Source organism: Lytechinus variegatus, chromosome 8 (genome assembly GCF_018143015.1).
Source record: "Lytechinus variegatus isolate NC3 chromosome 8, Lvar_3.0, whole genome shotgun sequence".
NCBI classification, from domain to species: Eukaryota; Metazoa; Echinodermata; class Echinoidea; order Temnopleuroida; family Toxopneustidae; genus Lytechinus; species Lytechinus variegatus.
In genome coordinates, this window is record NC_054747.1 from 1,085,089 (window position 1) to 1,204,343 (window position 119,255).

Genomic DNA, 119,255 nt, shown 5'->3' on the forward strand with positions numbered 1-119,255 from the left:
GTTTTGACAATCAGACCTGAAAAGGGATATTTTGAAAACTTTATGGAATAGTCCTACATGAAAATAATAGGTACCTGATAAATCAAAATTCGCGAACGCGCAGCGCAATTGGAAAATGTTAATATTCAGACCATAAAACTGACATTTTTAAAGAGCTTTACTTTTTAAAAATCAATATGTAAATCACAAAAATTTATGAAAGTTCGATTTCCAAGGAGAAATATGTTTTGTATACTGACTTCCAAACTTGATATTTAAGCTCCATGTTGAACAAGATATGTTGATCACTTAACAGGCAATGCGAGCGCGAAGCGCGAGGGAAAATTTTATATAGTGACATAAAATATTTTTTTCCAACTCTTCCTCTCATCTTATTTTATTCATTCGTCTCCATCCTTTTATTTTTTCTCTTTTCTTTTCCTTCCTTTTTCTTTCTCCCCCCCTTTTTTTGCTCTACCAATAGGGGGGTTCGGACCCCTCGGGTCCCCACCTGGATCCGCCTATGCATGAAGAAGAGGCAATTGAATAATGGTTTTATAATGATGTGTTCATGAATAAATGTAATATCACTTTAAAAATAATCAATGCGAGCGGGAAACTCGAGCGATTTCTATTTTAACCATTTGATGTTTTCAATTTCGTCAGAGTAGGCCCTGCTAGAATTATGTGAGCGGGAGCCAGGTGCCGCCAGTGAGGCACGGATCCAGGATTTCTTAGGGGGCCCTAATTTCAAGTCAAGTAATAATCGTTCCGAAATATTGACTCCCATTGCCGAATGGGTAATGTCTAGTTCAGTTACTTCTCACAGAAACCTCTCTTGCATTGGAGGCATTCTTCGTTCTTGTGGGTACTCCCATTATTTTTTCTTTTCTTTTTTATTGTTCAGGGGTTGAAAAATCTTACGGGGATGACGCCCCTGTATCGCCGCGTATGAAAACTGGTTGTGCAATAACTAAATTATATATTCTGCATATTCTCCTAAGGGTTCACTTTGAAAAATAGGGGTGCAGTTTTGAACCTGCAGGGTGCAAAAATGAACCCCAACCGCAGGGTTCAATTTTTTAACCCATAGGCTGCTGATTTTGCATCAACTTTTGGGGGTTCAATTTTGAACATTTATTTCTTAGTGTGTGAAAATAAACTTTAAAATTTCTGTAAATAAAATTTATCAATATATCCATCAGTGTTGTAGTCAAGGCTCAAACCTCCAAGACCAAGGCTTTAATACCCAAGACCAAGGCTTCAATCACCAAGGCCATGCCTAAAAACCTCAAGGCCAAGGCATTTCAAACTTTCAATATATGGAACAATGAGCCAACGACAAGGCGGCAGTTCGAATATGAGTTCGGCTGCCCTACATGTAGGTCGATCATCAGTTTGCCCCCCCCCCCGTTCCAACATCAATTCGGCCCCCAGTTCGAACATCATTTTGGCATTCCTTCGAACTCAATTTGCCTTCCCTAGTTCGAATATCATTTTGCCCCCCTAGTTTGAGTATCAATCTTGCGCCCCCCTACCTCGAACATCGATTCGGCCCCCCTCCCTAGTTCGAGTATCAATTTGGCGCCCCCACTTCGAACATCATTTTGGCGCCCTCCTAGTTCGAATATCAATTCGGCGCCCCTACATGTAGGTTCAACATCAATTTGGCGCCCCTAGTTCGAATATCAATTCGGCGCCCCTACATGTAGGACGATCATCACTTCGGCCCCGCCGTTCGAACATAAATTCGGCCCCTAGTTCGAACATCATTTTGACATCCCTTCGAACTCAATTTGCCTTCCCTAGTTCGAATATCACCCCCCCCCCTAGCTCGAGTATCAATTTTGAGCCCCCCTAGTTCGAACATCAATTCGGCGCCCCCCTAGTTTGAGTATCATAGGCGCCCCCTAGCTCGAAAATCGATTCGGCCCCCCTCCCCAGATCGAGTATTAATTTGGCGCCCCCAGTTCGAACATCATTTTGGCATCCCTTCGAACATCATTTCGGCGCCCTCCTAGTTCGAATATCGATTTGGCGCCCCTACATGTAGGTCCAACATCAGTTTGGCGCCCCTAGTTCGAATACCATTTTGGCGCCCCTACGTCGAACATGTATTCGCCCCCCCCCCGTTCAAACATCAATTCTGCCCCCAGTTCGAACAACATTTTGACATTCCTTCGAACATCATTTCAGCGCCCTTTTTGTACGAACATCATTTCTTTCCTCCTCTTCCTCTTTTTTTTCTTCTCGTCCTTCCCCTTTTCTTCTCTTCTTTCCTCCCTCCTCCTCTCTCTCCTTTTATTTCCCCTCTTCCTCTTTTCCCCCTCCCTTTTCTTCTCTTCCTTTCCCCTTTTCTTCCCTCTTCTCTCTCTTTTTTCCTCTTCTTTCTTCCCTCTTCCTCACTTTCCTTTTTTCTCCTTTTCCTCTCTCTTCCCCCCTCTTCCTCTTTTTTTCTTCTCCCCCTCCCTTTTCTTCTCTTCCTTTCCCCTCTTCCTCTTTCTTTCCCCTCTTTTTTCTTTCCATTCTTCTTTTCTTTCCCCTCTCTTTTTTCTTCTCTTCTTTCCTCCCTCTCCCTCCCCCTTTCTTTTCTTCTCTTCCTCCTTTTCTTTCCTATTTTTCCTCTCTCTCTTTTTCTTCTCTTCCTTTCCCCTCTTTCCCTCTCTCTTTTTTTTTCCTTTCCCTCTCTTTTTCCTTCTCTTTCTTTCCCCTTTTCCTCTCTCTTTTCCTTCCCTTGCTTCCCCCTCTTCCCTTTTTCTTTTCTTTCCCCTTTCCTCTCTCTTTCCCCCTCCTCTTTTCCCCCTCTTCTTTCTCTCTTTTCCTTTTTTCTTTCCCTCCTTTTCCTCTCTTTTTTTCTTCCTTTCTTCTTTTCTTTCCCCTCTTCCCCTCTTTTTCTCTTTCTTTCCCTCTCTCTTTTTTTTTCGCCGAAGGGGGGGGGGGGCAAGGCCCCCTCAGCCCCCCATGGATCCGCGCCTGCACTCTTTTACCATAAACTAGTCTCTGAATTTCGGGGCGCACAATTTGTGGAAAAAGATGTATGTTGCAGATACACTATTTTGCCATAAACTAGTCTATGAAGTTCGTGGCTCACCGATTATGGTAAAAAGATGTATGTTGCAGATGCACCCTTTTGCCATATTTCACGAAGCTGGGGTGCGCTCACTCATTTGATGGCAGAAAAGTGTAACTAACAGATACACCTTTTTACCGAAAAACATTGCGCTCTACTGCGGCATTTTTGGAGTGTAAGATACATCCTTCTACCATCAAACGAGTTGGCAAATTTGAAAAAAGTACTGCAGATAGCCCATGCTATCTTGAAAATGAAAATACCTGTAATTATGAGAGTAAGATAAATGAAAAGAGCTCCCTGAACCCCCCCCCAAATGTCAAAACCTGAAAAAGTCAAAATTTTCAGATACATCGTTTTGCCATGTGACGGCCGAGGGGGGGGGGGACCCTGGCCCCCGAGCCTACTTTAAAAGCGAAAGGAAGAAACAATCGAACTAGAGCATATCAATCAAGTTATTAATTATGTTCCTTTATAACCTTATCCTAACAAGTACCGCTCTGTCCTTAAATCCCTCTTCTGTCTGTGAAAACATGAAAACAAAATAAAGAAACAGAAACGACAACAACACCGTGCAACCAATTTTATTATTGAATCACTGAAAATGGCATAACATAGCACGGCGTGCAGAAAGTATCCTTTTATTGTGCTTATTAACGTATATTTTTTTTTGCTCCAAATGACAAATAGATCTATTTGTCTTGATTTTATTACATGAAGAGATAATCTAATTTAATTCTACAACTTGTTGATCTGTTTCACGACCAGCGCCCCCCCCCCTCCACAGCAATCAATATTTATCTAGATATAAATAATAATATCTGTTGTATCTGCCCGATTAGATATTACATACAGCACTTAACAAATCAACCGAGGAAGAGAGGGCAGTATTCCATTTTCAAGAAATATAATATAAAGGAAATGAAAAAAATGGCATCAAATATCACATACAATATCAATCATTGAACATCATTCAGCTGAGTAGCTGTATTATTATTTAACCAACCAAATTATGCATTCAATAGACCGTACTCATCGCACATGATTGGGCCAAATGATTTGATAACCTAAGCAACAAAATACACAACGTAGATAGATAGATATAAATCAAACAGTTTATTTTAATTTGGGCCAATGCCAATTTGTCCAATTGCCAACAACTCGTCTAATATAATTTGGTCTACCATCAGTTCGTCCTAGATCCCCATGATTCAATCGACATTGCATTAACTCACCATTTCGTCTAATAATCGGTTGGTCCAATCGCCATTTAGTTCATAAACCATTTTTTTTAAAAGCGCACATGTATAGTTACCAATAATGCATATAACATTTTCATTTATTTGAAAGCAGGATAAAAGAGCTTTGCACATTAAATGCCTTGCTCACGGGCATAGGTGCCGCGGCGCGGAATCGAACCCAGTGCAGCTCCTTAAACCATTTGGTCTATTTGAACATTGGGCAAAACGAATGAAGAGAAGATGGATATTAGACCAACTGGTTATTAGACGAAATCGTCATAGACAAAATTGTGATTAAACGAAGTGATTATTGGACCAAATGGTTGTTAGACGAAATGGTGATGGACTTAATCGCATTAGCATAAACGAATGCAGACCATATGGTAAGTGGACGAGTGGTCAGTAGACAAATTAGCAATTTACCTCATCAAACAATTAGTGTCATTATGATCACCATTATCATCATTGGTAATCATGCTAATATACATCGGAGAAATTGCTCTGGTATTCTCAGATTATATGAACATCAAAATAAATCAAGGAGGTAGTTGCGTATTTATTCAAACATTACTATCGCCATTATTATTAAACTTTATTATCGCCATTATTATTAAACTTTATTATCGCCATTATTATTAAACTTTATTATCATCATCATTACGCCAAATTAACTGCGGCTATCAAGCATTTATGTAAGGGCCTATATAAATCGAAAACAATGCACTTTGGCAAATTATAAAACAGTACAATAATGCGCATAACAGACAATATAATGTGCATCCTTTGAACTGCCGTGGATAAAACATGTTAACTAAACAGAAGAGTTGAGGTATGTAATGATTTCTTACATTGACAACGTTTGACAATACCAAGACGAAGTTAACATAAGAAACAAACAAACAAAAGAAAGGCAGTGATGAAGAACAAACAAGCATGTTAGTGAAAAATATATAAAAATGCGCGTATTTAAAGCAGATACGAACCAATAGCGCCATCTCGAGTCCTCAACTACTCATACATAGCCAGTTTCCTTACTCATACATGGCCAGACTCCTTTATAGCCATAATGCTAGTGTAGTATAATAATATGGAACCACTTAAATGATAATATCTAATTAACTACTCAATGTATATTCCGTAATAATTATGTTAATAGGTAGCAAAACAATTACTTTCCTCTGAGAACATTTTAGCTTCTCAATACAAATACGATTATAGTTCAATCTCTTCTCTGTAGTATTGCTAGATATTTGAAAACGTATATTTTAAGACTACGTATCTATAACACACAGTCAATGAGATACCACACAAAGTTCCACAGCTCACTCCCCCTTTAACCAAAAATGAATTGATAGAAGATAATACATAATAGGAACAATCATATAATATGCTCGAAGCGCAGAGTCCCTTATCATAAAATCGTAGTGGTTATTTTTGACTAAAACAAGGATCGAAATAAATATTCGTAAAACAAAAATAGGTCAATACAAAAACTAAAATAATTCACCTATATCATATTAAGATACACATCATTTGCATCTTGAATAAAACAAAGCAGCATTATGCATTTCTATTATGAAAAGTACTTGAAGAAAAATAATTTACACTATTTTGAGAGAATAAATCATTTATATTCTTCTTGAATGATAGCAAATTCATGTAATTATATCAAAGTAGCAAATTGATCTATGGACTAAAGCACTCCTCGGAGTGAACAAGTGGAAAGAATAAATGTCTAGTTGGATAGGTATGGATGTCTCTCTTCAAAGTCAAATCATCACAAAAGGACAAATATAGCTTCTTTTTTATTTAACCGATCATGACAATGTAACTTTAGGTATACAAACTAGTATTAAAAAAATACTCAAAATAACAAGACCGAATAGAAATCCGTACAGCTCTTTTTGCAATATTAAAATGCCATGTGTATTTATCTTAGTGTTGACCCATACTGTTTATTGCATGGAAGTTTAAAGGTACCACGAATATGTTCAGATAATCATCTTGTGTCCACATCCCTCAGAAAAACTGATCAGATGACGAGCTATGTCTCCATCCTTTTGAAGAGCTGGTCAGATGACAGGATCTTAGATTTCTTCTTGTCCTGTTGGAGAGATGGTCAGATGACCGGGCGATTTTGGATTTCGTCACCTCTCAAATGGGATGTAGACATTACGATATCCAAGATCTTGCCATCTGATCATTTCTCCCCAGGGTTGGCGGATTTAAATCACCATGATTTTTTTTAAATCATTGATTTAAATCACTTCCATTGATAAATGTACAAATCATGGACAAAGTATTTGTTCAATGCAGTTTTAATTCTTCAAGTCAACTGAAAAACTTTGAATTAACTTTATATCAACAAAAGATCAACAAAGTCTTCGTATCTACTTAAAACAAATTAAAATCAAATTAATAAAATCAGGTAATTCCTTAAAAAATACAGATGTATGTTGTCAATAGGTACTCATTTTTGTAAATTATGTCCAGTTTTTCTTCTGAAATTTTACATTCTTTGTCAGTTATTATTAGTCAATTTCTTTCTTAACATAAAGTTTTCACATAATCCAAACACTTTTCAGAGAGCAGTTTGTAAAAAAAAAAATATATAATATATAAAAGTCAATGAGAAAAGGTTTGTTCACACAGAGAAATGTTTACAGAAAAAATGTAAAAAGTGATGTAAAATAGGAACTCCATAACTTCTGTGTAAATTTCACAAATATTATGTAAATCATTATGTAAACTACAAAACCCAATTTATTGTGTAAATATTACCTAATTAAAATGTTTTACAGAAATTATGTAAAAAGTGATGTTAAATAGGAACTTCATAACTTTTATGTAATATTTACCTAAAAGCAAATTTCACAAATATTATGTAAATCATTATGTAAACTACAAGACCCAATTTATTGTGTTGGCAGTTTTCCAGTTTTGATCCTTTGCCTACACATAACTACTTCTGTCATGTAATCAAAAATGATACATGCATGTAATCAACATATTTAACATGCCTCTTATTTCGTATTGTTACATTTATCATACATTTGATGTTTTAAATAACATAATTATAAAAATCACATTAACATAATCTAGTACAGTCATAATTTGACTGTTGAGAAAAGCTTTCTCTTTTAAACCTTTTAAGTCACTGCAGCCCATTTTATATTCAGTGCTACAAATAAGTTTTGTATCTGCATGTAATAATGGAAAGAGCTCTATAACAACAATTTGCAAAACTCAGAATAAACATTTAACACTGCATTAAAATGTTAAGATGCAGGTACTTCAGTTACAATCGTTACAAGCTGTGTCTCATTTAAAATAAAATACTTCTTTTTGTAATACATATATTGTAATTTAAGCAGTTTTGCAGTTTTTATCCTTTAAGTTAAAAGTAGGAAGATTTTTTTTCATACTTCATGGATGAAGCATGGATGATTTTTTTGTAGAGAATATGGAAATAAAAATTGTAGATTAATGTAAAAAATCACAGTAACATAATGTAGTATAGTCACCCTTTGACTAAGCTATCTCCTATATTGTTCTCCAAAACTGAGAGTTTTGCATCTATATCTGTAGCAAGAGAAGAGCTTTTTATCAAACTAAAAAGATCCTAAACATATACAGTTGTAGTCTCTCTTTGACTATTGTAAAGCTGTGACTAATTGAAAAAAAAAATCATTGATTTGAATTATTTCTCTTACAATATACATGAATACGAGTAATTTGCAAAGGGTTTGTTGGCAGTTTCGATAAGGGATTTTTTCTCTTGGATTTTTTAAATGTTTGAATGAAAAATCCCAGAGGGGAATTTTCTCTACTCACTGGGAATTCCCTATGGAATATTCCTTCATAGGCCTATGTATGATAGAATTAAGTTCAGATACATGATTCCTCAAATTTATTTCTAATTGTCCATTTTTACTGGATTTTAATTACAAAATATGTGGTTAAGAACAATATTATGGGTGAAATGTATAATATCAATATTGATGTCATTGTAAGAGTAAGGGGGGGATAATTACCCTTTTTTTTTGAAGGAACTTTTAAAAAATAAAAATAATAAAAAAAATCCGATTTTTTTTTTTTTAAATAAAAAAAATCGCCAACCCTGTTTCTCCTACGGGTATAGATATGATGAGATACAAGATCTTTTCACCTCATCATCTCTCGAACGCGATGTACACACGATGGGCCCGTTGCATACAAAAAAAAATTACCTGAGAAAACTCAGGTTGTTTTCATTGGAGTTTTTGCCCAGTGTTAAAGTTAATGTCAGAAATCAGACTAACCTTAGTTGTCAGTTTTTACCAAAGTTTTCTCAGGTAAAAAGATTTATGCAACAGGCCTAAGATCTTTTTATCTAATCATCTTTCCCAAAATTTGTAAACACGACAAGGTGATTATCTGAACATCTTGGGTGGCACGTTTGAGCTTCCATAATATCGAAATATGAAATGCCATGGTAAATGAATGGATTGTACAAACTGCCAGAATTTGCAAATAACATCAAAGTATATCAAGACAAAACTAAGCGTAACCTACGTGCTTGTACGTAACCTTAATAAGTACACAATGTACTGACTAGTATACAAATTCATCCACCCCGACGTGATGTGGCATGTGTAGGAACTATTTACATTATCTTACATTTGTGACCCTCGGGCTTGACTACGGGTTCCTTCTCTTTTCGCCAGCGGAAGGTGATGGTATCATCGGCTCGCTTGATGCAGGCTTCCAGGATCTTGAGAAGAGCAATGTGTTTCTTAGAACCCATCTCGTGGTTCGAAGCTGTGTAGTTCTCAATGAAGAATAGACTGTTCTTCTCCATACCAGCTCTGGTGATGTCGTCAACGATCTCATACTGGTTCAAAATGCTGTTAGCGAAGGTCACAACCATAATCGGATACGAGCCTGCAGGATGATGATGATGATGACAATGGTGGTGATGAAGATGACGGTAATAAGTGGTGTTGATGACAGTTTTGATGAAGATAATATTAGTGGTGATGATGATAACGATGATGATCGTGATGATGATAATGAAAGTGTTATTGAATTCGGTGATGATGATAGCGAAAGTGGTGAGGGTGGGGAGGATTGTAAAAAAAAGATAATGGTGATATATAAATAGCATTTAGTACACTCTTAATTCCAATCATGATTTAAATAATTTCAGATCGACTGTGTTTAGTGACCAGCAGAGTTTCGTATTCATTCTAAATCTTTAGGATTAACTTTCAAATCTCAAAAGATTTAAATTCAAATGTTTTAGATTTATATTCAAATCTACAAGTTTGAAGCTAAATCTAATATTCGGCTGGTCAGTATTCACAGCCGATCTGGATTTATTTGAAAGGTAAATGCCAGTTGTGGTAACGATATCAAGAATCCAATGAAATGTCCACCGAAGTGTCTGTTTGTAAAAATATGTGCCAAAGTATTCTGTAAGAAATTGTGTAATTTCTGAGAAATTAGCAAATAAGCACAGGATTCCGGTCAAGCGTCGGGCCGACATTCAAAGCAATAGTAATACATTATCCCACGTGTGCTTATCTACATGTATGTTGGTGATCTTTAGTGTGAACATTTTTCAGCGCAGATTTCAAAATTTAACAAAATTCGGTTTATGTAACTGTACCAAATCTAGAACCTCAATGATATACTGACAATTAACCCTAGTTTTACAGACTTTCTAATGAAATCAGTGGTTACTGTAGTAGTTCGAGTAATAGTCTATATGGTATATGAGACGTACAGGCATGACTGTAGCAGAAACAGTCGGTGTCGGTGTAGTATTATATTTTACGCAACTTCTGAAGGTTTTCATGGCGAAAAAGACTAGTGTAGGTTTTATGACACATGTATCTTTTACCCTTTTTATACATGCTTAAATTTCCTTAACCCCGTACTATAGGTGGGGCTAACTTGCCACTTATCCCCACCTATACGGGGTTAAGCTTAGCCCACATTCTTTTTACACAGCATTTGCGCAAATTGGGCTAACCCCACCTTTAGTACGGGATTATTTGGCCCTGCATAAGGGCAGGGTTATCCCAGCAATTGCGGTGCTAAGAGCAATGTTACGGGGTTAAGATCGCTAGTGTAAAACGGAAGTGGACCAAGCGCTCCCAATCATGCCCCGCAACAGAGCCGGCTCTGTTGTCTAATCAGAGGTAAGCATAATGAATATTCATGAACAGCAAACACGGCAATGAGAAAAAGTGCGCTATAAGTCAGCGAGTTGGAATTCGTGTTTTAATACTTTCCTCATCGACGCTCGTGAATATTAATGAACTACCACTAATCCGGGGCTAGCGAGTTTCGTGTGTGAAAAGCAAGCATCCTTATCCGGGGTTAGCAAAAACAATTTGGCATGTGTAAAAAGCAAAAAAAAAAAGAAAAAAATAACGGGGTTAAGGATAGTTTGGGGTTCGCGACGGTCCAAGGCTTAGAAAATCCTGTGTAAAAAAGGTATATCTATTGGGCAAATGTTGGCCCTGAAAAGGACGACTCAATCTTCACGTTTTGACATGCACGGCAACTTGACAGAGTATACAATACCTCCTTTTACAAACTTTACTGATTAACCTGAAGACGACAAGAACACACGTGTCGAAACGTCGAGTTTGGTTGGTTCTTTTCAGGACTAATATTTGCCCAAGAAAAAGACAAGGTGCGTCGTGAAACCTACTGCACTATATTTTACGTGTTAAAAATAGAAAACAAAGTAATGTTAATACCCTTTTTTTAGATAAGAGAACTTACCGAACTCTTGCCTGATTCTTGGTACAAGTGACGATAGGAAGTTACCACAATGTTCTATTCCAGTAACAGAGCTAGGAAACAAAATACAAATAAAATGATGGTGATAATTTTTGTGGTGACACAGCGCACTCGATGCGATTTACTATTCGGGAAAACCAGGAGCCTGCCCCAAGCGCATGTGCATATAGAAAGTATTTGCACACGACGCAGGACGAATCTAAAGACACAGCATATGTATTGAAAATGCAAGTCAAATCACAATGAACAACTGGAATGTCTTTGTCGAAAATTGATGAATAGGAACAAAAGCTTTGTTTGGCGTTTCGGAGCTGAAAAATTGCAAATATGTTGTTTGCCTCCAGTCCAGGAAGAAATTGCTGTTTCAATTCATCAACCATCGACAAAGATTTCAATGTTATGAAAGGCACTTGACAATACATTCTCTGTGTTCACGGAAGTGGAATGCCTAGTGGTTGCGAAAGCTTCCTAATCAGGTGAGTAACGTAAGTCCCTACATCGCACCTAAATCTTAGAATTAAAAACTGTTCATTATCACAAAAAATATATACATGTAATGCATGCTAAGTAGTTCAAAATACCATGAGTGCATACATTTAAAATTTCTTGCGTGTTTTTATATTTCATCGAGGCCGCAGGCATAGTTGAAATAAACGCACAAGAGAAATTTGAAATTCATGTATACGAATGGTATTGTAAACTCCTAAAAAACAAGTTTGAAAATCTGACTTTGATCGATAATCTCTCCTAGACTATAGTAAATACCAATGTGTAATTAATTTTAATTTTAAATTTGCAGAATGACACATTTTTGAAAATCACTGTTTTTTCCGTGGTGATGAGTGAGTTTCACATCAGTTTGAGTAAATATCAATGTGTAACTAATATCAATGAACAGATCATTTGATTTCCTTTAAAACGATACCCTACATGATGTGATTATCGTTCACATGGAGGTGCGGTGCCTTGAAATGTTGGGCGAGGTCAAAATCCAAAATTTACAAAATGACACAATATTGAATGTCACCGTTCTTTTTTCAGTGGTGATGAGTGAGTTTCTCAGCGTTTTTTCTTATTATTCTCATGCATCTTAACATCAACATTAACATGAATCAATCACACCTCTGCACAAGCAAACACAAAAATAACCAAACAAACAAGCATGCATGGGTATTTCAAACCACGCCTCAAACCATGTTATCTCACAAAACTATCTCTACAGAACCGCCCGCCCATGACAAAAGGGAGTATGGGACAATTTTTTCAAAATTCACTTTTTCATCCCAAACTGTTTTAATAGTCATGTTACACAACCTACACCATATTGCATCCCCCTTAATACCATAATTAATGAGTAATTAAGATATTAAAAAGGAAGTATCTTGGGTTTTCAGAGTTAAACCCACCACAGAAGGGAGTATGGGACAAGAGCGAGTTAAAGGTGGCTTACAATCTCAGCTTATCCCCTGAACAAACAAGAGTAGGAAGCCTGAATGCACAGACACAATACCATCTTTACATACTTGTAATGAAGAGCTCAGCTGTCTTGTTTGCAAAGAAAAACACATGACAGATGGAAGCAGAGCTTGAGTTCAATGCTACTTTATGCATTGCTTGATTATTTAGCTTTTTCCTGAACCATGACTTGTATGCAGTGCATATTAATTATAATAGGTTGATACAATTAATATATAAATAATTTTAAAATCTCTATCATACTGGATTTTATGAAGACGGTTCTATGTGGTACTTGCACTATGCAGTACCAATCGACTTCATCATACGATTTGGAAATTGGTCTCTCGTTTCCATGGCAATTATTAAACTACCAACCCCCTATTTCTATATCAAGAGTTTTCAATAATTACACTGTTGTAGTTCTCTGCTTGAAAAATAGTGAGAAATACAGCAGACCAAATACACGATATATACATGTGTCCATGAACAAAATACATATTTACATATTTATGATTGAGGGTAGCCAACAGTTACCATTGATATTTTAAAAACATGTTAAAAATGTTGTCTTTTGTTTTGGGGTTAAGAAATATTGCTGTTTGAGCATTTTCCCACAAAAAGGAGACCCATTTTGAATATTTGCTTCCTTTTGTCATGGTTAAAGACTGGGAGTAACTTCAGGAAACCCAGTACAAAAGGAAGTATGGGACATGTTTTCGTAAAATATGCCGGGCACCCACAAAATTCATAAGTGGTCAAATAGTACACCGGACTGACTACAAAACTGGTACAACAGCTTTGGATCAAATTCAAACACTTCTTTGGGCTGTTGAAAAAACACGTTTTGCTTCATAAAATGAAATCACTGTAATGTCCCATACTTCCTTCTGTCATGGGTGGGCAGAGAAGCAGGGGCTTGATTTGAATGGATTTTCATCTGTATTGACATCTCAGACAAAAGAATCGATTTCTGTATTGACCCTTCATGACTATTTCTGCTCGTTTTGCAGCTTTTCAAAAGAGGGGAACACTTCTGTCTTGAAATTGTATATATATTAAAAATATATCTTAACTTACTGAACTAAAAAATGTACTGTCACAAGGCATTACAATTCGATTCGATTCATTACGCTCAGTAAAAAAAAACGAAGTTGTAATACAACACAAAAAGCAATATTCATTTAGTTAATGTAATGAAAAAATACATCATTCTATTAAAACTTGTACACAGTCAAGCTACCGTGCAGAAATTGCTGTTATATGCCACGATCGTGGCCATACACCGGATTACGTAATTGCAAAAGAGTGCAATTAACCAATCTGAAACCTTCTCTCATACAACCCATCTCATAAAATTCATTTATGAAACTGGTCGGTAGAGTGCATTTGATGATGATATACACTACTCAAAAAAAGTTAAGGACCACTTTTTAAAACGTATATATTTTTTTATACAAGGTGTTTTATTTCTGGAAATACCTCAGTACAACTGTCCTGAATGTCCTTAAACACACTGTAATCAATTTCACGCATGGGTGGTTTCAGTTGTTGCACACTGTCGCTCTCATCACTGCACATCCTGAAAAGTGGTTTCACAGGGGTATCAACTATCGACATGAAGAGGAAAAAACGAATGTCTGAGTGTCTTTCAGGCAGCCTAGTATCGCGTATGACCTCCTCCTGCAGCAATAACGGCTTCACAGCGCTGTCTCATGGAGCTAATGAGGTGATTAATGTCTCTGACGACCAGTGCATCCCATGCAGCCTCCAGAGCCACACCCAGCTGCTGCAGTCCAAGTGGATGGGCTTCGAGCTGCTGGATACTTCTCCCCATCATCCCCATCATGTCCCAGACGTGCTCTGTCGGGTTCAAGTCTGGGAACCTTGCTGGCCATTCCATACGCTCAATTCCATGGCCCTCAAGGAACTCGGTCACCACCCTAGCTCGGTGGGGACGGGCATTGTCATCCATCAAAATGAAGTTTTCACCCACATTTTCAGCAAATGGCACCACAATAGGTTCGAGGACTTCATCCCTGTACCTCATTGCTCTCCCTGGGACCACGTAGAGACGAGTACGGTTGTCATAGGTGATGCCTCCCCCATAACGGTCATGTTCTGCAATACAGGGGTCAGCAAATCTCTCTCCTGGTCGCCTCCAGACTCTCAAACGTCCATTGTTGTGGTCAAGGGAAAATCTGCTCTCATCTGTGAACAGAACTCTACGCCATTGCTGTCTGGTCCATCTGACATGCTGCCGAGCCCAGTTGAGATGAATTCTTCTGTGAGCAGGGGTGAGTAGGACACACTGAGCTGGCCGTCTGGCATTCAAATTTGCTCTGTGAAGTCGGTTACGGATTGTTTGAGTGTAAACAATCACTCCAGTTGCTGCAGTGAAGTCATTATTGAGGCGGCGTGCACTGTGAAACCGGTTGCGGAGACTGAGATTCGTCAAGTAGCGATCATCTCTAGGGGTTGTTGAAACTGGTCGGCCACTACGGGGTCTCTCAGAGTATAGCCCTGTCTCTCGGTGTCTTTCACTTGCTCTGCTAATGACACTGCGTGACACGCCCATCACTCTGGCTACTCTTCGCTGACTGAGGCCAGCTTCGAGCATCCCTAGGGCTCTGGCTACATCTGTTTCACTTAGGTGGTGTCTTGTCATTGCTGTTGTAGGCAATTTGTTGATTCTAAAGACAGTAATTGCTTTGGAAGCCACTTTTATACGGGCCCACTGCAATGATGTGAGAAACATCGTGAAAGAACTGCATGTTTGAAATTGATTTCATTGTGTTTGAGGATATTCAGGACACCTGTATCCTGGCATTACTGTTGTCAGCAATTTGTTGATTGTAAAGACTAAAGACAGAAAATGCTTTTGAATCCACTTTTGTACCACTTCACAATGGGCCCGCTTTTCAGGATATGCAATGATGTGAGAGACATCATGCAACAACTGAAACCAATGCCCGTCCCCACCGAGCTAGGGTGGTGACCGAGTTCCTTGAGGGCCATGGAATTGAGCGTATGGAATGGCCAGCGAGGTTCCCGGACTTGAACCCGACAGAGCACGTCTGGGACATGATGGAGATGATGGGGAGAAGTATCCAGCAGCTCGAAGACCATCCACTTGGACTGCAGCAGCTGGGTGTGGCTCTGGAGGCTGCATGGGATGCACTGGTCGTCAGAGACATTAATCACCTCATTAGCTCCATGAGACAGCGCTGTGAAGCCGTTATTGCAGCAGGAGGAGGTCATACGCGATACTAGGCTGCCTGAAAGACACTCAGACATTCATTTTTCCTCTTCATGTCGATAGTTGATACCCCTGTGAACCCACTTTTCAGGATGTGCAGTGATGAGAGCGACAGTGTGCAACAACTGAAACCACCCATGCGTGAAATTGATTACAGCGTGTCTAAGGACATTCAGGACAGTTGTACTGAGGTATTTCCAGAAATAAAACACCTTGTATAAAAAAATTATATACGTTTTAAAAAGTGGTCCTTAACTTTTTTTGAGTAGTGTAATGTGTTCAAATCACTCCACGTTGTTTAGCCTGGTTGCGACATAAAAAAGGGAGATTTTTTCAGGCCCGTCATTTCAAATAGAAACAAAACTAAATTAAATGGGGTGCGTTAGGCTGGAAAAACTACCGTGTTTACACGCTGCAAGAAAAAAGCCGATTCAACTGGCATCGGCTGTCGGTGCAGAATCTGCAATTTTGCACCACCAAAGTAGTAGGTTCAGAACTGCGAGCCGATGCAGAATCAGCATTTTTTCTACGTGTAAACAGAAAGCCGATTCTGCATCGGCAATTGGGGCGTATTTTATTCACTGTACTATTATGACTTACAAGGATCCAGCGTTGTCTTTATTTTGACGTATATTATTGGTGCGCAGATCATCAATTTTTTTTTGCCACGCGAGCCGATTTTTCTGCACCGCGAGCTGTGACAGCGTGTAAACGCAAGATGCAAGATAAACCAAAAGCCGATTTTGCAACGGCTTTTGATTTTGAACCAATAGCCGATCACGTGTAAACAAATAAACAGAGCAACACATTAACTTTCTGAAAACAGAATTCCAAAACTCCTGTGGAAACGCTGTCAATGTATTTCGGCGGAATGAGCGACCGGAGTGCCATTAATGTCATTTCATTTCTCTCTTTCTTATATAGGCCTACATGTAATTTCCACACACACCCACCCACACACGCCCTACAATCAATGTAGGTCTTCACCCATCCACATTACTCACCCTCACACAAACAGACACTCACACGAATACACCCACAATCATAAACGAAAGCACGCATCTGCACATGTGCACCCACACGCACATAAATAAAAAACAGAATGAAAAGACATCCCACACACCCATGTCCATAATTACGTACTTGTATTTCAGGATAAAGATAGGACAGTCGATCCTCTCTCCAGTATTCTGACAATGAGGGTTGATTCCTCGCTTTCCAGCTAATGGGAAGTGTTCGAGTAAACAAAATAAAATTGTTATTACCGGTTATTACAGTTGTTTTGTTGCTTCACAAACTATCAAACAAACTAACAATAACTTATAGTCGGGTTGACTTTGTTCATATTTTGAAGAAATTAGAAACGATATATTTTGGAAAGGTAATTAATATAATTAATGATCAGGATAACAATGTTTCCATTTGTACCGAGAACTATACGGCCACCCTCTTGCATATTACAAAATGGCAGCCAAGTACATGGTTTTCGACAAAATATTGGATTCTAAACCACTTCATGAACATTATTTAATAAAAAATAAGATAATAGGGACTTGAATTTGCAAAATTATCTTGAAAATTCAAATATTACCCTTGGTAAAGTATTAAAACCACATGATGAAAGTTCATTGACCCCATATGATTTTTGACCTTGAGCATATGACATGAAACTCATGCAAGATACTCAGTGAAACCTTATAACTGCTATACACTTTTTAGTTAAGATGGCTTTGTCAAAACCATAATCTTCTAATCGATACCCCAATGTGGTCAAAGTTCATTGACCCATGATGACCTCTGACCTTGATCATTGTACCTGAAACACATCCCAAATGATAAGAAACGGCATACACGACATATACGACGTGGAATTACCCAAGCATCATATGAATCCAGTGTCAACATATTTCATGCGGAAATGAAACTTTAACACCATTTTACCTTTTGACCCCTTTATGGACTTTGACCCCATCACCCTCATCATCCCACAAGTGACATAAGCCAAGGATGATGCAGAAATAAATGAGAGTAATTTGAACAAACACTTGACCTTTTGACTCCTAGATGACCGCATCATCCTCATAGACACACATGTGGTATTACCTTAGGATCATATAAATCAAGTGTGGGCATAGTTTATGCAGAAAAAAATTAGAGGAAGGTGCACAAAAACTTTAACATTATCATTTTACCTTTTGACCCAGATATGACCTTTGACCTTATCATCCTCGCAGACATTCATGTAGTATTACCCACGGATCAAATGCGCCAAGTATGAGAGAAAGTTAAACAAAAACTTTAAAATTTTCGAACAGTCTAACGGACTAACTGATCAACAGGAAGCGTGATTACTTACAGGTCTCAACCGAACTTCGTTTACTCGAGACAAAAAAGCCCCCCCAAAAAAAAAAAATCATCACAAGGATTTTATTTCTGAAATAAAGTTTATTATTTTTTGTCAATATAGTCCTTAATGTCAGAAATATTGGCTTATTGCGAAAAGTATTATTCAAGGTTACTTAGACACAGATATATGATCGAAAAACTCTGATTCTCGTCGGCCATTTTGTAACTTAAAAGATGGCAGCTACATATAGGTCACATTGCAAATGCAAACATTGTAATACTGATTCTTTATACCACAACCTTCCCCAAAAATGACAATTTTCAATTCGAGTCTCCCCCAAATCGAAGGGGGATGGATTAAATCCGCCGGTGGGGTAAACACTATCAATATAAGCAGAAGACATGTAAAAGATGCATAATACTCAACTGATTTCATCCATGACATCAGAAACTCTGAAAGTACTCAGATCAGATAGCCCACGTGTATCGAAAGTTATTACTTGATCGGTTAGTATAGCCGGATCTCGAAACATAGTCTCGCCTCCTGGCCATACCGTATTGCTCTCGATGTAGACTTGCTCCCATGCACCTTTATAATGAAGCGAACAAATTTGCACCTTGTTAATTTAGTACTATTACTTTACTCTAAATATGCAAACATTCGCTTGATTTTTTTGCTATTTGCAAGTTCTCGCATCAATAGCAACACAATATTAGATCGCGTGCAAAATTCTTGTGAATACTACATTCATGACATTTATGGTAGTGTAGCAGATGTTTCGATCACCACAAGGTGCAGGCGACACCATTTCGTAAGTTTGGAAAAAAAAATCGTACTTTCACCATGAATTCGTTCTTGTAGGATACATAGTAAGAAATTGATACCTGGATGTATTTTTGAAAATTGAATCCATATAGACCATTATTTTGATGGAAATCAAGAATTTATTATTGGGCAAAGGTTCCCTTACGGAGTGCAGTAATGTAATAATCTGTCTAGATGCGCGTTGCTTGACTGTTGCTTCAATATAACGAAGGCGTTTTAAAGCTCTACGACGACTCCAACATAGCTCTAAAAACTCCTCCCAAATCGGAGATATCTTTGTACCCCCAGTAGCAACTAGAATTTTGCATACTAACAGCGGATCTAATATCTCCCGTTGCGGTTGCGAAAGTACATCATACAGCTTGCGTTGCTGGATATTTTGTTACGGAGGGACTAAAGGTGCGTTCATGGGCCACTTATTTTTACCATAGAATCCTGATTCAAATCATGATTCTGAAAAATCACGATTGCGTTTAGTCAAAAAGTGAAAATAAACTTCTCTCAAATCATGAAATTGAAACACGGAAAAAGGGAGAGACGTTTCTGTAGAATCACGAACGAAACAGGTCAATCGTCACTTGAATCACGATTATATGACGTCACTGTGTTGAGCTATTTTCGGTTTGACTCTTGCCAAGCTCAAGGCCCCCACTATGCTCAGTGTATGTACATAGGAGCAATACATGTACATGTTCGAGTTCTGTTTTGGTCATCGCATCGTCCACTGCTTTTCATTTGTTATCATATCTTCAACTTCAAGTTCTAGTAAATGAACTAACTGGACAGACAATGATCTCAGTTGTTGTTGAGTGACATTGTCAATCTAGTAATAAATTGGATCTACGCTGTAATTTACTTCCGAACACCATTTTCGAAAAACCGATAGGACGAATAGAAGTATAAACAAAATGAGGTATGACTGAACTCTGGAAGCAAAATATTGATTTCTCGAGATCCAAAACACGTGCAAACTGCGCACTGTGGTGCTCACTTGATGGGCCAGAATCCTAGGAGAAACATCAATTAGAACGAAGGTCGTCTAAACGCTGATTTTGTGGTATTGTGATTCATGTTTGTGTTTTGACTCATGATTCAAATCATAATTCTGGCTTGAGGTCGCATAAACGCAGTGTCCTACGCCCTCGAGTAAAAGTGTCTTTGAGCTTTGAAATTAACCAATTAGAAGTTCTTTGGGTCGAGACCTTGACACATCTGAGTACGTTGAACCTGTTTAAGAAAAATCAACTTAAATTTTATTAGATTTTACAGTATAGTACAGAATTGTATGCGGTAGATGAAAAAGTCTTTCGTATAGCTATTTGTTTTTTAACCCTATCTAGGCCGGGGTATTTTGGGAGTTCCTATGGCCGGGGGGGGGGGGGCCTCCCAGGCCCCCCCCCTAAGATCTCGGCCGTCGACCGCGCGATCGCACCGAAATTTGGCACGCGAGTTGCCTGGGACATAATCTACAAGATTGTATAGTAATTTATTTCATGCGAATCGCTATTAAGTGATTATGCTAATTTATGCGTAATTAGTATGCGAAATCATACTTTTTCCTCTAACTCCCTAAATAGAGCTCCAAATGTACTAATTTTTGGTATAGAAACTCTTTGTGGTGTCCTTAGCAAGTGTACATGAAAAGAATTGTGATATCAAATCATTTTCATATGTATTATATTGTTTTTTGCAATTTCTTATGTATTTCTTTGTTTTTTTGACCTTTTGTTTTTCATTGTTTTTTCAATGAAATTTGTTGGGGACTCTTCTGTGATCATAAAAAGCATAAAATGAATACATTTAGACTAGCAAAACTAAAAATAATCATACATTTATGAATTTTGGTTGAAAACACAATTTGCATTGATTTTGTACACAAAATCACGTTTTTGAGCAGTTTTCGGTCTGACATGCACTTACATAATGTTGCGTAATTTCAGAACCACGTACCCAGGTGACGCAAAATTGGTCTCAAAAGTTGTGCAAGACTTGAAAGTACAAAGTCAGCGAGCGGCGTGGTAAAAAAAAATCGCACGGCGAAAATATCGCGCGATACGTTGAGGGGGGCCTCGGAGGCCCCCCCCCCCCGGCCTAGATAGGGTTAAGGCTAGCAGCACCTGTATTTTTCTTCACATGTGGTGGGAGATGACAAAATCATAATCTAAAAAAATTACATTTCTATTAAAATTCTGAGAAGTACAATAAATGTCGCAATTTTTTAAATCCACATCATTTTCAGCAAAATTTGCAAGCTTGTGTTCTTAAGCGGGGTAAACATTAAAATATGTACTTGCTTTTTGGAATGACACTTTTGTTGGGGAAAGTGTGGTATTTAAGACACCAAAAAAGAGAGGGCCAAAGGCTTTGTAACTATGTGAGGAAAAGTTCCAAAGCACTCTATCATTATTTGTTATAAAATAACACATCGAATCTGCAGTTAGAATGTAGATCATGTGACAATTACATGAAATAGGTATAAGTGGATTTTTCCCCTTGATCTTCCTTCTAATGAAATATTAGAGGTGTTATTTGAAGCTAGCTAGCTGAATTATCCATGGAACCGTTTTTTAATACCTCTACGATTATGACGAATATGACGCCGAGTTTGAATAAACGGAATAGCAGATTGAGATACTTCCTCACATGGATACAAGACCTTTTGGACGAGTTTGACGTTTTAAAAAGCTAATTTTCTCCAACAAAAGTGTTGATAATTTAGAAACAAGCACATAAACCCATATGATGTCTATACCTCTTTAGTATAGTTTCCTATACATCTTTGCAAATTTTGGTGAAAATTACATGGGTTTTGAGAAAAGTGCAGCATTTGTTTTACTTCGCAAATTTGTAACAGAAATTTCGAATTTTTGGGAAAAGTTGTTCTTTTTGCAACAATTTAAAGATCTGAAGGTGTTGCCAGCCTTAAAGGGGCAATCGGATAGCAATATGAATGGATTATCTATCTTATACATACATGCAATTTCGAATTATACTGTGAAATTTGATGAAATGTACATAGATTTTGAATGAGTAATATAATCATGTTTACACCCAGCATAGTGATCCTGTGAGGTTTTAAATTGTCCAACCTTGTGAATGAGAATATCCGAAGAAGTTCGAAAGCAAAAAGTCAAGCAGAGAGCCCATGTTATATTTTGCATATTTTTGGAATATTTAGGCGCTGAGGTACTTTTGTGCAAAAGTTTGTGACAACGACATGAATTTAATTTTAATTGTGGCACGTCCTTAATTCATGTTGCTTCACATTAAAAAATAAAAGAAGAATGTGCACATTCAAATATTCAAATATATGTAAAAAAAAATGAGCAAGCATACATTAATGAAAACACAGTGTCCCACGGTTTATGGCAAAGTGTTCATTGTGGAAAAACATGCAAGAATACTTTCACACTGTTCAATTAGAGCATTTCTACTGTGCGAATGTCATATTCACATATAATCGACCACGTGAACAGTCACACTGTCGAGGTGTCCACAGTGTGAAAATATCTTCGCACTGTTTAATTTGTGCATTTTAACAGTTTGCATAATATTCTTACTGTGTGAAGACACTGTGATCAAACTGTCTGGCACTGTGTTCTTTTCATCAGGTTAATGTCACAATATATTGATAAAATGAAGATTAAAAAGACATTTCTGCTAGAATATAAAAGTCGATTTCACAACGTAAGGCGGGATTTTGCGAATCAACCTGTTTTTTTTATTTAAATGTTTTTTTTTTTTTTTGGGGGGGGGGACGGATGATGCCATGAAGGTTTGTGGATCTTAAGCTAATGTGAGGAAACGCAATATGCTTTTATGGAAGTCTTCAAACCTTTGTAGGCAAAGTGCATAGAGTTGAGAAAAGTACTCTTGCCCGAGTCTTGCACCCCGAAGACACCTAGTCTAACCTTGGATGGTCTTATGCAGCTAGTCCCTGCATCTCTGATAGTCCAATTACCAGGTCGGTAATCTTGGATCTTTTTACGGAGTCGTCGAATTTCAGCTGGCAAGCGTAAAACATGAATTTAAAAAAAATGTCAAAAAATTCGAACAGTTGTCACTGATATTATGCATTGTATTGCTTATGAAACATAATTATTAGATTTTTAATAAACATTTGATTGTAATCTATTCGAGCCCTTAGGACCCAGCAAAAACCAGATTATTCAGTGTATACAAGGTTGTATGCAATTTACACAGTTGCGCTTATTCCCATTGCTCGCTCTGCTCTCACTACTATACGGCGTGGCATGATAGTAATAATAATGCTACTAATAATATAATGATATACAGTTCTTGTATAGTGCATATCACACTTATGAATAATGTCTCTATGCGCTTCCAAAGTACCTGCATATTATTACCCCAGGTGTAGCTTGGCAGTCGTAATTACTAAAATTACATCGCACGCGCATTTCTAGGAATAAATTCCTGCCAGGTACCGATTTACCTCACCTGGGTAGAGTGCAGCACAATGTGGATAAATTTCTTGCCGAAGGCATAACGAGGACGTTTGGTGCAAGATGAGTTTTTTAATCAGTCAAAGTCAGGTAATTAGGCGAAAAAGGACTGACAATTATTAATTTTCCAGCTGAATAAACCTGTGGTATTCAGCAAAATGGAGGCTAAATTTCAAGAGGGAGTTTCATAATGTTTTTTTTTTCAACCGATCAAAATGTAACACGGTGGCCAATATTGGGCCTCTATGCTATTTTTTTAACACAATGGCGTACAGATAGGGGAAAAACAAAAATTCACGACCAAGAAAAAAAAGGAAAAAAAGAAGACAAAGGAAAAGAGAAGGGTGAAATATGATATCATTTTCTGAAATTTATGTAAAAATCTATCACAAAATTGGATTTTGTAATAAAAGGTCGACATTTTTGCTTGCTGGCTTCATTCGCAACTTTTTATAATCGATTTTTGTGCCATATCTAGCCCGCTCGAAATTACTGATTACGCCACTGCCCTGATATGACATCTTGATAGATTTACAAAGCACGGAAATTCCCAGTGCCGTTCATAGAGCGCGGAGTAGTCTAATGGTTCTGACTCTCCGAGGGTCATGGATTCGAATCACAGTGTCGTCATTATTCATTGATTGATTCATTGATTCATTTATTTCCACACTTCATAAAAAAAAACAATACAGAGTAAAGATAGTATTACAAAATACAGTACAATATATTCCAGTGCATAAAGAAAACATACACTACACAAAACAATAAACCAAAATCTGAACAATACTTAAATCAGACAAGAAGAGAAACAGTAAATGTAAATGTGGGGGACCATTTAAAAAGTTAAAAACTTATAACATAATCCCAATTTTGTAAATAATAGTTTGAATTTTGCAGAGAAAGACTAGGAAAAAAAAAAAATGAATTGAGGTATCTTAGTCTAGGAAAAACCGAAATTAAAGTTTTTGCAGAAGAAATGTTTTTAGTTTATATTTAAATACATGAAGGGATAGAGAACTTTTGACATCTTCAGGGAGACTGTTCCAGAATAAAGGACCATTATGAATTATTGACTTTCGGGATAAGGATAATTTCCCACATGATACACGGTAATCAGATTTTCTTCTAGTATCATAATTGTGAATATCAGAATTTTTACAAAATAAAGGATCAAAATTTATTGGTAGTAATTTCTTAAAGTATAAATACATAAAGATACCAAGATTGTAACTATATAATTCATACACAGGCAATATTTTAAACTTAAGAAAGAGTGGAGCAGTGTGAGCTCTGAAACCAGAATAAGATATCATTCTGATTACTCTTTTTGTAAAACTAATGTTCTTTCTAATAAATATTTATTTGAAGACCCCCAAACAATAATTCCATAATTGAGATATGATAAAATTAAAGTGTTATAAAGCATTAAGAGAATATTTTGTGGGACAAAATCGCGTAATCTATTTAAAACACCTATATTTCTAGAAATGAGGGAGTTTAACTTGTTAACATGACTTTTCCATTTCAAATTATCATCAATGTGGATTCCAAGAAATTTTACACTCTCCACCCTTTCTACTTCAGTATCATTAATATATAATTTAACGGATTTTTTTATCTACATTATTTCTACTGATGATCATAAAATTTGTTTTCTGAATATTCAAAACTAAGTTATTAACAGAGAACCATTCCTGTACTTTATTAAGTTCAATATTCATATTTTGTTGTAAATAACCTATGTCACTGTGGCTAAAAAAATATATATTTGTATCGTCAGCAAAAAGAACAAATTTTAATAAATTAGAACAGAGATGAAGATCATTAACATATATAAGGAAAAGAAGAGGACCGAGGATTGAACCCTGCGGTACGCCTATTGATACTTTCTTGAACTCAGAATGACATGAATTATAAAGAACACATTGCTTTCTATTACTTAAATAATTATGTATTAATTTAAGGGCAATACCTCGTATTCCATAAAAAAGATAATTTACTAAGCAATATGTCATGGTTAATACAATCAAATGCCTTTTTTAGATCAATGAACACTCCAAACGTTATTTTGTTATTCTCATAAGCATTTATAATGTCATTTAAAGAATCTATCAGAGCATGAGATGTACAATGTTTTTCTCTAAATCCAAATTGTTTTTGATAAAGTATATGATTATTGTTAAAATATGTAATTAGCCTAGTATAAATACATTTCTCCAGCATTTTGGAGAAACATGATAATAAAGAAATTGGTCTATAATTTGAGAAAACATTTTTTGGACCAGATTTATATACAGGAATAACTTGTGATATTTTACAACTATCAGGAAATATACCTTCTTGAATACATAAATTGAAAATAAAGCATAATGGTTTACATAAAATATGAATTATCCTTTTTACAACAGCATTGTCAACACCATCAATTCCTGGGGCTTTTCCATTCTGTAAACAATTGGCAATGTTAATAATTTCCTTTTCAGTAATTGGTTTGAGAAATAAAGAACAAGGCAGGGTGTTTTTCAGGTAAAAACTTTAATCAATATTACCTCTTGCAATGTTGTTTGTGATAGTATGTCCAACATTGGTAAAATATTCATTAAATGCAAGTGCAATGTCTTTTTCATTTCTGATTTCTATTTCATTATTTCTAAAAACTAAGTTATTATCAGAGGTTTCAGGTTTCTGTTTGTTTAATAAACCATTTATAACTTTCCATGTTTATTTCACTTCCATCAAACAAAATCAAAGTGTATACCATATATAAACATAAATATTTGTATCCGTAGCAAAAAAAATAATAGTACATATGTTGTAAAAAAAAACCATTTGGGCAACACATTGTAGGTTTTAAATATGTATACTATTTTTTAATAGAAATTAAATTAACATGGAAATGGAGGGACCCACTAACTTTGTATGTGCCTTGTTTTTGTTTTTTATGATGAATGGAATAAATGCTATCAAATCCATCAAATGAAAATGTCGTGTTTTCTATCAACAAAAAATTATCCAAATTATGCTGCAATCGACCCAGGATCTTTGAATAGGTACTTACCAGGTTTGATTAATTAAATGCACTAAGCGCTGCTGATGAGGCGGCAGATCCTGTTAATATAATAGTCGTTGCGATTTGTATCATCAGGGGCCCGTCTTACAAAGAGTTGCGATTGATCCTATCAATCGCAACTATGGACGGCCAGCAACATCAACATATAAAATGCGTGTTTGTTCAAAAAGAATGTCTAGAAATGATGTATACTTATAAATTCATCAATCTCTTGACAATTCGGTGTGTTCTCCTTTCTTTACAATGGACTTTTTTTTTCAAATTTCCTGTAGAAAGTTATGACACTGTTGGATTTCCATATAGTTTTGACTGATAGGATCAATCGTATCTCTTTGTAAGACGGGGCCCTGGTATTAAGCAAGTGATATAAAACTGTACGCATGACGATTATTATGGTTATTATCACCATCATTGTTATCATCATTATTAGCATTTTTTTTATTACTATTAACCTAATTACTATCAATGTCATTATTAATACGTCTTATAATCATGTATTTTACAAATGCAACTGCGTTATATATTGATAGGTCTAGTGGATTGGAAAATGAGAAGAATATACTACAAACCTGTGTTGTTCATATACCAAGCGACTGCAAATGGAGCGAACACAACGAGAACCGACAATACTACTTTGAAAACCGTTTCACTTCCTGAAAGAAATCAAATCATAATTATGTGCAAATGACCCCGAGTTGAAAGCGTAACTTAAAGGTCAAGTCCACCTCAGAAAAATGTTGATTTGAATCAATGGAGAAAAATCAAACAAGCACAATGCTGAAAATTTCATCAGAATCGGATGTAAAATAAGAAAATTATGACATTTCAAACTTTCGCTTATTTTCAACAAAATAGTTATATGAACGAGCCAGTAACATTCAAATGAGAGAGTCGATGATGTCACTAACTCACTATTTCTTTTGTTTTTTTATTGTTTGAATTATACAATATTTCAATTTTTACGAATTTGACGATTGGGACCTCCTTGCCTGAAGCACAAAATGTTAAAATAATGGAATTCCACTTGTTCAGGGAGGAATGAAACTTCATTTCACATGACAATGACGAGAAAACAACATTTCATATTTCATATAATAAAATACAAAAGAAATAGTGATTGAGTGATGTCATCAACTCTCTCATTTGGATGTAACTGGCTCGGTCATATAACTATTTTGTTAAAAATAAGTGAAACTTTAAAATGCCAAAACTTTCTTATTTTACATCCGATTTTGATGAAATTTTCAGTGTTATGCCTGTTGAATTTTTCTCTTTTTATTCAAATCAAGTTTTTGTTGGGGTGGACTTGTCCTTTAAAGAAGAAGTTCATTATGACGATAAGCTGTTTTAATGAAACCATATTATTTTATTTGTGAGAACCTCATGGAAATCCATCAACGATTGAAATCGTACTGAATAGTCTCTGTGACGTCATATGCGAGCAGCTCTCCCGTAGCACGAAATAAGGAACATGATAAAGAATTTTTCTTTTAAAAGACAGCGTGAAATGATGTTACTAGCGATATACATGTATCCACTGCAAGAATCTATTAAGCACTTTTACCTTTAAACAAAAAAGAAAATTTGGGGAATATATGTCCCAGAATATACAAGATGAAATTTTCGTCTGTGACGTCATAAAATAAAAGAAAATTACGATAACTTATTTGTTTTAATTTCAATACTGAAATTTTAACAGAGGTTAATTTTTTGAGATGTCACCATATCTCTGAAGTATATGGACCTAGTTAATGAACCTTGAACATACAAGTTATCAAGTATCACCGATCGTCTTGCCTAAGGTTTGGTCGCATGATTAAGTTCGAAGATCACACAACGTCAATGAACTTTCACCAGTTGAGAGAGAGCTAGCCCGGGGGGGGGGCACTCAGTATATAATGCATAGTGGGTATGTGCCGCGGAGGGGACCCCCATTTTCACACTCAAATTTCCGTTCCAAGGCATAGCATTTTTGCCTTGTTGAGAAAAAGAACAAAGAAAGCCGCTCCAAGGCATAGCATTTTCTTCTTATCGAGAAAAAAGAAGAGGGAAATCCGCTCCAAAGCTTCGCATATTTTTCGTTACGCCGCTCCGATCGCATTCAATGAGTCGTATTTTTGTGAAAAGCGGCCGCAGAGCTCCCCCGGCGGAGGCCGCGCTAGTTGCATCATGCACGTATGACCGTTCCGTTCCATAGGGATGCATACGCACTCACACGTTGGCGATCCGTTCCAAGGACCCCCGTTTTCACAAACATTTGTCGTTCCGAAGCCCGTTCCGAGAACCCTCCTTTTTACAATAAGCCCGCTCCAAGGCCCCCGTTTTTCGTCTCGCCCGCGGCACACCCCCACCACATATTTGGTCGCGTGCAGCCCCCCCCCCCCCCCCGGGGAGCTAGCTTCAGGTACACCAGAGTATGATGTGTGGGTTTTACTTACCCGTTATAACGGAGCCTAACAAAGAAACGGCGATCATTCCAATCAAATATTTCTTCACAAGTTGTTCATCCATATCCCCTTTTGTGGTTGATATATATCACTTGCGCAGAAAATTACTTAAAAAGGTGTGACCTTGAAATCAGCAGAAAGAATAGATGTTGCGCACTCATGTGCAGAGAAGTGTGATTTGTTATGGTAATTGTGCTTGGTTCAGTACAGCCTGTTGGCGATGGGGAATCCCCGAGCTTTTTGACTCATGACCTTGCTGTCAGACTCACTTCCGGAAGTTGTTCTGAATTTATTGTGTTAGACCTTCGACGTCTTTCAGAACTCTATGCAAGTTCAATACAAACAATGCTAACAAATGGATGCATTTTAATACTTTGACAATTTAAGTAAAATAAAGCGATTTTATTATTGTCTGCAAATGAACCTGAATACCCATAATGCACTGGGGAGTACGTTATCCAGCTCATAATTAATGTTGTCATGGGATTCCCCGATGTTCTACGTACGAATCATTAAGTCAACATCGGCTGTCATAATATAATAGTTGCGCACTATTGATCGGAACGAAATGGTATGAACCAAACGGCATTAGACGACACGGTTATCTGACGAAATGGCATAGGACGTAGAGGCAAATCACACTCAATTCATCTTTATTCCATTACCAGAGGCTGATCCAGCTCCGGCCAAGAGGGGGGGGGGGGGGGGGGAGGCTGTATTTTTTTACCCATATTTTCCCCGATCGGCCACTAAAAGTTGATTTTGTTTGTTTCTTTGAAGGGGTTGTCTCAGTACCGTAATGAGCCAAATATGTTGAAGGGGGTCGATCCGGCATATCGCGTAAAATTGATAAGAAGTTGCGAGCGAGCGAGCAAAATTTTGGACATTTTAATCACTAAATCAAAGTTTGTTTTGACATAATACTTGACAAATTATCGGCCTATATTTCAAACTTATCCCTTTCCTTTTCTCCCCATTTTCTTGGTTGTGATTTTTTTATTTTTATTTATTTATTTTATTTATTTACTTTTTTTTTTTGGGGGGGGGCAAAACGCCGATGTCATAACAGTCACTTCTTAGCTGTATTCTTGTAAAACAACATGCAAAAGATGTAATAATCCCATAGCCCTATTTATAAAGTGCGATCTGATTTTTTTTTGGAATTTCATGTATGTTGAAATGCGTGTGCGCTGTAATCATATTAATTACGGCAGCCAAGCTACAGCTGGGGTAATAATATCCAAGTCCTTTGGAAGCGCATAGAGACATTATTCATAATTGTGATATGCGCTATACAAGAACTGTTTATTATTATTATTATTACGTTGTTCTGAAAATTGAATATTCTGGGCAATATTTATGAACCTGAACAAGATGCGTATGATCGAAGACGATTTGTGGACGATTTGTGGTTAGCCATAAGACAATACAAATATCAACTTTTATATATATTTTTTGACATTCTGACCTAAAAATTGACATTCTGACCTAAAAATTGACATTCTAAGCACTTTTTGAAAAAAAACCCAGTATATTAGGTATAAAACTAAACAATTCATTCGAGTGCGAGCGCGAGCGGAAACATTTGAGATTTCAGGCCTAAAAATGGGACACTCTATTCATTTTTTGTAAATCATGAAAAAAGATGGGTAATTCGGCATTTTCCAACATTAATAATGCGAGCACAAACTGAATGATTTTAGCTTTTTCAGCACGTTTTGAATAAAGATCAAGCTGCGTATCTCATAAACATGTGTGCGCGCGTTTTAGGGTTAGACAGCATCTGGGAATTCTGAATACATTTCATTTCTTTTTCATGAAAATCAATATGGTGACCGCGAGCGGAAAATATTTGATATTCCGGCATGGAAAGGGTGAATTTAAGCATCGGTATGAAAAGGGTGAATTTATGCACTATCTAACGCACTGTGTAGGGAAATTGTGAAGTGTATGTGGATAGCACTTAATAAATGATGCGAGTGCGAAGCGAGAGCTGATATTTTTATTATTATTTTGACCAAGGATCTGGACAGTCTAGGCATAAGAATATTTTGTCATATGAAAATCATGACTATCTTTCTATTCCTCTTTCTAAGCGCGATATGAAACTTGTCGATATTCCTTTCTGAAAAGGGGACAATTTAGTTACCAGGAATTCATTAAAATTTGTCGTCATATTTATTAATGTAAATGGAATAAGCCTAATGAGTGAGTGATAGTTGTTGACATTTGAAGCCTGAAAACTGGACACTTTAAGCACGTTTATAATCTTTAATAGGACTTATGAGTTAATATATTTTTAACTATTAATGCGAGCGCAAATCGCGAGACGATTTAAAAAAAAAACAAGTGGAATGCCTCTGGCCGTCTCACCTGCATCACGCGGTTCAATATAGCAGCAGTGCTGACTTTGAATACTACTCTAACTCGCACAAGATGTTCAGTGATACATGGTTACTCTTATGTCCACTTTTTATGAACGAGACCAATAAACTTACAGAGATATGATGGTTATTCAACAAAAACCCCAACATGGCCAAAGTTCATTGACCTTACATTACCTTTTACCTTGATCATGTGACCTGAAACTAGCACATGATGTTCAGTGATACTTGATTACTCTTATGTACAAGTTTCATGAATCAGATCCATAAACTTTCAAAGTTTTGATGGTAATTCAACAGATACACCCAATTCGGCCAAAGTTAATTGACATTTGACCTTGGTCCTGTGACCTGAAACGCGCACAGGATGTTCAGTGATATTTGATTACTCATATGTCCAAGTTTAATGAACTAGACTAATAAACTTTTAAAGTTATGATGGTAATTCAACAGATACCCCCGATTCGGCCAAAGTTCATTGACCCTAAATGACCTTTGACCTTACTCATGAGACCTGAAACTTGCGCAAAATATTCAGTGATGCTTGATTACTATTATGTCCAAGTTTCATGAATCAGATCCATAAACTTTCAAAGTTATGATGGGAATTCAACAGATATCCCCAATTCGGCCAAAGTTCATTGACCCTAAATGACCTTTGACCTTGGTCATGTGACATGAAACTCATGCAGGATGTTTAGTGATACTTGATTAACCTTATGTCCAAGTTTCATGAACTAGGTCCATATATTTTCTAAGTTATGATGACATTTCAAAAACTTAACCTCAGGTTAAGATTTCGATGTTGATTCCTCCAACATGGTCTAAGTTCATTGACCCTAAATGACCTTTGACCTTGGTCATGTGACATGAAACTGTAATAGGATATTCAGTAATACTTGATTAACCTTATGGCCAAGTTTCATGAACTAGGTCCATATACTTTCTAAGTTATGATGTCATTTCAAAAACTTAACCTCAGGTTAAGATTTGATGTTGACGCCGCCGCCGTCGGAAAAGCGGCGCCTATAGTCTCACTCTGCTTCGCAGGTGAGACAAAAAAAAATGGCATAAAAGGGGGATTTTAAGTAGTTTGTTACAAAAATAATATATAAAGAATATTATGGAGTAAACAAAGACAACATGTAGGCCTACTTAGCAAATCAAAGAATGCGAGCGCACAGCGCAAAAAGCTGCAAATGATATTCACACCAATAAACGGACATTTTACAGAGCACTTAAAAAATCAATTTGTAAATCAAACAAAATAAAAGCTTGATGTCCGAGATGAAATATGTTTCGTATATTGACTTCAAAACTTGTTATTTAAAGCTATATACATATCAGCCTATCGAGCAAGAAATGTATATCAACCAATAGGCTATGCAGGCGCGAAGTGCGAGTGCGAAGTGCACTACACGAATTGAATATGTTTACCCCCAAAAAGAAAACAATTCGGGGAATTTATGTCCCATAAAATAATAGATGACATGGTCGTCTGTGACGTCATAAAGTAAAAGAAAATAACGATAACTTGTTTTCTAAAATTTATGTTATTTTTCATCATACCTTCCCCAATATTTTTTTCTGCTTTTAGAATCAATTTAACATCAGGGTTAACTTACTTTGTCTAGACTGCATAGCAGAGGAGGAACTAAATGTAGGCGCCGTTATTACGACGTGATTACGACAATGGGGAAGGCTGCGTCGTCAATATTAAAATCTTAACAAAGATCAAGTTTTTGAGATGTCACCATAGCTTTGAACGTACAGTATATGGACCTACACAGAACATAAAAGTAAAGGTTTGGTCGCATGATTAGGTTCAAAGGTCACACAACGTCAATGAACTTTCACCAGTTTAGAGAGAGCTAGCTTCTGGTACACCAGAGTATGATGTGTGGGTTTTACTTACCCGTTATAACGCAGCCTAACAAAGAAACGGAGATCAATCCAATCAAACATTTCGTCACAAGTTGATCATCCATATCTCCTTTTATGGTTGATATATATCACTTGCGCAGAAAATTACTTAAAAAGGTGTGAACTTGAGATCAGCAGAAAGAATAGATGTTGCGCACTCATGTGCAGAGAAGTGTGATTTGTTATGGTAATTGTGCTTGGTTCAGTACAGCCTTTTGGCGATGGGGATCTCCGAGCTTTTTGACTCATGACCTTGCTGTCAGACTCACTTCCGGAAGTTGGTCTGTATAAATTGTGTTAGACCTTCGACGTCTTTCAGAAATCTATGCAAGTTCGATATAAACAATGCTAACAAATGGATGCATTTTAATACTTTGACCATTTAAGTAAAATAAAGCGCTTTGACTATATTGTCTGCAAATGAAACTGGATACCCATAATGCACTGGGAGAACATTTTCCAGCCCATAATTCATGTTGTCGCAGGATTCCCCGAATGTTCTGCTGCGAACGAGGAAGGAAATATCGGCAGTCATATATAGTGCGTCTCAAAAAAAAACTATACACTTTTGAAATGGCCGCCAAATATAAACAAAAAAAATGTAACAATGGGGTAAGAGACACATATACATGGAAAGCTAATAAAGTCAACTTTCATATGACACCAAAATGTTGGAAAACTATTTATGATTGAGTGAGCACTGCCCACTTAAACAAAGGGTATGATAATTAGGCTGGGTAGGAATTACACTTCCATTTTTTTTCAATGTTTGAGAAGCGAGTCCCTTGGAATGTGAAAAGTTGAGGGAGTTGTCTTAAATTAATGATCAATCATGACTTATCAAATTGAAATTCAATGCATGAATGAACATGAATGCAATCTTTAGTGCAACGTTTAACTTTATCGTGTGGGTCTAAGCAATGTGTTCATGGAACTCAGGAGAATATGGGCATGATGGGTGAGTTAGGAATCGAGTGGGTGAAGTAGGTTGATGACATAAGGGTCACCCTGTCAACAGAACATTTAGCCTCCTTGATACAGGTCCCCCTGTTACACTCACAAATGTAATAACGTCCACAAAAGTAAGAACACTTTACCCACAAATGTAATAACGCCCAAAAATGTAATAACACTTTATCCACAAATTTAATAACTTTTGATCGTCCACAAATGTAATAATGACTTTACCCACAAATTTAATAAATTTGAAGAGATTTTTGGCGACTCCATTCTAAAATAAATCCCTATAGTAATACGTTCATATAGCATAAAAGTGCAAAGTCTTCTTTTCCAGACCCGGTTAATTCAAAAATTATAATATAAGTCCAAAGTCATTTTTCCAGACCCGCTTGTTTAAAAAAATTATACGATATGTCAAAGCCTTTTTTCCAGACCCGGTTGTTTAAAAAAATATAATATAAGTCCAAAGTCTTTTTCCAGACCCGGTTATTTCCAAAATTATAACATAAATCCAAATTAGGATACGAAAATGATATTCCAGTGTAATACAAATGAGAATCGAGCTTAGTCTTTTCTCAAGACCCAGTTTATTAAAACTGGTGGAATTAATATCTTTGTTGTCGTTTTTACTTATACGGCGCGTATTGTGAATATATCCGCTAAGAGTAAATTGAGAATCAAGCATAGTCTTTTCTCCAGACACGGTTTCTTGAAACTAAAAACTAAAACCCTTTAACCATAAATGTAATAATTTTTGATAGCCCACAAATGTAATAATGACTTTACCCACAAATGTTATAAATTTGAATTCATTTTCGGCGAATCTGTTCTAAACTAAAACCCTATAGTAATGCGTTCATATCGTCCAAAGTCACAATCTTTTTTCTCCAGTCCAGGTTATATAAAACATTTAAACAATCTTCCAAATAAAGATCCCTAAATTAATTCTTCTTAATGTTGAATAACATAGAAGTTTAGCGTAGTTTTTACTCCAGACCCAAATATATCAAATAGCAAATGACAAATACTAGAAAATAATAATGAAAAAAACAAAGACCCAACAATTTTATTAATGTTAAAGAAAATGTAAATATAGCATAGTCTTTCCTCCAGACACATTTATAAAAAAAATCAGTCAAAAACAAAACCACAACAACCAAAAGAAACCCCGCAACCCTTTCAACATTAATTAGCTTCTTCTTCTTCTTTCCTTGGTTGGCAACCAGTCAGGATTGGCTATTTTTGCCACAGCTTTTGATCATTTTCAGTAGCTTATCATATATTTTTTTCCTTATCAACTCCTTTTTTCCTTCTCTCTCTTTTATTTTTTTGTTTTGCCTTCCTTTTCTTCTCTGTTATTTTCTTTCTTTTTTTTCCTTTCATGTTATTTTTTTTTCTTGTTTGTGTTCTCTTTTCTTTTTTTCCTTTTTATTTTCTTCAGTTTCCTTCTTTTCTCTTTTTTTTTACTTTTTATTCCTTTTTCTTTCCCTTCCTTTTTTTTTATTTATTTATTTTCTTTTGTATGCATGCGTTCTGATTCTTGCAGCACGATTGATTTTCTTCTGCTACAGTAAGCTCCAACAGAGAAAGCAAAAGTAAACTGGGTTTGTGGCCTGATAAAACTTCAGGTTTCGGGAAACTGAAACTAAAGTATGGGAGGAAAGTGCAAAAAAACAAACAAAAACAAAACCAAAAATTGAAAATAGAACTAAACAAACCTACAAATAAGCAACGAAAATTCTCTGTTCATCTTATCTCCTTTCTGTCCCCCCTGACAAATCACCAATTTAAAGAAACTCGGATAATTAGCCAAAGGTAATAAAGGAGGAGCAATGTCTCCTTTCTTCCTCCTTATTCATGCTTTATATAGTCGTTTCGTTCTGAGAACGAAACGGACCAATGCAGATTGGGTTTCTACCTTAGCACTCTTCATCCGCGACTCTCCATCTTCTGGGAAAGATGTAGTACAGTTTCGTCGAAGAACATTACATGGGTCAAAGCAGAAACACAGTTGCAGTACCTGCGGCAGCACCTTTAGTACGGAGAGAGCATACACAAAACATATAAAGCCACGGAACACAACCATTAAAAGACCCTGTGAGAAGGGATTCCAAGACAAGTTCGATCTAAAAAGGCACTGCCGCACTCATACAGGTACAGTTGGTTATTAATTTTTCTAAAGTGAAGGTTATGTTAAGATAAATTGTATGTCAGTAGACATACTGCAAGAATAACCGGTGGAAGTCGTAATGATATGGAATATGCAGTATAAAATTAAGGAGACGGCGATATGGCTCACTGTGCATGCAGGCTCTAGCTCCATTTACTGAAGTCATTTGCAGTCAATCAATTAAACCTGCCTGCTACCCATTAAGCCCACCGTGTTGAGTGCAGCAACATGTGGTTAAACTTCTTGCTGAACGGGAATACACTATGGATGGTATTATAACCCTCGATCCTCTTGGTGAAAGACAATAATTGTATTAACCACTAGACCACGACGCCTTCAAATGAAGAACGGCATAATATTTAAACCTTCACAAACGTCAATACCATGAAGTACATGTCAGAACTGCTTTTGGTGTAACATTCAATTTGGTGTTTTCTCAATCAAGTTGAATGATGCTTCCCTGTATCCTATTATTTATTTTATGTTCCAAAAGGTGTAAAGCCTTACAAATGCAACATCTGTCAACGCTCATTCACCCAACGCGTCTCCCTAGCATGCCTAGAGACCCACATCAGCAAGGTCCATGGAATGCTATGACCTTTGGGTTCAAGAAGCGACGAAAGAAGATTTACGTGTGCGAGGACTGTGGGAATTCTGCCACGGACGCGTATGACCATTACCTTCACATGTGGATCTCACACTCGCGCCTGGCGATGCCCAAACGTCTTCGACATAAAGTGATGCACAAGATCAAGAACATCAGTCAAGATGGAAATGTTAAAAACGAGGAGGAACTTTTGGCAGACGATATGGCTGTCACCAAGGCGATTCGTTGTCTTCGAGATCTCGTAGAGTCTCAGGGTTAGGGTATTTTAATACGAAATGCTTTTTACCTCAATTTGTATTATCTCCTTAGAATATCCAAGGAGTTGACCTTTCTAGAAATATAATGTGTAGTCTAAAATATTGAGAAAAAATCTGTTAAAAATAATTTGTTTAAAATTAAAATCAGGGCATTATTTTTGTGTATTTGGGGCATTACTCAGACATTATTTTTTTTCAACTCATGAATTTCGTATTTTTTTACGTGATCGGTATTTAATTGAGAATGTTATTAACTTTCTAGATTATTTACTCCAGTAACAGAAACAGCTGACTTAAAGCAGACCTAAAATGAATAGGTAATTTTCGCTTTATGGTTCGATATGAAGTCGGGTTTGAGTCTTAAGAATGCTGTACTGTTTACTCAAATTCATAATATCTCCTTAATAGATACCTTAGGATTCGATTGTCGTTCAGCAATAATGAGAGGTTCTTATGAGAAAAAAAATATAAAAAAAATTATTTGTTTAAGTTTAAAATCATGGCATTATGTTTTTGTATCTAGGACATTTTTTTTTCTTTCTAGGGCATTATATTTTGGTGTAATTGTTACATTATTCGTGCATTCGTTTTTTAACTCGCGTTTTTCGTAATCGATCATCTCATTGGTATTTATTTCAAAATGTTATTAACTTGATAATTATTTACTCCAGTAGCAGAAACAGTTGGCATAAAGCACACCTGAAAATTGATAGTCCGCTGTAGGGGTAGCTATGAAGTTGGGTTGAGTTGCAAGAATCGCATTTATTAGATTGGAACTCTGCAACGCATTTTTTAATTGATTGTACATGACCACGATGACAGGAGGGCAGAATGATCAAAATTTCTGATATGGATAAATGAAGACAAACTTGAACTTGTTTGACTTCGTTTTCACATGGCTCCCTTCCCTTTTGAAAAAGTCATGCAGTGATGTGAATACAACAAAGAAATGGCACGGTCCGCCACTCGAATTTCTTGCGACAAAAGTGCCTCCTGAGACTCTCACTCCATGTTCACAAGCCAAGCCAATCTTTGGCACGATCGCTTGTAGTTGTTATTCGTTCGTAAGATTTTTCCTTTAATTGAGAACAAACGCGACTCCTAGTAACCTCCGCAATCAATCAATAAGGATGATGATAATAATGATATGCAACATGTATATAGCCCTTGCTTATTCAAAATGTTTCTAAGCGCTGCATACGAGCTTTAGCAAGAGTACTCTGGTCGGATGCTCGAGCATTCAAGGAATTCCTTCCTAGTGGATACCCATTCACTACATCTTGGTGAAGAGTGGGAAATGAAGATAAAAGCCAAGCCAAAGAACGCGAGTGCTGCAGTCGGATTTGAACCCAATGCCTTTTTGTTCAGAGTCGAGAGACTGTTATATATAAGAATAATTGTAAAAGAATTTTAAAAGCAATTACATTCATCTCTTAGTTATTTCCCTTTAAGGATAGCCAAGATTTGTAAAGAACGTTCCAGAATGTCTTTTATTATGCAGGCCTTGCCTATTTAAAGGCCAAGGAGTTTTATTGTTGAATAGGGAAAAGCCAAACAATAGAATTGTATTGGTAGTCGAAATGAATAGGCTTAGGTATTTTGTTTACACATGTTGATTTCAATGAGGTCATTCAAGAATGTTTTAGAAATAAAGAAGCTTCCAGAAGAGTGAATACTAGAAGCTTGTAGATTAGTTGAAATTTTAGAATGATCTAGACAGTTGAAATTTAGTATATAAAGCTGCAGTTTCTACAAGGATATCATCACATCATATTAGATCACTTGATCATCACATCATATTAGATCACTTGATCACCACATCATATGAGATCACTTCACCAGATCAGATCAGAGCACTTTATTTCCACCTGGAATATCTATATTGTGTGGAATTATTTGCCCACCATCAATTAACTGTTTGCAGTTATTTTGAGAGAGAAATTATCAGTTCTCATCGAGATCATCAACATCATCAACCGGTTCAATGAACACGCTTCAACCCATGGATTGCTGAAATTGACTGTTAATCATCATCAACATCGTCTTCACGGACATTTCAACTCGTTACAGTGACTTTTATTATTCATCGGACTTCAACATCAGTTTCATCATCGCCATCATTGTGAATTTTCGCCAGTCAACTGGGATTTTATCATTTGGATTATTACTTGGATATAGTATCATCACTTCGGGATTTTACACCGGACACTTCAAGAGATTTATGTAAGATCATTATTTGTTTTATTTATGTATAATTATTTCCTGTAATAAAGAAAGAGGAAATTAAAAATCAAATTTCTTGTTATTTGTTGCAGTATCGTAACAAATAATTTTGGGGGCTTATCCGGGAAACGAAAACCAAATTTGTACAAGCCAATTTGAAACTAAAAACAGTTTTTCAGGAAACGAAAGCCAATTTGAGACGAAAGTCAGTTTGAAACAAATCTCAATTTGAATTGAAAACATTCTGGAAATTTTTGGAAAGTTCTAGAATATACTGTACTGTGTTATTACTTGCTTGTATTTGTGTATATTCACTATGGCTACATTTGATGTTGAAGAATGTCTTGCAATGACAGGATTGTCATATGATCATTTGAAGTCACTGAAGAAAGATGATTTGATAACAATTTGTGATCATTTGGGTGTATCTCTAGCCCCAGGTTTAAAGAAGGCAGAGATAATTGACTTGTTAGCAAGTCACATGAAGCTTACAGAGGAGACTGAAACTTCTATCAATATGTCAGAGGATGCTCAGATCCAACTGGCAAATATTGAATTGGAAAAAGAGAAAATCAAACTCGAAAAGGAAATAGAAATGGAGAAGATGAGATTAGAGTACCAGTTGAAATTGAAAGAAATGGAGTTAGCTCATGCAAGCACTAACTCTGCTAAAGATAAATCTCCCCAAGGCTTTGATGTGGCGAAGAACATTCGCCTTGTGCCAAAATTTGATGAAGAGGAAGTTGATACATATTTTGTGTCATTTCAAAAAGTGGCCAAGAGATTGAATTGGCCCGAGGAATACTGGACTCTTCTCCTCCAAAGTGTTTTCGTTGGAAAGGCTGCAAAAGTCTATTCTTCGCTCTCTGAAATGCAATCATGTGACTATGCTACAGTAAAAGAAACAATTCTCAATGCATATGAGTTGGTACCAGAAGCGTACAGACATAAATTTAGGAACATGCAAAGACAATCAGGCCAGACATATGTTGAATTTGCTAGGGAACAAGAAATGATGTTCGATAAGTGGTACAGATCACTGAAAGTTGAAAAAGATTTTGTTCACCTTAGGGAAGTTGTCCTCCTAGAAGAATTCAAAAAGAGTCTTCCTTTTGGCATTAAATCTCACTTAGATGACCATAGAGTTACTGAAGTCAGTAAAGCAGCCATAGTAGCTGATGAATTTGAGGTCACACATAAAGGTAGTGGAGATAGGCCTCCTTTCAAGAAATATTGGAAAAAGAAAGGTAAAGGGTCATTTGAATCCCACAATAAACCTAGTGAGGGAAAAAATGCAAGCAAGGACAAATCATCGCCATCATTGTGAATTTTCGCCAGTCAACTGGGATTTTATCATTTGGATAATTACTTGGATATAGTATCATCACTTCGGGATTTTACATCGGACACTTCAAGAGATTTATGTAAGATCATTATTTGTTTTGTTTATGTATAATTATTTCCTGTAATAAAAAAAGAGGAAATTAAAAATCAAATTTATTTGTTATTTGTTGCAGTATCGTAACAAGACTCATCCACTGAGCTGCAACCCCTCTACAATCGGCAAAGTTTCCGAACATTCAGCACTGTCTAACAGGGACATGGAGGGGATTCTCTCGTCCAGCCATACGTTTTGCCCACGTTTGTCGCATAGAATACGATTTTCTGCATTCGTGTCCTTTCCAAAACTAGGCCAACCTATTCCGATATGAATGAAATTTGGCACAACTCGTGCTTTGTATTGGTTAAACAAAGCACCCTTTATATTCAATCACGAATATACAGCGTAATATGTGTATTACGTAATAAGTAGATATCAAATGGATATCGAATTATTTACGATATAATACATTTTACTCATCATATTCAATGATTTATACTCGTATAGAATACAAAACGACGTGTAGGTCTTCATTTTTTATATGTTGAGTAGCGTCTGGCGCAATAGGCCAGTATAAAACGATATGTGTACAAGAAATAAACCGGGGTATACTTACATGTATGTAAATTTGTATTTCATTTTCGATATGAAAGGCATTATTTAGATTTTTTATCTCCGACGCAATTTACTTCGTGCTGATAGGGACATAATACGCATCTTTTACGAAAAATGTCATGTATTTGTCAATATACAGAGTTAACTGTTGTGGGGTTGTAGAATTCCAACGATTATTTTCTTATAAAAAAGAACAATACATGTGTTTGTATGCCTAGTACATTGGTTATTAATTATTGTTATATACTTTGAGTGATCTTTGATCATTCCATTTATATTTTGTCTTTATGACACTTATGACACTTTTAATATTTTGTTTTGTCAATGACCGACATGGTCGCATGGCCCCGATATTTTATTATTTATTATTTTTTTGGGGGGGAGGGGAAAGCTGCACATGTTGTACACCACAGGCATCCACCTTGAAATCAGTTAGCTTTGCGAAAATAAAAAAAGTTTGACCCAAATCACCTTCAATTGGGACAAGAAAAACCTCTTCTTTTTAGGTTTGCATTTTTTCCCCAACCATCAGCCCCACTTACCAAAAAGTTCTTACTTTTCACAAAACAGTTTTATGTACAATTCAGAGATGCGCTAATGAGTGAGTTGATGATGTCCCCCACTCTCTATATCTTTTTTTATTTGTTTGAATAATTTGTTATTTCAATTTTTACTGATTTGACAAATTTAACTCTACTACAAAATGTCAAAACAGTGCCAATTCCACAATGTCCAGGGAAGAAGACAACTTTTATCAAAGGTAAATGGGGAGAAAACGACACCATTTTATAGCTATTGTAATGTAAATAATAAGAAATAGTGAGTGATGTAATCAGTCCCCTCATTTGCATACTGACCAGAATGCGCATGAAATTAAGCGAATCTTTAACATGTTTTGATTTTTTTTTATTGCTATGCTTGTTTGGTTTTTCGCTTTTATATTGTTTTTGTTGGGGTAGACTTGTCCTTTAAAAGGGCTATGGAGAAAGCATTGTATTATGGTACACCATGTGTAAAGTCTTGGAGGGGCTGACATAAGAAAAGTAGATAGAAAGTGGAGTATTCTTTTAGAAATGAGTGTAGTCCTTGAAGGACTGTAAACCAGGAGAAGTGGAAAGCTTGAGCAGGCGAGAAAAGGCTGGCCTGAGTCGGCTACCAGAGTGTAGCAGGAATAGGAGAGGAGACTCGACGTTTCAGGCTGATTGTTTGCTAATTGTGTTTTTTTTTGTGGCGGTACTGCCACACAACTTTCTCGCCTCTTCATTTCACCTCAAATTATATCCACTTACCTTTTCTAAGACCCTCCAGGACCTAACACATGGTGTACGCCAACCGTAAACCGCTTCCGCGATAGCAATTTTTGTTATGTTGTATTATAACACTGTTCCTTCTTTCGTACATATTACTGTAATTTGCACTTGTTCATAATATATGATAATAGCTCTTTATAATTCAAATTCCGTCATAATGATTACCTAATAAAGCCTACACAACAGTGCCAATCTCTCTGTAACATTTGATTTACTTCAATAACTCCATACATCTACTTGATTTGCTAGTTCAGCCCTCTGAACTGCCATACCCGAAAAGAACTCCCAAGAATTTAAAAAGCGCGAGCGCGCCCTCTCCCGTTCAGGCTTACTACCCATGATCACCGCGCAATTAGCGTCCATCTTCCTCTTTTGCTTTCGGCAAGCCATCTGTCAAGACGTGCTCAGATAAGTCTCCTAAAGCTCAAATCTTTTTTGAGCTTTGGTATATTATTTTTGCTTATCTGTTGTGCATTCTCCCTTTTAAATTCAATCTTTCCGTTTGTATGAAAGATTGTGTTCAGAATTTACACCCGGCGCGACTTTTTAGCGTGTTTTTGGTGACACTTAAATTGTTTTCCTAACGTTTGGGTTCTCGTCGCGCCGCATCGCTAGCGCGTTCGCGAGGCACCGGGTTTGGTCTGCCTACGTGGCAGCAAGCCTTCACCTCCTGCCACGGTTCTTGTTCTTCACGTTCAAAGTGTGGTGGTTTTTGGTGCCGTTTTGAATTAAATTCTAGACAGCCTTTACACTTTGTTGTCAAGGGTGTTATTGTTATTTCTTTTTGCAGGTTGGGATCTTCAACTCTGTTCCTTCCTTGCTTTCCGGAATTGATTTATTAAGATTTTCGATTGATTATTGATTGATTAATTCTTCAATTCTTTTTCCTTTCTGTTCTGAATAAATTTCTTGATTGATATTTTATTCACAGGCGGATCTTAAAGCTCAATTCCTTTTCCTTCTGTTCTGAATAAATTTCTTGATTGATATTTTATTCACAGGCGGATCTTAAAGCTCAATTCCTTTTCCTTCTGTTCTGAATAAATTTCTTGATTGATATTTTATTCACAGACGGAACTTAAAGCCCTTTTTTCTCTTCTGGGATTGTTTAATTCGACTTACGCAATTATAACTTGATTGATTGGTTATTCAATCCCCCCCCAAAAATAAATGAATTGTTTTCTTCGTTCAATTCCCTCTCCCCTCCTAGTCTTATATTTTTTACTTCGACAGGCGGGCTCTACGATTCTTCTTTGAGGATTTACTGTGTCGTTCTTCCTCTTGGAATCGTTACTAGAGACGTTCCTCCTTCCTCCTGTTCTGAATTTTCTTTACCTTTCCGCAGGAGGTTACGTTTTTCCTCTTGGAAATTATCGTAAAATTTCTCAATCCTTTTTCTTCCTGCTCTGAAAATTTTTGTTTTTGTGTTTCTTCGCAGGTGGAAACTTCGTACCCTTCCCCTTTTGATTTGTTCTGTTTTGCTCAAACAAATTTCTTATAGGAGGAGGGAAAGACCACTCCGGTCTCCAAAGCGAGATCTTTGTAATAATAACAAAAACAAAAAAAAGAAAAATTCTTGTTTTTTCTTTTTTCAGGGTAGAGAGAGGTACCGATGAGTGGGACTAACACAGCCCCAGAGGACCTGGTGCCCTCCACGGGGACCGTCCCGATTGCAAGTTTACAGAAATCGGCCGCTTCCCCCGGCGGCGGTGAGTATGAGGTTGCGTCAATCAGCATTCCGAATTTGCGGTCGGATGCTAAGAGTAGGAAGGCCGAGACTGTGGTGCCACGGTCTCGGACAAAGAAAAAAGTGGTAGCCAAGGCTTCCAAGCCTAAACCAGGTTCTGCCGCCGCAGCACCCAAAGGGCTATGCGACCCACCGGCTACCGGGTCACCGGAAGTCCGGGAAGAGAGAGTGCGGTTCTGTCCCCCGGCACAGGTCAGGCTCTCTGTCGTATAAGACGTCCTCCGTGATAGCATCGGCAGAGATCGCCCAGCCCCTGACCGCGAGAGGCGTCACACATCAGACTGTGACCACAATCTGACCCCGTCAGATTCGGGTGAAGTTTCGTTGTTGGCGGCCGCCCTGCCAGGGGCGGCAAATCGTAAGAGATCACCCGTGCCTCTTGTGCCTTCTTCTGCTCCGGCCACGCCGGCGGAGCCCGCAAAATAAGAAGAAGAAGAAGAGGTCGAAGGAGAGGTCGGCCAGCCCTGCTGCCATGGGCGTTCCTCCTTCAGACCCTTGTATCGGTGGTCAGATGTTACAGCTATTCATGCTACTACATTCTGCTACCGCGAGAGGCGTCACACATCAGACTGTGACCACAATCTGACCCCGTCAGATTCGGGTGAAGTTTCGTTGTTGGCGGCCGCCCTGCCAGGGGCGGCAAATCGTAAGAAATCACCCGTGCCTCTTATGCCTTCTTCTGCCCCGGCCACGCCGGCGGAGCCCGCAAAAAAGAAGAAGAAGAAGAGGTCGAAGGAGAGGTCGGCCAGCCCTGCTGCCATGGGCGTTCCTCCTTCAGACCCTTGTGTCGGTGGTCAGATGTCACAGCTATTCATGCTGCTACATTCTGCTACCGCGAGAGGCGTCACACATCAGACTGTGACCACAATCTGACCCCGTCAGATTCGGGTGAAGTTTCGTTGTTGGCGGCCGCCCTGCCAGGGGCGGCAAATCGTAAGAAATCACACGTGCCTCTTGTGCCTTCTTCTGCCCCGGCCACGCCGGCGGAGCCCGCAAAAAAGAAGAAGAAGAAGAGGTCGAAGGAGAGGTCGGCCAGCCCTGTTGCCATGGGCGTTCCTCCTTCAGACCCTTGTGTCGGTGGTCAGATGTCACAGCTATTCATGCTGCTACATTCTGCTTTCGAGCAGTGCGGGTTCACCCCACCCTCGACGTCTACTCACCCCGCTGATGCCCCCGAGCATCAAGCGAGACAAGTGGGTAATAACCACCAGACACCCGGGAAATCCTCGAGCGATTCTGTTAACTCATTGAGTGCTTCGTGCACGCTACGTATCCTACTATTACATGCCACACTCGTGCTCGCACGCCTACTATTGATTGCTTTGTGCTTGCATTGTTTCCTACCCTCGCCTGCTTCGTGCATGACTGCGCACATTCGGAATTACAATCATTGTTACGCCGTTTTGCATTGTATTGCGCATCACATGCACGCCGTAATTAGCACTATTGTGTGCAGTGCGAACTCTGCTTTCTGACAGATCAACTTACGCGGTTTACATTGGACTTTTTCAAGTATTTCTACATTTTTTTACAAGATATGGCTCCGCCTCTGAGAAGAAAGACCTAGGTTTTTTTATCCATACAAAACACTCCACAAAATGGAAATACTTGATACAACTCATATTTTAGCAGTAAAGATAATAACCAATCCATACTATGAGGACACCATTATAAGGAGTATGAAATTTCCTACAACTTTACTACACAATAATTTGTGGATAAACTAATCGTTAGAGAGTTACAAGCAATTATAATCATGACTATTGAAAGGAGTGAATACGGCTCGCGATCCCCAAATCAATGTGGCACAGGGGGGTTTTGTGGCTGGCACAGGGGAATAGCATCGGATTAGCACTGTGGCATTGGGTTAGTAGTGTGCTTGGCATGTTAAGAGTTAAATCGCCAGCCAGTGCACCGGCTAACCGGGCACCTCAAGATCGCGTGTGCTTTCCAGCATTTTCGTCGATCTCAGAGCACGTGTCCCAGCCGACACGCGTGGCCACCCTGGCGCTTACTGGACTCCCTTGCCTTCATGAGAGCCGGCGGAGAGGCCGTACGGCTCCCGCGGCTCTCGGAGCTCCTCCAGGGGAGGAAACTTGTCATGGGGACAACCTCCTGGTTCAGTCCATGGAGCGAGACTCCCTTTACGAGGAGTCTCTCGAAGGCGGCCAGTGCGAGGATAACCCCTATCCCGCGGTCGACTCTTCAGTAAGCGCTCAGGCGCTGCTTGACAAGTATCTACCTCACATCTACCCTCCGAGCGGGGGTATTCATGAAGCAGGGGTTATTTTTTGCCCCGCCTCTTCAGGCGCTCCGAGCTCAATCGGCCGAATTGGGGGTCTCGGAGAGTGACGGGGTCGCCCTAGACGAGGCGGCTCCTACGACGAGGAAGCCTCCAGCTCCGAGGGTGCAAACCCACCCCCGCTCTGCTGCTGCCCGGAAGCGCCAGGCTCCGGCACCGCCGTCTCGAAACTTTCAAGTCTCTCGAGGCCAGCGAGAAGGCAGAGGCAGGGGAAGAGGGGGGCGACCCGCTTCGAGGGCGCCGCCCAAACCGAAGCAGTCGGTTTGACATGCTGTCCCGAGCGCTAGGCAAGGTAGGCGGGCGTCTCCGGCATTTTCTCCCGGCTTGGGAGGAAATCACGGAAGACGCATACATCTTATCCGTCGTGCGAGACGGCTTCTCTATAGAAATAGAAGCCTTCCCGCACGGTGCGATTCGCATCGCCTCACCGCCTTCCTCCACCCTCCACCATCAGTACATCGCGGCTGAAATCGCCGCACTGGTGGAGAAGGACGCGATAGAGAGGGCGTCAGACAACCCCAATCTTTGTCTATCCGCGATTTTCGTCATTCCCAAGCGCTCGGGCAAATTGAGAATGATTCTCAACATGAAGAGAATCAATACGTTCATTCCGGCCGAACACTTCCGGATGGAAACGTTAGCCACGATCCTCCCCTCACTGGAGGCGTCGGACCTGGCCGTGTCTCTGGATTTACGCGACGCGTACTTCCACATTCCCAACCATCCAGCTTCGCGCCGGGCCCTCCCGTTCGGGCTGCGACCGGCGCCCCGAGTGTTTACTCGCATAGTCACCACTGTGGCAGCCTATTTGAGAAACCAAGGCCTGCGACTCTTCGTCTATCTAGACGACTGGCTTATTGTCGCAGACTCGGAGGCAAAGTTGCAAGCTCACCTCTCCTTGCTACTACGGGTGACTCAGAGCCTCGGGTTCATGATCAACTGGGAGAAATCGGAGCTCACTCCCTCCCGCGTTCCCATGTATTTGGGCGCGAGGATAGATATACCGAACCAACTCGCGCGGCCCAGTTCGGTTTCTGGCCTGAACCTCACTTTCTATTCGAAAGTAAGGGTGCCCTGTCTTACTTAGCTCCTACCCTTGCAAGGCCAGAGTCAGGGCTAATACAGACGCCCGTCCTCCAGCGATCGCCGCTGAAGAGAGGGCGACTCCGATATGAGCACCATCACCGCTCAGCGGTATGTCTCACTACCTCATAGCTCTCCGAACTTATGAGTATGTATATCGGATCTGAATGTCACGGCGATTAAAAGTTCCATATACTAGATATCCCTCCTGTTGACATTCACAGCTGTTCCCCGAGTCCTTCCCGGTCGGGTAAGCATCATCTCGGAGGAAAGAAACCGCCGTACATCTCTGTTGGCTATGTACGTGTGTTCAAGCTTCTTTAAAGCCCCAGACTTCTCTGTCGGCATTCTATGCCTACTTTCTGGGCACACCCACCGTACCGGGTCGGCGAGTTTACACCAAACTGTACGCCGCCAGACCATCGGTCGAGCTCTAACAGTCTATCTTATAGACTGCCCTCTATGTGGGTCAAGCTTGCGGGCGTCTCCGCCGTTTCCTCCTTGTGTGGAGTGGTCTACGGTGGATGTCTTACCGTGCCCGTTTGTCGAACCGTCTTCTTATTTAGAAGCTTTTTCACTCGGCACACTCGAGTCGCCTCGCATGCTGCTTTCATCCTCCCTCCATGCAAGGCATGTGGCCATGGTCACCGCACGACCGAGGATGATGTAACCGTGGATGTATGTATGCTTATGCCTACCTAACCACGATCACTACGACCCGCTTTTTCTCGGGCCGACTGTGGATGAGTCTCTCCATGTAAGTGATTTATTTCATTGGAGTTCTTCTTTTAGAAACTTAGATGCTCATCCCCTGCTGCTTAGGGCGTCATTTTTGCCGCCCCCCGCAGCTTTTTGAAACTCCTTATTCTCTGATATCGGACTGTTCCACGCTGCCGCAACCGGCGCCGGCGGTGCTTGCTCTTACGATCACCTGAGAGACCAGGCCTTGTGGCTGTTTTCATAAACAACTGGTTCTCACCGCAGACTGATGGAAATTTTTGTGATTACTTTCCTCAAGTCTCCTTCCTCCTTCGCTTGTTTCTTTAAGCGAGGACATCGACACTCTTAGCCAGTTCCCGTCCCCAACTTGATAGGACAGGGCCGTTGCTACCTCATTCGATTCCGTTGGGAACGTAACAGTTGAGGTATCATATCTGGCGATGTCTGTTCGTTAGAACATCTCTTGATTGTCGCTTTCACGTAAGATCATGACAGAGACTTTTCGCCAGCTCCCTCTGGCGTACACTTGCTGCTGCTAGGGATTCCCCCGCCCAGCGGACAGCCATCGCAGCCTAGCCTCACGGGCTCTCTCGGCGATGGTGGCTTGAGCCAAGCCACCTCTTCCACCGCGGGCACTGCACCCTCAGATGGGTGCTTCAATCAGTATGGGAGAAAGGGGATCCTGAGTTCTCTCTCGATCACTCGGTCTATCACACTTTTGTCGTGATGTGTACCGCGCGGTTTCTCTGACACGCCCGGTTGAGCTGTTTTTGACCAGACTGCTTTATTCTACATAGGCAGCAGGTCCGCGGCATTCCTTATTAACAGGATGGCACTCAGTCGCTTTCTCGACCCTTGACTGCCTTACGAGTGGTTTTCTTCTTAAATCCCTACTCTCCGTCGTTCCTGGTCCCCTTCGGACCGCTAGTAACTTTTTGCCACAGCTCTCTATCAGAATTCTGCAGATTTTCTGCCCTCACGCATTTGAGACAGATATCGAATTCTGGGCGCTTTCTCCCACGCGGAGGCTTCTGAGATATCTCGCCTTCTCAGATTGTTCGATTGATCACTTACTGAGCCTTAAAAGCTTCAGTTTTCCGATCACGATTCTTGTTGAAATTTTCAACAAATTCCGAATTTTACGCTCTAGTCAGCTGGTGATGTTGTTCTCCTGACACTAGGCCGAGGGCCCATGATACTGAGTATTCCTGAGTATACAGGGCATTCCTCTCGAGGACATTTTGAGGGCCGCCTTTTGGCGCTCAACTAACTCCTTCACTTCATTCTACTTGAAGGACATTCCGTCCAGCGAGGCGAGATTTGCTGCTTCGGCGCTTAAAGCAGCTGCGGCTTTTCCCCCTCTCCCTAATTTTCGTTGTTTTTGTTTTTTTAAATTTTCTTAGGCTTACAATTGAAAACATGCCTCCCTACGGTTTGAGTCCGTGTTGGTCTAGCAAATCAAGTAGATGTATGGAGTTATTGAAGTAAATTATGAAAATACTTACCTGATTTTCTTATTTACGAGATAACTCATACATCTACTTGATACCCTCCCACCGACCCTCCGCCTTGCGTAGCAACATGTTTCAACGTATGGGCTTGCAAAAGTTGAGGAAGATGGACGCTAATTGCGCGGTGATCATGGGTAGTAAGCCTGAACGGGAGAGGGCGCGCTCGCGCTTTTTAAATTCTTGGGAGTTCTTTTCGGGTATGGCAGTTCAGAGGGCTGAACTAGCAAATCAAGTAGATGTATGAGTTATCTCGTAAATAAGAAAATCAGGTAAGTATTTTCATATTTGTTGTGGTGATCTAAAAGTATCACTTTTTCACTATAAACATGATAAAAACCCAAATTGTTAATTCGGTTCGCAAATGGCAGTTCAATGTTTATCTACATATAATGATTAATGAATAATGTAAATATTCATTTTTGAGAAATATATCACTATAAATTGCAAAATTGTAGCATTTGTATTAAAAAGTTATTATCGTAGGCATATATATATATATATATATATATATACACACTATATAATCTACTTATGGTGAAATTTGTTGGGGGCAAGGATAATCTTTTAGGTAATGGGTTTCTTTTGTTAAAGGCTGCCGTACCAGACCAGTCACCCCAAAGCCCAAACCAACTCGCCAAAATAATTTTTGAGATTTATATTGAGCCTGGAAAAAGCACGCTATGCTTAAGCATGATATATGATAACTTGTCAACAGACCAACAATAACACAATACTATGGAAGCTTAAAAGTGCCACCCAGATGTTGAGATAATTATCTTGGGAAGTCGACATCATGATAACAAAAGATCAGATGACGAGATCCCGGATCTCATCATGTTGACATCTTGTAGAAGAGATGATCAGTGACAAGATCTTCGATCCATGATCATGTCATCTGATCATCTCTTCTAAAAGATGTCGACATGATGAGATCCGGGATCGTGTCATCTGATCATCTCTTCTGAAAGATGTGGACATGATGATATCCAGGATCTCGTCATCTGATCTTTTGCTATCATGATGTCGACTTCCCAAGATAATTATCTTAACATCTCGGTGGCACTTTTAAGCTTCCATACAATACAAAAGAAATTCAGGGAAAGCTTCAAAGAGAACAAGGTTAATAGGTTCTTGTTCGCTCAAGCATCAGGTACGCACACGTCACATTCGTGTATTTTAATGAACTTAACAACTTCAAGTCTTGAAACTGTCAGGAATTCCTTTAGATAACAGTTTTTCTAATTTTCACTATATATACAAATTACAAGTTTAGCTATTTGTATGGAACATTTCATGTTGATTTATTGTTAAATTTGGGGTGTCTGGTTACATAATTTGATTGACTTTGGAAACTGTTTTGTATAAACTCTGTAATTATAAAATTTACATTTGAACAAACTTCCAACAATACATTTTTGCAAACGAAATTAAACATGGAGCTTTGGATGTGTTGTTGTTTGTGATGCCATTTGTAATATTTGTAACCTAACGCCACCTGTTGAGTAAACAAAACCAAATTTTTAAGAAACAGTTCATCGTTTAGTCTTGATTGCTAGTGATGTCGTCCCGACGTTCTTTTCTCTTGTATTATTGCATGAAATCATAATTGTTTCGTACTTTTATACACGTTTCTGTTTCTGTTTGTGGTAACTCCCGTAGGAACTCGGCAGGACAGCATTTTTTTTGCTGGTAAACGCTAAGTTGGTATATAACCAATTACCTTGGAAACATTTAACGTCTAGGTTAATCAGCCATAGAGGCTGACATAATAGACGACAGATATCACTCTTGGGCATATTTATCAAAGTGGAGACAATGGCAGAGTTGGGATTCGAACTCACAACCTTGCGATTATGAGTCCAATGCTCAAACCACTGGACCACACGACCTGTGTTACTGGACCACACGACCCGTGTTTGCACAATACGTCTCCCTTCTGACAATGAAATGCCACTGCAATTATTGGCATGTTATGCATTAAATCAATCCTCAAGTTGTTTTTTTCAATTATTTGTGAAAAAAAATTGCATAGATTTAATTTCATTTGATAAAATACAAATAAATAGGACGGGAATATGGCCTCACGTCAACGATTTCTCTAAAATATGACATAGCTGAAAAAAATGTCATTCGTATCATCTTGTCTGATTTTGATGAAATGAATAAAGGTAAATGAACAATCCTTGCCTCTTTTGCACTTACTGTCAAAATCTTTCTGGTTTGTACGATATGCATAAGATCGAAAGATAAGAGTGGAAAATTATATAATTAATTTCTGATAATTTTATTGAACAATTTCACACAATGCATTTATAACCGTTAAATTATACCTTTCCATACATGTCCAATCTGAAAAATATACCATGTGTTAAATAATAAGGATATTCAAAGTTCGTTTAGTCTATACACCGGGCATAAAACATGTGAAAATGAAATTAACCTAAGAATGGAAACCCTTGTTATTTTTCTTCAATGGTTTTATTTTTTTTCAAAGACCGTCGGAATTCTTCGCCCAAATACCCTCGCTGCCTTTCAGAAGTGTTTCCAGGGACTCGTAACACAAAACAAATTTAATTTGATTTCTCAAAACATGACACTTATTCATACTTATTTCATTTTATATTCATTTATCGATATCTTTATCCCAATATTCTTTTTTTCTGAGGTGAATCTGGTTAGATCACGTACTACATACATATTCTAAACAACAGACAAACTATTTTTTTTCCATATTCGTTTTACAAATAATAAGCATATGAATTGATTTAAGCTCCCTTTTGAAAACCAATAACGATTTTAGATAACCATAAACTCACTTTTGCGGATAAATAAAAAAAAATACCACAAAACATCCGACTGTAATATGAATGTTAGATATGGCCATTATTTGTTTTACCGTCTACCCAAGTTTGTATACAAGCCTGATTTCATAATTCGGCTTGAAGTTAATGATACAATATCAATGCATATTTTACATCTGCAATTGTCTACACGATGTTTCATCTTTGTTCTTAGATATACATTTTTGTTTTCTTCGTGGACATGACCAGAACGAGAAAGACTAGCATTCTGCTAATTGTAGTTATCATGATATTTGCATAAGAATTAACAAAAAGAAAACATAAAAGAAGAAATCAAGTTACACACCAACCCCTACATTAATCATTTCCTCCAACAAGTCCTTTACATGACACAAGTTTTTTTTTCTCCTAGTAAATCTGAAATATAATCTTTGAAGTAACTAATGACACCATTAGATGCTACTGCTTATTATTAGCGCAGTCGTTTCATTCAGGAGGACTCCGTTCGTAATCAAATATCCTTTATGGGGTGGGGACATCTAAATGATATTAATTAAAAATTGATACTAAGAGCATGGGCTAACAACGAAAGCCCATAGTAAGAGGTTCCTGGACAATCTACATTTTGCTTTTTTATCAGCTTCGAAACTTATGACAAAACTGCAGTCCCGACTCTGAGTCGACTCACCAGTTTTGGACAAAGTCCTTCTAAATGTTCTTAAATTAATTATGCGTCGTGAATTCGAAAAACATTATGTTATACAAGGGTTCAGACGTTCACTAGTGAACTTTTGTTTTCAGACACCAATAAAGGACATATTCTGCGGGAATGTATACTGCCCGCTACGTACATAAACTCAACAGTAGATTCGTTTTCCAAACAATCTGAAAAAAGGGCAATGCCAGTGCTACAGTCCTAAAACCTTAACCACCCAGAGAATGTGCGTGGGTAGTAGTTTTGGAAGGGATAAGGTTTAAGTCTGTATCTTCCGTTTACCATCCAGAAGCAAAATAAAACTATTGATCTCTTTGTAAGGCCTACATAAATACGGCTATCATGGTTATGAAAAGGGCAGTGGCTACTTGCAACACGTTACACGAGGTTTTGATGCCATTCCCGGACGGTGGGTTCCCATCCGAACAGGGTGTAGTGCCACCTCCAGTAGGCCCTGACTGAGGATTGATGGACGAGCCAACCGTAGTAGACGCGTCTGAAATAAAACAAAGAGATTACTTCAATGTCAATTATCAAATTAAGTTTAAATATACATGCCAGTTGAGGTAACACTCAAGGAATGAATTCGATTCGACCTCATCACAAGTTCTGCGATAAGTTAATTGCTTAATGCAACCACAAAGTACAGAAGCAGAATTCATAACTGGTAATTCAGGATGCTATCTTATATCGGGGCCTTTACCAAATTGAATAAACAATTCTGAAATTACTGAATTGCAATGCACAAATTATCAAAGAGATGAGAGATATAAGGGATTTTTTGCAATAGCTATCATGGCTATACATACACTTTTTAGTTTAGAACATAGATCACCTGTTTTTCAGATAAAAACAAAATTCTTTATCGGGGCGCAGTGAATCGAAAGAGTAGTTTTATAGTTCGTGGCTCCGGAACAACGAAATATTTGCAACTTTTCGTCAACCCTGAAGTCAGTCATAACTGCTCTTCTGATTCAATAACCCTCGATAAATAGTTTAAAGGAGAATGAAACCATTGGAACAAGATAGCTTGTGTGAAAACAGAAAAATCAAAGAAACAGATCGACAAAAGTTTGAGAAAAATCGGACACATAATGAGAAAGTTATGAGCATTTGAATATTGCGATCACTATTGCTATGGAGATAGCAAATTGGCAATGCGACAGAGATGTGTGATGTCACTGATGAACAACTCTCCCCATTACTTTAGTATATATTTCACTTAAATTGCCTCTTTTATCACATCTATCCATATATCATGTGCTCTTTCTACATGAGGGCATGTAATACATATTTTTAAAGATAACATAATGAATAAAGAGTTTGTATCATCGTAAGAAAAAGCAAAAAAGAGACATTTTGAGGGTATTTTATAGTCCACCAAAGGGAAAGTTGTTCATCAGTGACATCACACATCCTTGTCGCATTGCCAATGGGAGGATCTCCATAGCATTAGTGATTGCAATATTTAAATGCTCATAACTTTCTTATTTATTGTCCGATTTTTCTCAAACTTTCTTTATTCTTATTCTTTAATTTTTCTGTTTCTACACAAGCCTATTTCTTCCAAAGGTTTCATTCCCCTTTAAAGGAAAGCCAGCCTCGTCATAACATATATTGGAAATGAGAAACATAAGTAAATCAGAATGGTGAAAGATTGAAAGGAATCAGACAATAAATAATACAATTATGGCTGCTTTAAAATTGAGATCCTAAAGCCAAGACTACGAAGATTTTAAATTGGCAACTGTGTGAGTGAATTATGACAAGAAGCAAGAACAACTTTTACCATGTTTTCAGAGGGCATGTACTTAAGTATCAGGGATTTGTGTTTTTGTCTCAAGTGCCAAGTATTTGGGCACTAATCTAAATATTGCCCAGACGGTATACTGTACATTATATATGTTTTATGTTCTAATGAAAGAAACATATAATTTTGGGCAAGACTTCAAAAAATACGTGTTAGCCATTTATGTATTGGAGTACATGGAAGAGGAGTCATTGCCTTACATCACTATGACATCACATAATAAAACTTGAAATCTCCATAAGTATAGTGGCTACTAATAACCTTTCTTAATTGTTTGTCCAATACTGTTCAAACTTTCACCTATCAGCTTGTCTGATTTTTTTCCTTTTCATGTAAAAAAGTTTTTATTTGGGTTGGATTCCCCCTTGATTGTAACTCGATATGCATTTTTAATTCATTCGCTGCATTCTAGGATTCATAAATTTGAACTAGAAAATCAACACTCGTAGTGCAGTCACTATACAAGCACTGTAAAGTGCTAAATTAGCACTTCATTTTTTTACAGTGTGGTAGGAATGTATGTATCTGTACATTTTGGGATATTAATGGGCTTTCGCTCACCGACCCCAAAATGAATCCTGCAATGGAGCAAATGAATGAAAAAAGTGAATCGAGTTATTTCTAGATGATGGCGCTCTATAAACGCCTTTTATTATAAGTATGGTCACAATCACCTCCACCATAATGATTGACTGGAAGAAAAATTATTATGGTAATATTTTCTTCTTAAATATTACCATAAAAATTTATTTAAAAAAAGGGTAAGCACAGATACTGACCTTTTCTTCCAGTCAATCATTATGGTGGTGGTGCTTACCCTTTTTTCAAAAAAATTATTATGGCAATATTTTCTTCTTAATTATTTTATAAAAAATGATAAAAATTGTGAAAAGATTAAAAAACAACAGTCGAAACGGTTAATATTGGTCTTGTCATTTCAATAACTCGCATAAAGCCGATCGTTGCCAATAAGTATATGTAAAGTGAGACGTAATAATCAAATTTCTAATGAAAGAAAAATATTCTGACCATTATTCATGACTGTCACCGTGAAGTTACACACATCTGTATTTCCTCTCGTATCCAAGGCTTGGTATGACATGTTGTAGATCCCCTCGCTGAAATTACCTCCATTGGTCCCTTGTCCTAGAAAATCCAAGGTAGCACAGTTGGACCAAGCGTTCAAAGAAGGTTCAGTCCAGGAAACTTGCCGTGTGCCGTCTGCCGAGCTACTGCTGATGGGTACAGAGATGTCCATAGGACAATCAACGATGGTAACGGGTTCGGTATAATCAACTGTAGACAAATACAGGAACGAGATTTCAGGTTGAAATGGTACACTTTAAAAAAATGAAGTGCTAATTTACCACTTACGGTGCTTGTATAGTGACTGCACTACGAGTGTTGGTTTTCTAGTTCAAATTTAAACTAGAAAATCAGCACTCGTAGTGCAGTAACTATACAAGAACCGTAAGTGGTAAATTAGCACTTCGTTTTTACAGTGTATACTGAAAAGCTTTTTACAGGCACTACGTCGACGCTTTCTAAAACGCAGCTAACCTATTGTCGCAGGATCCTCTTCACAAAGAGTTACATGTATTTCATGAAGCATTGAATGAAAAACAAGCAGTGTTGTCTTGGACTCTGGACAATCGACATCTTCACAATTCTTTTCATAAACTCCAAATATTTGATACGCAGAATCGTCAGATTCGTAATCATGTTCGTCATGCAGCTTAAATATACACATGTTCCAGGCAATTTAGCTCAAGGCGCCTTCCGCGCGGCCAAGAAAAAGTCTTATTTTCGGCCATCATAATCATAATTTGCCTCAAGAGTTGTACATCGGTGAAAATATTATTATACTCCCCCTCTTTCAACTGGAGCCCATCTAAACGTTCACAGTGTAGACATGACTGAGTAAGAACAATGGAAAGTGGCGTTACGAAAGTTCAGTTTGCACGAGCAAATGCCATTTTTAAGTGGGTTTTTATTGCTTTTACTGCCCTCTATTTGGAAAAGTGAGCTCGTAGCTTAACTATTCATCATTTCATCTTTGATATTAGACCTTGCGAAAAGTATGAATGAGGCATGGACGAGAAGAAGTACCATAAAAATATAATTGATTTCTACCCAATGGACGGGTCATCGAAAACCAAGTATTTCCATTAATACATCAGACAATGGGCTACTGGAGGGCTATTAACGGCGAGTGTGATTGCCCGAGTCTTTCTTTATCTTAAAAAAACATATTTTAAAATGATCAGACGCGGGAAGGGGGGGGGGGGGTTAACCCAATAAAAAATAAACCTCCTGAGCATAGAATGACTTTCTTCTCTACCATTTGTAAAACGTGATGTGACTCTTCTGCCTCGCCCCGCCCCTTCAAACATGTCCGTCCGCCCACATAGAAATCAGAGGCACGTGAAAAGTTCTATTCCTATCATGCATGTTGTACATGCATAAAGTCTTATATACAGAGAGAGTCAGAAAAAATGTCCCACTTTTGTAAAGTTGAATTGTTTAAAATATGAATATTTAATCATTAGTTTCATGATATGTCTTGATAGAGGTATCCTCCAAGTACATTCAGGTACCATTTTCATTTGATCCCGTGCACGGATGACTGAACATCGGACAATCTTTAGAAAACTGTCAGATCTCACTTGCGCCAAGTTACTGGGTGATGAATAAAACGTTGCTTTAGACAAAGACAGACAGACAGACTGGCATGCTCACACACACACACACACAACACACATGGTAAAAACTGGTTCATAATTTTCTCTTTTCTGATTAAGCATTGATTTTCAGCAAGATCGCTGAATTTCCGACAATCTTCCCCCTTAAACACAATCACTACCACCATCATATCACCATCATCATCCTCATTGTCATCATCTCGATCTTCATCATCATCAAGTGCACATAAATCCAATATGCTGGTTATGTCTTTTGTTGGTTAACAATGTGTACTTTTGCTACTGTGAAAAGAGGCTGAAGTGACTGCTGCCAAACTAGGCAAGCCTTTTTATAGGCAAGTGCAACAAATGCACAGACATCCATTGTAAATTTTCAGTGTTAACCAACAAAAGACATAACCAGCATATTGGATTTATGTGCACTTGATGATGATGATGAAGATGAAGATCAAGATGATGACAATGAGGATGATGATGGTGATATGATTGTGGTAGTGAATGTGTTTTAACGGAAAGATTGTCGGGAATTGCCACTTAAACAATCAGCGATCTTGCTAAAAATCAATGCTTAATCAGAAAAGAGAAAATTATGAACCAGTTATTACCATGTGTGTTGTGTGTGTGGATGTGTATGTGTGTGTGAGGGTGTGTGTGTAAGCATGCCAGTCTGTCTGTCTGTCTTTGTCTAAAGCACTGTTTTATTTCCCACCCATTAACTTGGCGCAAGTGAGATCTGACAGTCTTCTAAAGATTGTCCGATGTTCAGTCATGCGTGCACGGGATCAAATGAAAATGGTACCTGAATGTACTTGGAGGATACCTCTATCATGACATATCATAAAAATAATGATTAAATATTCATATTTTAAACAATTCAACTTTACAAAAGTGGGACATTTTTTCTGACTCACTCTGTAGTGGAGGACGAAAAGATGGATACTTGCGTTATAAATTTTGTTTTATCAAATAGATAGTGGTAAAAGAATAATGATTTTTTTTCAAAATCGCAATTCACTTGTGCAGATGAAAATTCTGTAGCACCAGTTTCCATTAGTCTAACTTCCCAATGCGTGCATGGTGAATTTTGAGATGGGTCTGAAATAAAATAAAAGATTAATATCTATCCATTCAAATACATTAATGTAGGAAAACAGCCACAGGAAACAAATACATGGAATTACGGCTCCCCTTTTTTCTCGGACGCACTGACACCCCGTCCCCCACCCCCCACAAAAAAATGCAGGCGTAAAGGCGGCCTCGGAGGCAGCCTTTAACCTGGCATAAGTTAGTGTTTCAAGGGCCCAAGTCACAATTTACTATTTTAACCCCCCCCCCCGAGCTTAATTCAAAGAAAACAAATAACCATGGGTCTTACTGCCAGTGATCCGAAGAGATTGAGGACTGAATGTATGCGTGCCACCAACTTTCAGGGACAGGGTGATGTTGTCATGGATCATCACGGATTTCGACATCATGTCGTATTCCACCAGCTTATCTCGTATGAAGAAAAGCTTGCTTCCATACTTTGCCATGTCCTGCTTTACTTCAGCTTCCTCATAAGGCAAGATCCCGATCGTGGTCCGATCCCCACTGTCGAGTGTATCCGTATAAATTAAAACTCGTGAATTGTTTACGTAGTACAATCGGGCTAAGGGGAGAACTGGGGTAAAAAGCGTAAACAGTTTGAAAATGGATATCAATACTGAATTATTAACAATGTATATCTTTTTTTCGAGAGCGTGGTTTCTTTGTTTTTTTTCCGTATCATACTCAATATCTCCATAAAATCCAACAACAACCAATCAAATTATTCTTAATTTGAATTCAAATTCAAATTTGAATTTGAATTCCTTTCCCTTCCTTGCAACTCTTTTCTTCCTGTTGTTTGTCTTTCTCTATCCATATTTCTCCCTCTCTTTTTATCCATCCCTCTTCCTCTCTTTCTTCGAAATGTTGAATTGTAAATACTACTGCTTTTTTCTCAATACACAATTCGGTAAATGATAATGGACCACTAGACCAATATGTGTTTAGGATAATATTTTACTTTCGAATTCTTCTAACTTTGTTTATTCTTACGTACAGCCTGACAACTTCATGTTTTTACCTCTTTCATAATGTTTGTACCTTCTTTTCTTCTGACTTTCTGCTCCACTCCTTCCCTTCACTCCCTCTCTCTCCCCACCCCCCTCTCTCTCTATCTGCCTCTCCTCCTTCCCATGTTACGATACTGCAACAAATAACAATCAGAAATTCAGATATAAAGTTTAAACTTGATTTCCTTTTTTTTTATTACAGGAAATAAATAAGTACTTAAACAAACTAATAAAGCATAAATAATAAATAGTCTTACGTCTCTTGAAATCAGTTCTGGTGTTATTCCTATTTTATGGTCCAAATGATAAGATCCCAGTTGGCTGGTGAAAATTCACAATGATGGCGATGATGAAACTGATGTTGAAGTCCGATGAATAATAAGAGTCACTGCAACGAGTTGAAATGTCCGTAAAGACTATGTTGATGATGATTAACGGTCAATTTCAGCAATCCATGGGTTTTTGATTGATTGATTGATTGATAACGAATTTATTCATTCCAAAATTTTAACAAAGTTACAAAGTAAAGCAATATATAATATAACATTTTGAAATGAAATAGGAACCTTCTGGAAAGCAAAGCTTGTTATCGAAGGTTTCCTTCAATAAATAAGACATATTAATGCAAAAAAACAATATATACCTATATATAATATACAAATCATATCGTACTTGTTGAAGTTCAAAATAAATATAATATACAAGTCATCATATCTTTCTTGTAATAATTATATGTTAATCCTTGTTAAATATGTATATTTTTTTACATATTCTTTCAAGTAGAAGATAAACAAGGCTGGATTATATTACAAGTTATGAAGAAAAGTGAAAAAGGACACACAAGACAAAAACGTTGCGAAAACAGGACGTGACAGAACGGTACAAGAACAAGACATGACAAAAAGTTATACCAAAACAAGACAGGACAGACAAAATATCACAATAACAAAAAAAGACAACAAAAACAACAAAGGACAAAAACGAGTAAAAGAAAAAAAACAAAACAAAACAAAACAAAACAAACAAACAAACAAACAAACAAATCTGCACAGGTAGAGCGAATGAAAGGAGACAGGAAAAGAAACGAAATAAAGGCAGGAGGTGGGGGGGGGGGGGAAACAGAAGATCCATAAGATATCCTAAGTATGATGAATGATGTGAGTGTTATAGTTATTGGTTAGATTTTTTTTAAGTGCTCTATTGAAGCTATGAATAGTTGGCTTATTTCGTAAAGTTTGCGGAAGAGAATTCCAAAGTTTGATACCAGAAGATATGAACAGTTTGTTTGTGAATAATGTCCTTGTTCTAGGTAAATGAAAAAGTCCAGCAGATCTTGTAGGGTAGTGATGTACATTTATATTTCGTGTGAACATAGAATAAAATACGTCTGGTAGTTCATCTTTACTAAGGTTGAACATAAAAGATCCAAGATTATAATGGTAAAGATCATGTATCTTAAGAATTCCATGAGTTTTAAAAAGCACATTCGTATGTGCCCGATAATGAGAATGGCAAATAACGCGCAAAGCTTTTTTCTGAAGTAGTAAAAGTCTATTCAAATGAAAATCAGCACAACTCCCCCATGCAATAATACAAAAGTTCAAATGCGGGAGTATCAGCGTAGCGTATAAGTTTAATAATATACGAGTCGGGAAATAGAATTTAACTTTATTTATAATTCCAATATTTCTTGAAATTATTTTGCATGTGTTATCTATATGTTCTTTCCATGACAGTCTGTCGTCGATAGTTACTCCTAGAAATTTCGTACTTAATACTCTTTGAATATTAATATTATCAAAAGTAATGTTACCTGGGAGTTCATCAATGATATTGCTGAAGAGCATGTAATTTGTTTTAGTGAGATTAAGCGATAATTTGTTGGCTTTGATCCACTCTGAGACTAGTTTTAATTCTTTATTGAGTGTGTCAAGTAAATGTTTGGGGTCCTTATGGGAAAAAATATATTTGAGTCGTCGGCAAAAAGAATGAATGATAAAGTACTTGATGATTTATAAAAATCATTGATGTAGACCAAAAAAAGAAGCGGACCCAAGATTGAGCCTTGAGGGACTCCACATGAGATAGATTTTGGAGGAGAATTTACATTTGCTATGGAAACATATTGCTGCCTACTGCTGAGGTAGTTCCTGAACCACTCCAAGGCTATCCCTCTGATTCCATAATAATTAAGCTTGTATAAAAGGATATGGTTGATTGTGTCGAAAGCCTTGGAGAAGTCCAGGAACACCCCAACAGTATGCTCATACTTGTCAATTCCATTGGCAATCTTATTAATCATTGCCAACAGGGCATGAGAAGTACTATGTTTTTCGCGAAAACCAAACTGCAGGGGATAAAACAATTTATGTATATTAAGAAACTTTGTCGTGCGTATAAAAATAACTTTTCCAAAACCTTAGAAAGGCATGTCAATAATGATATGGGGCGATAATTTCCCAACACGGTGTTGTTGCCTTTTTTAAAAACAGGGATTACTCGGGCTTGCTTCAATGATGAAGGTACAACTCCTGTAGAAAGAGACAAATTAAAGATATAAGTCAAAGGTTTAATAATATGTATCAGGTTTCTTTTCAGGAGAATGTTACTTATATCGTCACATCCTGAACTCATTTTATTCTTTAGTCCAGAAATTATATCAGCTAGTTCATTTACGTCTGTTGGTGTGAAATATATCGAATTTGGATTAGGTACATTAAGAAAAGATGTGAAGTGTTTAGAAGAGGCAGGGATAGTGCTGGCAAGATTTTGGCCTACGGATGAAAAATAGTCATTAAAAACATTTGCCAAGGCAAGGGGATCCTCTACCAGTTCACCATCAACATTTATTTTCGCGGGCGTAGACATTTTGAAGCTACCTTGTATAACGTTTTTTATAACTTTCCATGTATTTTTGACATCGTTTCTATAGAGGTCAAATTGATTATGAAAATAATTCTTTTTACATCTTCTCAGTATACCTGTCAAAATATTTTTGTAGTCAGTGTACTTTTTTCTATTACTGTCGCAAGGCTTTGAAATAGTTTTTAAATAAAGGTTGTTCTTTCTGTTTATTGAGCGCAAAATGCTAGGTGTGATCCATGGGGACCTTGGAACCTTTTTGTAATTAGAGCGTTTGAATCGCACCAAGGGAAAAGAGCTATTCATTAATTGATTCATTTTATTCATAAAAGCGTCAAATGCATCCTCGGCATTTTGAATACTGTAAATTCCTGACCAGTCAACATTTCCTATCTCTTCATTGAACAGATTCATATTATTTTCAGAAAAATCACGTCGAGTATTATGATCAACTTTGTGTTCAGTGGCGTTAGTATCTAGTTTAAAATGCGAAAATATGGGTAAATGGTCCGACAAGTCAGAAAGAATTATTCCCGTAGAGAGGGTACTTCTGGTATTTGTAAATATATTGTCGATGAGAGTGGCCGATGTACCTGTAATTCGAGTTGGCTTGGTTATCAAAGGAAGGAAACCTGCTGTCATTATTACATCCGAAAAAGTTTGAACAAAAGTATCAGTATCGTATTTTAGTAAGTCAATATTGAAATCGCCGAGTAAAAAACATGTTTTATTGACCATCTCATGGAGTGCCAATAAGCCATGGAATGTATTTAAAAAGTCATCATGGGAGGAGTTAGGCGGTCTGTAAATCGTTCCAACAAGAATATTTTTGTCGTTGGGCATAACAATTTCAACAAAAAGTGTTTCAATAGCATCATTCATTAAAGTAAGATCAGGCCTTAACCTGTAATCGAATTGTTGGGATACGAGAAGAGCAACGCCTCCACCTGATTTCCCTATTCTATTATTTGTGACCAAATTATAACCTGGCAGCGTATAAAAGGATAGTTGAGTACAGTGGGAAAACCACGTTTCTGATAAACCTATCACAGAACAAAAGAGCTTAGAATTCATTAAAAGGGAACGAAGTGATTCAAAATTTTTGTTGGCACTGCGAATGTTGCAATGTAGCATTAGAAAGTTACTGTTGTCAAGTTGTTTCGACGCTATCTGTTTATCAGTAAAATAGAGCGAGGGGGTATGCTGATACGTATTATCATTAGGATCAGAAAGAGAATCAAGATTAGCTTGTGCATTCAGAGTTTGAGCTACGGAGTCATGAAAAACAGAATGTTTACATTCATCAAACTTCGAATTAAAGGCAGCCTGGAAAGTATCGTGTAATTCATCATTATCTATATCAGAAAATGGGAAATTTGTGTTTACAGCCATCACAAAGGATGTCTAGGGGATCTCCGGAGATAGGGAGGAGTATGCAGATCAGCTAGACGAAATAACACAAGACATGATATTACGAGAACATATGAAAGATACGAATACAGACAAATAACGACAAACACAAAAACAAACAACAAGAAAATAAATATACAGTAGCACTTAAATCCTAGGAACCTTCAAATTATAAAAAGAGGGAAAATATTAAGAGCTGACTATATAAAAGGAACGAAATAAGCAAAGTATATTAGGCAATTACAGACATTAACCCTTCGAGGGAAGACGTAAAATGTGTCTATATTTTCCATGTATATACCATTTCATGAGGTGAAAGACGAACCAACAAGCAACAGCAATAACGAGAAAATTGAAAGGTTATTGGAGGAACATGCAAGTCCTTTAAATCGCAAAGCATAGCAAATGAACTAATAATAGGCATTACGATAAGATACTTCGATATAAAAAGATTGGGACAGCAATCAAAATAAATAAAGCAAAAGAATGAGAAACATCTGATACAGTACTGTGCTTGGATATGTGTCAAAAAGTCCAATATGTAAATAATGTTGGTGGTGCATGCTCCCCCACAAACCCCCCAAAGATCACACCAGATTAAAACGGCAGATATAATTAAAAGGAATATTGTAGAAACAACAGCAAGGATGAGACAGAATGACCAAGTGTCGTATATAAAAAAAACATATAGACAAATACCCATAATGATAAGGAAACATGTAACGATCGTATAAACTGTGAAGAGGGTAATAATCATGTATTTGTCACAAGGGGTTGCAAGTGAAAGAGCGAGACCAACAAAAATTAGAAACATGACTAGCGCCCCGTAACCACAGAGACTGACGACCGATCGATCGCAGGCAAATTTATACGATTGAATTTGAATCGAGGGAAGCGTTATGCGCTCGGTCGAAATCACTGTAAAAACGGGACAGAAATCGGCATACTTCCATTGATTAGCGAAAGAGTAAATTTGAGGAACATTTTGACTCGCATGTTGTTAAAGACTTACGACTGATGTGAAGAGTGCACCTACATCTCCAATTGTGCACAAAAAACAACTAAAAACTAGGGGAAGAAAATTACGAATATAATATTGTGCGACCAAACTTCTGAAAATGAACCAGTCCCTCAAAAGACTGGATGGAGGGGTTTCTGTTGCATACTGGCATTTCAAGACCCCAGAGTGAAAGGAATAATTCAATAGTAATCCAACAGGTCTAACGTTGATATTATCTTTACTTTATGTATTTTGTTAGGAGTATAATTTTCAATGTTGTACCAGAGTAGACAATGGAGCGGATTATGGGTGATATGTCAAAAAGAAACATACAACATACAATAACAACGATCTAGAAGGTTCATCCCAAAAGGGTCACCAAACACCAGTCTTCACGGAATAATGGTATAGATCATCTTATTTGATGGAGGATATAAAGTAATTACACTTGTTGTGCATGACAATTGTTAATAGTATAAAACCTAAGAATACCAACATGTGGCGGTGTAATTAAAAGCCAGATTACGTGAAGTGTAATCGATGATAGTATTAATTCGAAAAACTCTTCACATCAATTTTAGATAAAAACAAACACATATACACACGTATATATCTACAAATAGAGAGTAGATCTCACCCTTAGAACACAAACCCGTGAATAGATACTCTCTCTATCATGCCTAGCTGGTAAACCAAGTCAATGCAAAGGAATACAAAACCATTAAGCACATGAAATTTCAGCTTTAAATAGCATTTTTTTTTTAAACACCACTCAGCGACCTATTAAATATTTTTTAACACATGACCGCTCGAGCATGCGGGTAGTAAGAGAGCCTAAATCTGTAAGATATCTATTGGAGGTCAAAAGTAAAAGCAATAAGATATCAATACCACATAGCTAAGAGACAGTCCTACCGGCTTAAAATGTATTCATGTATGTGAATATCTGTAGTAAATTTCCTTCAAGATAACTTTTGCCGTATAGCCCTTCTCGTCCGAAATTCATGCTAACTCAACATTGTGATCTAGCGGCCAACCACTGTAGGGCTCCTTGATAATGAATCTATTTTCAATCAGGTAGGAAAATATATCTCAATTAGAAGAAAAAAACACAACATATGTATCAATGCCAAGCGTAAACGGTAACCTTCGAATATCTCAATTACAAACAAAAGGAGGGGAAAATGGTCGGCAGTTTCATCGAATCTACAGAACGTTTGCCTACATGTAGTAAGCATATTTAGACTGCCACACAGCAATGGTGATAAGATCAAGGTAAATGGCAAAAGTTCGGTGAGAACAATGTTTATCAGGAATTTCAGCACTGTGTACGTCTTTGTCATAGAGTATATAGGGTAAATAATCTATGTTATGAAGACTCATCTTGGAAAGTTGTAAAATATTCATATCTTACATAATTTGTGGTATCTAACATGTCTAATATTTAAATTGAGGGGAAATGAGTAGGGCTGTCATATCAAACACCTATTTGTAAAGATCGAATTATACTATTATATACCTATATACAAAAGTACGAGAGGCAAGGAAACCAAAAGCCTATTCTTGATTTGAAAAAAAGTTCGAAACACTATTATGCCCAAAAGAACCAGTGGCAGAAAAGGTACAATAAAGGCACAAAGATCGATAAAAATTGATGTAGAATATCCTAATCAATGAACTACATGACTTTATAATAATGGTATATAGAGCCTGTTGTGCCAGGAAGGCGCGAGACCGTTGAAAAGTGACTGATTTTCTTGCCTCTTTACAAAACAAAGTATAATTTTATACATATAGGTTGGCATTTCAAAGTACTTAAGTTAGACTTAAGTTAGACATGCTCGGCAAGTTCCAGAATAAAAAACAAATCCAAATATACATAACAATCGATAGCCGTCACTGAATTTAGTCACTCTCCGAGCTTCTAGAACATTTCAGAAATCTTTTTTTTGCGCATCATATGCTATAGTATAATGTACAAGATCAGGAGGGTACATATTTTAAACCCTTTATTGATAAACAAATAAAGACGTTCTAGTAGCCTGGAAAGCGACTGCATCCCAACACATCAAATTGTTAAATTTTTACATTTTTATTGTAGAGATCGAAACTTAAGATTGATTGTATACCTTTCTCTTTCACAGAGGAAACACACCCTGTTATCGGCATCATATTGCGATAGATAGGAGTTGACCGTGAATGATAACTGATTTATTGTTTTACATTCAAGAGAAGACGGCAGGTACACACCCTTTTTAATGGTGTTAAATGCTATAAAATCATCAATTAAGATTTGAGGATACTGACGGGATTATCAAACCCTATCCAATATCAACATATTAATAGGATGAGAATTCTTGGCTATGTAAGATAACTGTACCAATATCCTAGAATATGACAGGTAAATCACTTTGGAAACATAGATAAATTTGCATAGAAATTAAAACTACATCATTCGAACATTAGGCATGTGAATGCAGACACAGTACCTCATTTGTGTGTCAAATATGATATGGAGACTGTATGCATGATATAGGTCGTAGCTCGATATTTTGGTTCGCTTGTGGATGCCAAGAACACTAAGAATGAAAGTATCGGGAAGCTGTAAAGATGACACTCGATGGTACAAGGCGTCTATTTTGTCTATTACCAAACACAATGATGTTGCGTTAGTATCCTGGGTTATAAAATGAGTGAAGAACTGCATATAGCTTTGATTGGATGTAGGGTAATGCAAATGGGCAAAAACAAGTTTCAGAACAAAATTTCTGAATGATACAGAAAGTGTGGCCAGTGAATTAAGACAGCCAAAACTTAAATGTTCAAAATAACGAATGACGTGATAAGAAATAAACATTATCAGCATTTGGGATGTATCAAAACTTATAGGTAGGTCCTATAATAAAGTAGGAGTATATTTACCGGGCGGCAGCATTCATTCTTTCCATGTGACCCAGTTGTCTTCTTTGCTGCGTTTCGTCTGGAGGATGACTTGTGTCTTCACGATTTTGATTCTGGTCATCAACTTAGAGTCATGTCGAAGCTTGTAGGCAATTGATGATAGACGGCCGCGTTCACGCTTCATGGCTGCAGGTAGGTCTGTTCTAACGGTGATCGGTCTGCTGGCGGCGACGACGTCGCTCGTCGATTGCCGACGGTGATGGACGTGGACAGGTCGCTCGAAGGCTTGAAGTATCTCATCACGATCTTTCATGTTAACGAAACGGACTATGATGGGCTTCGGGGAGTCGCGTGAATTGCTCGAACAGATACTACACATGAACAGATACTACACATGATCTTGAAGCGTATTCATTTAACAGGTTGATGATGTTGATGATCTCGATGAGAACTAATAATTTCTCTCTCAAAATAACTGCAAACAGTTCATTGATGCATAAACTGCTCTGATCTGATCTGGTGAAGTGATCTCATATGATGTGATGTGATCTCCTGCTCTCATATGATGTGATGATCAAGTGATCTAATATGATGTGATGGTGTGATGATCATCTTGAAAAATCTGCAGCTTTTATACTAATTACAAGTGTTCTAGATCATTCTCAAATTTCGACTAATCTACAAGCTTCTAGAATTGTCTTCCAACAGAACTTTCTCCTTTCAGGAGCAGTCAAAATCCAGAACACTCTTGAATGACCTCATTGAAATCAACAGTGTAAACAAAATACCTAAGCCTATTCATTTCCACTACCAATACAATTCTATTGTTTGGCTTTTCCTTATTCAACAATAAAACTCCTTGGCCTTTAAATAGGCAAGGCCTGCATAATAAAAAGACATCCTGGAATGTTCTTTACAATTCTTGGCTATCCTTAAAGGGAAATAACTAATAGATAAATGTAATTGCCTTTTAAAATTCTTTTACAATTATTCATATATGTAACACCCACCTCTCTCTTACCTTTCCAAAATTCAACAATACCATACTTTATCCGTATTATTTAGTTTGTAATTATCTGTGTTATTGTTTGAATATTTTTTGTGTCTTTATTACCTTGTGAATACATCGCAATTCGGCCTTAGCCGCGATTATGTCTTGATTTTTATCAATAAACCATTTTATCTATCTATCTACCTATCTATCTATCTAATCTATTTTTATCCGATTTTGATGAACTTTTCGGAAATTTGCTCATAGAATTTTACTCTAGTGTAGGATGTTTTAGGGTACACCATGTATCTTTCTTGGGCAAGTGTTGGTCCTGAAAAGGACCACCCAATCTCGACGTTTCGACAAGTGAGTTCTTGTCGTCCTCAGGAGAATGAGCAAAGTTTGTAAAAACATGCCTTATATACGCTGTCGAAGTGCCGTCTGCACGGTATATCTCGCAGGGTACATGTGTCTGAATGGTTGGTTGGTTGAGTTTAGTGTAGAGGTGGCGCTATCCATCGATATCCGATGATTTCCGCCAGGCTAAACGAGAGGGATTTCACCCTCCCCTGTACAGCTCTCGACATTCGATTTTGTTATATTGCACTGTTTGTGAGATATAGATTCAAATCTTATGAGTATTTTGTTTAAACATCGTTTGTTAGATTTAACAGTTAGTACTCGTGCTTATGTTTTCCTTTCATGGATGTGGGTGTTAGTTTATTGGTTTTAATAAAGTGTCTTTCGAAAGCATATAAGCGCTGTACTGCCGTACCTTTGTTTTATTAAAAATCCGAGAGAAACAGAAGAAAGAAAATGGTATCTATATGGAATTCCCAATATAATATCCAGATATATTATGTTTTGTTGTCTTTTTTTAATTCTCTTTTTTTTTCACCTCCTCTCTATTTACATATATACATTTATACATTATTATGCGACATACTACTTTAAAGTCAGCCTAAAAAATAAGCCTGAATATATACACATAACAAAATAAAAAACAGCCTCATATATAGGTATTCACATGTATTAGGACATGTACATATATGTATGTTTATATATTCTCTAGAGTTGGTTGTATTTTCCGCTGCCTTTTATAAAGGCTAAAATGGCCGGGAAATTTTCCTCTCTGATTGGCTAGATAACTCACATGACATCCACATATGCGGACGTGGGTGACAACACACAAAATAGGGCGCGCAAAACCAGCGACGACCGGAAATGCCGTCAGTTATCATTCCAGCTAGGATTAGCATGAATGACAAAAGCCACCACTTCCGCCCGTGCACTGCAGTGCTCACACGTGTGTGTGGAAGGTCCCGGTAGGCTAATTAGGCAAATTCGCCTCTTTGTCTAGTATGGTAAGCCAGATACTGCTAAGTTGGAGGCCGCTGTTTTGAGGAACAGTGTTATGTTCCCAATCTCCAATGCTTCTCTGACTCTCCGCTGATGCCAGTAGGGGACACGGGTGACTAGTCTACTCTCTTCCCAAAGGATCCGGTGATCATGCGTATGAGCATGATCGATGATTGCAGACTTGTCCCTCTCGTCTCTCCTACCATGGGCCTTGTGTTCCTTAATCCGAGTGTTAAAGGAACGACCCGTTTCTCCGATTTATAAAACTTTAGCGCATTCAAAAGGAATTCGGTAAACTCCAGGGAGGTCCTTGGAGTTGCGCTTGTCCTTATGGCTGGTGAGGGCAGATTGAAGCTTATTTGAGGAACTATGACGAACCTCAATGTCGGCTTCTCTCAAAATCCTCTGAATCTTGTGAAAGGCTGCTCCCAGATATGGAAGAACAACTCTCGCCTTGGGTTGACAAGAACACACTTTTCGAAACGTCGAGATTGGGTGGTCCTTTTCAGGACCAACACTTGCCCAAGAAAGATACATGGTGTACCGTGAAACATACTACCTATTTTTCTTCGCCATGGAAACCTTCATGGGGGTAGTAAATTTCTACTCTATTCATTATACTATAAAATCTTTCAGCCCGGACCATTGACTTGAAATTCAAATGGGCATGTGTTTAGATTTCTACCCTGTCGTTTTCATCTTAAACTCAGTAGATTCAAACTTTGAATAATACCACTAAATTAAACCTTAGTAGGCACAGAGGCTATAAAATGCAATACAATCTTACACTGACCATAAAGATTGCCGGATTCAGATTCAGATTTTTTTTCGAAAAGAAATTACATGAATATTGATACAAGCCATTGCCATATTATATTTATCATGTTTATAACAAATATTAACGATATAGCTTGTCATTATAATTATATTCAACAACATCAATTATAATTAACATATAAAGATATATACAAAATATTTCCACATTTTGTATATACATCTGTATATGGTATATCTTTCTCCATTTTGTGGAGGAATTATTACCTGTTGAGCCAACAGGTAATAGGCACCTCTCAAGTAGCGGCGCCTGTGTATAAGTGGGGGAGACTGACAATTCACTTCTGGTCATTCATTAAGTCGTAGATAGTCAACGTCTGAGTATGAGAGGTAGTGTAGATAAGAAACCTTGGAAAGAAATTGATATTGCATTTGGATTAAATCATAATGACAATTATTTTGACTAAGCAGAGGGGGATGCTACAAATTCATCATAACTCGAAAGGCGAATTCAAACAGAGCGTTTGCGTTTTTTTCTGTAAATCGAGGCGTTTACAATTCTTCACGTTCCCTATATACACATTTCTATTCTGATATATAATGAAACTACTATTATCATAGATTAATTAACTCACATCCCTTTTTAAATTCAGCATTCAAAAACAATATTTGATAACAAAAAATGATTTTTTTAAGTTCCTTTAGGAGTGGAACCTTAGTCGAATAGTCACGTTTTTACCAATTTAAACATGCTTACTATTTTGAATTGACAACGAGACGCATACACATGGCTAACCGAGTAAAATTTACTTTCTTTTCTGATGATTATCCATCGAAAATTTAAAGTGATTGGTTAACATTGGTTTGATTTAAAAAAAAATCTGAGCTAGAAGGTCACACTCGTCACCTGTGTCTGTGATATGTTTCAAAAATGAAGCCCAGAAAAAATTGTGTTCGAAAATAATTATCAAAAATTGAAATATAAAGTGACCGGAAACACCATCTTCATTTCATCCTATACACTTATATGTACTATTTAGGCGTTTATAAGACGCCTATTTACAAAATCGGGGTTTGCCTTGTAGTTTTAGCTTTACACTCTCAATAATGGTTGTTTTCAGGGTTTATTAGTTCTAATACATGCACTTGTACACATGTTTCATCTTGGTTAGATTTTTTTTTATCGGCTGCTCACAAATTTAAGCAATACCTTTAACCCCAAGAATGACGCTTCGTCATTGTCACTTTTTCATGTTTTATTCCAAAAAGAGTTAAATAAGGAAAAAACTATTCATAAACATATCAAAATTATAAACTGGACAGCAAAAGAAAGAACACACCCCTGTCGAAGGCCGCACACAAAAATTCACGACATATATATAAACAATTTTTGTAAACAGGTGTGCTACACTACCCCATACTAATCACAGGCAAATAAGTAATTGAATATCTTCATAACAAAGAAGAACTTGACATGCATAGCATCTTTGTCTCTGAATTAAAAGTCCCATACAAAAGCACTTTCCACCAAGCAAAGTGGCAACTAAATGAACATTTTTTAACAACCAATATGTCAAAGTGAACACCTTTTTGTAAAAAATGATATTCAAGAGTGTGCTCTGGATGTATAGGGATGCTCTCCTTCCTGATTGTGGAAATTCTCAGAATAAATTCAGTTAGCTTTTTTAGACTTGACAGTACTTTACTCTGGTGTAAGCAAGCTTCCATTAGGAAAATCATGCCACGTCTGACACATGAACAACGATTAAGGGCCATTGGGATGCTTGAGGCAGGTAAAAGTCATCGAGCATTGCAAGACGTGTTGGTTGTTCGCACAGAGCGATTTCTCAACTGGCCACACGGTATCAGGAAACAGAAACTGTAAGTGACAGACAACGAAGACGAAGGCCTCGGGTTACAACCCCTAATCAGGACAGGTGCATTCTCCTTCGACATCTTCAAGATCGTTTTCGTCCAGCAACCCAAACAGCTGCAGAAACAGTGGGCCAGAATGATAACCCTATCAGTGCTGACACTGTGAGACGTCGCTTGAGGGAGCAGGACCTGGTATCAAGACGGCCTTGCAGAGGTCAGGAGTTGACCGCTATCCATAAAAGGAATGGAATGAGGTGGTGCAGAGAGCATAGCCGCTGGACCAGAAGACAATGGAATGCATTATTGTTTTCAGATGAATCCAGGTTCTGCGTCAATACAAGTGATGGACGGGAGCGTGTGTGGCGAAGAGCAGGAGAGCGATATGCAGAATGTTGCATTCGTGAAGTTGATCGGTGCATGCATGGGGTGGACCTTCTGTGATGGTGTGGGCAGGCATATCAGCCAGCCATATGACTCATATGGTTATCCTGGCAGGTAATCTGACAGCTCAGCGCTCTGTTAATGAAGTATTGAGACCCCATCTGCTCCCTTTTCTGCAGGTCCTGGCATCACATTGTTTCAACAGGACAATGCAAGACCCCATACAGCACGGTTCACCACCAACTTCCTTCAGGAGCAGGACATTGACGTCATCCCATGGTGTGCATGCTCTCCTGACTTCCATCCCATTGAGCATCTGTGGGATGAACTTGGCAGACGGGTGAGATCAAGGGAACAGCCTCCTATCAATCGGCAAACATGGATCCAAGCTCTGCAGGAGGAATGGACAGAACTTCCCCAGGACTACGTCAGACAACTTGTCCAAAGCATGCATCAGAGATGCCTGGAATACGTCCAGGCACGAGGAGGACATACACATTATTAAACATTGTTGTTTGTGTCTGGTTTATTTCATCCTTTGACATTGACATTGACCTGTACGGCTCATTCTGTTACATTTTGTGACTTTTGATTCAGTGACCAAATGCTGTACATGTCATTTTATTTTTTGTAACAGAAATAATCACTTTCTGTTGGGTATGTGATTTCTAATGAATATTGCAACATACCTGTGTACAAACTTGTTTATTTCTATGGGGTGAATTTTTGTGTGCAGCCTTTGAATGAAGTGAGTACTTTCTTTTGCTGGCCAGTTTAGTTACTTTCATCACGATGTGTAGGGATGAAGTGAACTTGTATATACAACAGGTAGAGTTGAAAAAAATAATCAATTTGAAATCATAGTAGAGTTCATTTAGCTCCATTTGAAATTTAAATAAAACTGCTTTGAATTTGCTCCTGTTATCGTGTTTACATTAAATTTTACCAACTTTTCCAAAATTGTTCAGAAATGCGATATGGTGCATTACAATTTAATTCAATAAATATACGCAAAAATATGTACAATATAGGAAGCACACATAATTGAACACGAAAATGAACTAATGAGGGGATTAGACATAATATAAGAAAATAAGGTACGCTATTTTGGCGGAGCGAACAAAAGACAAAAAATCAGGCACCCAACATGAAGTGGCCAATTATGGCGATCAAAAAATGTATTTAACAATATGAATCATATAAATATGGCTCTCATTCAAAACTCAAAGAAAAACACGATCACAAATAATATAATCACATATCCCCCAAAAATATGAATATGCCGATCTTTCATACTTTTTTTCCTGTGGATGGTTATTTTTATTCATTTATTTAATTACTAATTAATTTGTATTTGTTTACTTATTTATCTATTTCATTATTATCTTCAATCGATTATAATTACTTTTGCATATGATTTCTTATAAAGTCGCTGGTAAACGAACCCTTCCTGTGGTAAATATATTTACCAAATTTTCAATGATATTGATTTCGAGCTTACGAAAGCATGGCGGTCCTTCGCAAAGTTGCTCGTAACAGCTTTGTGAAAGACCAGGTCGTGGTAAGTAACTTACCTATCCAAGTTTTCAATTGTAATAACATCGTTTGCATTGGAGACAGTCAGTAATGTCTGGATGGTTGGCGCATTAGTCGCTGTATCGATATAGAAGATTGAAGGCACATTGACAAGTGTGTAGAAAAGTGAACTTCCTTCCGTGTAAAGAGATAAAGAATGTGGGCCTGAAATTAAACAAAGTATAGAACGTTATTTATAATTGTGCGTCACGCTAATTTTCATTTCATGTATTGCTTTCAGCAGAATTTTTCAGAAACACATTGAAAATAACACAATAATAATAATACAGGTTATGAAATAGTTGACAAGCAAAGCATTGGACAAAATGGCACTTCCTATAACATATTGATTAAAAAAAGATTGAAGGGGTTGCCACTATATGCTAAACTTGACTGCATTTGGCCCCAGGAAATAATAATGAATTATTAATTATCTTAACGTCGCACAGTGTGTCAGAATGAGTTGAGAGTCCGCCAAAATTATATTTTGTGTTAAATTTTTGCATTTTACTCTTAACATGTTAAATTGGGGGTAATTTTGGGCTGAACATATATTAAAACCGATGTGACGTCACCTTGATATCAAATTTTAATTGGCTACTTAAAATCTATCTGTGAAAAGACAAATTACACACCAAACAATGTGAAGTATTAAACTCTTTGTTATGTATTACTTAAAGATTGACCTGAGTGAATGCTGGTTTATGCTTCTCACATCCCTAAAAAGTGTGTATGAGATCCTGAAAATATTTTTATGACATCAAAATGATAATTAAACTAAAGTATGCTTTAAAATATACTAACCGTGCTTTATCAAGCTGTGTAGACTGTGTAAGCTTTGCAATGACATGCCAATCGTCTACTGTTTTTTGTAATTAAGTCCTGATAAATCGTCGCTAAATCTCGTTTTCGTTTTTGTGGGCCACAAAACTCTCCTTTTTTTAAAACCTGATTGCAAAGAAAGCATAAATGCTTATAAGCAAACATATACAGGAAGATGCATTTTGCAATTATAATATAGATTCAGACATTTATTTCGATACTGTTTGTATCACATGTACGTTTTAGGCGATAAAAAAAGAAATCAGTATGTGAAATATATGTTGATTATTTTCGTGCAGATCCTAACAGGTTTTATTTTGTAGTAAGTGTTAACTTTAAAATCATTAAGATCACCTGCCCTCAAAAAATAAGTAACAAACGATAATAATAAAATTCTAGTTTTTAGTTCTTCCATGACCAGAGAGAGAACAAACTGTCCATCCCTATTGGACAGTTAGTGGATCGAACATAAGTGTTTTTGATTTAACTGTTATTCAGGTTTGTTTCAAATCATTTGGAAAGAAATCGACATGCACGTAAAGAGAATAAATAATGCATGGAATAATAGTTATTAACTGTTTCGGTAGCGAATACTAAGGTCATAATCCCAGAACAAATAGGGAACCCACCATTTTTGTCTGATTTAGTAAAGTAGATTGCCCTTCGTCGAAACTGAGCCTGATTATCTAGCTCAACGCTAGTTTTGAGTTCTGGAAACAACAAGGAGGTGTTCGACGTTATACATAGCAAGAAATTTATATAAAATCAGTGATGCACGTCTAAAAACTGTATCACATAAACATGGATTAGGACTATTACTTCTTCAGATCAAGGAGCTTTCAACAGTTCCTTGTCAAGATAGGCCCAGTGAAGTAGTATCATTAATCTTTTGAGAACTCATGGGGGCTTTCTTTATCTGCCTATGGCATCGCAACACCACCTATGCAGCATCCAATAGGCCAGTCCGTAGTTCCCTTCTGCGCATGATCAAAAGATTCTACGCATGATCAGAGGAAGGTTATTTGTACTAAAGTGACATTGTGGTTTAAAATCTAATGAGATAAGCACCAACTTTGATGTTTTAATTATTCATATATTCTTTTGAATAGTGGTATTCATTTACATGTACATCCGCAAAAAACAACAATGCGTCCACTAAACTGGTATTTCACAGTTTGCCAAGTACATTGTGCGACATACTATGATATGCATTCAAAGTAGGAATGCAACAATTGCCTTTATAAAGTTTTCATTGGTGTGCTATTCTAGGCACCTGGTTTATTCAATTTCTTCATCCTGCTGTGTAAGGCAATCTCACGTAATATCTTGCATTGAAATCTTCCTATCATAATGAAAAGAAATGAAAGGTCATTTGATCAAAATTGTCCAGAAGCAACTACGAACTGGTCTATTTTCAGATAACTCTGGTTTGTCGACCCCCTCAGAAAAAAAATTAGTATCATTTATTCCTTTTTTAACGATCTATCATTGACAAGGGTGGCATTCTTCTCATTATTACCACATTCGTTAAGGCGATTTCTTACATGTCATATTAATGAGGCCAAGATTACACTATTCTCAACAAGTTAGGAGACGAGATTTCTTAAATTTTAGAGAAGCATGAAATCCAGAATTCTGATTGGCTGGATAGGGTTTCAAAAGGTAATTTGAAGATATTACATAGTGAGTGTAACCTTGGGGAGTACCCAGTCGTTGGGAATTAGGTGGGTGTGCAGTCTTTTTGACCAATCAAAATAAAATACTCTTGTACTCAATCTGTTTATTGTACTTAGAAAGTTTAAATCACACACATCGATCTTATCAAGATCTCACCAAAAATAAAGTGCAAAAATGAAAACTCCTTTCAGAAGAAACCGATTATTTTCGAGATTGTTTTCGATCAAAAGTTTCACTTATAAACAATTCTTTAAGTAAGCCAAAACGGATTATTAAAGAATCATTTCCTCCTCTTTACAGTGACAATGATATCATGAAATATAACTTTTATTTTTGAGCAGCAGTGACCGAATTAAAAAACAGTTTATGGTTACACCAGGCACATTGAATACTTGACATCACATTTAAAGCATAATCTCAAATATAAGCTGTGGGAAGGATAAAGATTCTAAAAAAAATGTGAAATGCGACTGACCCAAGTTATTCATGCCAGCCAAAAGAAACTCAAAGTTGCTTCCCGAATACAAATTTCTTATTTGAGACTACCATAATCATGATAATATGCAAGTAATGGTTTGCAGGTATTGAAATTGGTATAAGTGTTCTAATTGGAAATAACTATTAGAAAATATATTCAGTCACCCGTTTTTCATACCGTTCTTGTGAAATGCGACTGACCTATTTTCGAGACTTAATGGCGTTCACTATGTACAGCATGCATCATTTATGTAAACCCCTCAAAATTACTTTCTCCCAATTTTACACAATGCATATTTAACATTCAAAATGAAATTGTGCCTTTTTTGATCGTGCCATCACGAAAAGAGCAGGATTCAAAAGTGTTGGATGAGGTCTGAATTGAAAAGCTGCAAAACGAGCTGAATTATTCATGAAGGGTCAATACAGAACAAACAAAAAAGATTTAAATTCATTGAAATGCCAATGCATTTTTGTTTGTTATTATGTGTTTGCTTGTGCAGAGGTGTTTTTTTATTCCATAATGTTGATGTTAATGTGCATAAAAAACAAAAGAAACCGCTCAGAAACTCTCATCACCACGGAAAAAAAAGACAGTGACTTTCAATATTGTGTCATTGCAACTTTTGAATTTTGACCTTAACCCACATTTCAAGGAACTGCACCTCCATAACCGGGAGGGTTGTACGTGTGTGAGGGTGTGGGGATGTTTGTGTGTGTGTGAAGCTGTGCGTGAACCACACGTTTGCAAAACTCTATCACCAAGTATTTCCAAAGGGAAGATAGCTCTGGCGAACTTTGATTTAAGCTATGCCTAGCATCTAGCTGAGGCATGGCGGCTTGTCATTGTTCAAAACCCACCTTCACCCCACAAAAGAAATTATAATCGGTATAGTGTCGAAAATCTGTCTATCTGACGGTCAATTGGATCGGGGTCGCCCCAGCCACCAACCCGTCTCTGTGGTCTAGTGGTTAAGTGGTTAGCGTTTATTTATTATTCTCTTACAATTATTTTAAAAGAGGATATAACTTCTGTCTTATCCTGGGGCTCCTTTATACAATCCCAAGTATGCTTTTAATAGTCAAGTCCACCTCAGAAAAATGTTGATTTGAATCAATAGAGAAAAATCAGACAAGCACAATGCTGAAAATTTCATCAAAATCGGATGTAAAATAAGAAAGTTATGACATTTCAAAGTTTTTCTTATCTTCAACAAAATAGTTATATGAACGAGGCAGTTACATCAAAATAAGAGAGTCAATGATGTCACTCACTATCTATTTTGTTTTTTATTGTTTGAATTATACAATATTTCAATTTTTACGAATTTGACAATTAGGACCTCCTTGCCTGAAGCACAAAATGTTAGAATAATGGAATTCCACATGTTCAGGGAGGAAGGAAACTTCATTTCACATGACAATGACGAGAAAATAACAATATTTCATATAGTAAAATACAAAAGAAATAGTGAGTGATGTCATCAAGTCTCTCATTTGGATGTAACTGGCTCGTTCATATAAATATTTTGTTGAAAATAAGCTAAACTTTCAAATGCCATAACTTTCTTATTTTATATCCGATTTTGGTAAAATTTCAGTGTTATGCTTGTTGAATTTTTCTCTTTTTATTCAAATGAAGTTTTTGTTGGGGTGGACTTGCCTTTTAACTCCTTTGACATATGATTAAGGAGAAAACACCCTATCATCATAATTAATTCTTCATTAAATATCAAAACCGTCAAGGACTGGGTGCATGTGATATTTATTTATTCACATTGTGTCCATCATATCATATTTGGATTGATAAATATTACGTAAATTCATTGAGCATATACAATCATTCTATTTAGAGCGCATGCTACGGAATGTTAAGGAATGAAAGACGTCCTTCGATGCGGAGTAATCCTTTCTCTCTTAACCGTTCATTAAACATGTTCAAAAGGGGCTGCAATTGTAGAAATTGTTTATGCAAAGAGGTATAAAAAAGGGCGTTGAAAAACGACATTTTTTCAAATAAGAATAATCATCTTAAGCAGCCTGATTCGCAAACACACACACACATAAATATATAACTTAACAAAACCCTATGGACGAAAATTCGTCAAGGACTGAGTGGATGTGCTCTTCATTTCTTCACGTTGACGGTGTTCATCGTATCATAACGGGATTGATAAATATTACGTTAATTCATTGAGCACATACATTCATTCTATTTAGAGCGCATGCTTCGGAATGTTAAGGAATGAAAGAAGTCCTTCAAGTAGAGTAATCCTTTCAATAGAAAGGGGTAATAATTCTAAAAACTGTTTACGCAAAAGTGTATAAAATAGGGGTTTAAAGGTGACATTTTTCAAAAATAATCATCGTAAGCAGTCTGATTTGCAAACACACACATACCCCTAAACCCTCACACTCACACACACACACACGCATATATTTATACACACACACACACATATGTATATATATATATTTTGTATTTTATATATTGGTTTAGATCCTGATGAAGGGCATGTGCCCGAAAGCTTGATGAAGACGGGTATTGACCTTGCTACGGCCCTCTCCATACTACTGATCTCAAATACTACTGATCTCATACTACTGATCTCCATACTACTGATCTCAAATATATATATATTTACACAAAACTCGCAAAAACTAGATCAGATATCTTGTTTCTTACTCGCACCAAAAAAATGGATCTCATACCAAAGGGTTTTCGCATAAAGAATCCTTTAAACTCAACAATTAACAGTCGGAAAGCTGAGAGCATCTGCAAGAGGACGTCAGAACGGTTAAGGAACCATACACTCAACGAATCTTACCGCAGGCAAAAGTTCTTGGATGAGGAGCTTCATCGAGCAAAAGACAATCTCTCTCTTCGCCTCCAGCAATCGAATGATGATGGATACTTTGCAACAATTATTCAACACTTGGAACGCCATTATGAGAAGATGATTAAGCTCTGCATGCACCACAAATCCCTGAAACTTGATCGTCTCGCCAAACAAACCCCGCTTCTCCAAGATGAACCAACTCTGGATGACAACTCTACTGAAAGTAGAACAGTTATCAATCTGTCGTCTTATGAGCTGAGGAAGGAAGAGAAGGAGACTCTGCAACTGGGTTTATCATACTGCCCTCCCCAACAGCTGGATGCTATTCAGTTATGCAAGGATACTTCAGACTTCAACAGACGTATCAAACTCCGGGAGTACTTCAGTGCAAATGACAACGGATCTGGCGAAACTTCGAGGAAGGAACCACCACCACCGTGTCAGCCTTCATTGACCAAGCCTAAGTGGACTCCACCAGAAGGGAGGAACGTCTACATTGACAGATTCACAGCCAACATCGAAAACCAACTCGATCACTTCCTTCACAATGCCTGGCAGCCTGAAACCAGTGTGACTGAGAAGATGCAACGTAAGTCTATCACCTCCCTCAAGAACAATAGAGATATTATTATCAAGCCCGCTGATAAAGGCGGTGCTGTAGTAGTGCAAGATATAACTTCCTACAAAGAAGAAGTAACTAGGCAACTTTCGGACAATACATTTTACGAAACTCTATCTAAAGACCCTACTGATGAATTTCGTGAACTAGCTCAGAAATGTGTTGATGAAATTCCAGGTAGTGGTATATCTTTAACCAAAGAACCTATAGTCAGTCAGTTTTACTTACTACCTAAAGTGCATAAGCTGTCTAAAATGGTGACGAAGGAAACCAATCAAGAATACACTAATGCTGAATCAATTATTGCAGCAGCGAAAGAGCACTCTATCATTCCACCAGGTAGACCTATAGTTTCGAGTATTGGTTCTCTTACCGAGCCAATGTCTCAGTTTGTTGATAGGAAACTTCAACCGTACCTACCTAAAATAAAGAGCTATATCAAGGATACTACTGATTTCTTGAAAAAAATCCAGTCAGTTCAAATTGCCCCTGGTTCTACCCTCGTCACCATGGATGTACAGAGTCTCTACACTAATATACCCCATAGAGAGGGTGTCCAGGCTATCCGCAAATTTCTTAACAGGCATGCTATTGTGGACGAGACCTTGGATGTAGACGCTTTAGCTCATATGGTTGAATTCATATTAACGCACAATCATTTCGAATATGATAACAACCACTATCTCCAAAAGCAGGGTACAGCCATGGGCACAAAAATGGCACCCGCATATGCTAGCATTTTCATGGCTGTAATAGAAGAGCAATTTCTGACAAATCATCCTCATAAACCGACTCTATATGCTCGGTATATAGATGACATTTTCATGATTTGGGAACATCCTGACGACACACTAGCAAAGTTCCACAACGATTTCAATTCATGCAGTGAAAGCATTAAATTCACAATGGAAAACTCAAAGAAGGAAATCAATTTTCTAGATGTATCCGTTTCTATCGACCACGAAACGAACACTTTGAATACATCTGTGTACCGTAAGCCAACTGATTCCTTCTCATATTTGAGGTTTGATTCTTTCCATCCAAAACACATAAAGCAATCAATTGTCTATAGTCAGATGCTACGCTTTCGCCGTATTATATCTAAGGAGGATGAGTTTGACAGACAGGCCCTTATACTAGGCAGACAATTCATAAGGAGAGGGTATCCCCCCAAATTGATTTCAGAGACTATTCGGAGAGTAAAGAAGAAATCTCGTAAAGATCTTCTTAATAAGGACCGTTTGGTCAATGAGAAGAAACGACTCCCTCTAGTGACCACTTTCCATCCCGATACCAAGAAATTCGTAAAACAGGTCAGGCAGGAATGGCCTACATTGGCTCTCGATCCCAAGCTAGGAAAAATAGTCGGAGAAAACCCTCTTCATGCTCAACGTCAACCTCCCAATCTGAGGAAATTGCTTGTGAGCACCAGACTCCCGACACCTGAGCATCCAAGAGGTAACATACCTTGTGACAAACCCAGATGTCAAATCTGTAAACATATCGTTACTGACACCACAATAAGAATTGCTAAGAATGTTACCCTGCACCCGCAGAGACATGACTGCGATGCCAGTAACGTGCTTTACTGTTTGCTCTGCGCACGTTGCCCCCAAGCAATCTATATTGGTGAAACCAGCACGAAATTCCGAATGCGCTTCAATAACCACAAATCATCTATTCAGAAGAAACGTACCGACCTTCCTGTTGCCAGACATTTCTGCCTTCCTGGACATTCGTTAGCGGATGTGAAAGTGTGCATATTTGGGGAGGATACAAATCAGTGGACGAGAGAAGAACCGCTGAACTACGAATAATTGTTAAATGTAGGAGCTTTGAGGGTGATGGTATGAACCGAGATCTGGGATTCCTAAGCGGATATTCATTCTTTCGTTAGTATCGTTCTTAAAGGCGGTTTTCCACTAGGGTGCGGACAAGACCAGGAAGGGTTGCGGAAGCTACTTTTGTCATTTCGGCATGCTGTCCGCAACCAAATTCCGTAAAAGATTATGTAAATGATCTTGTCCTAGGATACAACCAGGACTGTCTGCGTATTGTCGTAGGTCACTCCTGGGACTGTCCTAGGACAAGATTATCTAAATAAATTTGTCGGCGTTCGGTGCGGACAGCATGCAGATCGTATTAGGACAGAACCGGAGACATTTAGGACAACGTCACGAGTGGTAAATTCAAGGACTAGGACAATCGGACAACTTGCGAATACTCCATGAAAATTATCATCCATGTATTTTTTTAAATGAATTTAGGGGTGTTATTTTGGCTTTCTTCGACTACAAAGACTATATAGGATTTTCTTTTATTTCAAATCAAATTGCATACATTGGTGGACATCCCAGGGGGACAGGGGCGACGCGTCCCCTCACTTTTTGGAAGGGGGGCATTTGATATCAAATGCCCCCCTCCCCAATATTTGGAACGAGAAAAAAAAAGAGAGGGAAAAGAACCAGAAGGGAAAAGAGAAGAGAAAACGAAGAGGAAAAACAAGAGGAGAAAGACGAGTGAATTATATAAGATGGGGGGGGGGGGATTTCATGTCACTATGTTAAATTTTCGCTCACGCTTTGTGCCCGCATTGCCTAATCTATGAGATGTATAACTTGCTCAATAGACTTATAGAGCTTAAAAGATCAAGTTTTGAAGTAAATATACAAAACATTTCTCGGAAATTAAGTTTTCAATTTGTTTGATTTACAAATAGATTTTATAGTTTTCTATAAGATGACTATATTTTATGGTCTAAATATGAACATTTTCCGCTCGCGCTGCGCGCGAGCATTATTTGATTTATGAAAAAAATATTCTCTTCGTGTATTCCATTTTTTTTTAAATATCCCTTTTTAGGATGGTCTGATTGTGAATAGTATCAGCTAAAGCTGCTCGCTTGCATTTTGATTGGGGAGTTATGTATACCTGTATCAATTGTAACAAATTTAGTTTATTAAAATTTTCGGCTCACAGTTTGCGCTCGCATTATTTTTGTTAAAAATATATCAACCCATGTATCCTATTCATGATTAGAAAATGTCCAGTTATCTGACCTTAATATCAATTTCGAGCCCTCATTTGATTAATAAGTCATGTAACAATATTTTCATGATTTCGGATTTCCTAATAATCATTGTCCGTTTTTTTTTTCAGAATGGAATATCGACAAGTTTCATATCTCGCTTAGGAAGATAGTCATCATAGTCATTTGAAGACAAAAAATGACCTTAAAATGTCCCGGTTGCTACTCAAAATATATGTAATGATAAAAATATAAACTTGAGCTTCGCACACGCATCATTTATTAAGCGAGATCAATATCCAATTCGTAACTGCGCTTAAATTCTTTTTTTTTTAGATCTGAAAATCAAATATATTTAGCTCCATCATCGCGCTCTTATTATTGATATTATAATAAAGAATGTAATTGGAAGTTCCTGATTCTAGGTCCGGATCTAAACACACGCACGCATATTTATTTAGATACGAATCTTGTGCCAGTTTCAGATCAGATTACCAAATATTATTATTAATGTAGGAATATTATCCATCTATCCAATTATCCATCCTTTTTCTGATTTACAAAACGTGATATGTCGAATTTTCGTTTCGGCTCGCGCTTCGCGCTCACATCAAGTGTATAGTCATACTCCTTTCCTGTTCATGCTTTTAAAACGTGCTTAGAATGCCCAGTGTTTAGGTAGGAATGTAAAAAATGTTCAGCTCGCGCTTCGCGCTCGCATTATTTGATAGTTGAAATATGGAGGATAAAGGAAAATGTGTTAGCGGTGTAATGTAGTATTCACTTATTGAAAGCAGATTTTGTGCATTTTTATACATAACAATAAATTATCTCGGATCTTGATTTTTTTCAACTAAGGTAACTTTAAAAAGACTGCATATGCTCATAGCAAAGTCGGGGCTCTCTTTATAACATTACTTTCTTTTAATTTTTCTACAATTTAATACATAATCATATATTACAACAGAGGAAGAAGACAGGAAGTTAGGATGCAAATTGCATTCGACAGGCACATGCGGATCAAGGGGTGAGGTGGTCTTGCTCCCCCTTAAAAAAATACAAACAGAAGAAAAATAAGTGAAATGGAAAGGGAAACTTAAAAAAAATGATATGGTGGAAAAGAAAAAGGGGGTGCCGTGCTGATGCGGCCCTCCTCTCCCTGCTGCTGGCTTACCCCTCCCAGTATTAAATAGATATATACAAACAGCACAAAAGAAATAGGAATAAACGAAGGAGATGAGTGAAATAAGGTGAAATAGAATCGAGGGAAAAACCGCGACAATGAACAGAAAATAATTGGTCGAGATTATGAAAGTGTAAGATTAGAAATATCAGTTTTAATTTATAGACGAAAATGTGAACCCAGTGTCTAATTGCCTTTGCCTCCTCTTGTACCAATTGAAATAGACTAAGTAAGAAAATGTAAATGGGCAATTCCAGGAGGCCGAGTGCGAACGCTACGCCCTATTGACTGCGTAAAAATAGGAAAAATGGAGTAACCAAAGAAGAGGGGGGAAAAGGAAGAAGAGTGAAGAAATTGACAGACCTGCAGACGGGGAGAATATCTGCGTTTCAGCTAGTTCAATTTGTAGAAAATAATGGTCCATTTCACGCTTCATACTTTCAATAGTTTAATCACAAGAAGATTGTGCACGCTGTTCATTTTTTACGAAAAATACTTAGGTCTTTTCTTTTTCGTCCTTGATGTTTGAAAGAAGTGAGTTCGCGCTTCGCGCTCATATTTTATGTTTATGAGAAACATGCTCTGTGCACGACTTTTTTCAGGAAGGCCTATTTTTTTGTAAAGAGTCGTGGTGTAGTGGTTCTGACTCCCGCCTTGTAAACGGAGAGTCGTGTGTTCGATTCTCACCGCGGTCTAAACCGTCTTTTGGCAAGACGTATTGCATACCTTGCCACTCTCCACCCAGGTGCTAAATGGGTACCCGGTTGGAAGCGAAGGTTATTGTAAGCTTGAATTTGCCAGCGCAATTTTTAGACCGGGATAAATGCAAGGAATGCTTCCCAGGGTGTGGAAATTGTGCACTTTTCATGCAGGATTGAAATGAATCCTGGTGTAAATCGTTTTGCCCCTGCTGTAAATCGTTTTGAGCTGTTCTGATAAAAGCGATATTTATGAACTTGCTACCATTTATTATTATTTCTTATTAATGACACCTCATTCATGATCAAACAAAGTGCTTAAAATGTAATATGAATATAAACTTGAATTTCAGTTTGGAATCTACACCTGTATTATTAATATTGTTATGATATTTGTCCTATTTGTAAAGTCAAGCGCTGCCTATAAGGTCCTTTTTTCAGTCGAGTACAATAAAAAAAATAATCTAGTTCATAATCAAACGTTGCATGAAACATCTTTTTATGTTCAGTGCAGAATAAAATAATCTGCTCACATCATTGCCAGTTTAACTATTGCAAGAAATATTTTAAAAGTCCACTTTTCAGATCAGTAGAAAATGCTTGAAATATTCCTTCTTCAAAGTGTAACCCCCCCCCAAAAAAAAAAAAATCAACTCGTGCTTTGCGCTCGCAGAATTATGTTTAAAACACTGCTTGAAATACTAGGTTCTCATGTTTGTTTAGTAAATACTAATTAGGCCCCTTGACCCCGTATTTCTTTACTTTTTGTAATTTTCTTGTCTTGTATTATCCCGTTGCCCCATCTAGTGCTTTTGCAAATGGTTTTTGCTACTTGTGTACTTGTTCCATACATATTAGCATTGGATCCACACATTCCTGAATCACTCCGCTTGCCTTCCTATTCCAGTCCGAACGTTCCTGAAACAGTCCGCTTGCCTTCTTATTCTTGTCCGCACGTTCCTGAAACTGTCCGCTTGCCTTCCTATTCCAATCCGCATGTTCCTGATAAAATCCGCATGGCTTCTTCTTTCCTTCTTGAAGCTGACCTGATTGCGGATGGTTTCCGGAAGACGCGGAAGGGTTTAGGAAGGGCAGGACATCATCAGGACATCGTCAGGACAGGGTCCCGAAGGTGTCAGGAATTCATTATCCGCGTCCAAATTTTGGTCTCGACCAAAATTTGGATGCGGACAAATTTTGATTTCCCGAACACCAGGAAGGGTTTAGGACAGCGTGCGGACACTCCTAGGAATGTCCGGACAGGTTGCGGAAGGGTCGCGGATTGTACTTATTACATTCCGCGCCTTGTCCTGACGCTGTCCTGGCCCTAGTGGAAAAGGGGTTTAAAAAGAAAAAATACTTTGACAAGCGCCACGATGTTTGGTATCGTATCACACAGGAATTTCTCTTATTGCTCAATAATACCTATCCGTACTTAATACTTTCGAGAGAACCATTTTCTCTTAACCAATTTGATCTTGGTTCTATCATCTCATCTCTTAAATTTCTTATTGTTGCGTAACAAGAAATGTTATTGCGCAATATTAATTGTTACGTAACAATTAGATAATTACAAACAAGCGTTACTATGTATGTTTCTGTGAAGGGCGCGCATCCTCAGCCAGTCATCATAACAACATCTGTCTGAGGATGCGCTCTCTGATTGATACCACACATTGTATTTACTCCTGAAGAAGACGGAGGTCCGTCGAAAATTCGAGGAAATAAAAACTATATTGGCTTTGAAAGCATTACCATTTATCTTCAGCATATTTTGTTAGTATATATATATATATATGCATCTATATTTATCTAAATAATATATTGCTAAAAATTGTTCAAAATTCACCTACACCCGACAAAGGAAATTTAATTGGTGGTGTCGAAAATCTGTTTATCTGACGGTAATTTTTCGGCATCACCAGTTTTTCCAAAGGGCTGATAGCTCTTGGAACATTGATTTATTCTACTCCTACCATTATTCTGTTCAGTAATTTCTTTCACAATATATATATATATATATATATATATATATATATATACAGTGCATCCGAGAAAAAAACGAAACCGAGATTTAGCGATGATTTATTGTAACTTAATCATAAATAAAATAGACAAATGACCTACCAGTCTAAAGCTTATAATTTCCTCTTTCATCTAGTATTAATTAGATTTTTCCGCATTCACGCATAAGTGAGAAAAAATCGGAGAAAGGATACCAAAAACTCATTTGGCGGGGGGGGGGGGTATCTGAATTTCAAAAAAGAAAATCACATGACTAAAAAGTTCAATATCTGCTCTTTTATTTGATACCTTAATCACAAAAATGGTCAAGAAGTAAAAAAAAGTTATGTTCCCTGCTTGTATTTCCATAATTTCACTAAATAAACGTGTTTCCACCGGTTTCCCATAGAAGTTATCACACGGTAACAAAATACTTAATGTATGGCTCATCGTCAACAAAACGGAGTTTCGAGTGTGTTTGAACGCTAGCTTGTAAAACCTCTTCACTTTAAGAAATTATTGAAAATCAAGCCTTATTTCAAATAAACAGAACTTTGTTATTTCTTGACCATTTTCTGTAATTGAGGTATCAAATTAAAGAGCAGATATTGATTTTTTTAAGGATGTGGTTTTCTTTTTAAAACCCAGATACGACTGTTTGGTATCTCCTTTTCAAATTGTTTTTCTTCCCTCATGCGTGAACAAAAAATAATCTTAGTAATTTCAAATGAAAGAGGACATTCTAAGCTTTAAAATGGCAGGTCATTTGTCTATTGTACTTGTGATTAAGGTATGAAAAATCATCGATAAATCTCGGTTTTGTTTTTTGTGGGACGCATTCTAAATATATATATAGATATGGATATATATATATGGATATATATGGATATATATATATATATATATATATATACAGTGCGTATTAAAAAAACGGGACAGATTTGAAAAGTTTTTAAAATTTTTGTTTCAAATTGTGATCTCTATATTTTGGTGTCAATATGTGCTCTGAGGTCTTATCCTCCAAATGCCATTAAAATAATTTAGTTTTGTTCATGCTTGAGCGAACACGGAATGTTTTTGTCTGGGGTTTAAAGGAGACTTGCGCCAAAATGGCATAGTGTGGTTAATATGAGGATCGGATTTCTTGCTAATCAGCAGACTTCCTCTTAACCTTCTGATAATCTTTGCCATAATGTTCGAATTATGCGGTCAAAGTTCATTTCCAAATCAACTTATTTATGTTTATCCTTTTTAATAGGTTCACTTTTAGCTTTGAATATTCCTTCTTTAGGCAAGAACATTTTTTTAAACCGAAGCATGGGAGAGCGTGTTTTTTCAAAATCCTATCTTTGTGTGCTAAGGTTATGGTGCCTTTGAACAGTGGCATACTGATGGGTGGGGCTCAAGGTGCTGCCCCCCTCCCCCTCCAAATAAAAAAAAAATCATGACCAAGAGAAAAAGGGAAAAGGACAATAACATAGAAAGTAAAATATTTCATCATTTTCTGAATATTATGTCAAAATAAAAAAACTTGATATTTTAATTAAAGAGTGGAAATTTTAGCTTTCTCGCTTTACAAGTGTTTAATACATTTTACCAGGTCTGCCATATCTTGCTCCTTCAAAATTGATTAAAAACACCATTGCCATTGAAAGACATGAATCCTTTCCTGTTTGTCCTGTCAAGCAGATAATTAAACTTGGTGAAGGATTCAAAAACCCCTTGAAAACAGGATTAATGTCTTTTATAGGTACCATAACATAATAAAAGGATTTGAATAATTACTAATTCTCCCATTTAATAATGCAAATCTTTTTATTTTCGTTGACAAACAATTCAAAGGTAAAAGAAATTTAAATGAAAACAAAATAATTCAGGTAAATAAATAAATTTGTAAATAAAATTTGACAGCATAATTAAAAAACTATGGCAAAGATAATGAAAAGATTAAAAGGAAATTTGCTGATTAGCCAAAAGTCTAATCATCAAATTTCTCATTTCTGCCATTTTGGCGCAAGCCTCTTTTTGAACCCCCGTCAAAAACGTCCCGTGTTCGCCCAAGGATGAATAAAAATCATTTTTAACGGCATTTCAAGGATAAGATCTCAGAGCATCTATGAACATCAAAATATAGATATAATAATTTGAAACAATTTTTTATAGACCTTCCATAACTGTCCCGTTTTTTTATACGCACTGTATATATACATAGGGTCCTAAATGTGTGAAATTATACATGTACATCAGCTTTGGCAACTGTTTCATTTAAATATTGTGCAAAAGAAATATATAGATAAAACAGTTACCAAAGCTGTTGTACATGTATAACTTCACACATTTGCATACTTTCTCCCATACGTGTTCTGTATCAAAGCGATACCTTTGATCCAGCTGACCCATAGCGGCTTGTCATCTTTCTATGCCCACCTTCACCCGACAAAGGAAATTATAATTGGTATATAATAGTGTCGAAAACTGTCTGACGAAAATCTGACGTTCAATCGGTTGGGGGTTGCCCTAGCCACTAACCTGTCTCTGTGGTCTAGCGGTTAAGGCACCAATGTTCAAAGCTGGGGGCCCGGGTAAGGTTCGATCTTTCCGAAATGTAACTTTTTTGTATTGTACCTTAATGTTAAATGTGCCAATTTTTTTTCTTATCAGGATGCTACCTTGCCTGATGGTCACCTTTCCCATAGACTCGTGTGTTGAAGTGGCACTTAAAAAGAATTCATAAAAAATAAGGAGGAAATTCGAGGGTTGAATGTTTACTACCAGTAGAGAGGATAAATATCTGACATTCCATATCTGACCAGAAAAGGGTATACCACGACCGGCTCATTTTTAAAAAATAAATCAGCATTTATGAAGACTACACCTAACGGGACCAAATTCATCACTTGAGAGAGTAAAATGACCCTAATTCTTCCGCCAGTAAAAATATAGTTCAATAGTGGTGATATATCTTTCCGATTCGGAAAAAAAGTAAGTTCAGTAGGTACCCTCCATAGAATCAGTGTTAGATTATCAGTCATATTCATTCATTTTTGTCAATCAGCAATATCAAATTTAAAAATTGAGCAATGGGTTGGCTCGAATGAATATCTATGGCCTGCCAGTTGTGATTAGGCCCATGCAGCCTTGACTCCTTGGCCAAGTTTTCAGGTGGCAAATGATTTCTCCTAAGATGTACATAAAGAACGATTGCAAACTTTACCTAAAATTCCGCCGTAATCAAAATGGCACAAACCGGAATATGTCAAAACCAGGGGGCCGTTTCATAAAGCTGTTCGTAAGTTAAGAGCGACTTTAAGAACGACTGATGATCCTTTCTTAGGCGCTAAACCATCGCCAATGAATATACCATATACCATAAGAAAGGGTCACCAGTCGTTCTTAAAGTCGCTCTTATCTTACGAACAGCTTTATGAAACACACCCCAGGACTCATTCAAAAATATATATACATATGGGATAGGTTTATGCGCTTTATGATTTCAGTCTTCCTTTAGTGTTACTCCAATAAAAAGGATGTCAAATCAAATGATCTAAATCGCTTTGCAACCAAGGAAATCATGGTGGATAACACCATCAACTTCATGTAGGAAGCATGCCCGGCCCCGACGATAAGTTGGATGTCATAAAATCAGACAATATCGTGATGTCGCAGACGAGCTGCACTTCCAAATGCCAGCCAAAATTGCATTTTCGGGCTGGGATGAAAATTAGTGTGCTTGGTAACAATATGGCAAGACACATCAGTTATAATTGTATACATCATTTTCAATTAAAAAATAAAATTTCCCGAATTATTCTATCAGGCTTACATGATAAAGCGTGAGCTGCTCGCAATAATTTGACGTAATAATTTACCAAAGAAATCATCGAATTCATCTGATTATTAATAGATTCAACTTTCTAATACACATATCTGTACCCTTATTTTAATTTATTCATTTATTATTATTTACTTTTTACAATTTCATTTATTAATTAATTAATTCATTTATCTATTCATTTATTTATCTATTTTGTTTTTCGGGGGGGGGGGGGGCAAACCTTCATGGATATGTTTCTTTTTTTTTTTATATATATTTTATTTCCTGTAATTGATTTCACTTTTTAATATTTATTCACACATTTTCACCTGATTCAGATGATCAGAGATATAATAATGGTTTTGCATCTTGGCCTTGGTGTATAAGACCACAGCAAAATAGTACAATTTTAAGGTATAATGATCAATACACTTTCTCTTACTGCTAGGCAGCTGTTGAACAGTAACTGGTTTCGGCGGCATTTCCATTTCGATAGTAGATATACGCATGATTCTCGTCTGCGAACCCCAGTACACCATCTGGTCGACGGGATTGTAATCGAGAGATGTTATGGTAGATCCTTCCGACCCAAGAGGTATTTGCCGGAATTCGCGCTGGTCGAAAATGGTGCTTTCATTCACACGAAACGGGAGGCGACCAAACAGGAACATTTGGTTTTCCTCGTCACCAAAAATTATCTGAGCAACATCTGTACATTAAAACACAAAGTATTTGAAACATCCTAAATAAAGAAATAAGCACTAATTATCATGAGGTGACGCTGATGATATATTCATCCCTTGTAGAAAGATGTATACTTAAGACAAGGACTTAAAGAGAAATCACAGTTACCATTTAAATATTACACAACTTGTAGCTGGTTAAGAAAATCATTTTGATTTCAACAAATTTATTACGAGCATTTTACTTACTTAAGTGAAAGGCGTGAACTAAGTACAGTACAACCAAAATCTGCCCAAATCCACTTCGCGCCATTATTGGTTTGGTTGGTGTTGATGGTATATGTCAACCGAGCCTTCAATCAATGATTGGTATACCTCTTGGAGCGACAATCTTATAAGGTTGTTCATTATATAACTTTCTATCATGTTTTGAACGTCATTGAAGCTTCCCCACGAAATCAATGAAGCTTGAGCATTGAAGCTATTAGAATACATTGCGGAATAATTATCTAGCTAAACAACTGATGCGAGGAAAAAGTGTGAGCTCAAAATTTTCAGACTATAAAAATTGATGTTCGATGAGTCAGGCCATCTTTTTTTAACTGTGAAGACACTGGGTGTCTCATCAAACAATTGAATGAAGCGTGAAATTATTCATCTCTTTTCAGTTTTACAACCTTTTTTGATATGATTAACACATTAACACTTTTGATATGATTAACACCTTATTCACGATCTATGCTAATTTTATATTTATCTATATTTTTAGATTTTTACTCCAAAAGTGGGTCATTCTATTCACTTTTCTCTATTAATTAAAAGAATGAGTATCTTCTATAATAAGGCGAGCTGAAGAGCGGACCATTCTTAATGAGTTTTTGTTGTTGAAAATATTTACTATTTCGACAAGCTAATTGCTATCCTATATTTCTCTTGGGAGGGACCAGCGTGGGTGAATGCCCTCCTCCTCTTCAATCCACCTTTAATCAATTTCATAATAAAGAAACGGACTTTGTTACCCCCTCCCAACAAAAAAAATTATAAAATCTAGTGGTTATATAAAAATATTATTATAATAAATTTGAGCGCGATGCGCGAGCAGAAATTTGTTTATGCAATGTCTTCAGAAGGAGTCTTTGAAGCTCTGTTTCCTTTTCATTTTTTCTCTGTTTTTTTTTCTTTCCCTTCTTTTGCACCGATATGGGGGACGGGGCGAAAGCTTTATCCCCTGGACCTGCCTATGTGTACTCATATGAGAAAATAATCTTTACGTGGATATATGAAAATGATACGGTAACTCAATAATTAAATATTGAGAGCGCGTAGCGCGAGCTGAGTTTTATTTTAAGCCCTTTCTTGTGATCTTAAACAATCTACCTACATGACCTAGCTCGCTAAGCAGACTTTAATCGCAATAGCATCGTTTTCATAGTGAAAATGGATATTTCATTTCAGCCGCATTTATTTATTTGTGCAGTAAATGCATCTTGTAGATCCAGGTAATACAATCAATATTGCGCGCTTGGTTGGAACATCAACTTGACCCCATGCACCCCTCGTTCTAACATCGATTTCTGCGCTCCCCCAGTTCGAACAGCTATCCGGCGCTTCCCTGGATTGAACATCAATTTGGCGCTCCCCTAGTCTGAACAACGATTCGACGATCTCTAGTTTAAACATCAATTTTACGCCCCCCCCCCCCTAGTTTGATCATGAATTTGGCATCCTCCTGTTATGTGGAGCGTCGTGACCCGACGAATTATTCTTTGGACTTCGAAACTGAGGGTCATGGGTTCTAATCCCAGACATGGCATATTTTCCTTCAACAAGAAAGTTCGAACATCAATTTAGCGCCCCTAACTCGAACATCAAAACGGCACCTCAGTCGACATCAAATATGTGATTCCGCTCATTTATTAATTATTTTCATCACTCCATCTCTCACACTCTCTGTCTCTCTTTCGCTTTCCATTCCTTTTCCATATCTGCCCCTTTTTTCTTTCTATTTCTATTTTTTCTTTTCCCCTCTTGCTTTCTCTCTTTTTTTGGTCATTCTTTCGCCTTTTCATTTTTTCTCCCTTTCTTCATCTCACTTCTCTATCCCACCCCGGGCTTGACCTTCTCTCCCCCTCTTCTACTTTTTTTCTTGTTTTCTTTACCCCCTCTTCCCCTCTCTCTTTTTTATTTTCTTCCTTCGTTCTTTTGCCTCTTTCTTTCTTTATCTTTTTATGAAAGCGTGAACATTTTAAAGGGCGAGCTGAGTTTTAATTCAGGCATTTCTTGTAATCCTACACAGGATACCTATCTTGCTAAAAAGACATGAGTCAAAAGCAAATTCCTTTTTTGTGTGTGATAAGGGGATGTTTTAAATTCGACCACATATATTTTTTAATTCACTTTTTATTTATTTATTTTTTATTTGTTTATTTATTTGGATATTCATATATTTAATCCTTTATATATCTATTTACTTATTTATTTATTCATTTTTTCCTATACGGGACCTGTATGTCGCTAAGTCCAGACAATACGAACAATTTTGCCCCCCCCCGTTCAACATCATTATCGGTGCTACCCTAGATCAAACATTTATTCGCCGCCTTCTTGGTTCGGCGGTTCCCTTGTTCGATCATAACTTTGGCGCCCCCTAGTTCAAACATCAATTTGGCGCTCCGGTAGTGCGAACATGATTTCAGCGCCCCCTCCCCCAATTGGCGTAGCTGGGATTTTTTTCCGTGGGGGGGGGCACTGGGGTGCTTGCTTTTTCGGGGGGGGGACCGGCCATTTTTTTCGGTGTGTGTATGTGTCACAAGGGCGGAGCCGACTTTCGCCAATAGGGGACGGGGCCCGAAATTATCTTCGCCTATATTTTCCTCGATCCGTCACTTCTTAGTTTTATTCGTATAAAACAACATAAACATGAAATTATCTCATAAGCCTTATATAAAGTGCGAGTGCGAAGCGCGAGCGTCTTTTTTTTTTTTGCTTTCATCATTTTGTCCTGAAATTTTAATATTCTTGGCAATGTTATGTGTGATCCTGAACAAGATTCTAATGTAACTAGATGATTACTGCGAACGCCAGGCACGAACAGAAATTTGTATGAACTGTTCTAGCATTATCGAAAAGGAAACTGTTAAGTACTGCTTACAGTTACCAAGGAAGATTGTATATATTTCAATAATGCGAGCGCCAAGCGGAGGAGAATTTTTTGACATTCTGACTTAAAAAATTGTCATTCTAAGCACTTTTTGTATTAATAAATGGGATAGGTATGTAACTAAACAATTGATGCAAGCGCGAAGCGCGAGAGGAATGAGGAATTAGAAAATTGAGATTTTAGACCTAAAAGGTCACTCTATTCATGTTTTGTAAATCATAAATAGGATATAGCTAATTGGGTATCATTAATAATGCGATTGTGAAGCGTGAGTAGACAATTTTTGATAATCTGATGTGAAACTGGATAGTTTAAGTACATTTTGAATAAAGAACATGCAAGCTATCGCGCATGTTTTGATTTAGACCTAGAATCTGGGCATTCCGAATATATTTTAACGGAACATTATGGAATACACGTAAACAATATGAACTTGGCAAATCAAACAATGTGACCACGCAGCGTGAGCTTAAAATGCTGACAAGTAGACCATAAAACGGACATTTTACAGAGCACTTAAATTTGTAAATGAAAAAAATAATGAAAGCTCGATGTCCGAGCTAAAATATGTTTTGTATATTAACTTCAAAACTTGCTCCATATCAGTCTATTGAGCAAGATATGAATCTCATCGAACAGCCACTTCTGGCGCGAAGCGCAAGCAAAAGTTTTATACAGTAACATGAAAGATTTTGTTTTCAGGTCCTCCCTTCAAATTATTTCATTCACTCGTCTTCCTCCTTATTTTCCTCTTCTTTTTTCTTCCGTCTTTCTTCTTTTCTTTTCTTTTTTTTCTTTTCTGCTTTCTAGTTTTTTTTTTCTTTCTGCCATGTTTTTCTCGGGGGCACCTGGGTGGGGGGCACACCAAATGTCAGGGGGGCACGTGGGAACATCATTTTGGTGTCCCCAGTTCGAATCATGAATTTTGCGCCCGCTAGTTCGAACATTGATTAGGTGCTTCCCTAGTTCGATCAACAATTCAGCGTCCCCCTATAAATTTGGAACATATATTCGCCATTCAAACGATGGCTGCTGTGTACTCAACCATAAAAAAATACTGAAACAAATTTTACCAAGTGACAAAGGATTAACTAGTTTATCCATACATGCTAGAAATTATCTCTGATTCCAACATTTTCTTTAATACAATTTTAAAAAAGTGTAACATTTTGTCTGATTCGCACTGTATTCATGAATCATTCCCTCCTCTTTTTTACCATGATTGCTGACAATTTCTATGAAATTCAAACAGATCTGTAAAAAGAGTACTAAGTGAAAATCCCATTATATTAAACAAGGTAGCAATTCTGGCGCGGCTGACTTCTCTGAATCCTGTCAATAATCTAGCATTTCGTTGTTGTAGTTGTTTTTCAGTAACCATGCAGCTTCAAAGACAACTAGTTACACCTTTTTTTATCCAACTGGGACAGCAGTATCGTGAGCGTTGTTATCAAGTTGGTCCCTGAAGAGCTTATCTAGTTGGTGACAAGTCAGACGCTATTTGCTCCTCCGACAACTATTTACTCTTTGCTTGATTCTGTACGCCTGCATGCTGTAGCGTCATGTTTGTGTTGGAATATGTGTATGATATACAGTAGGGTAGATGATCAAAATTCTTGTATGACCGTCAGGATGGGGTGTCTCCTTCAAAAATCCGGCGGGTGCCTCCTGGTCACCTTTGTCATGCTTGTGCATTGTTTTTATTTGACGTCTTAGGCCAAACCCCCCTTTTTTACATGAATATTAAATATTACTTTCATATTTTACGGTACAAACATATCATGTTTTGTATCAAATTGTAGCTGATGGAAAAATAAAATGCAAATAAACAGGTTGCATTTACATTTGTAATGCAATTTGCCCCATATGACCTTAAATGACTTTTAATTTAAATACCCAGTGATCCATTCATTTGCATTGAATTTTTCTTAAGCTTTTATTGGACACTAAACATGATATGTTTATTCCGTAAAAAATGTGGGAGTCATATCTAAGAGATAGGACATAAGTGAAAAAGTGGGTGTGGCTTATTACATCAATAAACGGAGCAGGTTCCATGGAACCGAGCGGGTTTATGCATCTTTATATGTATATGCTAAGCGTGCACATTCTGCCTCGTTAAGAGCGCCCTCTAAAGCTGTCCGCAAACCACCTGTGTTCCTTTTCCATTGGTTCAAGATGTCTAAGGTCGCTTCCTTTATGTCGTTCAGATGTTTCCGTTTGATGTTTTCATACTCGGCATACGAGAAGCCTAGTGCACTGGCGAACGGAGAATAAAAGTCACCTAGCAGATTCCTTGCGAGGTACATGATCTGACCTTCGGTCACATATAGGTTAGGGTCTTCCCTGATTCAACAAATAAAAAAAAAACGAGAACATAAAACTAAACACTTTAAATACGACAAAACATAATCTGGTTCCTAGTTTCACTGCTCTCAAAGTGAGACAAGGGACCAGTCATTTCGAAGTGACCGATTTTAATCTTTTGAGAGTGGATTATAGCTTCTTGTGGAGTGACTAGTGAGTACATTTTTAGATATTTTCTTACTCTGAAATGACTTGAATTATGGACAAGATTAGCTCTTCTGCATGTAGAGTGTATAATAATTAAGTACATCATAGAAGACTAATATTGTGGGAAAAAGCCGCTTAAGATAAGCGTGAACCTATAGGAGGTTGTTTTTAAAAATAGCATGTTATAAAGATAGCAATTCTTTAAGGATAACATGGCAGGGTTAGAGATAAAATTCCGTTAACCCTAAACATGCTAAAGGTTGTTTCAAACATGTTGCAGACGAAAATGGTATTGGGTATTACTGTTGATCGGAGAAGCGCTTCTAAGGGGTCGAGAAATAAAAGTAATGATCACAAGGTTAATCATATCATCTCCATTATCAATCACGACGTCGTCTTCATTAGCAACATCGCCCTCATCATTTGAACTTTGTTTATCTGTTATCATTGTCCCCTCGCTCGTCTCCCTTTTTAGTTTTTCTTCTGACATTCTCGTTTTTTTGCACCCTTCATTTCCCAGTGCATTTACCGTCTTCTAATTTTTGTTTTTATCGATGCCATTCATAAGGAAGCATTCTTTCAGGAAAAATATAAGAAGTACTTCAAGAGCTTCAGAAATATTCATGACTTCTTACTGTTCTGAAATGCAACTTACTGTGTTTGTCCCGATGGGGCAGACTGGGAATTCCGCGGTGTGCAGAGGTCGGCTGAAATTAATAATGAAAATGTGTTACTAGTCAAAAGTATAGGTGGTATCGGGTTGTCAATTCTTCACATATTTGACTAAAATAGGCTACATATATTAATGGCAGGACCATTGGCACTCTGTACCTTTTATTGCGGACGTAACAAACAATTGAATTGTGACGTCATGTGCGAACAGCATATCTGCATGTAGTAAAATGGTATAGATCTATTAAATGTTTAATAAAACAGAAAGCTTGTAAAAGCATATTTAATCTATCTACAGACAATATACTTCACACCCTCTCCTAAAAGAATAAAATGTTTAGTAATCATGAACCATTAAACAAACAAAAATGTATCTTTTTTGCGTTTTATAATACATACCATAATGGGGAAGCTGCTAGTTTTTGACGTCACAAATCATAAACTTCAAATTGTCATAACTTTTATACTATTCTTTGATGGATCTTTTTTTTCTCAAAAAAAGCCCCTTACCAATATTTCTTTTTCATTTTCTTACATTTCACTAAATATGTTCAACAATGACCTCGCAGCTCTTTATTGACATTTGGTTGTCATTTCAATATATTTCCTTTTTTTAATTCACCATGCATCGCAAAGCAAATCTGAATCTCCCTGAAAAACATTCCATGAAAAGTTGAAAATATGATTGACTTACCTTGGGGTAAATGATCATCCGCCGTCGCCTGCAAGTTTGCCTTTATAAGAGCCGCCCTTAGCTCTCCAAACTGCTGCGTTCTGCTGACTTTAAGATTCCAATCCCGGAGCATTTGAAGTGTACCCCTGCTCGTAACGTTACCAAACCGGAAGTTGGTTTTGATGTAGTTTTCAATGGGGCCTTTTCGGAAACCAAGTGCTTTTCCTAACATTTCAATATGGTCTTCGTTGGTTATGTCTTCTGCGATCAGTTTGAGGACCTCGTCAAAGTCTGGTTCTGAGTGTGACGCCATTCTACTCTGTAAAAATCCCGCGATTTTACAGAAAAAAGAAGATTTTGCAGAAAGCAATAGCAGAATCATTCTGTAAATTCATCAAACATGAATTTTTCTGCAATTTCACATAACAGGTCTGTTCAAAAAGAGGTAAGGGTGTTTTATTGAAGGAAATTTGTAAGATTCCATACACCAAATACCAATTTCCTGTAAGATTACGCAATCTGATTACAGGTGTTCTCGAGACTCTGCATGCTGCAGGGACTTCTTTTATTTTAAAGGATGCATGTGTGCGGTATATGAAAAGAAAACAACGGGATTTTAATTCAACGATTTTGATAAAACAGATAAACAAAAACATGTAAAAAACTTTCAACGTCTCACAAATCCTTTTTTATCAATACCTTGATCATTAAAAGACTTAATAAATATAAGGAGGGTTGGTCATTCTCTGATAAATATTTCACTATTTATCAATTAGTGGGTTACGGAGGTTAATTCGCCTCATATATTAATCAGGACAAATCAAACTACTACATAATCGAACGCATATAATACCCCTGATAAAGAGTGTGCGATGATATGAACAACGTTCGATGATCTTTATGTATATTGTGGCAACTGCGGACTGTAAATTGTTAACAAGCAGAGAGCAAAGTCCACTTCCGTATATACATGTAGCCATGTTTTGTGTGTCACCTATCTTTGGGAGGTCTGCTGTCGTCAAAACACATATACATCTCTTTTACCAAACCAACAATACTCAACTATTCATATTATCCCTCAAACTGTTCAATGAAATTGAAACGACAATACCATGTACAAACACAACTCCTCCCTGCAAAATGCATGATGCAACTGTAGAGATTTAAGGTAGAATGTTGTTGGAATTGATACACACGAGTGTATAATATGCCTTTGAAATAGGTATTAATAGATAAATCGGTGGCAAAGGTACTCACCTAACTGTGTCCTAACCTGCAACGATATAGTACATGCTGCACTTTTTGTAGAGTGGGAGATTCACTATGATGCAGATATGACCCGGATATATAACGACATGATCTCTCAATACATGTTCTACCTGTATTTGTATTTTTGAAATGCCGATATCATATCAGGCTCTGAACGGTGAAGCTGTATAGTCTGCGTTGAGCAACCACTAGTCTACAGAGAGTAAAAATCTTTGGTACGTAACTGCTTCTATTATAAACAATACTTGGTGTTGTGGTAATCACGTTGCACGTTATAACGCGTTATGCCAGATCGAAAATATATATCGAGAACTTAAAATAGGTAGGGATGGTGTCGGCAATCCATGAATCATGTAGCCATTGAAATAGGTGTCAGTCTAATAAATTGCAAGCCAGGGTGAAGATGAAATGGTTTTATTTTGGGCCACATTTTTATTGCACTTGTTAAATATGTGGATCAGCATTATTTAAGTGGAAATTTTACCAATCGTCCCCTTTCCTCTCTGTTCTCTCTCCCTTCATTGACCGTTCTCTCGCTATATGCCCTCATTTGCTATCATACGACACCTAGATAGATTCTTGTGATTTGATTGGTTGTTTGATATCGTTCATTCAGCCCATTGTGCAATGACGTCAACAACCGTGCAATTTTGGATCCATTAATCGCGCAATTTTGGATCCATACGATTTTGCCCATTGCACTCGCGCACCGAGATTGCACAGCTCATGCACCAGCAGAGCGCATGTTGTAATGACGTAACAATCAACAGACCGAACTCGCACTGCATGAGCATAGTTTCCATCGAAATTAATGAATTTCATATGAAAAAAAAATTAGGCCTAAACCAAATAATGAACGCCTCATTGAATGGATCATTTCATATTTCACCTCATGAAGTATTCTGTCCATTGCACTCATAAACATCCATTATTTGTATATTGTTCAATTTTGTCAATTGATACACATTACACTGTTAACGACATACAGTATACAAATGATGCATGGGTTAGAGTGGGTCAGTAGGAACTGTGTGCACAAGGTAACTTTGGCATGGTTTAACCCACGAGGCGCAGCCGAGTGGGTTTAGACCATAATGCCAAAGTTACCGCGTGCACACAGTTCCACTGACCCACGAAAGAAACCCATGCATCATCTGTTTTATAGAATGGAAAAAATTTATTGAATAAAATACAAAAATTAATGATTTACCGGATGCATGATAATTTCATGCGTCCGGTAAATTCAATTTACCGGACGCATGATTTTTTTTACCGGACGCATGATTTATTTACCGGATGCATGAAAATTCCAAAATGTAATGCAGACACTTTGATAACCCTGGACAACATAAATATGGGCTTAACTGCATAATATGTTGGCACAAAGGCATTATTATACCCAAACTGCCAAATACAGCTTTGCATTGACAAGATCTTGAGGCAGCCTCCGACCTCCAATAGCTGTGTGTGTATGCCCGGGCCGCGGCGGGGGCCAGCGCTTGCAGCTGCCTGGCCGGCCTGCAGTGCAGTGGAGAATTTGGCTGTTCACAGCTCAGGGCAGTAGATCTAACATTAGATCGTATGTCTAGACTTCTCAACTAACAAGTATGCGGGCAGTTTTAATCCCAATGACAATTACAGTACCGTATTTGTACTTACAGATCATTTTGCATCCTTTATTTGATTCATTCTGCCTTGATCGAAAATTCAAAATTTTGACGTAAACAAGCGTAACAGTACATGCGCGATGACATCACAATAACCTTTTCGGGCGATAGCTTGTTTACAGTGGATATCGTTTTGATTATCGGGATATCGTTCGTGCAGCCCAGTAAAAATTCTTGCATAGCTCTCAACCAATCAGATTGCAGGGATTTTCTCATCCATTCTATAATATGCAAAGATGTAATTGTTTCGTCTACTTTCATTAATGTTGCAGCGTAGGAATCTGCTTGAGAAAACATAATGGACGGGATTTCAGACAAGAAACTCTTAAACATTGGTAATTCGATCGGGAATAACGACAAGCTGTTGGCCCTGGCACTTGAACTTGACTTCACATATGCAGAATATAAGAATTATAAAGGTAGCGTATACTTTATTACACTCAGTGGAACAGAATGGGAAACAAGATATATTCTAAGATGAGTTGAGGAACAATTATTTCACGAATCAATAGTGAACTGAGAATGCTGCACGAATCCATGACGATGAGTGCGATAATAGCAGGCGCGGATCCAGGAAGGGGCCGAGCCGGCCCCGCCCCCCTCCTATTTTTTGACAACCTGCAGAAAAAGTGTACTCTTTATCTTGATAGAATCTACGAAAAACAGAAAGAAAAGTAAGAAAGAAGTATTATACCCATGATGTGTAATTTTTAGCCTCGTAACGGCCGGTCCGACCCCGAAAGGAAAGGAAAAGGTGAGGGGAAGAATTGGAAAATAGACTTTATATAGAAATGTTCGCTCGCGCTTCGCGCTCGCATTGTCTGTGTAATGAATCCCATTCAAGAGGATTAAATGACACTTCATATATCCAGTTCTGAAATCAATTTGTACACAATATTTCACCTCGCACATCAATCTTTGAATAGTTTCTTTGATTTACACAAATTGTTATATCAAAATTTTCAGCTCGCGCTGCGCGCTCGCATTGTTTGATTTGTGAGATATCTATCCTCTTGGAAATTTGTCCAAATGCTCCTTTATCATGTCAGTATATCAAAAAAATTAAGCTCATGCTTCGCGCTCGCATTTAATTGAGACACACAGCTTGTTCTTTATTTCAATAAAAACGCGCTTAGACTGTTCAGTTTTCAGGTCGGAATATCAAAAATTTTGAGCTCGCGCTTCGCGCTCGCATTGTTTAGTTGGATACATATCTTTCTTCATGATTAGTAAAATTGCTCAGAATCTTTGCTCTAAGGACATAAAATATCAACAAAATTAGCTCGCGCTCGTATTATACAGTAAGACCACATGAGATACCTTATATTGTTAAAACTAACATATGCTTAAAACTTCAGTCTTTAGTTAGGACTACCCCCTGAAAAACCAACAAAAAAAAATCAGATTATATCGGCCAATCGAGAAAAATGTTGATGAATATATTTTTCGCCCCCACCCCCCTATTGGCGAAAGCTGAATCCGCCCCTGCATAGGGCTATTACAGACCACTGATACTTCTTTATCGGCCGCACAGAAACGCCGTTAGCTTAACTTTGCGATGCATGTATAATCAAGATTACTAGTACCGTCATCATCATCATCCTTATCATTACCATCATTGCCGATTTCATCTTTATAATGGCTGAATGGTCGAATGGTAAAACTTAAAGGACAAGTCCACCCCAACAAGAAGTTGGTTTTAATAACAAGTGGAATGCCTCTGGCCGTCTCACCTGCATCACGCGGTTCAATATAGCAGCAGTGCTCACTTTGAATACTACTCTAACTCGCACAAGATGTTCAGTGATACATGGTTACTCTTATTTCCCTTTTTTATGAACTAGACCAATAAACTTACAGAGATATGATGGTTATTCAACAAAAAACCCCAACATGTCCAAAGTTCATTGACCTTACATGACCTTTGACCTTGATCATGTGACCTGAAACTCGAACAGGATGTTCAGTGATACTTGATTACTCTTATGTACAAGTTTCATGAATCAGATCCATAAACTTTCAAAGTTATGATGGTAATTCAACAGATACACCCAATTCGGCCAAAGTTCATTGACCTTTGACCTTGGTCATGTGACCTGAAACGCGCACAGGATGTTCAGTGATACTTGATTACTCTAATGTCCAAGTTTAATGAACTAGACCAATAAACTTTCAAAGTTATGATGGTAATTCAACAGATACCCCGATTCGGCCAAAGTTCATTGACCCAAAATGACCTTTGACCTTAATCATGAGACCTGAAACTTGCACAAAATTTTCAGTGATGCTTGATTACTATTATGTCCAAGTTTCATGAATCAGATCCATAAACTTTCAAAGTTATGATGGGAATTCAACAGATATCCCCAATTCGGCCAAAGTTCATTGACCCTAAATGACCTTTGACCTTGGTCATGTGACGTGAAACTCATGCAGGATGTTCAGTGATACTTGATTAACCTTATGTCCAAGTTTCATGAACTAGGTCCATATATTTTCTAAGTTATGATGACATTTCAAAAACTTAACCTCAGGTTAAGATTTCGATGTTGATTCCTCCAACATGGTCTAAGTTCATTGACCCTAAATGACCTTTGACCTTGGTCATGTGACATGAAACTCTAATAGGATGTTCAGTAATACTTGATTAACCTTATGGCCAAGTTTTATTAACTAGGTCCATATACTTTCTAAGTTATGACATCATTTCAAAAACTTAACCTCAGGTTAAGATTTGATGTTGACGCCGCCGCCGCCGCCGCCGCCGCCGTCGCCGCCGCCGTCGCCGTCGCCGTCGGAAAAGCGGCGCCTATAGTCTCACTTTGCTTCGCAGGTGAGACAAAAAGAGAAAAATCCAACAAGCATAACACTCAAAATTTCATCTAAATCGGATGTAAAATAAGAAAGTTATGACATTTTAAAGTTTCGCGTAATTTTACAAAACAGTTATATGAACATCCTTGTCGGTATGCAAATGAGGATACTGATGATGTCATCCACTCACCATTTCTTTTGTATATTATTATAATTATGACTATGAAATATTCGATTTTTCTCCTCATTGTCAAGGGAAGAAATTATTAATTCCTCCCTGAACATGTGCAATTAGTATTGTTTAATATTATATGGTTAAGTCAAGTTTGTCCTCATAGTCAAATATGTAAAAAATGAAACATTGTATAATTCAAACAATAAAAAACAAAAGAAATAGTGTGTGATGGACATCATCGACTCTGTCATTTGCATGTCACTGAGTAAAAATAGCGAAACTTTTAAATACCATAACTTTCTTATTTTACATCCGATTTTGATGAAATTTTTAGGGTTATGCCAGTTTGATTGTTCTTTATTTATTCAAAATCCACATTTGTCTGGGGTGGTCTTGACCTTTAACGTTATTTAATTTCCATGTGTTTTAAGCAACCAATCAGGGAGCGGGTGACGTCACCTCGGCTGGCACGATCTCGATGCTGTTTTGCTGGCGGGAAAAGATGAAGAGGGAGGAGCAAGTGAGGGTCCTGTCATGCGCACTAGAGAAAGTTGGCTTGGTGGAGGTAGCGGAAGAACATCTAAAGGAGAGAGGTATGCGACTTACATCAGTGGGTATTTCACAAAGAGTTAAGCATGACTTAGAGTCGCTGTGAACTGTCCAGTTATGTGCTGAATGTAAGGCTTCGCTGCATTGGTCAAATGAAGCTACAAGGACGCGCGCGGCTCCCTATTAATCAATAAGATTGCGCGTTAAAGCATCATTTGCGCGCCAGCACTAAGCATGACTTTAAATCATACTTAACTTTTTGTGAAACACAGACTCCCCAGGTGAAGCTGTCCGTAAGTTACGAGCGACTTAAAGAAAACCAAAACCCAAGTAGAGAAGCAATCTTATCGGAAGGAGTAAAATGAGAGGAACAAATTTATAAAAAAACTTTCATCAAAATCGGTTATGAAATAAACAAGTTATGGGAGTTTGAAAACTCATGGGAAAATATAATCCACACCATATATGTCAAGGTCAAGAGGAGATAATGTGAAATATGTAAAATAAAGGGGAAAATCTGAAAATATGTGTACAAAACGAATGGAGAGTTGTCCACAAAATCAGCCATTTTGAAACACATTCGCCAATTTGAGGAGTACAACAAGACTTTTTAATCGTCCATAACTTGCTTATTTTTAATAACCGATTTTGATGAAACTTTTTTTTAAATTGTTCCTCTAATTTTACTCTTTCCAATAAGATTGCTTCTCTTCTTGAGATTTGGTTTCATTTAACAAACGACCGGTGATCATTTCCTGTGTTAAATGATACACCAAATTTTCAATGATGTTGACTTGGCTGCTATGAAACGGTCAGCAGTCGTTCGTTAAGTCGCTCGTAAAATATGGAGAGCATTGTTAAGCACCTACTCGTAGTGTCGATAGGTGTACATAGAAGACTACACAAGTCATTCATCCGGTGTTATTTTTTTCCCTGCCAGTTCACCAATTGGGGTGTTATATTCACACTCATAGGCCCGTATTGACAACCACAGTTAAAATAAAACCCGGATTTAAAGTTTTGGTTTAACGATGGAGAGCCAATTTAGGCACAAAGCCCTAACAGTACACATCCAATTTATTAACTCATTTGACACTCAAATTTTCTATAGTTGTCTGTGAATCACATCTAAGGCATTTTCCTTCATTATGAAAGCAAAAGGAAGCAAAATAGTAAACATATATAGGCAGATTTTTTTTTTTTTTTTTGGGGGGGGGGGCACCTCATAATTTTAGAACATAGATTAACCGTGATCTAAGTTAAACCCGACTTCAGAATAGGGTGCAATTCTAACACACAAGGGTTTTGTCTTCACGGGATAGTAACTGCTGTCAGTTTTAACACCCTACTTTTTAGGTGATGAAGCCGAAACACTTGATGAAAACATGTAGAAAGTAAGATATCTGAGGGCAAAGCGAATAAGCTTCGGCTTCAACTGTGAAGGGGCGCGAAAAGAAAAATAAATGAAGGAAAAAGGTGGGAATAACTTATAAATTGAATGTACAAAGTTAGACCTGCTTAAGCGCCAACATAATCCTGTCTTGTAATAAGGGAAGTCAGTGGGCGCTTCTTCATAAGTTACAGGAAGGGGTGCAATCCAAATGGTGTGTTCGAGAGGAGAAAAATCAGGCAAAAAAGCGAATGGTTAAAGCATGAAAATAAATCTGACCAGGAAAAAAAAAGCGGTAGGTGGTTTTCAACACGTGGGATCACAATTAAAGTTTGTGTACATTTGAAATGCCCATTTTGGCAAATTTGAGTGAACAATGACACAAGATAATGAAAATTTTCCCTTAGCTATCAAGTATTTACTACATTCATATCGGTATACATTACCTTGGGACTTTAGCAATGTTGGTTTGCAGTTTAAATATGGAGTTTGAATATAGTAAAACAAATCCAATTAATTATTGCTTTTTTCGTACAATGGATGGTTTTCAACAGCGACATCTATTCAATGTTTCTATCTTGCAGCTGAAGCGCAGCAACTGGCACCCAACGATGCCATCGACCGTGCGATACATGTTAAAAGGTATATGCAGATGCTCCATTATTTACATACTTATTCTCGTTTATACACCTTACATGTACACCGTAAAAAAAATATCCCAAAAATTTCAGGAAATTTTGTTAGGGGTCTGTCAGGATCATAATCACAAGAGTTACATCACCTGAAATTATGACTTAAAATCATTGACAAGATACTCTGAACAGAAGATGGTGAAACATTCCTGGACACCATTGTTTGAAACAATTTACTCAAATATAAAGCGGTTTACTTCTACTGAGCATTAAATATGAGATTTTCAGCAAGAAACTGATCCACAATGTGCTGCACCCAGCCCAGGTGAGGTAAATGGGTATCGGTAGGAAGTAATTCCTCAAGAAGCTGTGTGCGGTGTGAACGCCTAGCTTACCCGGTTAATATAGGTGCACCTTGAGCACCTAACAAGGTGGATATGTGCGCAATATAAATACCCTACATTATTATTATTATTAATTTATTAATTCATGTGTTATGAACTGGATAAATTGGCAAAAAATATGCCTTTTCTCTGCAATCGTGGACTCTGGAAAAACGACATTATGTTTGCAATTGTCATCTCCGAAACTTAGGACAAAATTGATGTACCGGATCACCATTTTTTCGGCAAAGACCTCCCAGCTGTTTTTTTGACAGTTGACGGGCATTTTCAATATTTGCTCGAAATTTTTTTTTGGTATACAATGCGTTAACTTCAAATTTAAAACAATTAATTTCATCTCTGGTAATAGGAACTTGGGGGAAAGAATCAACGAGAACGTATCCGAGGGGCAGCTTCTTCAGATCTCTCGCGAATTCCCAAATGAAATATTCGACTCCTTCTGCTTGAGGTTGGGCGTCGGTTTAAACCAGTCCAGCAACATCCTAACAAAACATTGCAAGGATTATCACAAAGCAATGATGGAGATTCTAATGATGTGGAAGAATAGAACTTGCGGTCCATGTGAGGAGCTAGAGGGTGCATTGGAGTCATCGGGAGCAGCAGATCTGATAGGCAGCATACTTTACAAACCAAATTGATAACAGTTCTCGGTCGACATTGTGGTTACACTTCGTAATTCCGAAGGTTCGTAATTCCGAAACACGTAAATTGCCTTTGCCTCGATGTTTGTTAATCCGAAAACGTAAAAGGGTTCGTTAATCCGAACATTTGTTGCGTTATTCCGAAGGTTCGTTATTCCGACGGTTCGATAATCCGAAAACGAAATAAGATTCGATGTTCCGAAGTTTCGTTAGTCCGACAACGAAATAAGGTTCGTTAATAATTTCGTTTTCGGGCTAACGAACCTTCGGAATCACGAACCTCATTTCACTTTCGGGTTAACGAACCTTCAGAATTACGAACCTCATTTCGTTTTCGGACTAATGAACCGTCGGACTTTCAAACCTTCGGAAATACGTGTCACATCCTGTGTCACATTAATATCAAAGTGCAACCTTAAGAGAGTTTTGCATGGACTATACTAATTATTTCTGACTTTGTTGAGAGACTTTTGGCTATTGGTGATAGTGGTATATTTCTCTTCCAGGCAGAGATAGCAAGCCCACTCTTTCTTAGGTTAGTATTGGACACCTTTTTTTTTATTCACTATGTTAAATAGAATTGGGCGGTTGCTTCCATTAGTTTCCTATTATACTTGGAAAGCTGAGTTTCATTTTTGCATTGTTCATGTTTCACAGATCAGTTGTAGTTCCTGTATCTCAAATATAAAAGTCAGAAATAATATCAAAATGCCCCTCAGAAAACCAATCAGTTGTGACGACACATCGCAGCACGCAGACACAACCAAGTTGTCAAATCATCAGTCTGCCTGAAGACCGCCGAGAGCTTGAAGCCGACGGTAATAGACCGAGCTGACCAAAAGGTTTATTGTAAAAATAAAAAATAATCAATTTTTAACTGGACCTGTTGTATATCAGAAATCAAAGGGGAAGTTCACCCTGAAGAAAACTTTCTTGTAAAAATAGCAGAAAAAATAGTAAAAAATATTGGTGAAGGTTTTAGGAAAATCCGTTAAAGAGTAAGAAAGTTATTAGAGTTCAAAGTTATGGATTTGTGACGTCATAAACGAGCAGATGTCCCATGTGTTATGTAATATAAAATGCATAAATTTCAAATTTTGTATGGTTCCTGATGACTCAATTTTGTTTTCTTTTCATGATCGGGTGTGAAACGATTTGTCTATTGATATACAAAAGTTACAGTGAAAAACCATTTTCAATTTTTTGAGAAAATGACATTTCATTGATTTTTTACCATTCGCTATGTAGGAATGCTGCTCGCATATGACGTCACAAATCAAATAATTGAAATTCTAATAACTTTTTAATTATTTGATGAATTTTTCTCAAACCTTCGGCAATATATTTCATTAATTTTTCTGTTATTTTTACAATAAACTGTCAGGGTGAACTTCCCCTTTAAATCAGAAAAGGGTGGTGCAAATAAAACTGAAAATGAAAAGAGAAACATGGTAGGTAGTACGCGTGTCTTTAGGTACTGTAGTGACATTATTTAGAATATATGATATCAGACAAATTTATAGAGTGTTAAAGTGATTGTTTAACATTGGTTTGACTTTAAAAAAATCTCAGCTAGAAGGTCACACTTGTCACCTGTGTCTGTGATATGTTACAAAAATGAAGCCCTGAAAAAATTGCGGTCGAAAATCACTATTTAGTGATTCAAAAATTGAAATATAAAGTGACCGGAAACACCATCTTAAATTCATCCCATACAGTTATAAGATGCCTATTTACAAAATCGGGGTTCGCCTTGCAGTTTTAGCTTTTCATTCTCAATAATGGTTGTTTTCAGGGTTTATTAGTTCTAATACATGCACTTGTACACATGTTTCATCTTGGTTTGATAATTTTTTTAAATCGGCTGCTCACAAAGTTAAACAATGTCTTTAAAATTAGATTTAAATAATAATGTTATATATTAGCTTGACTTGCTAGTGTGGAGTATTCACAAATTAGCATCTTAATACTTGGTGATTCTTTAAGTCATTGGGCAGTCAATTCCAATACACTGGTCCAAAAAAAGACGAAATACTTTTTTGCTAATAGAGTACGGGTTGGGGATAGGTGATAACAATTACGTTGTCTCGTTGGGAAATCATGCATGGAGGTGTTTTTACAGAACATATTTGAAAAAAGTATGTGGAGATCATATTTACCTAGTTTATACATAAATTGGGCGAGTTGGCAAAGATATAAATCATTCACTTTAAGAATATTATTTTGGAAAAAAATGACATCTGTGTGTGATCTGAAATGAGTTTGAAAAATTATTCTAAGGGCCTTCTTCTTCAACAACAGTATCCTTTGTAATTGTGTTTGGATTTCACAACCCCATGCCAAAATGCCGAAATTAATGTATGGTAATATTAATGTATGGTATAATGTAAGTAAAGTGTGAGATGGAAGAAAATATTCAAGCTTGTTGATGAGCCGATGTTTCTTGAAATTGTTTTGCATGTATTATCAATGTGTGGTTTCCATATAATTTATTGTCAATAATAACACCCAAGAATCTGGTCTCTGATACATTTTCAAGAACGGTGTTATAAAAAATGATATTGCCAGGTAATGCATGTGTTTTATTACAAAAAAGCATATAATTCGTTTTTTGGCAGGTTAGGTAATAGTTTACTCGCCTTAATCCAGTCAGGTACATGTACGAGTTCAGAGCATACAATTCTTACAAATTGATTTACGTTATCATGAGAAAAGAAAGTATTCGAGTCGTCAGTAAACAGTATGAATGTGAGCAAATTTGATAATTTTTTTTCATTGACATAAGTAATAAAAAGAAGAGGGCCAAGTAAGTTTCCCTGGGGTACTCCGCATGTGATAGGAAGAGTGGAAGAAATAACGTTGTTAACCGATACAAATTGAGATCTATCTTTTAGGTAACTCCTGAACCACTTCTAGACCCCTCCCCTAATACCATAAAAAGAAAGTTTATAAAGACCTATTTCGTGGTTAATGGTATCGAAGGCCTTGGAGAAGTCCAGGAAAATACCAACAGTATAAAAGCCTACTCTATGAAAGTAGTGATTTTATTGATACAAGACAGAATTGCATGTGAGGTGCTATGATTTTCGCAAAATCCAAATTGTGAGTTCGCACAGATATCATGTTTATTCAAAAACGTACTGTAATTTTTTTTTCGAGAATTTTAGATAACGAGATGAGTAATGAAATAGGACGGTAGTGAGAAACAAGTTGATTTTTTTTTAATGAGGGATGACTTTTTCATGAGGGATGACTATTTTTGTGAGATAAGGTAGTTTCCCTGTGTTTATAGAAATAATGAATATGTTGAAATAATTTTCTTAAGTAGGAAGTCAGGAATACTATCGAAACCTGGACTCTTCTTTGTGTGCAGATTGTTAACATTAGTAATCTTGTGTTGGTAAGATTGAAAAATATAAAGTTAGTGTTTGGGTTTTCAGGAAAATTGTTAAACAATTTTTAATGGGACTTTGCTTGCCAGATTGTTTCGAATATTGTGGAAAAATATGAATTAAACTTTTTTTGGCTACTAAGGTGTTATCATTGTATTTTTTGTTTTTATTTTTGATATAGAGGAACTTTAATTCGTTTTGTTTAATGCACCATTTATGATTTGTTAAGTGTTCTCATAGCAGTTTTGTACATATCGAGTTGGAAGGTATATTTTTTTTTTGCCAGTACGAAGTAAAGAAGGTGTTTTTACATGAAGTGTATTTAGAGCGGGATTAGTCACCAGGGACCAATCGGTGCGGTTCTTTCATATGTGCAACTCATCGCAAACCTTTGTGTTACGGAGCCCAGGTTGTTCTTTCGGTTGATTAATCTAATAAGTGATTTAGTAATCCAAGGAAGGAGTAGGACTTTTTTATAATTTAATTTTCTGCTGATCGTAAAAGGAACGTAAGTATCTTAAAGAAGATGTTAATTTGGAAATGAAGAAGTCTTAAGCGTCATCAACGTCTATGGATAAAAAACAGTCTGTTGTACATTATTTAAGTGATTAATTAGATTGTTTACATTGCAACCAGTTATAACAAGAGCCCTTTGGGGACTTCGCGCTCACCTGAGCTAAAGGATAAATTTACATTTACAGGAATCGGGCTTCGGCGAATGCAGTCAGCGTATCATTCTGATGCGTGTAAGGACCCTAGTTCGAACCCCATTTTTTTTTTATTTCCGGGAGGGGGTAAGTGGTAATTTCTTTTCATTTCTTTCTTTTTCTTTAAATAACATTCCTTCCTCGTTCCGAACACAGCTTTACTCTCTTATTTTAAATCTTCGTGTGAAATTCTATTCATGCCCGTATTCATTAAATTTCTTGATTTATTACTCTGACTTTCAAGTTCATGTTAACACTTATTTGGGCAGGGATGGGAGGGGAAGAGGATAAGTTAAAAGTCAAGTCCACATAAAAAAAATTATAAATAGAGTAATTCTTTTTTTTGACAAACAGTTATAGAAAAAAAGAAAACTAGGGTCTGCAACTTAAAGTTTATTTATTTTTGCTCACATCACATTCCTTTTTAATTTTTAGTTGCATTTCATCATATCAATATTTTGCAAATGTGATGACAGGGAAACTCTTCATCAAATCACAGTGGGTTACATTTATGGCAGCTCTAAATGTTATTAGAGGAATTGATTTGTTAAACAAAATGATGAGAAAACTAAAATACACCGTAAACATGTCATGTGCAATGTAACAAACAAATTAGGAAAGAAATTACAGTATGTGTGATAATCGGTTCTGTAATTTTCACATCGTTAAAAAAAAATTGCACAATCTATCAAGATCATAAAAGTTTTTCTTTTTAATTTGAATCAGTTTTCTTGAAATTCATTTTTTCATTATAAGACTGTAAGTATGGTGGATGTGAGGGAGTGGCCTGGATGAAAAGAAAGTGAACATTCTGCCAATTACCGAATTCCATATTTTTAGACAATTTCATTCATGGTAAATATTTCTATGCATTCCCTACATTCCATGCAAAAGGTAAAGGAGAAGTTCACCCCACCAAAAATAAATCATTTGAATACAAAGAAAAGCCAAATATTCCAGAAAATTTCACAAAAACGTTGATGTGGACTTGACTATTGACTTATCCTCTTCCTCTCCTACCCCTGCCCAAAATAAGTGTTAACATAATCTTGAAAATCAAAGTAAAAAATCTTGGATATTTGATAAAAACAGGCCTGAATAGAATTCACATGAAAATAAAAAGAGAATTAAGCTGTGTTCGGAACAGGGAAGGAATATGATTTAAACAAAAAAGAAAGAACGAAAAAAATATTACCCCTCCCCCCCTTCCCGGAAAAAAATGGGTTCTAACCAGAGTCCTTCCACGCATCTAACCGAAAGGCTGACGGCATTCGCCCCAGCCCGATTCATTCCCACTTCCGGATTTTTAATGGCATATAAAAATGTTGGTAGTCCGTGCACCGCTTCGGCAATTTTACTGCACTTCCAATCTTTTTGCGATGGACATGGTTTTGGGGGTTCCTGACTTTGCTTCATCACAAAATTTCACGATTTCTTTTAGTCGTGAAGAAGAATATCTACGCTTTATAGTGGTTATTATATCAATTTGACGCAAATGTGATTTCTATGCGAAAATATGCTTTGCTTGTTCACATAATATCTTGAGAATTTTTTTTTCTATTAAGCTATGTCGGTCACCAAAATGCGTACAATGTGCATTTCTTTTGACTCTTAAGAAATTTTAAACTTTTATCTATAAAATCAGACAAATTTTATGAGAAATGGACAATTAAATATATAAGAGCTCTTTACAGCTCACTACTATATGCATAAAAGTCAGGAACCCCCAAAACCATGTAAATACCGCTGGATAAAATACTTTCGAACGGGCTGCGCACTGACTGGCACTGTAACGTTGGATCTACCTCGGCTCGACTAACGTTAGCTTGCTCAACGATACCGATGCACGTCGTGTCCGACCGCGGCCGGGCCCCGCATTGGGGCCATATATTGCATGCAGGCATGACCGCATATGGGAATAATACGATGTAATATCGATGTGGCAGATATGGCAAGTTCCGAATCGGGGTCCTCGTATAAGACACAGTAGAAGTCCGGATTTATTCTAAGTTAGTTGAGCCACATGGCCGATGTGCTTGTTTGTTACGTTACAACAGTAGTCTGATACATTTTATTTAAGGCACTTGCCGGCTTAAAACGAAACTCGAATTTCAATTTCATTTTATTTTCCCACCATGTTTGTTCCATTCAAGACACCGTTAGAAAAAACTCCAAAACCCGAGTGATTTCGCACGCGCACGCGACCCTAGTGAATAGTATAAGCCCAAGTCACTACCCTCTGGTAATGTATTCATCACAAGTGTTTGTATATTAATGAGGATAATGGGCTATCCAACCTTCTTTTCTTGGAAGTTGTTACTTTTGAATGGAGTAATGTCATCAATTATCCATTAGGCACGTCCTTATCCGAATCCTTTCAAGCTTCAGTAAACAAATGAATGTTATCCATAGTTGTAGGATCATCGCTCTAACAGGAAGAAATTACAAAATTTTCATACTTTTTTTAAAACGTGCAAATGGAAGTACTTTAGTAATCCCTAGTTATTTTGTAATAAGCTTAGTAAAAACTCCTCTGTACATCTCTACCCAACTAAAGATAGCAGCTACTATCACCATGAGCACGTACCTTATAATTTCAGAGTATAATCTGGTGGGACATTGGACGAGAAAACTCCACCCCTTTTCTTTTTCTGTGAGAAAATTCATATTCAAGCCACTATTCCCTTGTGAAATAAAGGTTTCCAGGTCAAATGTCCGCAGATTGGAAGCAATCGTCCATATAGGTATTTCAAATGTCCGTGTACATGAAACAAATACCTTCATAAGAATATGTGAATGTCCGATTAGGGATTTCAGATGTCCATGTTGGTTCAAAGTGTCCATAAAGCTAAATCAAATATTCGATTTATTTAGGGAGTTCAAATGTCCACGTAGGTTCAAAGTTTCCATATCGCTTTATCAAATATCCGATTAGGGAGACCAAAAGTCACATATGGAACTAAATGTCTAATTAGAGAGTGTAATATCCCACTTGGGGGAAAAATATCGTATAGGCATCTTAATAATTGTCCAAGGTTTGAAATAATGATTACTCGAACATTATCACTTTATTTTTTTCATTTTTCGCTTTTGAATTATCTGTCACACAGCTTTCCCTTTGTCACCCCCCCCCCACTCCCTCATTTCACAAATTTGCTGACCTCCTAGATTTTTATCCTTATTTTTATTTATTGATTTGTTCACTTTTTTGTCAATCCTTTCTTTTTCGGGGAGGGGGGGGCGTGGTCTTGGCCGCGTATATTGTATTTGTCGTCTTTATTTTGGTATCAGGCTCTTTTCTCGTCTTTCCATTTATTCCACCTTTTCAACTTTTCCTTCTCTACTAATTTGTTATAGGCAAACAAACAAATGTCATATAGTGCTTTCAATTGTTTTTCTGGGTGTAAAATATTATGTTTCTTCTCTTATTCTGTTGTTTATCTACCAAATTATTATATTCCTTCCACTACATATCAAACGCCACACAACATGATCTACGGACAAACTACGGATATTATTTACGATATTATTTTAATCAAACCCAGATTTTATATGTAATATGGCAGTTAATTTCATTATTCATAATTATGAACAAAATCATTAGTTGTAAAAATGTTTGTTCCTTACACTTATAAAACATGTTTAAGTCATCAAAATAATTATTGTTTAATTCTCTTAAGTATGAGCTTATTACAAATAATGAGTTTTTCATATAAATTATTAAAATTAAATGCCATGTTAAGGTTTATATATTTCATATTTCATTCTTTCAGTTTTTGAAAGGCGAGTCCCTTGGAACTTACAAACTTGAGGGTGTTGTGATGAATTAATGGTCATTCTTATCAATTTAAATAGAGCAAATTTAAGAATTGTCAAATCATAATTCCATGCATGAGTGAGCGTGAATGACTATCTTTAGTGCAGCTTATTAACTTTACAATGTGGGTCTCAGCAGTGTGTTCATTGGAGTCAGGAGAATAGGGGTATAGATAGGACTTCAGTTTGTGAAGTAAGCTGATGGAAAAGGGGCTAATTTGATAACAAGTTCTGAAAATTAGGTCATCAACGATTCAGTGGGCAGTGCTCGCTCAAGCATGAATACTTTTCCAACTTTTTGGTGTCATTTGTAATGAAAATGTGAAAATACATGTTAATTCATAATGGTTACATTTTATAAACTCATTTGTATTACCTCAGCATAACGTGCAATGCTGTCAGAAATCCACTTAATCCTATTTTGGTAATTCAGATAAACGTCTTAGACGATATTATTTTCAACGCTGGGATTGATTTTAATTACTTTAAGTCAATTTAATTAGACGTCGTGGGTAGGGTGTATCTAGCTCGATAAGAAGTAACAATTTTGATAGGCTCACTCAGGCAGGATATACGTACGCCTATTTCGAATTCTTGTACTTAAAATTACATCATTATGGAACTAACCTTGATTTATTAAAAGTACCTCTTATTTCTTCATTGATTCAAACAATATGTCTGTCATTTTTTTTATATTAACAACTATCCATTTTTCCATATCATTTTCATCACTGGTGAATTTTCTTGTTTTAGACCATATATGGAAGACTATAAGAGTGATGCCTACATTGTCAATGCTCGATAAGAACAAATATTGAGACATAACAATCAATTTTAATGCATTTTACTTTAAAAATATGTTATTTATGTTACACTTTGGGAACGAAGCATGTTTGTTTCTGCTAAGCTTAAATGTAAAAGTATTTTTCCACTTTTTGTTTGAATGAATCAAATTGTATTTGGTTTTACCCTATTGTTTGAATATTTTTTTCTACTGAACAGAATGTCGATACTTAATGTGCATATCCGTCATACATTATAAGAAAATTTCAATTTCTTTTCAGCATCATTAGCAAATGGACATTTGAATTACCTAAACGACATTTGATTTACCTATGTACGACGTGATGCCTTAATGCATGCATGGTATTTCACAATTGCTATTGAAGGGATATTTGAATTCCCTATGGACGTCTTATTTACCTATAAGGACATTCGATTTGCAAGATGGACATCTGATTTACCTATTTAAAATAAATTATATTGGGCGGACATTTGACTTCTCTAAGGACATTTCATTCATTTATTGGGATACAATTCTGGCTAATGGGACATTTGAATTCCCTACTGGCATTTGAATTACCTAATCGGACACTTGCGGCCATTTGACCTGGAAAACCTATTTACATATATAGTAATCGTGAATAGTTTTCGTTTCTTAATGATGATAATGGGCTATCCAGCCCTGTTTTTTTTTCTTGAAGGTTGATGCGTTTGAATGCAGTAATGTCATCAATTATGCGTAAGACGTTTGTAAGG

The 119,255-nt window shown here is 37.2% G+C and overlaps 6 protein-coding genes across 12 annotated transcripts; 3 read left to right on the forward strand and 3 right to left on the reverse strand.

The window, feature by feature from the left end:
• Nucleotides 1-8,341: 8,341 nt before the first annotated feature.
• LOC121419784 lies at nt 8,342-33,441 on the reverse strand. 3 transcript variants are annotated; one of them, XM_041614235.1, is made up of 7 exons: nt 33,251-33,441; nt 27,074-27,157; nt 22,807-22,977; nt 18,573-18,734; nt 16,943-17,021; nt 11,068-11,138; nt 8,342-9,213 (listed from the first exon to the last, which is right to left on the reverse strand). In XM_041614235.1, the coding sequence occupies exons 1-7, from the start codon at nt 33,321-33,323 to the stop codon at nt 8,936-8,938; spliced, it is 918 nt and encodes a 305-aa protein (XP_041470169.1). In that variant the 5' UTR covers nt 33,324-33,441; the 3' UTR covers nt 8,342-8,935. The 3 variants fall into 3 exon arrangements, with proteins under 3 accessions (XP_041470169.1, XP_041470168.1, XP_041470170.1); XM_041614234.1 differs by lacking the exon at nt 33,251-33,441 and adding an exon at nt 28,943-29,167; XM_041614236.1 differs by lacking the exons at nt 22,807-22,977; nt 33,251-33,441 and adding an exon at nt 28,943-29,167.
• A 771-nt stretch (nt 33,442-34,212) lies between these two features.
• Nucleotides 34,213-37,256, forward strand: LOC121420567 (transcription factor Ovo-like 2). The gene is given in 4 exon segments (XM_041615231.1): nt 34,213-34,241; nt 36,089-36,372; nt 36,882-36,977; nt 36,980-37,256. Coding segments are annotated over 4 exon segments (684 nt in total). The 3' UTR covers nt 37,255-37,256.
• Nucleotides 37,257-52,000: 14,744 nt separating this feature from the next.
• LOC121419785 lies at nt 52,001-93,659 on the reverse strand. 3 transcript variants are annotated; one of them, XM_041614237.1, is made up of 7 exons: nt 93,491-93,659; nt 93,001-93,267; nt 75,396-75,561; nt 71,833-71,973; nt 59,548-59,832; nt 56,500-56,766; nt 52,001-54,156 (listed from the first exon to the last, which is right to left on the reverse strand). In XM_041614237.1, the coding sequence occupies exons 4-7, from the start codon at nt 71,915-71,917 to the stop codon at nt 53,984-53,986; spliced, it is 810 nt and encodes a 269-aa protein (XP_041470171.1). In that variant the 5' UTR covers nt 71,918-71,973; nt 75,396-75,561; nt 93,001-93,267; nt 93,491-93,659; the 3' UTR covers nt 52,001-53,983. The 3 variants fall into 3 exon arrangements, with proteins under 3 accessions (XP_041470171.1, XP_041470173.1, XP_041470172.1); XM_041614239.1 differs by lacking the exon at nt 71,833-71,973; XM_041614238.1 differs by lacking the exons at nt 93,001-93,267; nt 93,491-93,659 and adding an exon at nt 76,201-76,309.
• LOC121420568 lies at nt 81,072-83,648 on the forward strand. Its single transcript, XM_041615232.1, has one exon. It carries the CDS (start codon nt 81,072-81,074, stop codon nt 83,646-83,648), a length of 2,577 nt encoding a protein of 858 aa, XP_041471166.1.
• A 3,834-nt stretch (nt 93,660-97,493) lies between the features above and the next one.
• LOC121419787 lies at nt 97,494-102,273 on the reverse strand. 2 transcript variants are annotated; one of them, XM_041614243.1, is made up of 4 exons: nt 101,518-102,273; nt 100,282-100,589; nt 99,571-99,622; nt 97,494-98,747 (listed from the first exon to the last, which is right to left on the reverse strand). In XM_041614243.1, exons 2-4 carry the CDS (start codon nt 100,571-100,573, stop codon nt 98,474-98,476), a joined length of 618 nt encoding a protein of 205 aa, XP_041470177.1. In that variant the 5' UTR covers nt 100,574-100,589; nt 101,518-102,273; the 3' UTR covers nt 97,494-98,473. The 2 variants fall into 2 exon arrangements, with proteins under 2 accessions (XP_041470177.1, XP_041470176.1); XM_041614242.1 differs by having other exon boundaries at nt 100,282-100,579; nt 101,518-102,272.
• On the forward strand, nt 101,680-110,662 carry LOC121419786. 2 transcript variants are annotated; one of them, XM_041614241.1, is made up of 6 exons: nt 101,680-101,744; nt 103,469-103,615; nt 106,617-106,778; nt 108,709-108,766; nt 109,510-109,844; nt 110,459-110,662. In XM_041614241.1, the coding sequence occupies exons 2-5, from the start codon at nt 103,495-103,497 to the stop codon at nt 109,796-109,798; spliced, it is 630 nt and encodes a 209-aa protein (XP_041470175.1). In that variant the 5' UTR covers nt 101,680-101,744; nt 103,469-103,494; the 3' UTR covers nt 109,799-109,844; nt 110,459-110,662. The 2 variants fall into 2 exon arrangements, with proteins under 2 accessions (XP_041470175.1, XP_041470174.1); XM_041614240.1 differs by lacking the exon at nt 110,459-110,662 and having other exon boundaries at nt 109,510-109,894.
• Nucleotides 110,663-119,255: the final 8,593 nt, after the last annotated feature.

Coding starts and splice junctions, on each gene's coding strand:
- LOC121419784 (XM_041614235.1), bottom strand. CDS start 33,323: ATGGATGATCAACTTGTGACGAAATGTTTGATTGGATTGATCTCCGTT. Junction 22,978..27,073: donor TTGGTATATGAACAACACAG/GTTTGTAGTATA, acceptor TACGCTTGCCAG/CTGAAATTCGACGACTCCGT. Junction 18,735..22,806: donor TATGCACTTTGCCTACAAAG/GTTTGAAGACTT, acceptor TTCATTATAAAG/GTGCATGGGAGCAAGTCTAC.
- LOC121419785 (XM_041614237.1), bottom strand. CDS start 71,917: ATGACCAGAAGTGAATTGTCAGTCTCCCCCACTTATACACAGGCGCCG. Junction 56,767..59,547: donor ATCTCTTCGGATCACTGGCA/GTAAGACCCATG, acceptor ATTTGTCTACAG/TTGATTATACCGAACCCGTT. Junction 54,157..56,499: donor GGTGACAGTCATGAATAATG/GTCAGAATATTT, acceptor GTTTTATTTCAG/ACGCGTCTACTACGGTTGGC.
- LOC121420568 (XM_041615232.1), top strand. CDS start 81,072: ATGGATCTCATACCAAAGGGTTTTCGCATAAAGAATCCTTTAAACTCA.
- LOC121419787 (XM_041614243.1), bottom strand. CDS start 100,573: ATGGCGTCACACTCAGAACCAGACTTTGACGAGGTCCTCAAACTGATC. Junction 99,623..100,281: donor GGATGATCATTTACCCCAAG/GTAAGTCAATCA, acceptor TATTAATTTCAG/CCGACCTCTGCACACCGCGG. Junction 98,748..99,570: donor GCCCCATCGGGACAAACACA/GTAAGTTGCATT, acceptor TTGTTGAATCAG/GGAAGACCCTAACCTATATG.
- LOC121419786 (XM_041614241.1), top strand. CDS start 103,495: ATGGACGGGATTTCAGACAAGAAACTCTTAAACATTGGTAATTCGATC. Junction 103,616..106,616: donor AGAATATAAGAATTATAAAG/GTAGCGTATACT, acceptor ATGTGTTTTAAG/CAACCAATCAGGGAGCGGGT. Junction 108,767..109,509: donor CGTGCGATACATGTTAAAAG/GTATATGCAGAT, acceptor CTCTGGTAATAG/GAACTTGGGGGAAAGAATCA.